Source organism: Eulemur rufifrons, chromosome 28 (assembly GCF_041146395.1).
Source record: "Eulemur rufifrons isolate Redbay chromosome 28, OSU_ERuf_1, whole genome shotgun sequence".
NCBI lineage: Eukaryota > Metazoa > Chordata > Mammalia > Primates > Lemuridae > Eulemur > Eulemur rufifrons.
Genome location: NC_091010.1, coordinates 36,821,339 through 36,943,234, shown reverse-complemented (window position 1 = coordinate 36,943,234; position 121,896 = coordinate 36,821,339). Strand labels below are relative to the sequence as shown.

At 36.9% G+C, this 121,896-nt stretch overlaps 1 protein-coding gene across 2 annotated transcripts; it reads right to left on the bottom strand.

The window, feature by feature from the left end:
* Positions 1-2,112: 2,112 nt before the first annotated feature.
* On the bottom strand, positions 2,113-76,126 carry A1CF (APOBEC1 complementation factor). Of its 2 annotated transcripts, none has more exons than XM_069460712.1 (12): positions 76,062-76,126; positions 51,356-51,499; positions 36,212-36,346; positions 34,240-34,370; positions 28,769-29,007; positions 21,205-21,369; positions 15,421-15,518; positions 12,171-12,444; positions 9,996-10,201; positions 7,131-7,267; positions 6,239-6,396; positions 2,113-3,231 (listed from the first exon to the last, which is right to left on the bottom strand). In XM_069460712.1, exons 2-12 carry the CDS (start codon positions 51,452-51,454, stop codon positions 3,080-3,082), a joined length of 1,794 nt encoding a protein of 597 aa, XP_069316813.1. In that variant the 5' UTR covers positions 51,455-51,499; positions 76,062-76,126; the 3' UTR covers positions 2,113-3,079. The 2 variants fall into 2 exon arrangements, with proteins under 2 accessions (XP_069316813.1, XP_069316814.1); XM_069460713.1 differs by having other exon boundaries at positions 9,996-10,177.
* Positions 76,127-121,896: the final 45,770 nt, after the last annotated feature.

The following is a 121,896-nucleotide window of genomic DNA, read 5'->3' as shown; positions in this document are numbered from 1 at the left end:
TGTCTAAGTAACATCAGGTTGATTTTAATTCTCAATAAGCTATTAATTACCAAAATTTGGAAATTCAATTCTAATTTACTAGATGTTTCTAAATTATTGTTTTGGGTGTTTTGTTATTATCATTTGGTTGGATGACTAATTTTAATTTTTTTCTATGAAGAATTAAGAAGCAGGCAAGTAAGAAATAACAGAAAAATGAATAGTGATGCAGAAGGTATCAAGGTGTTAAATAGGTGCTGATTTCTTAAGTCTAAAAATATAAACATTATGCAAAATTAGCCTTTGGTTCTACACTTGATTTCAAAAAGCCTGTTTTCTTAATAATTTCAAACTCACGCTAGCAGGACTTGCTCTATATTTCTTAACTTGGGGAAAGCAAGAACAAACATGGCATGGCAGACACCTTGACACTTTCTATGAATATATTCTAATGAAATTCAAAATAATTCTCTAGATATTATTGCTAAATGAAGTAAAGTTTCAGCAAAAAATCCCCAACACCTACTTATTTGTATAAATCATTTCTAAGGAGGTAAATGTCATGAATACTTGTGTTTTTCCATTAAAGTAATGAGATGGTGTTCCAGTGGCAATTTTCTTGACACTTGGCATTGTTGCATGTTTAGGTCTCTTATGTTAATCTTTTAAAACAGTGATTATGACCTTATCTGGAATAATGATTTTTTTTTTCATAAGGACAGTCCTGTATTAACTAGTTATCTTTTCATTTTGATCAAATTTAAAACTGTTTTACATCAAACCTATTTTGCATTGACTAGACATGTAGAATGCACTTTGCTACTTATTTTCAAAGATTTTAAGGAAAATCAAAACTTTTGCTCTTGGAATTTGGAATGCTTTTTTAGGCTGAGTAGAAATTTGCCAGCCTCAATGGACATTTGTTATGTCAATGTAATTACTCTTTTTGAGAATAAAAGCAGATCTGTGGGAGAGTGTAAATTTGGATCTCAGAATTGCTTTAGGAGAAATTTTTTTACTTTTTCACTTTTAGAGTTATTAATAGTTTGAAGCCTATATGAATTTTATTCCAACTCATACCAATTATGATACGCACATATGTAAAAATATGATCTGGGTATTTTAACTGAGACAATTATTTTTCTTGCAGTTTTCTATTTAATAAAAGTGAAATAGGGAAAACAATTAAGGGACAGAGTGGAAATACAAGAAAATAGCGGTTCCCAAACTTAGATGCACATTGAAATCACCTAGGGATCTTTAAAAATACTGATGCCAAGCTCCTGCTCCAACACATTCTCATATAAGTGGTATGAGCTGTGATCTTGGCATTAGCATTTTTAAAAACTCTCCAGGTGTTTCTAATGTGCAGCCAAGTTTGAAAACCACTGCCCCAGGGAATACGAGAAGCCAAATGTAAAACAGAAAGCAGAGGCCCTTCAGCGTCTCAGCTGTAGCTTTGAAGCCCTTGATACCTGACTGGAGTGAACAGAACTGAAAGGTTACAAGTATTTTTAATTGTGATTGAAATTTACCTGATTTTGATTGGAATCTGGCCTGATTTTGTATCAAAGGATTACATTAAGGAGTTGACAAAATTTTCTGTGCCTTTATGTTTATGTTTTCCCCTGAGTTCTATAGAATTTTGTAAGTGCCAAGGGATTTTTAAAAATGGAAATGATAGTATGGTATGCCTTAATCACTAATGAGACTAGAGTAGTAGTAATAGGTATTTGGTGTTGGACTTTTGACTGTCTCTGTTTTGAGCAAAGCAATCATTTACAAGCATGGCAAGAAAGTAGTACCTTCTCTTCACCTCCATTCCAGGTTTGGTAATTCCTGGAGACGATGTTCCTGGAGAAGAGGCCCAAGACTAGGGGATTTTGGTAAATATAATAACATCCTTGCTGATTGTCTGAAGAAACAGTTTCTAATCAGCAGTGATGGCTATAAGGTTTTCCAGTGACAACTTTAAGACAAAAGGACTCAGGTAGAGTAACGCTGCCTGATACTGACTGAAAGAAAAAGGAAGGGAAGGTAGAGAATTTCTTGCAAGATTTAATGTAACTCGGTCAATCCAAGGCTAATCCTAAGTAAATAGAACTGACTCTGAATGCTGCATGGTGGTCTAGATTGTTGCAAAAAGATAAAAAAAATAAGAGCGAAGCTTCACTCCTGTCTTTGAAATGACTTTTCAGCCAATTTGCTAGATAGGAGAAAGTACCATAAATGATATTCTGTAGATTTGATTTATACTTTTTAATGACATAAGAGATAAGCAAAATGAGTCTGAGATGAAAATGAATCAATGTGGACAAGTAAAAGTTTTTCAAATGAGAAAAAATCACTTCATATTGGCACCATTATTGGTAAGGACAGGAGTTCTAGGAAAAAATAGGGGTGGGCTAATGAGTTAAATAAACAGCGGGGCCTGGATTTGTTTTAACTATACCTGCCACACATCATATCCATTTCTAGGAAGTTCCCAGGGACTGCAGGTGACAGGAAGATCCTCATCTGTAACAAATTGGATGGAATTTTTAGACTGCAGCATGGCTGACTTCATCAAACCTTGGACCGTCTTTCAGGAGCACAGGTCTGGGATCATGTCCCACGCAGCAGGCAATGGTGAACCCATTTTGCAAAGCATCCTCCTACCTTCCTTTTGCCTCTGTGTTTGTGTAACACAAAGGCAGCAGTGAGCCAAGGGTTAAGACTCTGGAGTTTACCTGGTTTTCCTTTGTTGTTACTGATTACTTAGGTCTGTTCAGCCCCAACCCCTGCCGGCTAAAAGATCTCTCTCCACTCTGTCAGCATTTGTAAACACGCTCCCAGGACACTCAGGAACATTGGAAGAACAACTTCTGGGGGCAATGGCTCTCCAGCTTTCTGTTAAACAAAAGGCTCCTTAACATTTGATGTCATTTCGGAAAACATTCTCACTTCACAATTCTACAATTAGTGTAACCTATACAGTCTTAGGAAAGGCATTGCTTTAGGAATGATATTACTTATGATCATTAGGGGACTGAGTTAGAAGTTTATTTCTTCTTTATAGAGTTTTGTGTGTCTTATTCTTAAATTTTAAAAAAAGATATCTTCAGAAGGTTCCATATCCATCCCCTCGGGCAGTCACTGCAAAAGTAGGGTAGACCTCATAGGTTGTGTATGCTGTTAAGTCTTGTCCAAGGGTTACTGCTTGCTTGAGCTGGGCTGCAGACACAGGCACAGTTGCACTAGGGACAGCGTATCCTAGAGGGGGAGGCAGAGAAAACGTCATGAGAGGGATTAAGATTTGTTCCCTTTCTGACTTATTGTCCTCTTTCAGGAATATGAATATTTAACATATTGCTTAAAACTAAAAGTTAATATGTATGTTTTAAAAGGTGCTCTCAGCGGATACAATATGTGGACTAAGTGATTAAAATGGCATTTGCAAAGTTCCAATATGTTCCTGAAAGTGGATTCAACCACCTGTGTCAGTATCACTCCACACTTAGAGAATTAGGAATGTTTGGGATAGGGTCCAAGAAACAGAAACGGAACTGAGTTGATTAAAGCTTGAGATTTAGAACTTTTCCCAAAAGTCCCAGAATTTATAAATGAGCAAAGGTGGTTGAGGGCTGGCAGGACACGGTATATGTGTATGGTGGAGGGGGAGTCTATAGGTCTGGTTCTGCTGCAATCCCACACCTGCCTAAATGAAATATTAAAAACCATTGTCTTTACTCAAGAAGGATGTGTAGAGATTGCGTAGACCAGTAGAAGAAATGCTGTGAGGTTTAAGTGTGCTTCTACCTAATACCCTAAAAGCAAATGCCACTCCTGTCCACATTTGGATCTAACTGTGAATGGCAAAAGCACCTTCTTATCCCTCCCAACAAGCCTGTCTTTGGTGTATTCAGAGGCTTTAATTCTGGTTCTTATTCTCAGAGAACCAAAGGATTTGAGTGATAAGGAAATTATTGACATGCTTTCACCTTAGTATTGTGTCTAGATGATGAACATTCACTTTTGAAAGAAGAAAGCATAATAGCTACTATCTAAAGCAGTATTGACCCAAACCTGAGTATTTCTGAGCTGATCCAAAAATTGTAAATGATAACAAGAAAAAGGGAGAAGCACACTTAAGTAACAAATGGGGACTTGATTTTTTTTTTTTTTTAAAGCCCATTTGTTTGTGTGTGGTGGACGTCTGCCCAACCCCAGACACATTGATTTTTTTCCTGGTGGCTTCTCAGGAAGTGGTGGCAGGAAGCTAGTTGTATTATTTTTTAAAAATTGAACCCACTCCTTGGCTCGTTTACTTCAGTTAGTAATGCTGATTAATGCACTAGTGAAGTCAGGTACATTTTCCAAGGATATGAGAAATGTGTTAACAATTACTTTCATAACTTTGGAAACAGTATTTCTAAAGTAAGTACGTAGTATAATTGTGTGTGTGTGTGTATGTGTTTGAAGCACATATTTTACCTCTAGGGACTTTGAATTTTCTTTTTAAATTTGGCTAATTTGTTAAGTGCAAGGGTATTTGTGTTTCAAACAGATTCTTCCCTTGGAACCTATTATTCTTTGCTTGATTCCACAGCAAAGTTATAAGAGAGACTCAAAATCTTACGCATTCCCGAGACAACTCTCATGCCCTAAATATTTTTAACTTTCTCACAGGAGCAAATAGAAGTGAGAATAAGATAAAACATTCTTGGGTAAAAGTAAATCCTTTCCAATGTGAAAGGAAACTTTAAGATTCTCCTGACAGTGGCGCATTATTTTTATAGTACATTAGTTAGGTGTCTTGGGGTGCAGCTTTCTGCAAGATGGGCTGAACGTTCTCCAAGAATTGAGAAGCGCTGGCACAAGTCCCGAGTAGATGGACATGCAAACACCCTGTTATGTGGAAAGGAAGCACGGGGCTGATGATGGGCCTGCACTGCCCAGGAAGGACCTTTGCTCTCTGCAGTGTCAGCTGTTGCCTTGGTAACCTCCCAGGGACTCACCACAGAAAGTCTCCATGTTCTTACTAAGAAACAAAGCTAGAATTGAGGTCACATTCACTTGAAGCATGGTTAGTTTTACCCTCACTTGCCAGAATGGAGGATATATATTCACAATTTTTGAGAAATAAAAAAAAAAAATCAAGAGCGAGCCTCAGGTGTTGTGGATGTGAGGAATAGAGACGTTCTCACACTTACACATGACCAATATATGAATTAATCAATTAATAGGAATGTCATATTTCTAGGTCTAGTTAGAACTCTCTAATTTGGCTTTATGGGGCACATACTGACACAATGACAGTCAGAATGACAAATTTCTTCACTAGAAATAAACTTTTATTGCTAAAAAATACGGGGTCACTCTGACTGCTGAGAAAATATTTCCTAAAGAAGTTTCTTGCCTGGAGCTCTTTAATCTCTGAAGTCTTCATTTTTAATTATTAGCATTTGTTGTGGGCACATAAATGGGGGAAAGTCTTTTAAATGTGACCCCCGAAGGCATTGTTGATCCACACAGATAGGCTTTACTTTAAGCAATCACCATGTGCCCCAGACCAAAATTACAGAACAGATAAATTGAGTCCTGATTGTTCCCATATTGAAAAGATCTGTTTGTCTCTTTCTCTTTCTCACTCCAACATACAATTTTTGACTTAAAATAATTTAAGAAAAATGTGATCTACACATCTCTTTTGAATCAAAATAATAGAAGTAAATTGAAGGTTAGAATAGAGAAGGGAGCTTAAGGATTTGCTTAAAAGCTAATTGATGTTGGCCAAATTACTTCCTCTTTCCAGAACTTGGGTTCTTCATCTGTACAATGGGTGTTCTGACGGAACTTAACTCTTAATGATGTTGTGAGCATTTCTGAGATAATACAAAGCTTGCTGAGCATCTAGGTGAGTGCCTAGCATGTAGTAACAGCTCAAATAAACACCTGTTATTATTAATAGTCCCAAACTCTCTTACTAAAAGTAAAAACCAAACCAAACCCAAGCAAATCAGACTCAAGTGACACATTCAAGATCATGCAGTGGCTTAAAGGTGAGCTGAGACCTGAACCCACTCTGCTGCCCAGCTCGATTTTCTTGCCTTATGCTTTCATGGGTCACTCATCTGGCAAACTCTTTTTGGTCCCCAGATGGTGGAAGTCTGATTTATCATAGGTAAGCATTGCAAACATTTCCATGAGTCCACGGTACCAAGAAGGGTTTCCCAAACACTCTCTGGAGGGTGCCATTTCTGGCACAATTTCTCCATACCTGGGAAAGCCGTAGCCGTAGCAGCAGCAGCAGCAGCAGCTGCAGTGCCAGCATCCCCTCCATCTGTGGGGATGCCCAGCGTCTGCAGGGTGTATTCGGCTGCGTATGTCTTTGCTTCATCCACGTAGGCACTTAGCTTCGGAGGCGTGAAAGGGTGGCTGGAAAGCACAGTCAGTCAGGCTAGGCATTTCCAAACTTGCCCTATTCAGTCAGGTGAAAACCTAAGGCACTGTCAGCTTTGTGAGATGACTGGATGATGGGATTTTGTGTGGGTATTTTTCATTCCCTTTGCCATTAAAGCTTCTCAACTTAGGCTGCATGTAGGAATATTTGGGAATTGATCTAGAACTTCTATGGCTGATGACATTCTTGGGGCAAATGTGTAACTCACTCCATGGCTTTTCTAAGGTACACGTGAAACACAATGGTTTCTAAAATATATAGAAATGCAGGCTTGGGGGAAAATTCAGAAGGTGATATTTCCTAACAGAGTGGTCATATCTTTGGTCCAAAATGTAAATGTAAATGATAGGGCATGGTGTGGTGATGTATAGAAATGGCAATTTCATACAGTTCAAACTAAATCAGTAACACAGATAAAAGTATGGCCTATAATTTTCATTTCTATTACATTTTCCATTACCAACTATTTTCCATTGGTTGATGATACTACACAGTTGTCATTGTCCACATGTCTATATTGGGGCTTTTAGATGCCAGTCTCATAGCTGGCACATCCCAGCTGTACATCTCAGTGTTTGCATTTAATGACAAATGAGTAGGTAGTAGACTTGAGTATTTACATTGTTTAGATAGTGACTATGTGGACTTAATGGATAAGCATATCTTATTCTAAAATCACAATTATTGGGAATTTGGAGAAGTTACGCACATAGCAGGATTCTGGCTGGCCAGAGCAGGAATGGTTATTTTGTATAAGAATAGTTGTCTTTGGTCTTGTCCAATGGCAGAATGCAGCTGGTACACTGGCTGTCCCCAGTTATTTTTCTGACAAATTTCTTCTAATATCTACAAGAGTAAAAAAAAAAAAAAGCGATTTCCCCCTTAAATGTCACGTTTACATTATTTTTCCAGTTTTCAGGTTTTTAAACTCTGATCTTCAGAGTTTACACTAATATGAGAAGAAATAAAATGCCACATGGTTTAATGACTCATGAAATTTAAGATGAACTCAATTTGAACTCCATTTAAAATATTACATTGAATACTTCATAAAAATCATTTTCACACCATTTACTCTAATATGTTTTCAGTTTAATCCATTAGCTGTAACTTTTTACCAGGAGCTTAATTTTGTGATTTGGTTGGTATATTTATTCTATTTTTTAAAAGTTGATGCTAATGCTACAGCACTGTTTGTTTGGACAGATTTACTCATTATTACTCCCAATATCACTGTTTATAATGGTTGAGAGGATAATCTAAGAATATATTCTTATTTCATGTCATTTGTTTTAGAGTTGGAACCTCACATTTTCAGAATAACAGAATAAAAATGTTTAATGGGTTAGTATTTATTGATGAGTGTTCATAGATGGGTGTTGACAGTTGCAACTTTTTAAAAGATTTGTTTGGTAAGACACCACTTTGGGCTATTTTTATGACAATCTGTTTTGTAGCATTCTCCTACATGGTTTTTTTTTTCTCCTTCTGTAATTACTACAAACTAAATCTTTTCTAAAGACTCATATTTTCTTCATCCCACAGCCATTTTTGATGGCCCAGAAGTCCCGGTGCTTCCTTTAGTCAGCAGATTGAGTATCCTGTGCAAAACAGGACATAAGGCTGAGAAAATAACTGTGAGACTGAACAATGCCCCAAGATGTATCCCTGGAGTTTCTTATCTCATTTGTTCTAACATTAATCTAACTGCAACACCATGACATTTTCCAGTTTATTAATTTGTAGATTGCTCCTATTTTGTCTATTAACTTTCTCTTTTTAATACTCTTTTAGCATCTCTTAGCATCTACAAAGCTTTCTCTAGCGTTCCTGGGCAATAATAAAGAAGCTTTTGCTGACAGATACTGTGCCTGCCTGTCTATGCCAGGTGAGCAAACACGTGCTAAAGGAGCAGCCGCTCTAGCTGCTGACTTCGTGGGCAGCACCTTTGCCTCTGCCATTCTGGTTGGAAGTTCACAACTCCACTATGGGGTTGTTTAGGCTCCATCTACATTGGCTGGGGGTGGCATGGTTTTCAATTTCTAGGCCATAGTTGAAAAATTCACAACTAATTCACAAACGAAAGAGCTTTCATTGATAGAGATCATGACTCACATATTAATAGAAAGAATGACCAGTTAACTCCTAACCTGAGTTCAATGTAAAAAGAAGAGACCTCTTCTTATGCTATAGCAGCTTTCAGAACTATTATACAGAATTTGTGATTATTATATTTTTTATTTTCTTAAAAATTTCTAGGTATTCTAGTACTTTAATTAGGTTCTTTATTTTGGGTTTTAACCCAAGAGAGATTGAATGACTAGCTTTTGTATTTTCTGAGCAAGCTCCATCACATCCCTTATCAGATCTCATTATAATGATCTATTTATATGTCAGATCCCCCCCCCCGAATTGCCATGTAATGTTTGATGGTAAGGATTTTGTTACATTTACTTTTACATGTCTAGCATCTAGCACAATACATGGTCCATAAGAGAAGCCCAATAAATGCTTTTTGAACAAACAAGTGATTGTTGTTTAGCACTCTGGTAGGCATTCTCTCTTTTTTAATTGCCTGGGGAGGGTGAGCAAAAACCTTAGATGAATGAATTTGTGTGTAAGAGAAAACCATTAATCCCCAAAACAATAACAACAGCAACAACAAAATACCCAAGATGAGCTTTTAAAAAACCATGTGTTTTTCTTGATTGCAATCATAAGGGCTACTTCCAAAAATGTGAGGCTTATACATTTGTCATGGGAGTAGGGAAGTTTCCTTCACGACACTATAACTCTGGTTATTCAGCCAAATTATATTTCGGAGAGATCAGCATATACTGCATACCCACAGGGAAAAAGTCTAAGGCTTAACACAGATCCTGTTTTGTTTTATTTTTAACCCTGGTATTCAGTTTCCATATTGGCACAAGTTTTAATTTCCCAATAATAAAAACTACAGCCTCATGCAGAAACATGGAAATTTAGAACTGTTAAATGAAACCAATAAAATTCACTATAATGCCACTTCCCAAATATAACTATTGTAGAAGACAATTTGATAATGACTGATGACACTTCATGGTTAAAAATTCACCTAGATATCATGGTGGGGCTTTCTCTTAGATACAGCATTTCCAAGAAAAGATGTCCTAAATAGATTACTCAGGGTTTCCTGTCATGAATATTCTTCCTTTGGGAATCAACCTGGCTCAAACATGATAGGCTCACACACATCTTATACTGAGATGGGGTCTTTGCCTCATTTGATTTCCATTTAAAGTATTGGTTGATAATTTTTAACAGCTCTCAGGTTATTTGCATTTCAGTGGAAGATTATTTAAGGTTTTAAACTTTATGATTAAAAAAATGGAAGGGCCTACAATGGAATTATGGCACCGAATGGCCTCAAAGTACATCATGTTGATTGGCTACTTTATTTATTAACACACACACACACACACACACACACACACACATTAGCTCAAGTTAGGGATCAAATCAAATCATTTGCTGAAAGGTGAGTGATAGTCATTGGCTCAACTTAGAAAACTACCTCTAGAATAATGTTACCTACCTGGGGCGCAAGTTTAATTCCTTGGGGTTTTAGAGTGACAGGATTCATTGGGGTGAGCTCCATCCCAGGTAAGATGTCATAGAGCTTGTCTTCTCTCTTCTCTCCTTTGACCGAGTATCCACGACCCAGGCCTGTGTATGCCAAATAGCCACGGCCGCCCAGTCCTCTCACTCCCGCAGCCCCTACAGGTACATTCATGTAAATTTCTAGGGATGTAAGAAGGCATTAAGCTGAATCAAACCACCAGAAAATCACCCTGAATCTTACTGTAATCGAAAAGTTCGCCCATGTCACACTGATTACTGCCCTGAAGATGGGTCGGAAACTCTATGATTCTAATGTAATGAAGCTCAGCATAAGATTAGATTCAACATCTCTCTCTCTCTCTTTTTTAAACTACCTGTGGGAGAAAACAATACCATCAAAGCTATGGATAAGTACATAAGCAATTTAAAAATTTTGATACAGAGAGAAGTTTTGCGATTTCTGTCTTCAGTTAACCTTTCGTTGACATTTTCTGTAGACTAAGAGAGGCTGGGAATGTGTTTATTAAAACATTCCAACATAACATGACTCCTTGTATTAAAATCAGTCTTGCATAGGACTGTCACTGATCAGTAAGTGAGAAATGAATCCTAGCTTCCCGAGTGATCCCACCTCCAATGATTTATTGGAAAACCAACATTTAGAAAAGCATATTTTCAAGTTCACCATCCTCTCTCATATGTTCTGTCAATGTGAGGCTTAAATTTCCATTGAGTTTCATGCATAGATTCCTTTTGATTTTTGTTGTGCCATGTTGCTACTTTGATTTCCTATTGGTGGCATAAAGAGATAAAAAATTAAGTTGATTACCCTTCATCCATGAATATTATTCATTGATTCCTTTCTTGTTATAAGATAGGCATTTTTTTCCATTAGAGTGGCGTTTTTTTTTTTTCCCACATCACAACTGGTTGACAACTTATATTTAATGTATGGGTCGATTAATAATATGATTTTACATTATAAATGCATAATGTTTCAAAGACATAATTTGTCATCATATAGACAGATTATCCTAAAGAAAATCCTGATGACTTCTATTGCATTATGATTTCTGGGAGAGTGATTGTATTATGAGTATGGAACTTTTAAGGCTGTTGAAGACTAGAGCTCCTAGGATGGTCAATTCTGTTCTCCTGAAAAATAGCAAAACACAGTTAAGATAATTGTTTCCACATTAATCTGGATTTGCCCTTTGCTTCTAAGTCAAACACAAGAATAAATTTAAATACACTGTTTGTTTGTTGAATTGCCCAGATTGGTGTCAGATTTGGAACATAGAACTATAGTTCTGCAGGCATTAGCCACATCCTAGAACAATCAATCTGAAGGAGCCCAAAAGGCAGAGACAAACTATTAATAGTTTCTTGGAAATAAAAAATGCTTTCCTTACCTTCTAGATTGCTTGAGTTAACTGAGACTGGAAAACTGCTTAACGTTTAAAATTCTTACAGGATTCAAATGTGAAATATTTACTGTCTGGCAGTCAGATTGAATTTTTTTTTTCTGTTTGGAGTTTATTTAGTTCTCCATATACTGAAGAAAAAAGTTGATTTCCTTAATAGTTTGACTTTTCCAAAGGTCTAACACATCAGATAAGAGCATTTAATATATCTGGGCAGGTCAGATGAGAACGTTACACTATATTTATGATAATTTGTGATTTATATATAATGGTGATACCACTGAATCACCATCATGTACACAAGCACCTTGAAATGTTTTTGCTATTTGAGGTAATTGATTTCCACTGGACTATACTACTTTCCCCTTAAAGTGTTGTAATGAGTCAACAGAGGATTGCAAGCTGGTTGCTTAATGATACAGAAGAAGCTAACAATTACGGAACTAGGTTTTAGTTTGTGCAAATTTTGTGGGCCCATGCAAAGATCAGATTTGTATACTAGGCTCATTTGCACTATGAAAAAACCAAGTTTTTTCAATAACCAGTTGTAATGTGAAAAAAATATTCCTATGAAAGGAAAAATATTGATATAATATTTGATTTTTAACAAACAAATTTCCAGTCCTTTTTCTCCCAGTGGACTCATCCAATTTGTCTAAGGCTATTGTACTACAAATCATTTGAAATCTTGGGGTTACTCTAAGGCAAGAGCTGACTGATGTTACCTCTAACAGAAGGGGCTCGGATAATGGCCCTGTTGCTGAGGTGTCCTTTGGTGGCTGGAAAATGAAGACTGGGAATTGCTGTGTAGGCCTGGGGGGCATAGAAGACAGGAGCTCCAAGGTAGGTTGTGGTGGGATCATAAACATGGCCCAAAGAGTAGGTGTACTCTCCTTGCAGTGTGGTGCCCCTTCCACCTGTGCCTCGGGTGTACCTAACATAACTGTCCTTGTCCACTGGTTTGGCTAGAGTCACTTCAATGGGAGACCCATCCAGCACCTGTCATAAAGAACAAGGAAGAAGCAACATGAGACAATACGAAGACAACGAAGTACGACTGAGACCTAATAACATGTCTTCTTCTAAGTGTTACCCTGTTTGCTATATTATTTTCTGACTGTTTCAATTATTTGTATCTTGTCTCTTTGTAGGTTTGTGTTTGTATGCCAGTTGAACTTTCTCTGAGTGGTTTTGTTGGTAAGTTGCATAAGATGCCAACAGGTTTGACAGTGACATATTGGCCACTGTCCATTGACATATTGGTTATAAATTTATAATCTGCATATAGTCACTGAGAAAGAAAGTTATGTAATATTTTTATGATGTATATGTTTTAAATTACATGTTTATATTATCTTCAGTCCTGACTTGAGGAAGTTGAGACACCCAAATAGGTCTGTGCTTATACGTACTTCCATATCAAGAGATGTTTTGAATGGAATTATTCTTTACTACAACATCAGATTTCTTATTGTAATAGATTTTGTTCTGCATTTCTCTGCCCCATCTGACAACATTTTAAACTCAGTATTGTATTTTAGTTATTTGGTTTAGATATTTCAAGAGCTAGGACAATATCTTATTAATCTGAATAGCCCAAGACCAGCAACATTTCTTTCATTTCATAGACTTCCGAAAATATTTATAGAATAAATTAATAGTCCCATCCAAAACTCAGTTCATCACAATTCTCTCCAAATAGGCTTCCCTTGCTGACTTTCCTAACAGTCTCTCATGTTGTAAACTTATAAGGACTTGTCCTTCTTTGCACCTCAATCACCAATCAATTTCTGGGCCCTATGAATTCATCCCCCATAGTTCTGTAAGAGCGCTCTCTTACATTTCATTCCCACCTTAGTTCAAGACCTTATTTTGTTCCATTTGGCTGACTGCAATAGCTTTATAACTATTTTCCATTACATCTTTCTCTCAGCTCTATAAAAAGTCAATTCTTATTAGGTTAATTTCCCTAAATTGTAACTGTGATCATTATTCTCCTACACAAAAAAACTTTACAGTCTCCCTTTGTCTAATAAATTAAATATAAATATCCATATGTATACTGAAACACTTTCATAGGTTCTAGGAAAATGTACTTTTGATTTGATTTTTCCATACCACATTATAGTTAAATATAATATTTAGTATATATTTAATAATATTAAATATACATTTAACTACATAGTAAATGTAAACATTGCTATAAAATATCTAGCTGTAAAAATTGGGGACAATTTGAATACTTTTCCATTGTAATTATTCCAATGTAATTATTCAGCATTTAATTTATGATTGGCAGCCATCATGTATACTCAGGAATGTTTCCAAATAGAGCAAATCTAACCTAAAAATTGTTTTCAAAGTAGTAATATTTTTAAGATACTAAATGTAATGATCAATGAAGATGAAATAATGTTTCATAGACATGTATTTAAATATGCATTAGTTTTTGCTTTGCAGTCTTCTTTTGGTATTTCAGAGTCAGTATTTTTTTTTCCCCTGATATTCAAACATTTTTGAGTTTGAGTGGGCCCCTGAGGAGCTCATGTGCTGGAGGCCCCACTGTGTCTGATGGACCTGGGTTGAGAGATCCTCCCTTTTCCTCCCAGTGGTTCCAGCCTGCTCTCTGCTCTGGGAGGCTACTCTACATGGGGTCCTCTTTAGGGTTCTTGGGTCTTCTGGATTATGCTGGATTTGGCCTAGGGGGAACACTGGTAAGGAGGTTGGAGAAAAAGATAACAGTGAGTTTGGGACATTTATTCTCCTGGCTCCCTCTTTGAGAGGTCACCTTGGGCTGGCTGTGTCCCTTGATCAAAGATCACTACTTCTCTCAAACAGACCTGCTCTGCACAATTCTCCGCCCTTTCAGGATTCATGTTAATTCTCCAATCCCCTGTGCCTTTGAATCCAGAAATGCTGTAAACTCCAGGTTCCTGCGTTCTCTTTTGATTCCCCTACTCCCCGCTCATACTTCTGTAATTGGTTCCTTTGCCGTGTGTTTTCTGTTGGGGCCCTGACGGATGCAAGATCCAATGTACATGCACGAAACACCATCCAAATTGCTCTGCATTTTACTGTTCTCCAATCTTTTCTTGCTCCTCTCAGATTTTGTGCCTCTAAGACTGCCTATCCTTGCCATATTTTATCTTTTGAAATTATGCCCAATGTTCATAGCTTCTTATGTATTATCTTTTCATATCCATGAAGATTTTTTGATTCTTTATGACCCACTTCTTGTGACCTTTCTCACCATTTTTCTCTCTTTTTAGGACACTTTCCTGTCCACACTTTGCACATGTGTTTGTGTACTTGTCTTATTCCTCCAATAGACTTTTAGCTCATTGATCAGTCATCTTTGGTTTATTTTTATTATAATTATTTTTTTTGTATCTCAGACATTATTACCATGATAAGTGGCCTACGGAAGGTTTTTAATGTTGATTGAATTGATATGTAAATATTATATTGGTTTCTATACACAAATTTGTAGTAAGGATATAGAAGCTAGTTTTTCCCCAGACCTTACTCTGGGTAAGGTGAGAGATTCTAAGCCTTCCAGAGTTGATAGGTCAAACTCTGAGGACAGTACAACAGCTATTTTGACATGTTTTCTGATCATCAGCCTCTAAAATACTATACTATGAAGGTGTTAGTCTCTTTAAAGTAATAAGAAAAAATTGGAATTGGGAAAAACACCTTGAAATAGTCTACTCCAAATCTCTCTTTCTAAGGAAATTGAAGGCCAGTGACTTGTCCAAATTAGAAAAAATTAGAGGTAGAGTTGGACATATTAGGGACATCTCCATTCTCCACTGTGTTTTCCATCACTTTTGTGCATTTTAAATGACTGAGGCGGCCACATCAGAGACGTAGAAAGCTGGAGTGAGATAGGCTTGCAGAAATGCTCTTTTGATTACAGTGTCCACACCAAACATTGATGGAACCTGTACGTATTTTTCCTTTGTCCTACATTACCTTCCCATTTAAAGCTTTCATAGCCTCAACTGCATCTTCTCGGTTACTGAAGTGCACAAAAGCATAGTCTCGAATTTTTTTCACTCTCTCCACAGCACCTGTAAATGGAGTGAAAGTAGCCCCATTAGCAAACTTGAGATGGCACTGGAAATGATATCTTTTAGCACCTAGCTTCCAAGAGTTTTGATTTTTTTTGAGACCCAATATTTAAGTAAGGATTTCATCAAGAATATTTCATATGTCCAGGTTTAAAATTCTATACATTCACATATAGCAGTAACATTCATCAGGTGTTGGGTAGGTGGGAGGGGGGAGGACGGGTTGAGTATATTCACACCTAATGGGTGCAGTGCATGCTGGCTGGGGGATGGACACGCTTGAAGCTCTGACTCCAGTGGGGCAAAGGCAATGTATGTAACCTAAGCATTTGTACCCCTGTAATATGCTGAAATAAAATAATAAAATATTAAACATAAATTAAAAACAAATAAAAAAATAAAATTCTACACATTCAACAATAGATTTTGTTTGTAATTTTTAAATAACATTTATATTCTGATTTATTATAATTAGTAATGGATTTATGTTTTCTGCTTCCTAGATTATGAGATCTTCAAGAGTAGGTATGGCACCTTACTTTGCATCTTATGTAATGTAAAGGATAGTACCTTATGCATAGAAAAATATTTGCTGAATTGAGTTGAACTCAATTATTGGTCATCTTATAAACAGATATTTTGGTGATTACCTTTTTAAGTTTTGTGGGTTTTTTCCCCCAGAAAAATACTTTATCTCTTTTGTCTTATATAATAGAATTTAGAGTTTTTAGAAGGGACTTTAGCAATGATTTACTTTAAATTTTCTTTAATTTTAATTTACTTATTTTTAACTCAAATGTTAGGAAACTATGATTCTGACAAGGTAGATGAGATTTATAAGTCTACACATCTAAGAACTAGAACCAGATCTCCTATATCCTTATGTAATACTCTTTTGATAAAAAAAAAAGAAAGAAAGTTGTTTCTGAAAGAACGTGTGAGAACCAAGATAGTTCCCTACCATACTGTCATGATCTAAAGATTGGAAACAATGTAGATATCTACAAATTATACTTTGAGGAATGTCTTATACAGAAACACATATGCACATGTATGTTGGTTATATCAGTTATACCACGTTGAAATCGCAAAACCAAAGCAACTTAATGTCCATTTTCATGGGAGTGACTAAATCTGGTACATTTGTATCAACACCAAGGAGTCTTTAAAGACAACAAAATAGATCTATATGTACTTACATGGAAAGATTCAAGTCCTATTTTTAATTTTAAAAACTTATAAAATAATAAGTTTAATACTACATCATTTATTTTTTTAAAATCCCAACCTATACATATGTGCACACAACTATAAATATACTCATACAGAAAGCAAACTGGAAAGACAGAGACTACACTGTTAATAGGGGTAACTTCAGAAATGAGGAGAAAAGTTGGGGAGGAAGAGGGGGCCATTCATATTTTAGCTGATAGACTTTGGTATTTGATAAATATTTACGAAGTTTATATTTGTGTAACAAAACCAAACAAACCCACCTAACTTATTTTTATGTGGAGGAACTGCTGAACGGTTGATCGCAACATGTAAACATTTTTTAAAAAGTTGTACCAAGATAGTTGAATGTTATATTTTTAACTGTTGTTGTTTACTCAATTTTAAAAATAGATCTTTTGTTTAGAGGGAAGGTAAAGTGGAAACCTGTTTAACCACTATCAGTTTAGCATGCCAATTATTCTCTTTTAGTTTACACTCATTTGGGTATATTTTAAGAGACCAGGGAGGCAACATAGGATGAGACAGTGTGCCAGGGAGGAAAACAAAGAGAAAGTCCTCTCCTTTCTTTTCCTACCAAAAAGTCTGGTTATCTTCTTAGATTCAAGGTCACAAAGCAATTAGAGTTTCTACTTTATCACACGGTTCAATGACGATGAATATCTTTTTTGGGGAATAATAGTTGGCTCTTAGTGTTAGGATAATTTAAAAACATTGTGATACTTCTCTTTTTACTCCCCTCAGCATTCAACCCTTGACTTCTTATGACAATGGTTATACAGAGCAAAATTGTCTGGCCAGACTGAGAAAATAAATGAAGGTATCTGAGACCATGAAGCATGAGACATGTAATTAACTGAACATCCAATATGGTCTCTATTCCTTTCAGTGTCAGGTGGAGTGGTTAGCATGACTCAGTCCCACGAGGTGTCTTGGTAATTGATAAGGAAGCGATCAGCCAATGATGACCTCCACCTTTCCAGTCTTTGTTCTGTTCATACTTCATTGTCACTCTCCACCTAGGCTCCCCTAGTCTGTTAGCTCCCTGAGAACAGGATCTGCTTCAGAGGCATCTTGGTACTAATATCAGCTTCACCCAGTTCCTGCCTCCTGCCCTGGACACAGGGGCTACTCAATAAACACATGGAATGAGGGAATATTGTTTAGTCAGTTCACATTCCAACTTCTATCATTCACACTAGCTATGTGGCATTTCTGATGATAATGAATTTTGGTGTTCTGAAATTCAGGTATTTGAAATCATCTTGCATTTTTGAATAATAATGCTCAAACATACCTGCTTTTGGAAAACTTAATATATGAAAATTGAGCCTCAGAGAACAGAAAATTTAAAAAGTTAGAGTTAGTGTCATAAACGCTGGTTTTCTCTACAACAGTATTCACCACGTGGTAAAGGAGAAAAAGATCCTCTGAAATCATAATACAGGAAATTAGAAAAATACCACTGTGTTTATTATCAGCTTGTCAGCAACACATCAGCTTCCTGAAGAGAAACACATCTGACTGGCAAAGGAAAGTTTACCAAAGGGTCATGGTTCTCTGATCAGCAGAATCAGTTCACCTGGGAGCTTAATAGAAATGCAAATACTGGAGCCCATCCTAGATGGGGCAAGTGGTCCTTATTTTAGCCAGATGATTCTGATACTGCCAAATTGTTGTAGGAAAATCAGATTTTGTAGAATGGCTGTAACTGGAACTTCAGCAGATATCCCTTTGGCTACGTTGGGGAAGAACAAACATTTTCAGGTCCCAGTTTTTGTTTTGATTTTCACTTGTTTCTCTGAGTGGCAATATACTGTTTTTCAGGTTAATCATGGTTAAAATGATATATGGTCAAATGTTTGCAGGGAATATTCAGGATCCTCTGAGGGATCTAAACTTTAAATAGAATTTTTAAAGAGTCATTTTCCTATTTCTCTCCACAATTTTTTTTTAGATAATTACAGCCTTGAAATAATACACCCTTTCTGCTGGAAAAGAAACTAGTTAGCTCTGCTTTTACCCCTCAAAGTGGCAGATGTATCTGCTAGTTGTTCACACTCTGCAATTCATAGTCTTTTGCAGAGTGCCGAAAAGAACAAGCCACACGTCATCATAGAGCCCTGAGAGCTGTTCCAGCAGCCCCCGGATGATCCCTGGAATTGCTGGACACATTTTAGGCCCAATAGAAAGAGAGAGGGAGAGAGAGAACGAGGGAGAGAAACAGATTTGGTGTTTATTATTTTCATTGTAATTAATAGGTCCAGGCATATGTCTCTCTTCAATATGCCAATATGCAGACTGGGAAAGTTGATGACCAATGACTACAAAAGGAAGCAGCCTTTGAGTAGTTTCTCATTCTAGCCCTTTCCAAGAAAGTCTACTGTTTTAGTTGTATAGATAGGAAGTATTATACAATGTGGGAAAGTAAAAAGTCAACACAGAATGGGGGCAGGACGGTGAGCAATATTTATACACACACATACCAGATCCTATGCCTGCAACTGCATCAACATTCACATATCAGCTTTCATGTCGCTGAGAGACATGAGTCTTCTCTGCACTTCAGGAGTAAGCCTCGCTGTTATTTTTCTGGAACATCTTAAACTCTTTCCATGCATACATCATACTTAGTTCCTTCTACAGTGCCTGGCACAGAGGAACTACTAAAGTAACAATAGTGGGATGAATGAGTGAATGAATGGAACAAGGATGGCATGGAGGCCATAAGTTGTTAAGAACATGCCCTTAACCAAACCTAGAGTCAAATCTTGGATCTGCCACCTGCTGGCTGTGTGACCCTCGGCAAGATACTTAACTACTCTGGGTCCCAGATTTTTTTTTAAATCAAGAAAATAATGGAACTAATAAAGTAACCTGTATTATAGGGCTGTTATGATGAATAAACAGCACATGCTGTGAAAATATCTACTGCACTGCCTGGCACATAGTGAGGCAGCCAATCATTTGCAGTTTCTATATTGGACATGGATTCACAGCTATTGGCATGAAGCCACATTATCCTAAAATGTCAAGGAAGGAAGAGTACCTGAGGCTGGAGCAAGACAGATTTTTGGTGAATCTTTAAAAAGGGAGAAATACCATCTTTACTAATTACCTTCACGGAGAATCATCAGCTTATCATTCTGTTATACCTGAAATAGCACCCAGAGTTGGAAACAGGCAACAGGAGTATGTGAAATGAATATTCTCAGGTGGGTTTAACATGATAGCACCATGGCCCATGCTTATCAACAACTTACAGAATTTGCCTGGAGATTGAGAAATTCTCAGTTATGAAAGGAGGATGCTACTGAGATAAATCTAGGCCAGTATTGCCCAGAGTGTGTTCCAAGGCACAATAATCCCACAGATGGTCTGCCAAAAAAGGAGATCCATGCTCCAAAAGTGGGAATTTGGGCATCCTATATCTTTTCTTAGAGACTTTCAAAGCATGTTAGAAGGTTAAGGACTCTGATAAGTCCCATAATAAAGAAATCTGTTTACTTTGCAGAATCTGGTGTTTACGAACTTATTTTATCATAGAGCCATTTCATCAGTGACATCTACTAGAAGTTTGTAGAGTTAATGTTCTGAATTGGTTTGGGGAAACACTCGTTTGGACATTGTTCTCAAAATGCTCTCCTTCTCTCAGTGGTGTGGCTCCTATATGGAGAAGAAAGAGGTGGGGAGTCAATGTTATGGCCTAGAACTGATACTGAAAAGTATTGACAAGATAAGTAGTAAATAATTATCTCTTCTTTCTTCCCTTTATTCCTTTCCCTTCCTTTTCACCCAAATAAATTTCTTAGGATTGTTACCTCCTTACTTATGTACCTAAAGTCACAAGCATATTCCATTGGTCCTCAACTGGAGGAATTTTTCCCATCCCCAGGGTACATCTGGCAATGTCTGGAGACATTTTTGGCTCTTATATCTTGGCAATAGGTCCTGGTAATGATGGGTAGTAGCCTGGGATGCTGCTAAGCATCCTACAGTCCACTGAACAGAACCTCCTCCAAACCAAACTTGTTCCAAAATGTCAATAGTAACTGAGGTTGAGAAACCCTGCATTAGACCTATAGCTATGGTCATGTATTCATTAATACAGTAAGTATTTATTCAGCAATTATTGTGCTCTAGGCCCAGAGACTGAATGTCTCAGGATGAAGGAGGAAAAAAGAACTCACGGAATTTACAGTTTAGTGAAGAAAATATGTATTCATTAAATAATCACACAGATAAGTATAAAATTATAATATTGGTAAATCTTGTAGGACCATATGTTCCTATTTTCTAATCCAAAGATAGGAATGTGGTTTGAGTAGTCTGCATGCAATTTGGAGAATGAGCTAAATAAAAGCTATCCTTATTTAAAGTTACGGGAAGTTATCTTAAGTGTAAGTGCTTTTAAAGTACATTCTGAAAAAGTGACCTTATATGTATGTCCCACCTGGTTTAATATTGTTGAATTCCTTTTCAATCATCTCTTCAGAGGTAGACAGCATAAGGTTTCTGATGTATAGGATTTTCACTGAGGACATTGTGTCTTCATCAACTTCTACTTCTGGCTCTGCCCAGTCCACTGCAATAGGATGTCCCCATAACTGAATTCTTCCTGTTGAAAATGATCATGGGTGTGTTTAATTATATAGAAATCAGGACAACATCATCTTAGTTTACACTGATGGCTTTTTAAATTGAACTGACCCTTGAGGTTGAATGAGCAAGAAGATTGGTAAAATGGGTGATTATTGCTTTTAAGAGACATTCCAAATAAATACAGGAGTTGGCTAAAAGAGAGTTTGTATGATTAGTGGCTTATAATGAGTGAGTATAAAGAGAACCAGGATGTGGTTTGAGATGGAACAGAAATGAGGCAGCAGTGGGCACGTTTGGCTCTTAGGACAGCTCTCACTGCGTGAAGGTAGTCGGTTAAGGTGAGATAGCAAAAGGGAGAAAGGAAAAGAATGGATTTAGGGCTCAGACATAGAGTCGGACTCCATAGAAGATTTAAAAAGTTACTAGGAAGTGTGTCTGCTGCTGTTGGAATCTGTGTTGTTACATTGGCCAAGTCCCACCACTGAGATGTCCAAAAATGGTGCTGGGACAGCGGGCTGGGTGGGGGATTAGGGGGTGAGGAGGGCTCAGGCATCTCCAGTTTGTTCTTTGTCCCTTGCATTTGGTCAGGGCTCAAACTGTGATTCCTCCTAACCTTCCATCACAACATGGGTAACTTGGTAATGCAGAGAAATTTTTTTTTATCCAAAGTAAGAAGACAGGTGAAGAGGAGAAGAGTCTGATTAGAAATTTAACTCTTAATAAAAGGGTAATTGTTATCCATGACTGCATATATTTTTGCATTCCTATAATTACTATTTGTTGAGTATCTTGTACATGTTCCCCATGTACTGTCTCAGTTCCTTCTCACAGTAACCCTGTGGGGAGGGAAATGGCTCCCAATTTTATAGAAGAGAAAATGGGCTTTAGAAAGGATAACTTGCCCAGGCCTGTTTCATTTTACCGCCTTCCCACTTTGGTTTTTGATACTCAGCTCCTATATCCATAAACATTGCAGATCCTGTTGAAGTGATGAGAGGAGGGTGAGAGTAATTCAAATTTTAAATTTCATTAGAAATCTAGCTTTTTTGTTAGTTGTTTGGGAACAAGCTACAAAGTTTGAAAGAACAAAATCAAGAATTCTTGGTGTTGGTAAGGGTTTAGTTTAATTATTACATATGGGAGGCAATTAATTTCAATCAAAATGCAACTTTTTATTCCTTGAAAAACAGCAAAAGCATCAGTGGTATTGACATGCTAAAACCCAGAGGAAGAATTGACACATCTTAATGGGTTAGCTGATCCCAGATAGGCTGGTTCCTCGTTGCATCCCAGGGGCTGGTTTTCTTCATTACTCTCTTTCCTTCACTCTTCTCTCTTCCCTTTCTTACCACTTGTCTTCCTTTTCTTTTTCTTCCCCTCCCCTCCCCTCCCCTCCCCTCCCCTTCCCTTCCCTTCCCTTCCTTTCCCTTCCCTTTCTATACTGTACATAGACTTTGCTGTTTTTTTATTATCCCACTATCCCCAAGTATCCCAGGTAACTGTTTTCTGTAGCCCATACTGGATGAGGTTTAAAAAATACCGAAACCTGGTTTCCATACAATGGTGTGCTCGAGCCAGTCCCTATCCATTTGCAAGAATAGATTGTTAAATTTATCTAAAAAATTTTTTCCTTATCGGATTTATTAAGATATAATTGACTAATAAAAAAGTATAAATTTATGGTGTATAATGTTTTGATGTTTTGATACATGTATACATTATAAAATGATTTAATGGAGCTAATTACCAAATCCATCAATTCCATACTTTTTGGTAGTGAGAAAATTTAAGATCTACTCTTAGCAATTTTCAAGTATATAGTGAATTGACTGTACCCACCATGTTGAACAATAGATTTCCATACCTTATTCATCCTAACTGACACTTTGTACCCTTTGACCAATATCTTTCCATATTGCCCCTGCCCGCACCCCAGGCCCTGGTGCCTACCATTCTATACTCTGCTTCTATGAATTCAACTTTTTTAGATTCCATGTATAAGTGAGATCACGCAGTATTTGTCTTTCTGTGCCTGGTTTATTTCACTTAACATAACGTCCTCCAAGCTCATCCACATTGTCATGGATGACAGAATTTTCTTCTTTTTAACGGCTGGATTATATTTCATTGTAACTAATAAACAAATTCAGTAAAGTTGCAAAACACAAAACCAACATATAGAAATCAGTAGTGTTTCTATACACTAACAACAAACTATTTGAAAAAAGAAATCAAGAAAACAATCTCATTTACAATAGCAGTCCCCAAAATAGGTAGAAATAAATTTAATGAAGAAGATGAAAGATTTGTACACTTAAAACTGTAAAACACTGGTGAAATAAATTGAAGAAACAACTAAATGGAAGGATATCTCATTGTCATGAATTGGAAGTATTATTATTGTTGAAAGGTTCACACTACCCAGAACAGAGCAATCTAGATTCAATGCAATCACTATCAAAATTCCAGTGACATTTTTCACAGACATAGAAAAAAAAAGAAAAGCTCTAAAATTTGTTTGGAACCAGGAAAGACCCTAACCAAAGCAATCTAAATACAAAGAACTAAGCTGGCGGCATCACACTACTTGATTTCAAAATATATCACAAAGCTGTAGTAATCAAAACAGTATAGTACTGGCAGAAAAATAGACATATCGACCAATGGAATGGAATAGGGTCCAGAAGTATATCCATGCATTTATTGTCAATTGACCTTTAACAAAGGTGCCAAGAACATCCAATGGGGAAAGGACAGTCTCTTCAATAAATGGTGTAGGGAAAACTGGATAAATATATGCAGAAGAATGAAATGGGACCTTTATCTTATACCACACACAAAAGTCAACTCAAAATGGATTAAAGACTTAAATGTAAGACCTGAAACTGTAAAATTACTAGAAGAAAACACAAGGGAAAAGTTTCTTCACATAGGTCTGGGCAAGAATTTTTGGATATGACCCCAAAAGCACAGGGAACAAAAGCAAAAATAAATAAATGGGATTGCATGAAACTAAAAAGTTTCTGCACAGCAAAGGAAACAATCAACAGTGAAGAGACAACCTAAGGAATGGGAGAAAATATTTGTAAACCATACATCTGATAAGGAGTTAATATCCATACAAATGGCTGACAGGTATATAAAAAAATGCTCAGCATCACTAATCAGGGAAATACAAATATAAACTACAATGAGACACCACCTCACACTTGGTAGAATGGCTGTTATCAAAAAGATAAAAGATAACAAGGTTAGCAAAGATTTGGAGAAAAAGGAACCCTTGTACACTGTTGGTGGGGATGTAAATTGGTACAGCCATTGTGGAACACAATATGGAGGTTCCTCAAAAAATTAAAAATAGAATTACCATATGATCCAGCAATCACCCTACTGGGTATTAAAAAAAAAAAAAAAAGGTCAGTATGTCAAAGAGATATCTGCATTTCCATGTTCATTGCAGCTTTATTCACAATAGCCAAGATATGGAATCAACCTAAGTGTTCAACAGAAAATGGATAAAGAAATTACTAGAATTTTGTGAGCCAATTGAAGTCACATTGGTAGCTTGAAATCAGCTACAGTGGGAATGTTAGTACCATGGAAATCAGCAAATGCTACAAATCAGGGCTTCTGTTTTTCCCCTGGGAGCTGGCTGTGAAAGATTTACCAGCTTATTACTGACCTCTGGACTGTCCTTCCCAATTCCGATATAAGTAGCTCAGTTAATTGTAACATGCGGCCAAAGTGGAGTACCACTGCTCTAGCTTTTTCCTTCTCACCCTGGGACCGTCATAAACCACCCATGGGCCTGAATCGCTGTGTAAGGCTAGAGGGAACGGAAATGAGAGGAGGTATGAGAAGCAGTGATTTCCACAGTCACCTCTGTGAATGCTCTGGTGGAAGTCAGTGTTACAGAGTGATTTGAGAATATGGGCTTTGAAGTAAGACAAGTTCAAATATCAGAACAATGATTCTTGATAGAAACCATATCTTTTCTAAGCATCAATTTCCTTGTGAAAGCAGGATGATAAAAGTTACAAAGACAAAAAAGATGATGCAGATAAAAGATTTAGTTTATCACTTTTAAATGATGATTCAACAATACACTCTCAAAAAACAAAAAATAAAAAACAAAAAACTCCAATGTACTCTCCTTTTAACATTCTTTGTCTATTTTCTTGGACATGTAGTTTTTTTTAGAATATAAACACTTTGAGTACAGTGATTAGGTGCCATGTTTCTTAAGACTGTTCCATGTCATTTAGAAGGGAGCAGTATATGTTCTAGATGTTTAATAGGTGTTTACCAAGTGGGTCCCCAGGTGTTGCTATTTACATGCAGCGCAGATGAATATCCAGGATCATCAGCTGATAGACTTAGCAGTGAATCACAGAATTTGGCTGAGCAATGGAATCATCTGGCAAACTTAAAACACCTGTGCCCTGACTCTATATCCCAGTGAAGCAGAATCAATTGATTAGAAGTTGGTATGTACCAGTATTATTTGAAAACATCTCCAGGTGATTCTAATATGCAGCCCAGGATGGACAACCATTGATTTAGATCACGGGTTCTCAAATGTGTGGTCCGGGGAGCAGCTGCATCCTAGGAACTTGTTGTAAATGCAAATGTTCTGGCTCCATGCTGAACCTACTGACTCAGGTGCTGGGGTTTAGTAGTTTGTATTTTAACAAGCTCTCCAAGTGATTCTGATTTTGCCAGAAGCTGAGGATCACTACCGGAACTGTTTTTTTCAGAGCATCCTGAGAATGGCTTTATAGCCTCTGAGTTGGATGCAACAACGTTGTCTCGTACACAGCTTAACAAATATGAGATTTGTCAAGAGGGAGCTGCCACTGTTAGGAGAGGAGGTGAGTGGCTGGGAGCAGTTACATCACTTTGGACCACAGTTTTCTGTCTCCAAGTCTGGATCAATGAAGAAGGAAACCGTCTTGTGGACCTTGCTCATCATCTTTTTTAAAAGATCTCGTTCCTTCAAACCAGGTTCTCTAGAGAGATGGTAATTACTGAAATCCTTTGTTGTTGTTGAGGCTACAGTGGAGTGACAGATAGAGTGATCCAAGTGGATAATAGATTTTGTTCTGAGCTCTAATTCGAAGTGAATGGTCTGTTTGGCTCATCCACCACTGGGCCTCCCCTCGTTAGTTTGCAGATGAGGCAGCCGGACTAAAATCTAGCTGAGGGAAACCAGCAGAGGCCGGCTCAAAGGGCTACAGGTGAGGGTGTTTGCCTTGGATCACGGTGAATATGGGTAGGGAGTGGAGAGAGTGAGGCAGCCTCTCTACGCTGGATCCCGGACAGGGAAGAAAAGTTAGGAGTTTGTGCAGAAGCATAACGAAGTACTTGAGAATTTTTGAAGCCCAGCTTGCTCAGCCCTGCCTGGCCCAGTCAGCTCGACTGATGGAAAGACAGAAGCTCTTTGGGTGAGTCAATGCGCCATTTTCTTTGAAGAGATGGGGAAGTTTTGGGAGGTTCAGACTCTCTGGGAGTATTGATTGAAAACTGCCTTTCACCCATTTTGTACCCTCTTTCACTGTCATCCTTCCCGACCCCCACAATGATTTTTCGTAGCTGTTTTACAGATAATGATTCCTGTTTAAACTGTGGGAGGGACGTGACTAATTTGGGCTGGAATAGTGGCAACGGGTTTCTCAAGGAGGTGCTGGCTGGGCTGGGGTGAATGTCCTGAGTGAAGGAGCGGCAGGAGTGGTAGATGTTTCTAGGAAAGGCTGCAGCATTCGGAATAAAGGGGACAGAAATGAACATGGTGGTTATGTAGGGCATTCAGGAGTCTGTCTTGATAGAAAGGAGAGTTTTTATTGGGAAATAGAATTTAGCAAATATGGTCATAAAGGACTGGGAACATGAATGAAAGGCCTTGAATAACAGGCTCAGAGATTTAGTCCTTATCGCATATGCAGCAAGGAGTCGGTGACTATTTTTGAACTGGCAGGTGAGTGACGCTATTCAGCCTATTGACAGATGGAGGTTGAATTCCTACTATTTGTAAGAACTTATTAAAAAGATAGGATGTTCTGGAAACTTTGGTGGTAATATTCAGGATGGGGTAGGCAGAGGGTGGGGTGCATCAAAGAAAGGGCAGAGCTGGGAGAATAATTAGGAGCCCTCGAAAAAATTGTCTAAGGTTTAGAACAGATGTACTTAGACTACAATGGGGGCCCGAGAACAGAATGGATACAGGAGAACTTTCAATGGCAGGATTATTGGTGTTGAAGAAAAGAGACGACTTGAAGCACATAGCAAAATATTAAGTCCAGGACACCGAGAGGCTAGGTATGGCCCATGAGGAGTTTCAGGGAGTCTATGAGCCTGTGATTCAGATGACTTGAGCACTGGATAGTGAAGAGTGAGGAGATTGTGGAGGAAAGACTCAAACAGTAAAAATATTCACCTTTCTAATTGCATCAGCAATTTTTGGAGCTATCTCCTATTTTTTTTTTTCACTTTCAACTGCTTTCATGAAAGTATTATTTGAAAATTTTCTCTAAGCTAGAAGCTATCTCCCAATTGTGAAAAATTCTAAAGAGCTAATCCTAATACTGGGTTGTTTTGCTTTTAAGAATGTGTACAAGGATGACATAAATTTAGATTTTTTTTGGTTGTGGTTTTGTTTTCAATTCCCATGGCGGTCCTATGATTTTCCCAAGAAAAGTTAATTCCAATGTGTCTACTCTGTCATTCTTGAAATCCTCTTATTTTAATATTAATCTATGTTAATGCTTGACTCTGCAAGTTTTAGTGAATATTTTAGAATGATCCGAGGACTTTAAAACAATTTTCTTGAAGTTGATCTACGGAGGTGGTGTCTTGGAGGAGTCTTTTAAACTCAGGAATTGATGGTTAGTGCCCAAATGGGACCTACCCTGTGGTTGTAGCACCTAACACAGAAAGGTGCCTTTCTAAGGACGGTTTTTATTTCTCTTTTCTCAAACTGTGCAGACATTATTAGACACCAGGGAGTCATAATAAAAAGTACATCACTTAATTGTCATTGAGATAATGTATCACTTGAGGTTTATTGTTTCTACATTATAATGGATAATATGCCCTATTAAGCCTGATAAAATCTACACACAGAAATAACAATGATACATTTAATTTTAAGGCAATTTTTTGCTTTAAGTATTCATCATTTAGGTTCTGGATTTCTCTAGTACGTGTAAATTGGGTTCCATGCACGGAATGAATATTTTTCAAAACCCGGTCTGTGAAAACTTCGGGGAACTGAATCAACTGAGGTAGACGAGATCATCAAAGACATAGAGCAACTCCTCCCCCACCCGCATTAAAACAAAACCCCAAACACTTGTTTTCTTTGCCGAGTCAGGCAGGGCAGAGCAGAGAGGTCTCATCTTCAAGGAGAGGGTGCTCACCTGGCAGCAGCTTCCTCCTGGCCATGGCGGCCGCCCGGTGGCTCTCATACTCCACAAAGGCAAAGCCCCGGTTTTTGGTTTTATCTGCAGCGCTTGGGTAGACGATGACGTCAACAACTCCTTCGGTGACCTTTTTCATCTCGGTTAAGATTTCTTCTCTCTTTTTGGTTTTTGGGATTCCCCCGACAAACAACCGGCAGTTATCCACACTGGCGCAGACCCCTAAGAGACGCCCATTTCTGCAAAAAAAGCAGGCATTTTGACTGATGAGCATCCTTGTGGGATTAAGGTTGAAGGCTGAGCTTGAAAATGTAAGGCCCTGGATCAGATATGGCCTGCAGATGCGGGATGTTTGTTCTTCATAACGTTTAAACCGTTTTTGGAGCCTTGTGGCTACTTTGGAGAGATCATTAGATGTGTCCATGTGGGCTCTACATTTTCAAAGGGAAAAAAATTCTGTGAAGCCAAGTGGCATCTGCTCCCTTTAGACTATGTGTGAATTCACCAGTTGTCATCAATACTTACGCTCCCTGATGTGTCCCAGTACTGAGACCTCTACACCTGGCCCACGTCACCAGGTCATCCCTGGCCAGGCATTTGAGTTTGCAACCCCTGATGTTCCCTTTCTTTTCCAGCCAAGGAGAAAAGCTGTACTGATATGATCTTTATGAACAATAGCAAAAAAATATTTGTACTTGAACAGATTTTCATATATTATTTGGCCCACACAATGAGCCTGTGTGATGGGCAGAGCAGGTATATTTCCATTTTACAGATAAACTTGAGACTCCAAGAAGAACTTAAGATTTTATGGATTTTCAAGAGATGAAATGGACCCTGGGATCTCAGTGCCTGTTCCTTCCACTGTATGGAGTTGCTTATTAGCAAGTTGAAATTATACCTTCATTGGCAGCCATAGATTGATTAAACTAGTCTGGAGGACATTTGGCAAAATGTATAAAAAGTCTTAAGTGTGCATCACTTTTGACCAAATAATGCCCTTTCTGGGAAACTGTCCTTGGGAAATAAAGATAAGCACCAAGATTTATGACTAAAGATATTCATTGATGCTAGTTAGCCCACAAACTGGAAAGGAGCAAAATATCTCACAGTAAGGAACTGGTTTAATTCATCTCAACCAAGACGTTTTTGACTTTGAGACTGGACATTTCCTCATTATATACCATAGTATGTTTATCATCCTTGATTCTTGCTCATTAAATGCCAATAGCAACACATCAGGTCATCCAAAAATGTTTCTGCACCTTTCTAAACATCCCTTAGAGTGGATAATACTGTTCTTGGCTAAAAATCACCAGTAAACAAAAGATGGACATTCCTATGATAGAATGCTCTACAGTTATTAAAAATAGTCATGGGGAAGAATATTTATTGGTTTAAAAAAACAGTTCATAGTATGCTACTGAGTTAAAACAAGGCTGTAAAATAAGTATAGGAGAAAGCCATTTTGATTAAAAATGAATAGAAAATATGGAAAGACAATAAAATGTCAACATAGTGGTCATCTTTCAGGAATGGGATTATGGAGGAATGGTCTTCTATTTTTTCTGCTTTTTGTTATTTTCCACGTGTTGCAGATTAGGCTTATGACTTTTATAATAACACAAAATTATTGAAAATGGGTAAGGTGTGCTTCACAGAAGCCACTCCTTTGTCATGAATAAAAGCTCTCTGCCAGATGAGTGGAAGATTGGTCTGATTTCCTTGGAACTAGTGGCTCTTGGTTATGTGGCAGGTGTTCTAACCAGGATTGAGCCACTGTCCTGGTTGTCTCTGAGGCTTTGCTGAAGAACCAAGGACCGTGTATCAGCTCCATGACAGATCTATGTTGGTCTAGCAAGCATTAGCTCAAGAATGTTTTTTTTTTTTTTTTGCGGGGGGAGCACCAAAGTTTTGACAAAATGATCTTACAGTTATTTTTTTTAACTTAAACACTAAAATCCTCTCTAACAAGATATTGTTTATTTAGAAATTATATTATTTTTGGTAGTTAGGAGGCTGGTCATGTATCAGTCGCCAGCAGGGGAAGCCTGGCATTCCATATCCTGTTTTTAAATGTGTGTGGTTTGTCAGGCATCTTTCCCAGAATTACTTGGAAGCGAGCCATCTCTCAAAAGCTGAGGGCACAGCTCTAATGTCTCTAGAAGCCAGGCATTTAGATGATGATCAGTGAATATTTGATGATAAGAAGGACCATATGACAATTGTGAGTCTTTTCTGGATAAGAGCCTTATTTCTGCCCTGAGAAATGGTAGCTAAAAGCAAATTGCAGGTCATTCTCTTCTCCACAGGAAATATTCCCTCTCTGGGAGGACTGACCCAAGGCAGGGTGGAAGTAGGTGAGGTTGACTCTGGGGTCTCTATTCTGCTACATCATATTCCATTTATCCTGCCCCCTAATTTTTAAAGTAGCTCTGTGCTTTTACCTTGCTTCTGGCATCCAACCTGAGCTTTGACTGGACTCTTGGCCACTAATGTTCTCTTTCTAGATTCTTTGTCATATTTCTCCTCCTTCACTTCTCCCCTCTGCCATCACCTTCACCGTAGCGATAAGCAAACTTCTACAGAGCACCTGATGTGTGTCAGGCACTGAGATTTATGCGCATTATTTCATTTAGTTTTCATAACACACTATGAGGTAGGTATATTTTTATCTCTATTTTACAGGCAAAGACACTGAAATTCACGAAGAATACTGTTAATTATCAGTGACTGGTGGATTAGTTGTATTTATTATTCATATCCTATCTATTGTCAAAAAGCATTGACAGGCTCCAGTGGGTAGCAATGTGTTCAGTACATACAACAAATCCTATTGGTTCCCTGCATAGCCAATTCCATGGCCATCTCAACTCCAAAGCCTTTTTGGGAATAACCCTTACTGTTAGGCTGTCCAGGTTCCATGAAAGACCAAGGATTGAGGAATCTTCCAATCCCTGAAATCATATAGTGTAATCTTAAAAAGCTGTATTAACATACAGCTTTTTGTAGCCCATTCAAAGCACTTTAGAGCATATTATATCATATGGTGGATGCTCACAACATCTCTGTACCGTCAGGTGCCAATGATAAAAATGATACTCCAAGAGGTATCATTTGTCCAAATTCATTTGTCCAAATGAACCTGGCCTGGAACTCAGGTCTCCTGATTCCTACTGCAATCACTTCTCCACATACCACACAAAGCTCTTTTGGGTCCATGGAGGCATGTGTGGGAAGGGAGCATCCTTATATTTTCTCTAAGACTTGGTTCCAGAATCCAACCTTGGCAATGAATGAGTAGGCCGAACTAGTAGTCATCAAATCCAACTGATGTTCCTGTGGCTAAGGAGTTTAAGAAAAATGACCCAGTAGTTGCTTGATTTGCACAATTATAAGGATAATGTATGGCTTATTCTGGGCCTATAGAAAGTGGGAGAAAAATAATAGTGGGAATTCTTCTCTTTCTACATTCATCAAATTTAAGATCCCATTACTTTTAAGGTTTGCCTTTATTTCAGAAAGGAAATAGATGTCAAAAACTACATCTAGAATTGATGAACTGTGCTAGTATATAATAATTCTATCATTTATTGACTTAATACTGTATTCCAAACATGGGGCTAAGCATTTAAAAGTCCTTATAGTATCTTCACAATAAAACCTATGAAATAGATATTATCCCCATTTTATAGATGAGGAAATGGAGGCTCAGAGAGGTTAAGTTACTTGCTGGCACTCAAGTGAAGCCTAGCTGACCCTAAAGCTATTGCTTTTTAGCTGTGACATTAATCTTCCTCCCACGTGGCTCAGAGCTTCTCCTACGAAAGGATTTGTGACGGTTCTCTCACCAAATGAAGGTTTTAGAACTCAGACAATTTAATAAAGTTAGCCCTATTTCCAGTTTACTTATTTATCTTTTTTTTTTTAGAGACGAAGTCATGTTCCGTCACCCAGGCTGTAGTGCAATGGCATGATCATAGCTCACTGTAACCTTGAACTCCTGGGCTCAAGTGATCCTCTCTCCTAAGCTTCTTGAATAGTTGGGACTACAGGCTCACACCACCACGCCTGGCTAACTCTTTAAAAAATTTTTTTTGTAGAGTTGGAATCTTGCTATGTTGCCAGGCTGGTCTCAACTTCCTGGCCTCAAGTGACCCTCCTGCCTTGGCCTCCCAAAGTGCTAGGGTTACAGGTGTGAGCCACTGCACTCACCCCCTATTTCCAGTTTGTAAAAAAAACAGTTATTAGTTGCACGGTGTCAATTATGTCCTAGAACCCTCCTCTAGTCCTGTTGTTTTAAGTGCTATCTATGTTTGGCTGACCCGCAAGTTATATTCCAACTGTGACTCCTCTCCTGCCTCCACTGTCACGTAGACAGTCACCTCCTCAGCAGCTCCCCTGAGATGTCCAGTATGCATCTCAAATGTAGTGCACCCCAAACAGAGCTGTTCATGTATTTTCTGCTCTTCCTCCAGTCTTTTCCATATCAATGGCATTACCATATCCACACATACTTTGACCAAAATCCTAGGTTTCCTCCCTGAATTCTGAATTCTCTCACACTCTAAATCCAACAGCTAGCCGGTCTTTTCTTTTCAATCTTCAAAATATATCCTAGATCTGACCCTTTTTTAACTACCTTCACCACTAAGTCCCTCGTCCAACAATCAACACCTCTTACCTAGATCTAGACCACTCCAGAGCCTTCTATCTGGCTCTCCTTTTTCAGTCCTCATTCTGCTATGGTCCATTCTCCATCCAACAGCCAGAGTCATGTTTTAAAAACAGAAAATCTAATAAAAACTCCTACAATTTCCCCTTTTTATTGGAATAAAATTCAAATTCTTCATCTCAGAGTACAAGGCTCTCCGATTGTGTTGCTTTCAATCCTCCTCTCTCTCATGGGCTTTCTTTCCCTCAAACATATCCAGCTTGTTCTCATTTAGGGAACTTTGCACTTTGTGTTCTCTCTTTTCCAGAAATAACCTTTCCCAGGCCTGACCGTCAGGGCTGGCTCTTTTCATTCAAGTCTCAGATCAAATATCACTTTCCCAGAGGGTATTTTCTGAAATACACCAAGTTAGAGTAGTCACTTCCTCACACAACTTTATCCCATCTTTGCATTAATTTTTTCATACTATTAAATAATCTAATATATTTGTTTACTATGAGGACAGACAATTGTACCTTGTTAAATTTCCAATATTTTGAACAGTACCCAGCACATATTTATGAAGTAGATAAATTAATGAATTTTGTTTCTTTGAACATTTCACAGAACTTAGTTCGGCACCTCATATAGTATTGATATTAAACAAATATCCAATCAAATTTATTTTTACCAAGAAAAAGAATGAACCTGTTTTATTTCTGGTTTGGCTATTTTTTACATATACTATTTAGATAAACTTGAAAGAAAAAGAGATACAGGTGCATTGTTTGATTCACTTAGAAGAGGTAAGTCTTACCTAATTTCGTAATTATTAAGTTGCTTGATTGCATTCTTGGCTTCCAGTTTATTTGAGAATGTTACAAATGCATATCCTCTATTGTTGCCATTAAAATCCATCATCATTCTCATTTCATAAATTTTACCGATCTGTAAGTAATAGAAATAGAAAATTCACATTTGTACTTCTAAATGAACATGCACATGCACACCCACACACAGACACACAACGTTTTCTGAAGTCTGCCTCTTGCCAGCACTATTTGGCATTTGCATCCCATGTGGAATGGTTTGCATACTTTCATGCTGGGTTCAGATCAGTTATTTGACTCATGGGAAAAATCAAGTTAAATAAGGAAAATCTGTACAAGTGACATTTCAACTTGAGTTAACAGAATATGTTTTTGACATAGTAAATGACCTTTCATCACATAATTATCTAGAGATTTATGCCATGTCTCAGGGACCCGAAACCACATTTGTCATTGTAAGTACAATTTTTTTGATAGATTAGTCCATGCCCTCTACCTTGGCCTCTGAAGTCTCCATAGTTTGATCACTACTTGGTCCTACTCTATCACTGATGTTTAAAACAAAAACCAGGAATTCTCATTTGGAATGTTGCTAAACTGACTTCTTAGCTTTCTTTTCCCCTGCCATGACATCAAAATGAACACAGATATGTTTCAGAGGATGATCTGAGGAGCCTTGTCATTTTCTCGACCTGAAGGCTGAAGGTCAATGCCAGTCTTAATACAACTGGCACAGGGCCAGGACCTGCACAGTAGGAGAGCACTCACTCTATCCCCCTGGCTACAGCGACTCTGCTTGCCCATACAGTACTCCCTGCCGCCACCCTACCTGTTCTGCAGCAACACAGACTTAGCAATGTACTGTTGCTGGCTGCTGTAGAAGGATTGCTCAGATCGACTCCATGGGCCTGTCTGGGGAGAAGTGTCATTAAGCATATGCCATTACCTTAGTGGCTGGTTGCTCCTCAGCTCAGCCCCACCTCACCCCAAGGTGTTCAGTGGTGGATACCTATTTCTTCTGGGCTCATTGGGAAAGAGTTTGAGCATGTTTTCATCTCTGTGTTTCAGGTGTTTCTTGATGCTCAATTTTATGTTCAGTATTTAAGATTCTTACAGAAGTACTCATAATTTTGTCCACGTGCCAGATGGCATTATATGTATAAAATCAGATGTTTTTGAATCTAAGACTGAGTTATATATCACACACACATAATTGATTTTGGCATTTAGGAAAGAACTAAATTCTAATATTTACTAAATTTTTTAGGAATGTGCTTGTTGCTAAAAACCAGTTGGTAAATTATTGAAAATTTTAATTTTGTATTCTCCCTTTAATTTGGATTTGGTAAAAACAAAAACAAACAAACAAAAAAACACCTTAATTTGAATTAAAACTGAAGGAATTTATTCCTTAGTAAGTATATAATGGCATTGAGAAACCATATTCTTAATCTTATTGATGCATTAAGGTAGACAAGAAATTCAGGCTTGCAGAAGAAAATTTCATTCCAGATAGAGATATATAAGCACATGTTTGAGCCATGATAAACATACACATTCTTTTACTATGACAATTTTGTACTTTTATAAATCCATATTAAAATGTCAAGTTGGAGCAATAGCCAATTTTAGGCAGGTTGTTGTAGAGTGATTGTAGGTAGATAGATACACTGAGTTTGCAGTGAGATGGCTGCCAGTGGAGAGATTAGGGAACGAGGTATAGATCTTACAGTCATTAGCAATTGTAGTTCAGGCTGTCACAGGAAAAAGAGCTGGGTCAAGGCAGTGATAATAAAGGGACAATCACTAATAGGTAGGAAGGTTTTAACTTTGTCCATGATTGAGAAATGGCAATTGGAAGAGAAATCATTGTTGACCAAGATGAGTGAGAGTACAATGAAGAGAATAGTATTTTTCCCTTGAAAGATAAGAAAAATTAAATGTTAAATTTGGACTCACTTTTTCACATAAGGGTATAAGTTCATCCTCAAAAAGGTCTCGGGGAAGTTTTCCAATAAAAATTTCACAGCCCCTTTCTGGGGGTGCAGCATCCCAACCAGGTGGTGGGCCACCATATTTTCTTTGTCCATTTTCCTGCAAATCCAGGGCAGGTATGAGGAAGAGAAGAAAATGATAAAATAAGTTTTATTATTTTTCAAAATTATTTCACGATGAGGAACATATTTATCATTGACAAATAATAATAGCTGGCTGGTTAGAGGAGAAAAAGTAAAGTCTGTTTTATGTGGATTACAATATCGTGCTCCACATGTGCATCAGCAACTTGAGATAAGCATTGTTAAAATTTGTATAGTGCTGGGCAAATATAAGCGGTTATTATTTATTTTAATTTTATTTTATTGTGATAAGAACAGTTAGGAGATCTACCTTCTTAACAAATTAAGGAGTTATTTTTTTGTTGTTGTTGTCATATAAACTCACCAAAGCCTGATCATCAAAGGATCTGACTACAATTTAAATCTGGATCTCTGATTTAATGTTGAGGGCTGTGCCGTGTGGTGGGAAGTGTCTTGGAGCCAGACTTCTTGGCTCTATTGCTCATTAGCTGTGGGACCTGGGGCAGATGACTTCTCAGAACTTCAGTTGTGTCATATGCAAAGTGGGAGTAATATCAGCTTTTGATTATAGGAGACATATCAGATATGCAAGGCTTTTGACATGTGCTGTGTCTTCAATAGTTATTAATTCCCTTCTTGCCTTCCTGGATTTCAGTGGCTTCATATGCCAAGCAAGGCAATGTGACCCCTAAATAAGAACATACGAAGATTAACATTTGGAGGAGTGAACTGGCTAATTTTGGGGATAGCTAGAGAGGGACTTAAATCTATTTCCAAAGCTGATGGGATAGATGATGATAAGAGTTTACTGACACTGAATCTTTATATGGGGAATAATAATGTTCTCAGTCCAAATAAGATTAACTTGTTTTTTTCCCTTTGTCCTAACAAATGACCTTTTCGGGAAGGAGTAGCATTATTGTTTCTCTGCAGTGCTGTTTTTGTATTTCTAGTGATTAAAACCTGAAAATAACTTCAGGGGCCCCAAAGTGAAGTATGGGCCTATACACCACTATTGATCTGAAATAGTTCATTTGTTGGGGAAAAGTAGGCAAATTACTTTTCACTTAGACACAGTTCTTTGTCATTACATTTCATTAGTATTTTTGGAGATAAAAATGGACCAAGTGTCAGTATTAATTACTAATTTCTATAACTAATATTTTAAGTTTTATGCTATAAAATGATACATGTTGTTGGGAAAAAAATAGTGAAATAGAAAGTAAAAAGAAAAATTCCCCAATGTATCACCCTACCCATCCTTAGATGTAGTTACTGTTAAGCGTATCTGCCTTTCCAAATGTTTTCCTATGTATATTTTAAAAAAATGGTTGTTTAGTTGTTTAAAGACACTTTTGCATGATAGTTGTTTGCTGTTTAAAATCAAAGAAGCTTGTAGTATCCCTGTTAAATCTTTCTATACATCAACTTGAGTCTTAATTATTTTATAAATGTTAGCATAAAGGTTCCTTGAATCACAGTATTTAATTGATGTCTGTGATCATGATCACTTTTATTATTCTTAATAATTCATATCATGTTTCTTTAAATAATAATGATAAAACAGGTGTATATGAGTCTTCTAGTTTGCCTGTATTACTTTTTTGCTTCAAACAACTGAGTATTTTTAATCTTACTGAGTATTTAAATTTTTGCCTATATAGAGTTCTCATGTATTTTTTTCTTAGTCTAATATTCTTACAGGATTTGTCCAGTAACAAAACTTTGGTATCACTCAGAAATCTGAGAAATGAAATGTTTTATACTTATAGGAAAAAAAATCAAAAAAATCTTAAGAATTCAGTAGACTCTATCTCAGCCAAGAATTTCCTAAAAAAATGTAAAATTGATATTTTCAGAGATATTAAAGGTTTTATTTATTTATAAGAAATGCTTCTATAGCACTTACTACATGTCAGATACTGTTTTAATTCTTACAACAACATCGTGGGTTAAAGACTGTTATTATCCCATTTTACAGAAGATACTGAGGCCCAGAGAGATTAAATAACTTGCCAAGGTCACGTGGTTGGGAAGTGAAGAAGCCAAGATTTGAGCCCAGGCAATAAGGCTCCAGAATTCATCAGCTTAATCTCTACATTTTGCTGATTCGACATATGAAATCCTGGTCACTTAAAACAGACACATACATTAAAATACTTCTTATTTATGAAAAAATGTATTATGCCATTAAATGGCAAACTCCCTACTGCATTTAGAATCTTTTTCAATTTCCAATCATTTTATTACACAAACTATTTGGAAGAACATATCTCACATCTATTGCTTACAGAGAGATACATTACTATAGATTGAGCATCCCTAATCCAAAAATTCAAAATGCTCCAAAATCTGAAATTTGAGCACTGCCATGACACCATAAGTGGAAAATTTCACACCTGGCCTCATATTATGGGTACACAAAATTATCAAAACTATAAAATTACCGTCAGGCTACGTGTAAAGGTGTATATGAAACATAAATGAATTTCATGTTTTGGGTCCCATCCCTAAATTGTCTTACATATGTATGCAGATATTCCCAAATCTGAAAAAATCTAAAATCCAAAGCACTTCTGGTCCCAAGAATTTCACATAAAAGATACTCAACCTGTAGATATTGCCAAACTACCATCTTTCTCGCTAGGCTAACTCTATCCATCAACTGGGTGGTGAGGACTCCTCTGAGCCCATTTCTGTATATCTTTGATGTCTATAACATCGAATAGATTGCTGGAATAAATTTAGTACAAATTTGGTAGCATTTTTACCCTTCAGATTGAGGAAACCAAACTTTTTCCCATAATAGTAAAGTGGCTATTCCAGAATTTCTGACTTGACAAGCTTTGTCTGATAAGAAAATAAATAGGCAACCAGAAGAAAGACCTTTTTTAATTTTCTCTTCAACTTTTTTGATTGGCATAATTGTTAAAAATGTCACCCAACTACTTTGCACATATCGTGTGTATAGGAGTATTCATCTGCTTATGATCTGAAATGATTGGGCAGGAAAGCTTATTGTCTTTTTGTGGTTTCTAAAAACACTTGAAAAAAATTCTCCAAGAATATTTTTTTGGAGACTGCTCAGAGTCTGAGTGGTTCAGAGATGCCCTGAAGTTCACGCAGTAGGAGAGACTGGCTCTGTGAACCACCCACCGGGCTTGGAATGCAGCAGTGGTGGAAGTCCAGACCAATTTAAGACAGGCCGTGGGCATTAGTCATGGGGTTAGAATAGCTGTCCATTACTCAGAAAGGACAGTTGGGCTCTAGTTTGCTGGTATTTTGGGCACTATTTTTATAGTTGAGGAGTTTAAAATAGATAAAGCCCAGTTGTAACTGCTTTTTTCCCTTCTGGCTAATGTCCTTCTCATGGGATGCATTCTCCCTGGCAGCACAAATGTATTAATAGTTCACGGTAAAAGAACATAGATTTTAGTTTTTCAAGAGAGAATGCTCATTAAACTCTGTGAACTTTTATTTTTCCAATCAAAGACTTGGAAAACTGTTATCTCTTTCTAGTCACATATAAATAGGTGGAAAACCTCCAACTTTGTAAATTAAAAATTGAGGACACAATTCTAATGCAGTGGCTTTAATGTAAATATTGGATGCTGAGCCTATCCAGTAACTGAAGGATATTTGTAAATACCTGTTACAGATATTTCAAGTTCCTCATGAGCCATAAAATCTTTAAGAGATTGTGTCTACCCTCTTGACCTTGGATGAAAACCATACCACCTTCTTCCATAAATTATTCTAAGCAATAAGGCTTAGCATGGAGGTTGAATGAACTGAGTTCATTATGGCCACTGAGCATCTGAACATATTATACACCTGGGGAATCTGGGCAAAACTGCCTTCTATAGGACTGAACAATGCTGGATACATGCTTTGCCAGCTTTCCTTGCAGCTGGGACGGTCATGGTTACAGTAAAGTAAAATTGAGTGCTGATGCAGAAATCACAAAGGTGCAAACTTTAATGTTCATTGTCCACGATGATAGATACATTTTCTTAACATGACAAAGATGTGATGTAGTTTGGGGTTTTGGATCTGATTCTCCAAATCCAAAATTTATGTGAACCAACACCCCTTGTACCCTTTTAATAAACTCTTTTCTGCTTTATTAGGTAATAAAGCAGAAAAGAGTTTTAGCTTCTGTTATTTGCTCTTAATAGGAATGGCAGCAAAAGCAGGTGACCTCAATTGAGTTAGGCATTGTGCTAAGTCTTTTACGTATATTAACTCATTTAATGTTCTCAACAAACTTATGAAAATGATACTGCTGTTACCTTCATTTTATAGATGAGAAACCCAAGGAATAGACTGTGTTCAAATTGGTACAAGCAGTAAGCAACAGAGACACAATTTGGATCCTAAGTCTATGCTTGTTGTTATGACAGTATTTCTCTTGGTTTTTATATTAACACAATGTACTTGCTTTCAAGATGAGGAAACTGGGTTCAGAGATAGCTAATGACTTGCCTAAAGTCACAGAAAACACTAAAATAAAGACCTATGATTCTTGATTTGGTGAACTTTATGGCATATATAGTATTCCAAAGTTGTGATGATTTTTCTTCTCAGGCTTAATTCCTCATGTTGTATGTTCTACCTGCTTTCCGGCTCAGCTTCACCAATTATAGAGACCAGATGGGGGTGGTTTTCCGTAAAGAAGCTCATTTATAAAATGGAAGGACATTGATTAATCAACCTTTATTCAGTTTGTTTTTTCCTGAGTAGTAATTTCAATTTCTTTAACTGCTCTTTGAAAATTTTGTATTACAAATTTGTAATCATCTTTGTGGTTCTCTTTGGCTTTTTGTTTTTTTCCCCTCTCCAAGAGGGAAGAAACTGTGTACTTTTCCTAAATAAACTGTTTTCAGATGTTCTCCTATCCATTTTCCAATTGACTGGGGTTGTATTCCCACTCCTGTCCCCTCAGGTCCTGGCCAATCTACCCAGGCTTGGTGGCATTTAGAGCCTTCAGTCCCTAGGACCATACCCAGAACAGTGGTTCTGGGGTCATAGTTCTTGTGGACAGTTCTAAGGGTTGATAGCAATGCACTGAGAATGTATCTCTGGACTATGTCTATTGTGGTTCATGAGTCTATACTGTATTTTCCCAATTGGTGATCTGTGAGATTGAATAAAAATATTTATTATATATTATTTTTATTTCATTTCACCTATATACCAATCCCTCACTATGTGATAGAGTTTAAGGCAAGTCTAAGGGGACTTAAATAAGATGTGCCAGAAGGACTCTCTTACATGTGATTTTGATATTCATACAAAGTTTTTGTTGCCTGAGGACAACAGACAGTGTTACAGGAAATATTAATTTTGTTAATTCATTGTACAAAAGATAATGATCCATTTTGTGTAGTTTGTTCTCCTTCAAATCTTGTTAAGATCAGTGACTTCATGTTGGTAAAATCTGTTTTTAGACTGGAAACTTTTAGAAAGCAGAATTTATTTAACTTACTATACCCTGGAGATTAGCATTATCCTTATTAGCTATTCTCTACAATTCTTGCAAGGCATATGCAGTATGAATGCCAAATATTATTCTCCTACAATAGAAAGAGTAATAACAATTGTGACATAAAGACTAAATAAGTTGTTGAAATTTGTGGAAATGTAGAATTACAGTTAGAAACAAAGATAGGAAAACCTAGGGCATGAACATAATACTCAAATATTAATTTAGCTTTGTCATACAACCTAGTGTTTCTCACAATGATATTAGGAAGTTTATAGGCCAGTGTTTCTTATTTTAATAATTATGCATTTAGTTTAAAGTACATTAGAAAAAATATAATTATCACATAAAACCTGTGCATTTTCACTTATATAAGTGAGAAAAAGTTTACTTAAGTAGAAATAGTTGATTTAATGAATTCTAAATAAATAATATTATTGGTGGCATATGTCTATGGCAAAAATCATGAAGAAAGATGCAAATGGCTTTGGGCTCTTGAAAATTTATGTATTTCATTTTCCACAAAGCCCTCACATTTGATTTTTTAAAAATGTATGATATTCTTCTGTGGAAACAACTATTAGCAAATTATGAATCATGTTCTTGTTTCACTTTGGAAGGCTAAAACTATTGAAGGTCTATTTTCTGGGAAAACAATCGTAATTTTTACTAGTTATGGAAGCAGAAGCAATTTGTTATTAAATTTATGCATTTAATAATATTGTTTAATAATTTCCCTTTACCTTTGAAGATTATGTGTTGCAAACTACCCCTTAGAAATTCACTATCTCAATACTTGAAGCATTCAAAGGCAAACAGGCTTTTAAAAATATGTTTTGTAAAGCTTTTTACAAAGTAAGTTTTTTGCCATTCATAAGAATATTAAATTCAAGAACAGATAAAATTAGAAATCAGAAAACATTTTTTTAGTGTGTGTTTTTCTATATAAAAGAGAGAATAAAATGGCAACTCATTTCTAAGACTTTCTGTTTACATTTTACAGCAAAGTTCGCATAATGATCAACTGCAAAGCCTGTATTTCCTTTTTGTTGAGGCCAGGAATTGCCACATTCATGCTCACTTCTTGCTCTGGGCACGTGTCTTGACACACTGCTTCAATCTACAGGAACCTGATTCCATAATCCCTTTTGGGCTTTTATCCTTTTAGAATGTGTAGTTTATTCAATAGGCCTTTCTAACTTTTTATTTACTTGTAGATACGATTTGCCTTTTTGAATTAACTAATATTGTAGCAGCTGGAGATCTGATTAAGTTATGCAAAACTTCCAATGTGCAGATAAAGACATGTTAAAGAACATTTGGTTTGGGGAATAGCTCTCCTATCTTTTCCCAGTTCAACATATGCCAAGGTTAATCTCATCTAATGCACTTGGTTTTTGGCATGTAAAGAATTTTATACAATCATTATTCTCCTACCATACCCTCATGAATTTTAATTTCTGACAAGCTGAGGGACTTGGCAAGGCACTAAATCTTTTCTGATTTCAATTTCTTCATCTATAAAGGAGTGGGGTTGGCTAGGTGATTGCAATAGTCCCTTGGGGGTATTAGGATGCTTGTGAAAGGGAGGCTGACTTTGGCACCATGTTTAAATGTGGAAAAATGTTCATACGATGTTTTGTGAGTTAGTCAATAGGAGTCTTAAAGGGAATGTTAGAATTTTAAAAATCACAGTATCTCCAACTGCATATCCACTTGACACTTACTCTAGTAATTACTGAATGACTTTCTTTGCATTGATTCATTTGTTACTTAAAGAAACTTGTACAAAACACAAAATATATATTGCTCTTAGGAGTGGAATATCGCTCCAATTTCTGACAAATAGAAGGTAATTATTAAAACAATTATAAAAGAGGGAAATCATGACAAACCAGCTAGACATTGTTGTCTACTAAAAGCTTTGGGCTCTAGTCCTGCTCTCAGGACTTAAAAAGATTAACAGGGCCTAGAAAGGTGTTTAAGACATACTTCCAATGACTAACTTTCCTCATCAGAAAGGCTGCAAGAGAATTGAAAATGGAATAATTCTCTCACTATGAGTTTCAATATCATTTAAATGCTGTGGCAATGTAACATCTCACATCATCTCAGTTCCCTGTTTAGCACCTCTGAAACAATGTCATAAAAGAAGATGGCTGCTGAAGTCCAATATAAATTCATGATTACACAGCTCTGTCATCTCTAATGTCCTCTTTGCCTAGCTATGTTTGAAAGCTTTTGTATTTCATAACGGTAAACTTTTGGGTTCTAAAGATGAGTCACTTATTTTTGGTTGCCAATCAGTACTAACAACAGGGAGTGCTTAAAAAAAAGATCATGAAGTTGCCTGCAAGCAGAGTCCAAAGTCCAAAAAGACCTGTTCATGCTTTTGCATATTTGGGTCATGAAGTTCACACCAATTTTTAAGCTGATAAAATAGAAACCCTCTGTGCTTCTAGTTTAAAAGTAAGCACCACAATGCATAGTTTGCAAATATTTAGAATCTTATATTGAAGACCTCAGGTATAGCTTACTCTCTGTTGGGCTATTTGAGAAGAAATTCATTGCTATTTGAAAATAGCTTCTGGAACACATTTCTGTTTCTTGGGCTGATGAAACTCCCACAGATGTTGGGCACACACACCCTCATAAAGGGATTCACAGAACTGCTCCTTCATTTGGAGTCTTTCACACCATGCTATGGCATCTCTGGCTGGTAGAAGCAGGGCTTCTTTTGTGCTTTAAAATAAAGCTGGCCTGTGGGTGGCTGGGGTGATAAGCTTAGGGAAGCACGTGCCCGTGATGATCTACTGGTCCCATCCTGTTCTCATGCTTATTGCTGCCTATTTAAAGAATTAGTATCCATGCTCTTGGTGAATGACCTAAGTCCTTGGGTAGCAGGGATGTGAGCAGGTGGTGAAAACAGGCAATAGAAGGAAAAACAGGACCCAGGAGCTATATTTTACCATGAAGTCAAATTCCTATTTCTGTCCCTCGAATTTTTGTGCAGTGGTTAGATAAGACTGTCAATGGGATGGTGTTTTTCCATCTGCTTTTCTCTAAGCCAGTTTAGATGATGCCAATTAGTAAACCTGGGGCCCTAAATCTACTTGTTTTTATCATATTATTTTTAGGAAAAAAAGTAAATTGAGAAATACCTAATTAAAATGACCAAAGCATGTTATCTGAAACCAGAGAGATGAGGAGTGAACTTACTTTGGGACACCCTTAGCACAGGAACAGTATCCTAATGAGACTTATGTTGATCTAGCACCATCCTTGGTACCTTATGGCTTGCACATATTTGTTGAAGACTTGAACAAATTAGAATCCAGACATATGGCTGCATTGAAACTCCATAAAAGAGTGTTCATAGAAAGCAAAGTGTGAGGGGTGGGAATTAAAGACTCTGCTCCTGGTTTGAGGGAGATTGTTCCTAGGACACCAGGTTCATGGCTGATTAATAGAGGAAGGGAAGGGTGAATCCTGCTTACTTATGTATCTGCTATAATCTTATTAGATATTTGAGATTAAAACACATTAATATCTTCACTGCCCAAAGGTGTTCTGCATTTTACAAATATTTTGTTTAAAGAGTACTGCCTGTGTGGGCCTCTCTGCCACAGATTCTGATTTCTCCTTGGCTCCATTCAAGGTGTTTGCTCTCATCCTGTAAGTCTCAGCTTCAGTGCCATCTTCCCTGAAGAAGACATTGCCATTCTCTTTCATACATCCTGGTTTGTCACATTCCTGGCACTCACCATGATCTGTAATTATTTGGCTTATTTCTTTACTTCCTTATTTTCTATCTTCCCTACAAGAATAATTTTCATGAAGGCAGACACATGTCTCTGTGAAATCAACAAGCGAGTGAATGAGAGCTCAGTGCTTGAGTTGGCACGAACAGCTAAGACAAGGAGGGATGCGCCTGCTCCTTTTAAAGAAGCAACACTTTTCTATGTTGTAGGGAATTTTCTTAAAATGGATTAGTTTCTAACATAGAGTACTAGATTAAGGCTTAGAATTGGGGTCAGCAAACCTTTTCTGTAAAAAGGCCAAATAGTTGATATTTTAGGCTTTTTTTTTTTTTTAAAAAAAAAACAAAACAACGCTTTAACAATGTAAAAGCCATTCATAGCCTGCAATCGCTACAAAAACAAGCTGTGCCACATTTGGCTCATGGGTCGTGGTTTGCTGACCCCTGGTTTATAATTGTGTAACTCTGGGCCTTATTTTCTAACTGTAAAATAAAAGGGCTGAACCATATATCAATATTAAGCAAATTTCAAATATATAAAGAATTAGAAAGAATAGCCTAATGAATTCAGGCACCTGTCATCCAGATTCAATAATGAAGTTTCCTCCATGAAATTTTCCCAATTTTTTTATTCCTAGTTGAATGATGCTTAGAAATTTTTTCTACTTTATGAGATTTTTTCCTTATAATAAAAATAATCTATATTTATATAGAATGTCTAGAAAAGAAGAGCACCGAGCAAGAAAAAATTACACTTAGAGATTACGCTTTGTTATTTTCCAATATTCTTTATTGTGTGCAAATGATTTCTTAAAATGTTATTTGGAAACTTATATGTAGACTTCAGATTTTTAACTTCATGTCTTTGAAAATTCTTTGAAATTATCATTTTATATTACCATATAATTTAGAAGTACATGGATGATCATATTTTATTTGGCCATTAATATTTTATTGGGTATTAAGGATATGTTTAATTTTTAACAAATTATAAATTCCACTATGATAAACATCCTATGTCTAAATATTTGTACTCATTCCTTTGGTGAAAGAGTATGGCCAATTTTAAGGATCTGTACAGAAAATCCTCATATTTTGTGGTACCCACAGCTGTTTTGCTCATTTGAGGTTGTCTTACATTGTCATTTTTAATTTTGGATACATTCATTTGTATCCCATCCATTTTATCTGCACTTTAGGCCAGGTACACATTTTATACTTCTATAATCCCAAGGCCCAGCACTAACACTTTACGTTCAATAATAGTGACTAAGGAAACAAAACAGAAAAGCAAAAACAAACACTTGATGTTTATTCAGGAGAATGCCCCTGGTTTAAGAAAGCAATGCAACTATCATGCCTCATAAAAACTAATTGTGACATAATGATTTTTAGAAAATAGATTACCAATAGGATAATTGGATAAACAAAGCTAATACATAACATATTTTAAATCATTTAAAATTAATATATAAGTATCCTGAGCCTACTTTTTTTTTTTTTTTTTTGAGACAGGGTCTCGTTCTGTTGCCCAGGCTGAAGTGCAGTGGCACAATCAAAACTCATAGCAACCTCTAACCCCTGGGCTCAAGTGATCCTCCTGCCTTAGCCTCTAGAGTAGCTATGACCATAAGTGAACGCCAGTGCATGCAGCTAATTTTTATTTTTTTTATTTTTTGTGGAGATGGGGTCTTGCTATGGTTGCCCATACTGGTCTCGAACTTCTGGGCTCAAGCAGTCTTCTCACTTCACTTTAAAAAGCCTACTTTTTAAAAATATTCGGACTACTTAAGCTAAATATATATTTAAGAAGAATCATCCTTGAGTTTTAGTGGAATTAAAATTGATGTAAACTGATGCCACACTGGGTGGAAAGCTTTCTGAATACACTCATCTATTAGACTCTATTTTCTTAGATTCTTAGATGGGTTCTAAGGAGAAAATTTCAGGTGGGAGGTATATCATACATCACAGAGTCTATGACCCACATCATCAATGCATTCTTGAGGAAAGGCTCATCACAACGTGAATTTTTTTCCCTTTAACTCTCAAATACATGCTAGCTTTAGAAATCTGGGAAGAACAGTTAAGAGTGAAAAAGTAGGGGGGGAAGAAAAACCCCACACGTAATTTCATTACCCAGAGATAAAGACTGTTTACATGTTAACATTGTAGCATACTTCCTTCCAAAATATTTCCATATGGCATGATACAATTATGAAGCTTAAAGTTTAGCTTGTCAACATTATACAATTTTTATCAATAATATTTACTGAATGCCTACTATATGTGGGGTACTATATTACGTCTCTTTTATTCTCTGGAGTACTTTGATAAAATTTTCAGCCATCAATAGTCAAAGATATCCTATTATTTTAAAAAGATATCACAAAGCATATTTTCAAACCATCACAAGCATGTGGTATTGCATCAGTTGCTACATAAAAGCCTGGCTCACGTTATTAAGTAACTCACAAAATTCTATTTTTGACAGCTGTATTTGTCCTGCTAGTGATAAGAGAGTGCAAATTCGTCACTCGCTGGTGGTTTTTTTTTTTTTTTTTGAATTCTTGTTTTGCAAGTATTCAACATTCAATATCAGAGGTTTCAAAGATATAGCAAAAGTAAATCCCTCAAACACTAACTTAGCAAACACCATAAAATTCCAAACTGTCATTTTATGGGTCTGCTTCCTGAACTGTTTTAAGGTGTTTCTTTGTCTTCATTTTTTGTACAGAAAATTTTTAAAAAGTAAATTTTATGTTGCCTTCTCTGTCTCTCTCTCTCTATATATTTTTTTGGATAATCACAATCTTTCCTATAATCCAGAATAGGAAGACTGAAGTATTATGGACTAAAGGAATTTCCCTAATTTACAAAGAGTTTAAGGCTGTGTCTCTACACATGGTTGGTCTACTTTTTCAACCAAATACTCCATTTGCTGACCAGTGCCTAGCTTCAGAAGATACCAGAATCACAAAATCATGGCAAATAGAGTTGGGTGGGACCTAGTTGATCTTCTGGGAAATTAAGGCCGAGACTGGTTAAGGGACTTGTTCAGGATAATACAACTCATATGTGGTAGAGACCAGGTTAGATAAGAGACCTTCTAACTTGAAGTCTTGTGTTATTGTCCACATTTTGCAGCCAAAATCAGGAGGGATTTTCCAATTCTTCCAAAATGATTGTGTTATATATGTATTTACATTTTGATTAGAGGCTTTAGGTCTAGATAACTAGTTCTTGGAATATTAGGCTTCTATATTACTGGAAAAGTTCTGATATAATTGTCATTGTATCAGAATATCTGCTAACAAATATTATTTAAAGTGAATCACGTTACAAAGTTTAGGCTCCAACAAAATATTTTTTGCATGCCCTGGTATGCTAATCTGTAAAATTACAATCTTAATAATCACATTTTAACAACTCTTAGTTCTCTAAGGCCAATAACAATAGAATCCTAGCCTATCAATCTTACAAGTTAGCTAACCTCTTTGTGCCTTGTTTTCTCCATTAGAAAATTGGGGGTGATCATGATATTAAATAAGCTACCTCTTAGTGTTGTAGGAAGGAGTAAATGAATTAATCTACACAAAGCAGTTAGAAATGCCAAATAAATTTATTTTGCTGTTTTTGTTATTACTACCATTAACTTGTGATTTAAATCCTCCTTATTAACATTTCCCAAATGTTATTAAACATATCATATCAAAGTAACATGCAAATTGGCCATGTATTTTAGGGGTATTTTATATGAAATCATTGTAAATTATAACATATTGTATTTTTTTCCTCTATCATGCATTGATCTTAAATAATAACAGTAGATCTTACAATGGAGTAAGATTATTGTTTGAGTCTCTTTCTTAAAAAAATTTATTTGCAAACATTTTATACAGCTGTATTAATGTGCTATAGTTTTCTGTTTCTGCAACAGAATTTTTTAAATGATCACTTTCAGTAGCTGAATGCTATTTCATTTGTAATGGGATTTCCAGGTAGAATTGGACTTTTTAAATTGATGCATAATAATTGTACATATTTATGGGATCCATGTGATATTTTGATACATGCAGATAATGTATAATGGTCTAATCAGGGTAACTGGGATATCCATCACCTCATACATTTATAATTTCTTTTTGTTGGGAACATTCTAAATCTCCTAGCTATTTTGAAATATGCAATAAGTTATTGTTAAGTATGGCCCTGGTTTAGGAACAAAACCAAGTCACTAGAGTGCCAAGCAGAATGAGAAGGTGGCAGGAAACTGTTTTTGCATTCTTCACTCCCTCACAACACCCCAAGCTTAGGAAAGAGATTGGTGAGTTTGAGAGTTTTAGAATTTACACAACTGCTGTTGTGTTGTGAGAGAAATTGGGAAGTGCCTCTAAAGTGGGGAGAAGAGTAGCAAGGAAACTACTTAGAGAGGTTGATCTGTATTCCCTGCCTTTGTGTTTGGGGAACACACTTGGCTAGGGGGTGTAACTCGGTGCTGAAATATCTAAACATGAGTAATGGGTCAGCTTGCTGCTTTGATGTTGGCAGGGAGAGGTGGTTGCTTTGTGTCACCTGTACTTCCAGATTTTACGAGGTCAGAAAAATGTGTGAGTGTTTCTAGGGGACTAGGGTTTGGCCACATGTAGGAATTCATGATTGTCTTCCAACCCCTCCAAGAAGGCTGCTTAGAGTGTCAAAAAGAGCTCAGCAGGAGGAGGCTGAGGCCAAGAAAAGTGCAGCCAGGTGAGACACTCCCAGCAGTAGAAATAACGATGCCTCTGAGAATCCTACCCAGTATCCCATAATCTTTAAATGTCTATCAGGCCCAGAGAGCTCATTGCCAGTAGCCAAGTAAAAACTTCCTTCCTCACTACATTGCTTTTATCCCTTCGTCTGCTTCAACCCTGAGTCAGAAACCATAGTGAGCAAACTGGTGTAGGAAGAGTAAAGCATAAAACAAGAAAACGGAAAAGAATCACCCTCCACCCTGATGTACTTGGAAAAGGGAACTAGCTGTAGGTGAATGATGTTTTAAGTTTTTATTGGACTTATACTGGACTAGACATATTAATTTTTCAGTAAAGGATCTTTTGTTATCTGAAAGTTACCAAAAAAGTTATAAAGTTTGTCCTGAATTTTATCTGGGGGAAAAGGAAGAAACAGTACCCAGAATAAAATTAAATGGACAATTGATATTGTTTTAGGATTACTTTCTATAAAGTAATTAAGAATTTTCTATAAAGTTTTAAGATTGTGGCTTTTTCTCAAGTTTTCCTTTTCAAAAGTGCTACATATAGACAGTGCCACAAATCCTAGACTGGATGGGTAGCTGTTCTGAGAAAACAAGCTGCAATAGCCAGGCTGACAAAATGTTAATTCCTAGGACCCCACATCTAGAAGTCTTCCCACATTTGCAGTGATCTCTCTGAAAACTAAAGTTAGTTCCTAGGTTGTTTATTCACTGCTGATTCCTGAAACAATAGCTTGGTTCTACTTCACAGCCTTGGATGGCAAATTGCAGCTGTCTTTTTGTGAGAGTCTCTATGACTGTGGACACATTCTGTTGTCAAATGACAAGGTCGAGTTGGTAACCCAGAGTGGAGAGAAGGTCACTTGCAAAACTGCAAAGATACAATTTCTATCTCTTTTGGAAAGGGACATCCATTTAAAGAGTTACACAAATGACTGTTCACGTTTTGCATCTTAGGACCTCTAATATTCCCATCACTGTGTGAATTTAATGATGAGTCTCAGCAGACGTCACAAGAAATTCCTACCTGGACCAAGCTATATCCTGTGCGCTGGACCAGTGCGCGGAGGGCTGCTTCCTTCTGGGTGCCGCTCAATCCATCCCCGGATTTGTGATTTGATTCCATTGAGAGTGATTATCAGCAAAAAATCAGGTTAATTAGGGTTGCTCACTGAAACCAAATTTAAGATAAATTAAGTAAATTACTGTTGCCAAGTCCAAACTTGTCCTTCATCTTCAGGAAACATTCTCTATAAATGAGTCATTAAGGTTAAAGCAACTCACAGCTACACACAAATGAGGCCAGTTAAATGTACTCTTAAGGAGTTTTTTTAAAAAAAGGTTCAAAATTAGTTGAAATTTAGAAGTCAAAAACAAATAGTATCCATTCTCCAATTAGAAGGCAGATCAGTAATTCTCAATCCTCTTATCTCAGGATGTTATCAAATGCTTCAAAACAAATTAGCTCACGCCTATTAAAAGAACATGAAGGACGGTCCTTACAGATGTAGGAAGAGGACACTTAAGATAGGGCGTTAAAACTCTCAGAGATTGAGCTTTATCTATTCTCTGTGTTACCTGAGACGTTTACCTCTTCTCTGAAGAGTTCTAGAACACAGTGTGCTGGCATCATATATACAGGAGTCATCATGCAAACTACTATATTTGATAAAAATGTGACAAGGATTTTGAAAAAAACCAGAACAAGGGATGCTTTTGAGTGAGTGTGGGAAGGGCCTTCTAACACCCAGATCACATACCACATACACACTCAGTAGAGTACGTGAAAACCTTTGTAAAATCTAAGAAATGATGAAAGTTTACATATGTTCACGTTTGTGTATATATACAGGAATATGTAATTTCAGCGTTTCCTTGTCTATACTTTCTGTTTTGGGAACATGATTTGAACCACACTTAACATGGGATGGTTGCTCAAATCCTCAGGTTCCCAGGACAAGGATAACGGCCATTCTGAAGGTTGCAGGCTGTGGAGGTGTGAGGCCCTGGGGGCTCCCATGTGTGTAGGGGACACAGACCTGCTGGGTTGGAGTGTGAGTGGTACAGCGAGGGTTCTATGCGAGGTCTTCACTCCGCTTACTCTGCTCTGCTGACCAGGACACAGGAAATGTGTTTTATAATGGTTTGAATCAAAATGCAGCTCTAATATATTTGACTATGAAAATTTTCTGTCATGTGCATTGTGATTTCCTATACTGCTTTTCATTGTCATTTAAAGATTCAGAAGGAATGGGCCATTAATAGCATAGGAAATTGGATCAAAAATTGGGTGACAGAAAAAAATGAAGCCAAAGTGATAATTTCAAAAAATATCAAAGCTTCAAGGTATTCTATTACTAAAATTGGTATTACTTAAGTAATGGAATAGTAATAGACTATTACTATTAGTATTAATAGCAAGATTATTAGGACTATTAATACTAATATTAGTAACAATAGTAACAGTAGTATTTTATTGCTAAAGTAGTAGAATTTAAAAAGGCCCCAAACTAATAGACAAGCATCATTTAGAAATTAATATTTTTGGGCCGGGCGCGGTGGCTCACGCCTGTAATCCTAGCACTCTGGGAGGCCGAGGTGGGCGGATCGTTTGAGCTCAGGAGTTCGAGACCAGCCTGAGCAAGAGTGAGACCCCACCTCTACTAAAAAAAAAAAAATAGAAAGAAATTATATGGACAGCTAAAAATATATATAGAAAAAATTAGCCGGGCATGGTGGCGCATGCCTGTAGTCCCAGCTACTCGGGAGGCTGAGACAGGAGGATCGCTTGAGCTCAGGAGTTTGAGGTTGCTGTGAGCTAGGCTGACGCCACGGCACTCACTCTAGCCTGGGCAACAGAGTGAGACTCTGTTTCAAAAAAAAAAAAAAAAAAAATTAATATTTTTGATATTAGAAAACCAAAGGAAAAAAATATGAGATTCCAGAGGGAGACTATTCATTCACCTGTTATAGGGACAGAACAATGTCATCATCTGCATATAAGCATGGCCTGCCTTTGATCTTTCTAATGATTCTTGCTTGTTCCTGACCCAGGTCAGTTCAGTTTGTGTTCATTCACTATTGCAAGAAGTATATCGTTAGTGCAGTCTATATGCCAGCTATAGCCTGTGCCCAGCTTTAGGGCATTGTGTTTTATGGGCAGTCTGCTATCTTAGTAAGCTAACATGCTAGTTTCAGTGTCTACACTTTGCAAAAGGCAGTGGCTTTTTCTTTTTAAAAAAGTCTTGAGTTTGTATCTTGGCTAAGACAAAGATTTGTTCTGATAGTAGTGGTTTGATATATTAATACATGTTGCAATCCAATTTGGGAAAAGTAGCTTTACTGATACATTTACAATGTAAATGTTTTTTCTGTGGATACTACAATTTAGGGGTAAACAGACCTGTATTCAGTTTATAATCCTAAATTGCTGGTGCATAGTCATAGAAATCTCTATGAAACAATATAAATCGTTTTAAAACAAAGGCATTTTGAAAATTTACAAAGAAAATTAATCTTTAAGACAAAAATCAAACTCTTGCACTTTCCCCAAATGTTCTAAAATTGTCTTTTCACCAGGACATTCTCAAAATGTCCCACTGTGCTCAATTTAACCTGTAAGAGCAGAGGGGCTATGGGTGGGGTCTGATGGGATTATTTATGTTTCTATTATATCTCTTTGAGGGCACAGTTTACAGTCTTTTGGCCAAGTTGTAGATTTGCTCTTTGCTGAATTTCACCTTTTACATCAAAAAGGTAACAGTTCATGGTGAAATGACAATTTTGTATTTGCAAAACCTACCTTTAGTTTTGGTTAATAATTAGTAAAGGTTATTAAAGGTATTTTGACATCAGAAAGGTCTTTTGATCACATATAAATTCACTCTGAAGTTACTGAGAAAATCTGTAACTTCTCAATATAGTCCCAAATCATTGGAAATCAGGACATGGGAATAAAATTCAGAATTTGCTACGAGAGACACTTGATCTTTAATTTTTATTTCTCAAAAATAACCCTCTCTCCTAATGTTGACCTAATCTATGGAGTGAACTTGAATCCCAGATAAATATTTTTTTAAGCAAGTCAAACTTTTGTTAAAACTTTGGCTAATTTGAAATAAAGATTTTGCAATACATTCTCTGACTTAGCACTTTGTAAATTCTTTAGATCTGAAACTACTGCATTGTAAAAGAGTAGTCCCTAGTATAATTGAGGTGATAGAATTTAAAACCAATACAAGGCAAGCATTAAGACCCTTAGAGGTAGAGGAAAGCACTCCTGATTGTTTATTATTTATTACTTCAAAAATTATTTATTGAGTATCTATTGTTTTCTAAGAATTTTCAAGACATTAGGGATGTATCGAAGAACAAAACAGACCCCTCCCCCAAAATATCTCATGGAGTTTTATAGGTGGGAGAGATATAATACAATTAATAAAATATAAAAAGTAGATCTTATGGAGGTAGAAAGTATAGAATGGTGGTTACCAGAGGCTGGAAAGGGAAGAGGGGAGGGAGGGATGAAGAAAAGTTGGTTAAGGGATAAAAAAATGCAGTTAGTAATAGAAGGAATAAGTTTTGGTATTTGATAGTATAATAGGGGAATTATGGTTAATGATAATTTATTAACTATTTCGAAATAGCTGGGAGAGATTTGTAATATTCCCAGCACAAAGAGAGATCAAATGTTTGAGGTGATGGACCTCCCAAATACCCTGATTTGATCATTATACATTGTATACAGGTGTCAAAATATCACATGTACCCCCAAAATATGTACGACTAATATATATTAATAAAAATAAGTAAAATGTGATAATTTCTGAGGAGAAAAAGCCAAGAGTGGAAGAGGAATATGAAGTGTTTGTTTGTGGGTGGGCAAACAGATAGTGTGGTCCTGATAGAGTGAATTTGAGAAAGATCTAGAAGCGAGGGATGTATCTGGGGTAGAGCATTCTAAGTAGAGGGCCTGGCGAGATTAAGGACTGAGCTGGGAGCTTGTTTTTGGATTAGCATAGAGGCCAGTGTGGTAGAGGATGGGCTGAGAGAATGAGAGAAGTGGGAGTTGAGGTCAGAGGGATAATGTCTGATCAGATCACGGAGGATCTTGTCGGTCACAGTAAGAACTTTGGCTTTTGCTCTGACATATGAAACCAGAGCATTGACAACATTTTCCTTATGTTTTAACAGGATCACTCTCTGACTGTTGGAAATACATGGAAGGGTGCTGGTCAGGGCCGGGACAAGGAGGAGGAGGGATGAGAGGTAAGTAATGCAAATACAGGGCCTGGTCCTGTTTTTATTGAAAAATTTGCTGTTTTGCTTATTATGGAATTTTTGCATTGGTTTTTATTTTTTTAAATATTGTGTCAAAATATCATTTGTTGTGATTACTGAGTTTTTTGGTGCCACCTTAAATTTTGTATTGGAGGCGAGTAGTTTACTTGCCTCACTTAACTCACTCTAGTTGGTTCTGGTTGGTAGAAGGGAAAAGGGAGAAGCAGGGAGACCAGTTAGAAGCCACTGCAACATCCGGGCGAAAGATGATACTGGCTTGGACCAGAGTGGTGATGGTGGAGATGGTGAAAAGTGGAAGAATCTTGGATATATTTTGTAGCCTGATTAGATGTGTTGCACTAGAGAAAATAAGGAGTCAAAGATGGCACCCAGTTTTTGGCCTGGGTAACTTGAAAAATAGAGTTGAAGAGTAATGAGTTTATAGAAGAAGAGCAGAGGCTCAGTTTTGTGCATGTAGATTTTGAGATGCCCTTTAGACACCCACATGGAGAAATTGAATGGACAGGTAAATATATGAATCTTAATTTCATGGGAGAGTTCCAGGCAGGAGGTATTGACTTGGAAGTTATCAGCATAGAGATGATATTTAAGTTGTGAAACTGGATGAGATCATTTAAGGACTGAGTATAGAGAATAGGTCCAAGACTGATCTCTGGGTCACTCTAACTTCTGGAAGTCAGGGAGCTAAGGAGGAATGAGCAAAGGAGACTGAGACAGAGCAGCAGAAAGGCAGGATGAGAACCAGGTAAATGAGATGGTTTGGAAGCAAAGTAAAGAAAGGGTTTGGGGAACAAGTGAGTGATCAGCTGTGCCAACTCCTGCTAAGTCAAGTAGGATAAAGCCTGAATAGGATTGCAGACCCTGGAACTAGACTTCCTGGGTTCATAACCTCATTCTTCCTCTTACTGTGTACTCTGAGCAAGTTCCTTAACCTCTCTGTGTCTCAGCATCCCTAACTGAGCAATAATAGTATCTCTCCCAGGATCATTGTGCATATTACATGAGTAATATATGGAAGGGGCTTTGGAAGCACTCCTGGAATATAATAAATGCTAGATTAGTGTTAGGCATAGATATATAAAATTTAAAAGAAGAAAAAGGGAGAGGCAATATAATCACCAAGCACCTTAGCATTTAATTCAGAGATTCTACAATAAGAAATTCCACAGGTTTGTGAGACAGCACTGTTATCTAGAATGGGAATGGCTGAGAGCAGAAAGGCACAAAAAAATTAAAGTTGGATGAGGGTTATAGTTAGTACGACAGGAAAGAATATATATTCATATGCCCTCCCTAAGCATCATCATTTGTGAATTGGGGTAGCAAGCAGGCTGTGAACAGTGCTTTTGTGAAGATGAAATGAGAAAACACACGTGAGGTGTCTAGGTTAGGCCTAGCATATAGCAAGTGCTCCAACATGACTTCCTGTTCCTGCTGACAACTCACTCTGGAGGACAGGAGCAGAGTGACTCCCGAAACGGCCTGCTGGAGGTGTCAGCACTTCCTTGTATCATTTCCTTCCCTGCCCTTCTTCCTTATATTCATCCTAAAAATGGGGTGAGGGAGGGACTAATAAAATGAAAAACCAGGGGTTTCCTCTGCCAGCTTTTGTGAATCTGTGATCAATGTCTTTCCATCTTGCCAGACAGTATAAAGCATAAAACTGTTGAGCAGTGGAACACTTGGTTCAAATGTATACTCGCCACCAAACCTGCCATATGAAAATGGTCCCCTCTTTTACTCTTCTGCTTCCAGCCCAGTAGAAGTTCTTTGAGCCTCAGTTTCCTTACATATGCAGTTCGTGTAGTCATAGGTCCTACTTCATAGAGCTCTTTTCAGTTTTAAATATTAACATACATTTAAAATATTTAAAATGGTCCCTGTTATCTGTCTGATAAATATTCGCTATGATATCATTTTAATTGCTGTTGTAATTATTAATCTCTAACTAATTCCAAGAGGTAGAATTTCAAAACCACTGGTGAGGAGGCTAAAGTCCCAAGTCCTTAGCATGACACAGCATCCCTCGAGGACTAAGAGCCTAGACTCTCTTTCTAGGGTCATGCATGTGCCCTGGCACTTGACATTACCATGTTTTCTCATGCCTCCGGGCTTTCTGTTGGAAATGCCTTTGCCTTTCCGTGTTTTCTAACTTTACCACATTAGCCTTACTGGTTCATCTAGACTTAATTGAAATGTTGTCTGTTCTGTGATGATTTCTTTCACAACCTCCCTGGGTAACATTAAGTGCCACCTCCTTAGTGCTCTCAAGAAAACCTGTACATCTCTGCATTATTGCATACATTACTGTAATTTTTTGCTTACATGTCTATCTTTATCACTGAACTGTGAGCTTCCTAAGTGCAGGGACTATCTCGTATTCATATTTGTTTGCCCAGAAGGCTTAGTCTGACATTACACTAAGTGCTCAATAGATACTCGTGAAACAAATAAAAGACTTTGGATCAGCAATTTGATAAATTACAGTGACTTGCACTCAAACAGAAGTAAAATTAATCTGAATCTAATGTCCTGGTACTTATTATTTCTCTTTTTCCAGTTACTTCCTGAAAGTTCAATCCTAGAATGAACTTGTTTTATGTGAGAAATTGATTTTTGTGGTTTTCTCTGCATTTATTCTTATCTCATCATATTTGTGTGAAAGACAGGAAGAATAAAAAATATGTAAGCAAATAATTATAACAATACAGAGATGTACAGGCTTTCTTGAGCATTGAGGAGGTGGCACTTAATGCTACTCACCGGAGTGCAAAGTGATTAAGAAATGAAGTTGATATTTGGATGTACTTTTCTTCTCTCTATGTCTTTCTGGTTTTATATTTGCAAACTTAGTGCCTATTTGACCAAGAAAAAAAAAAAAAAAAAAAAAAGGACCTAGAAGTTACTGGAATTCAAGGTTTCTGCCTTCCTGAAAGGCAGAAGAAGATTGGAAGGAACAGCTCACCTCATCACTTGGCTGCAACAGCTCAGTAGAACTTTCCAGAGTTCACTGTTGGGCAAGGTTAGAGCTACAGTTCCTGACCCTGATGGTATCAGGAGCCAGTGGGCCCTGATTCAGGGAGGGTGGCAAGGAAACAGATGAGAAGGAACTTGGACAGACGAGCTGATGGAGTGGTAAATTCTGACTTTTCTAAATCTAGACCTGTCAGCCGGATACTGTGTGCTGTTCTTTAATTATAACTCTGATCTAGAAAGAGGAAACACATTGATTTTGTAGATAAAAATTGATCCCACATGGAACACCAAGTCATGGAAGGAAAACTAGGAGAGGATTTTCAAGTGAGATTTGTTATCTAAATTTGCCCAAAGTTATGGCGATAGTGGAAGTTCTTATTGCCCTAGTGGAACATAAGTTGGCAGTTAGGGAAACAGAAGAAGTGAGAAAACAAATTTTGTTTTGCTTTGTAAAGTCTCCCCAAATGGTAAATTGAGCAAGATATGAGATAAAAGTAAGAAGTACAGGATAGAAAAGCACATTTAAAGAGTCGAGAAGGAATAGCGTGGAAAAGCAAAAGCATAAGTGGTAGTTGTAATAGAGAAGAACAAAATTAGACAAATGATCAAGGCAGGGAATTAAAATTAGAAGATTTCTTGGTTAAAAAATCAAATGCAGTAATTACCTTCAACCTTAACAAGAGTCAACAAATATTAATTTAATACCTGCTACATATGAGCACTATGATAGACAATTTAGAGCTAGAAATTGGAAGCATTTCTGTTAATGTGATATTTGCTATCTTACTTATTTGACTTGATTTTTCTGAAGAAGTTGGAAAAGGAAACTGGCAGAGAGAAAGACTTTCTGGCTTGATACGCAGAGGAGAGGTGTTCTTTAATTGCATGGGGAGCCACCCAGGCCTGTAATGTGCATTTCACATTGCCCCGTGTGCATTTCAAATCCACTGTGGCTTCACTTGCCCCTGGAAATGCTCCTAACGGAATCCAACCCTGCAGTGTTTCACTGTGTCCTGACATTGCATGATGTAGGCTCGACATAACGTTTATGAAGCATGCAAGTTGTACAAGCGGTTTTAGCATGAATTTCAGCCTTTGAGTATCGCCTGGGAATTTCACATGGAAGGAGTTCTAGATTGTACTGAAATGGTTTGTGAAAGATTTATGCCTAAAGTTCATACATTTGCCTGATGATGTGAAGTCAATATTACTTTGCTTTGCTTGATAAAAGAAATATAAATTAGTTCTAATATTCACCTTGGAGAAAATTTTTGTGATCGGTCTTAAGTATATTTTAGAAGTGAATTAATGTTACTGCTCTTCATTTGGCCATGAAGCCAAATGAACTTGGCGTATGAACCATAGCAGAATTAATAGAGAGCATACATACACAAAATTTCAAAATATAGCGATGTATATACACACACATATACATACACATACACACACACACATATAGGGAAAAAATTTTAAAAATTAAGCCATATATATGTGTGTATATATATCTATCTCAGGAAAAGTATTAACCACAATCTCCTCTAAGTTTTTAAGGTATTAATAATGAATCATGCATTAATTTGGGCCTTGCCAATTTGGGCCTAGACAAGGCTTAAAATAAAGAAAGAGAAGAAATTAAAGTTGTTCACAATAGATATATTAATTTTACTTGTAATTGTTGATAAAATTTCTCCTCTGTAGTAGCTTCCACATTTTTAGAGAAGAATAAGCTTGCATTTAAATTTCAGTTCTGTTGCTGTGATTTTAACTTTTCTGAGACCTGCTTTTAAAGCAGAATAAAAACAGCTTATAAACTTATGGTTTAAACATGGTCATCTTTAGCAATCAGGAAAAAGCATATTAAAATAAGATACCATTTTCTGCCTATTATATAGCAACATTTAAAAAGATTTTAAATAATATAGCTAATGTTTACTGAACATATTATATGCTATGTTCTAAAAACTTTAAACATAATTCCTTTAATTCTCATGAAAACTCAACGGAATATGTATTATTATTATTATTCCTGTGTTACAGGTAATAACCTAAGGTGGAGAGAGGCTAATGTGCCCAAGGTCACACAGGTAATAAGTGGCAGACAGATGATTTGAATCTAGTTAGCCTAGGGGCAGAGTCTGTGCTTTTAATTACTAAATTTTGCTTCTTCCCAATTTCCTTACCTTAAAAAAAAATAGGCCAGAGGCTGGGGAGATTATATCTGCCCCCCTTCTCTTAAAGTGTTAACGTGAAGAACATAGCACACTTAAGGAAGCTGATGAGGGTGATACTGTGAGTCCTCATTCTCTTCCACAAGGAGACATAGTTTTGGGCTTCTAGAGCACTGTGGTCATTTAGCCTCTTTGCTGGGATGAAGTGAGTTATTGTCATTGCTTCTTAGAGCAGTGCTATGGGTGAACTGCCTGAAGGTTCCCTTGGACACAGTCAGGATTTGACTCCCTTTGGATATGGCCCCAAATGGACACATGGCCATTGCCAGCTCTCTGTACTGCACAGTCGTATCTCACTGAAATGTTCCTTCTTGGCAGAGGGTAGGACCTTCATGATTTACCAAGTGATATATCATTTGGCAGGATCTGCCTCAGCTTTCATGTTTATTTCTATTCTTATATTTAAATTACAGTGTAGATTCTTCTTCCCATTGACCTCTAGTTCTTCTGGATTGTAGATAGCCAGAGAGGAAGAAGTCAACTATGGGCCAAATATCTGATGGAGTAGGCAATAGTGGGAAACCAAAGCCACAAATGCTTCTCAAGGCACCAAACACAACCACTTTGAAAGTAGAGTCTTCTTGGCCTCTGCCTTCAAATGTCCATATAATTCCCTTTCCTTCTCCTGTCTCTTCCTCTCTTTCATTCTTTAAATTTTATTCCCTCCCCTGCTCCATTGATGGCACCCATGACTAAAGAAGTTGCTGATTCTATCTGAAATGTATATTGTACTTTTAAGACAGGATATTAACTGTTGGAGAATAATGCTGATAGACACAACTTTTCATAGAAATGATCATTTTTTGCAAGATGTATAGGGCCAGCTGATACTTTAATTACTGTTTGTTGATGTTTAAAATCCATATAGCATCCCATTTGGAATCTTCTAAGTTCTAAATAGAGTAACTTAAAATAGCAAAACCCAAGACACTGGGAAAATTGTACTGTGGTGAAAATATCTCTAGAGAAAAATAAAACTCTATCAGGGAAAAAATACCATTGGAGCTACTGACTAAGAGTTTATCAGAGAAAAAGAACAGACGTGTAATAGACAAATGATTTTTGTATTATAATTTTTATATATGTTTGTATAGATGTGTGTGTATACAAACACCTGTACTAAATCAAGGAATTAAAACATGCAAGGGTAGGAGAGGCATGTTTTCCCAAATTTTTTAAAAACTATGTCAAATCAGGAAGCAGACATAATCTAATTAAAAGAAAAAAGTGACCCGAGCTCTTGGGAAAGTTAAGCATATTCATCTGGCACACAAATCATCATTCTTGCAAATAATTCTGACATCTAGAAATTCTTTTTGTTTTGCTTGAGGAAAAAGTAATTTCAAATAGTCAGAAAAATTTATTTTCATTTAAAAAAATCTGTTCAAAATTGTATAGTTTATGGTCTAATAGAAACAATTCTTGCTTTTTAGCATATTCTCATTAAGTGGATTTTATAGAGGTACATTTTATCTGCTCAAAAGATATTTCACATTTATTTAATATGCCCTTTAAATATCAATGAGAAGCCCTTTAAATCCCTGGGATTTAGCTTGAACTGTAAATTACACAAGGAAAGACAAGAAGAGGAAGCATCCCCCTATGCACATCTTGTCAAAATAGGATTTTGAGATTTAACTGCAAGTGTTCTTAAATTTTAGCAAGTGATATTCACTTCATTAAATCTCTCCTTCCTCTATTTTTTTCATGCTCTCAAAAACAACTTCACTGTAATCTTCTGCTCAAACAGAGGTTGTATCCAGTTTGAGTGAATTCCTTAACTATAATTTGCAATAACTTGCTTTAAGGCTCTTTTCTGAAAATATTGCACCACTATTAAAACACTCCGAACTGGCACTAAAAGATCACTTAAGAATAACCTTAGCAGAGCCAGCTGCCAATGGCCATGAGCTGTAGGAGATATGGAAAAAGAATAGACTCCCTGCCTAGCCTCATATTAGGCTGTGTTCAGACATCATCTTCCCCACCCCCAGCCAGGTTCTTCTTCAACTGGCCTGAAGAGGGGTCCAGGAAATAATGTCTTTTGAAGCTTCCCAGGTGATAAGAATATGCAGCTGCATTTGGAACAGCTGACTGAAGCTCTAATCTATACATGTTATTTAAACAATTGAGAGTAGTCAAATATATTTCACGTGCCAAATGGATGGATGGATACATAAAGATTTTTTTTTTTTTTAAGACAGAGTCTCACTCTGTTGCCTGGGCTAGGGTAAGAATTATTAAAAAGAAGAAAAAGACTGTATGAGGAAGGTGGAAACTAGATAATAGAAAAGGAGGAATGATTCAAAATTTTCTCTAATTATTTTGTCTACATTTGCATCATTTCTGATGAATAAATGTTTTCCTGATTGTTAGTATTTAGAAACAGTGACCTTGAACTACCTAAAAAAAATCTCATTCTTACTAGATTCTGGCTCAAGTGATTTGTTTTCAATTCAGTTTTGATACAGAGCAGCCAATAAGGTATTTATATTACCACTGTGTGCATAAAACTATTACTCGTGTGGTTCTATGTATGGAAAGGAAGTAAAGGCTGCGAGGAATAGAAAAGATAGAGAGTATGGAAGGCTCTTAGAAGACAGAGGAGCAGATGTGGCAAAGAGTTTAGTCAGGTTAATAATGAAGTGTCTGACAGTTCTGTGAATTCTTCCCTTTGAAGAGTTTACAATCTCTTTATCTAGAACAACTTCCAATATAGGCTCCTCATGAAGCCCGAGTCTAGACTTTTCTCCTGCTTTCTGTACATATGTATCCTCACCTGTTTCTTCCTTCTCCTCTCCTGTCTCCACCCCTACCCCTCTTCCATTACTGGACTTACACTGAGCTCATCCAAATTGTAGAATGAAATGTCACTGCTTGCCACCTTCTAGGCACTGTACCTCTGTCCTGCACACCACTACCAAATCGATCTCCCTAAAATATCACTTCTGTTATTCTCCTGCTCAAAAACCTTCCCTGGTCCCATCGCTAACTATGAAGAAACAGTCCAGTCCCTTAGCCTGACATACAGTGCCTGCCACCATCTGGTCCTAACTTTACTGATTATCTTTCAGTGCCAGTCTGGAGCTACTCTGTACTCAAGCCCATCGGGTCTCCCGTTATTTTTTAGGTGCTTTTGTTCTTGTTGCTCATTTTCTACATACCTAGAATCACAATTCTTCTTTCTACAATGCCCCTGGCTAACCTGAGTTCATGCATGCTTCATGTGGTCGTGTGTGTGTATGTATATATGAGTGCACTAGCAAACATGTGCAGACATGTTTATTCACAGGGGTGAATAAACTCCTGGTGGCCACCATTGACAGCACAATATCACACAAGAGCCCTTTCTAGACACCCCTTTTCTTTCATAACTAGTTCTGACACCAATATTCTCTTACAAATCCTCCAACCTCCACTCAGCTTGTTCAAGAATATCATAAATTTGGAAATAAGAATACTCATAAGTAATCTGTCCTTGTCAACATTGAAGACTTAGAGATTAATAATAGGTTTTTAACAAAAAAAACCATTTTGGAAAATTTTAACAGCAGATGGAATGTGAGAGAGACTCATCCAATCAATTGAAGACCTGAATAAAACAAAAAGGCTGAGTAAGAGGGACCTCTGCCAGCCTGACTGCTTTGGCTGGTCTTTAGACTTGAAGTAAAATATTTGCTCTTCTTGAGTCTCTAGCCTGCGGATTCTGGACTGGAACTTACACCATTGGGTTTCCTGGTTTTCAGGCCTTTGAACTTGGACTAGAACTACACATGGGGTTCCCTGGGGCTCCAGCTTGCTAACTACAAATCTTGGGACTTTTGCTTTCATAATTGCAGGAGCCAATTCCTTACAATAAATCTCTTTATATAGTAATGTGCATATTTATATAAATCTATATTTTTATTTATATAATATTTACATGTGTGTGTGTATATATCTCCTATGGGTTATATTTCTTTGGAGTACCCTAACACATACATGTAATTCTGGTTTTTGTGTTATTATTCTAGTACCTATGAGATTGGAACAGCACAGATGGTTGTTGTGCTATCTTTATTCATTTGTGATACCTAACTCTCCCCAAATTGCCTGACTTCTTAAAGATCCCTGGGAAAGAGAGTTGGCAGAGTTAAGAAATTCTAGAATGACATAGCCTAATGAGAAGAGTAGAATGTCTTTACATGTATGTTTAATTTTTAAGTAGTTTTATGAATTGAAAACATGGTAATCATGGCATACAATGTACATAGCCTTTAGCTTAAAGGAAGATGTTTATTCAATAGTCCTGGTATCGATTATTGAATATTTATGTGGCATATTATAGATACCTGATTAGCTGTGAGTGCCATATTTCATTCATTCTTGGTCTGGTGTTATATCTTTCTTTCTCTCTCTCTCTCTCTCCTCCATCTCTATATCTTTTTAACTTCATTGAAATTGTCCTTTTGAACTTAGTTGCTGCAGCTGGTTTCCTCAGAACAATTTGGAGAAATTTAAGTTGAAAACTCAATTTTCACCAAAACTGCCAATTACTGACTAATGTGATATATTCAATTCTTTAGTGAAGCTTACAAAATCTAACTATCTACAGCTCTGTGTTGCAGTGGCACTTAGGCAATCTGACACATGTAATGAAAGGCAGCCTTATGTGGCTCTTTCAAAAGCCAGATTATATGAGGTCTGTCCAGAAAGTATCCGGCCATGTAATATGAAAAATAGAGACATTTACTGAAGAAGAGACAAGATACAAGAAATATTGTACATGGGACAATGTCACCTCATTCCCCTTCAAAGTAGGCACCTTGGGGTCTCACACAGTTCTCCCAGCGTCTCTTAACCTAACCCGTATATGTTCAACATTCTCAGGTGTTGTGCTTATTGAAGGTCTTCCAGACATGGATCACTTTTAACAGATTCTCAGCCATCTTGGAAGCTTTTGTGCCTTGCTTTTATTTGTGCTGCACTCTTCGCATCATCCCCGAAAGCCTTCTGAATCATGCAAATAGTTTCCATGGAGGAATGTTCAAGCTTAATGCAAAAGTCAATGCAGATTCGTTTCTCTACTTAGTCATTGTGAATGTGACAGTCACACGGTACACGTGCTCACTCAGCAGCGTCTAGCGCCCCCCTGACTAGTACAGCGAAGGTATCATTGTTCACGCATGCACATTACAGTCCACTCTAGTTGGCTGCCAGTTTACATCAATGCCGTGCAAACTGTTCTTGTGATACTAGGAATGGCTTGATACTTTCCAGACAGCCCTTATATATATGTTCTGATTTTATGCTAACTTACATGCAGCAGCATAAACTGCCCTTATTAAATTCCTGGCTTATTTCTAGCCAGTCGTCATGTCCTGACAGGCTGCCCTACTTTTGAATTCCCACCAATATTATCGTCTATGCTACCATCACTTCATGCCTAGATTATGGTCTTAATTTGGCTTCTAGTCGTTCCTGATTCTAACGCCATCCACATAAAATTGGTTAATTTTCTTAACTAACCCTTTTATTATGTTGCTCTCCTATTAAAAGACTTTCAATGGCCCCACATTTTGTAATGCTATAAATTAATGTCAACTTTTCTGTCCTATTAATAGAAGTAAAAACAAAGACCATATGATCCTCTCAATAGATGCAGAAAGAGCCTTCTCGTTTTATGACAAAGTCTCTGGAATCAGCATGGAAGAATTCTAACAGGACTTCATGTACTTTAGAAAGGTGAATCCATGAGTTTTATCGAGAATGGATTAGAGGCAGAAAGACCAGTTTGGGACAGATGGGTGGAAAAGGGGACAGAACTATGCCTGTAGCCATGAGAATAAACAGGGAGGGCTATAAACGCCCTGAGGACAGATATGCGCTCACGTCTTCAGCCCCAGCCCTGAGCACTTAGTAGCTACTTCATTCATGTTTGTTGAACTGAATGGAATGCATCCTCTCTGACGACTCCAGACTTTTTCTTTCTCCTAATTCTCTAGTTTCACCCCATGATATCAGAATACATAATATTTCACCCTGTATCTTTCATCATTGATTCACAGGTATGAGGGTGTCACAGTAGGAAAAACATGGGATCATGGATGCATACTGACTTAGCCTTGAATGTTGAAATTCCACCTCTTAAGAACTTTGTAAACTTCAGTCAAATTATTTAACTAGGTCTCAGTTTCTTCATTCAGAAATTGGGAATAATGGTGCCTACTCCATAGAGTTTTTATAGTGATTCAAAAAGACAGGCTAAGTGCACAGCTCAGAGCTTGGAACATGGCACTCAGTGTTTTTCGTTACCTCTTCTTTACTCTCCAATTAGGTGGCTCTTTTATTTAACAAACAACACTGTGCACTTATTATGTGCCTAACACTGTATTAGGTATGAAAATTGAAAAAAGGATAACTTTCCTGCCTTTAAGGAACTCTCATTTAGCATAGTAAATAGATATTCATTTTCCCCCAAAATAAGAGAACTTGGAGAAGAGAGAGATTAATTATCCTAGGACTGTGATGGGAGCTCTGGAGAAACCTTCATGGGTTCCTTGATTTTAGGAACAAAACACATTTTTGTATCCAACACAGCACCCAGAACAATGCTGAACTCAGATGTGAAGGGAGTGGTGTCACTAAATCGATTTCCAATGGCTAAGTTCACATGGTAATTTTAACTTTCAAGGGTAAACTCAACATCCATATGTAATGGGGAAGGTGTGGCCAACACATCATTTGGGACAAGGACATCTGCCTTGTGCACTTGTCTAAAAGAAGGGATGGTTGTTAAGTAATGTTGAGCTGGGGGTGGAGTGTGGATTGCCTTAAGACACAGAGATGGCTGTTAGAACATAATGTATGCTAGAGCTCCTTGTTTGTGAGAAAGAGGCTTCAAGGACTGAACTTACAGAATGGCCATACATTGTCCCACATAGGAGAAAGGATGTCCTTGGTGCCCATTCATCCAGCCACTTCCTTTAAAATGGAAACTGGTCCTTAACTCCTTTCACAGCAGTCCTGATGCCCCACTTAGTTTCCCCTGACCCCCCACACTTAATTTTCTCTTCAGGGGTCTGCTGCTATGCCTGCGTAGGGCACTGATTTGGAGGCAGATCAATGTATTTCGTGCTTGCATTTTTGTTGTGCTAATAACCATCTTATTCTTCAATAACAACCTGTATCTTTTGTATGTGGCTTTGAGTACTGATCTTTTTTTTTTTTTTTTTATTATGATAACTACAAAAATAACAAAGCCCAAGAGATTTTCACTCTGGTGTGAGGATCTGTATTTCTATTCTGCTTCTCTCAATAATTACCTAGGTTCCTTCAGATCATTCTACACTGACTGAGTTAGGAGGTGCTACCTGTGATAGAGAGCATATCTGCCTTGGAAAAACTGTGACAGAGACAGGGAGAGATTGTTCCAAATTTGCGCTGCAAGCCATTGGTAGGGGTAGGGTTAATTTCTCAGCCACCTCATTCTGGTCTTAAAAACACTCGACATGTTCACTTCATGGTCTCCCTCTCTCCAAATTATTTATTCTAGGAAAGCATTATGTACTACCACAGAAATATGATGAGAATTATAGCTACAATAGTTAAAGTTTATGTGTACTTGTTTGGTACTGTTCTAAGCACTTCATATATAATTTCTGATCTAATTCTTAAAACAACCCTGACTTTAAAGAAGAGGAAAGAGGCAAAGAGAAGGTATGTAATTTGCTCAAGGTCACATCATAGTAAGTGCTGGAGCCAGGATTTGAGCCCAGGCATTATGGGTTCAGAACCTTCTGCTTTAACATATAATTTGTCTCCCTCTCTGCTATGCCAACACTACAAATCAGAGCTTTGGATCATTGGGCTTTAGGAAATCCTTTTCAAGCCTAAGTTATTGAATTATTATTATAGAAAAGATTTGACTCTATGGCTTGTTTCTGAAAGCAAATAAAAATCAGAGTTTCTAGATATTATAGGTTTTTCTCTTAAAATATCTTAAGGGTCCATTTAATGGCATTACCTGGGTGATTCCAATTCAAGTCAATGTACTCATTAAGTATCTGATAGACCATGAGGGAGAGACAGGGAGGAATTAGTATATGGTAAGTGTGATGTTCAAATGATTTTAATAACAAATCAAAATTATTTAATAAGTTCAGTAAATTCTTCCTCAAAGATCAGACAAATACCTGCCACTCAAGTCCCTTATATCACCCTCTGGTGACTCATGAAACTTCTCCCTAGACCATCTACCCTTGACATCTTCTCTTCCCCAACATCAAAACTTCTCCTGAATACCACTTCTGCAAGGCTGGTTAATATGCTTAGTCTGTTTGCCAGGCTATTTTAGGCTGAAGTGTCCCTATCATTCATACCCTGCATCCCAACTAATTTGTATTTTAACAAGGAACTTCTGGAAACTAACTCTTATTATGCTAAAATGAATAACCCTATTTAGGCTGGTGGAGCTGCTATTTGGAAGCATCTGAGTTTCAATTGAAAGTTCTAAATTATGTCAGTTTCAATATGGGATTCCTTTAGCAGACATAGACCTAGCAGCCCAATTATTCTTTCCATGGGGAGAAGGGTGTGTCTTCCAGGTGGGAGTTGCTGTGTCCTCTTCAGACGCTAACAGAATTTGGGTGTAAAGCAGCCATGTCCTTCAGGACAATTACTTTATATTTTCAGTGATGCCTCCCATGTCTTATCCTGTCAGTACGTTCATGGTGTCTGTAGCTGTCCTCTGTGGTCTGGGCCTGGCAGTCTCTCCAAGTCACAAAATCGGTCTCATTTAACTGAGTCTCTGGCTGTGTTAGTCTGTGAATCTGAGTGTAGCAAGAAGGGTGGGACTCAGAGTGAAAGGAGTGTTCCTCTTTACCATGGAGGTCCTATTAATCTGTCTCCCAGAATTTGCATAGAGAATCAGGCTGAATTAGAAATGCTATATACCGGGAGGAGGTATAATATTAATATTAAGGCCATTAAATATGAAATGTTCGACTTTGAATCAAAAGTGTCATTTATTGTATCTCAAACAAGAAGCAGTACAATTAATCCAAGTATGAACCTAAACTGTCAACACAGTTTTGCCATCTTAATGGTAGCTTGTTTATGCCAGCAGCAAAGAAGTCTAGAGAGCAAGTAAAAATGAAATCGTGAAAGGCATTTTCCACAGCTTGTTGAGAATTGAATGTTTCTCCTTGCAAGAAGTGGTCCAAAGCCAGGAAGGAGTGGTAGTTAGTTGGTGCAAGGTCTGGTGAATACAGTGGATGACAGAGAGTTTGCAAGTCCAGCCTCTGTAGTTTGAGCAGCATTGTTTGTACGACATTTGGTTGAGCATTGTCTTGCAAGAAGATTGGCCTGTGTCTATTGACCAATATCAGCTGTTTAATTGTGAGCACCCTCATCATTTCGTCCAAATGGTTGCAGTAGACATCCACCATAATAGAGTGACCAGGTTCCATGAAACTATAGTGGATAATACCAGTGCTGGACCACCAAACAGACACCATTAGCTTTTGTTGATGAATATTGCATTTTGGACTGTGTTTTGGCCATTCATCTTTACCCAACCATTGTGCCTAATGCTTGTGATTGTCAAAAAGAATCCATTTTTCATCACATGTAACAATATAGTGTAGAAATGATCTGCCTTTATGTTATGACAGCAAAGAAAGCTGAGCTTCGAGACGATTTCTCTTCTGATGCTCATTAATTCATACGGAACCCATCTATCCAGCTTCCTTACCTTGCCCATTTGTTTCAAATGGTCCAGTATTATTGAAATAGTAATGTCAAACCTTGCTACTAATTCACATGTAGGTTCAGATGTATTGGCTTCCACTACAGCTTTCAGTTCATCGTTATCCACTTTGGTCTCAGGGTGCCCATGTGGCTCATTTTTAAGATTAAAATCACCAGAATGGAACTTCTCAAACCATCACTGTACTGTGCATTCATTAGCCACATCCTTCCCAAACACTTAGTTGATATTTTGAGCTGTTTACACAGCATTGGTTCCATGACAGAACTCATATTCAAAAATAACATGGATTTTTGACTTATCCATGGATTCACAAAAGTTACTCTAAAAAAATATGAAAGATAATCACAAGCCACAATGTGTGTTTGAAAGACTGAGGATGTTACTTTACAATAAAACCAGAAACATCAAAGTGAAACATCAGAGATAACAACTGTCAAACTTAGTACTTAAGGAAATCAGAAAATTCATACTCAATAACCTAATAGGGTCCATCTGGGGTGGGGTTCTGTACCTGGGTTCTCTAACCAAAAAAAGTCTTCTATCTTTGGGAAACTCAAGTAGCTTTTCTATGTCAAATAAAGGATCTCAAAGTTTCCTTCTAGTTCTAAGCATCAATGCTTTCTCAGTGATCCATTTGTCCTCTGTTTATAGAGTGGTGTGTGCCAGACTGCTGGGACTCACTCCTGCTTCCAGAACTTTTTACATGTGTGACTTTCAGAAAGTTTCTCTATGTCCATGCATTCTTAGGCATGTCCGTAAGAGCTTGGGCAAGTTCTCCATGACCCTAAGCCTTAGCTGCTTTGTTGGAAAAATGGTATAGCAATGACCTATTCCATAGGGTTGTGGAGGATTAAACGAGTTAATCTATGTGCCTGGCATGTTGTGACAGGATCTGTATGAGGATTAAGAGCTATTATCATCATCATCATTATTATCATCATAGGGTGCCAGTTCTAACTGGTTGATAGTAAGTGCTACCTGAATCATGAGACACTGTTATGGATCTTTAAAAAAAAGATTAGAAAGAGGATTTTTGACATAGGCATTGTAAGTGTCGACACAGTTCCCCCCTGACCATGGCATCAGATTTTGCTTTCTGTCTTCCACTGCAAATCATCAGAGGCCTTAGTGTTCGAGTACATCTAATAAGCCAATTTTCCCCATGCTGAAGGCCTCAGCTGAAAAGATAAGCACTAAACAGAATCCCAATAAAAGATCTGGATAGAAGAATCTAAAATTACTAGAAATAAAAAAAGATTGCATTTGTACATAAAGCTTTGCCAGTCCCCTGGCAGTCTGATAGGAGATTTTATAATCCTCCATTCCTTTGCTGCTTTCACTGTGTTAATTACAGCATCTGGACTGATTTAAAATTAAATCTTTTTAGGGCTGTTTTCTTCTGGGACCTGTATGGGGTTGGTTTTCTTCTCACCTTCCATGTGGACCCTTATGTCCTCTGTTTCAGCTAGCCTCTTAAGTAATCGATAAATTAGTTCATGTCCAGGTAAGTTGTTGAAGGCCCATTACCTAATCAGCACACTATGCTACGTAAACAGAGTTGGGCTTATGAATTTTAGGTGGGAGCATCTTTCCATTAACTAGCTTTGTACAGTTGGAATGATAAGTAAATGACTCCAGTTACCATGAAGAAACTAAGCATACTGAATTGGCTATGAGAAAATTTGGCATTTAAAAAAATTTACATAAATTCTTCTGTATGCAATGCTTTTATAAACTAGAATATTCTATGGAAATAAGGCACTAGAGTAGCTAATGCTACTCCTTATATCTAGTGTTCATTAAATCCCCTGGGCATCCCAAAACAATGATTATTTTTTAGTTGCTGGAGGAAGGGAAGACATTACTACATCATTGCAGGTGGGATTTTATAGAATTACAAATCAATTTGCTCACTTAGACATTCTGTCTGGCCAAATTGTCGTCTGCTAATTCTCTTTAGTCATATTATGGCTGGAGCAGAACATTGCACATGACTGTGCAAACTGCAGGGAGTTATCTTATGTTCTTATTACTACTTCCCTCTTAATATTACCAATCCCTACTGGAAAAAGCAAACCTGGAAAATATTCTCCATGTGATTGTTAATAACCTAAATGCATAAAATCCCTCCTATATATCTGCATAGGGGAAAAAAAGCTTAGCTTACGTATCTTTAAAAAAAAAGTATAGAGCTCAAAATATGCTGCATATTTTAGTCAAGGTAACCATTTCTTACAAAAGGAAATATTTTAATTTTTGGTTTGTATCAATCAAAAATATTCAATACAAAATTTTAGTTTATTAAGAATTCAAAATAGTTTTTAAAGCTGATAACCTAGTTGAAATAGGTTTGATGGAATAAAATGATAAATTAGCTTCCCCGATCTAACTGGCAGAAAACATTTGTTACTATAAAATCCAGGCAGTTATTATTATCAGGCCAAGAAGCAGATGGGATTTAGATGTCTGATATAGAATGTCACTGCAAGGGTGCTGCTCTTTTTCCAGATGCTTTTCCGGGCGGGGGGAGTTTGGACTGTTAGAGCTGCACTTTAGAGGTGCCTGGTTACTGTTTCTGTGAATAAGATAAAATGATGTTTATCCTCTGTCGATCAATACTGTCTTGTTTGAACTTATTGAGTCATTTAGAGACACATAAAGTAATGAAAACCATTGTGCAATAGTACCCACAGTACTACCCAGCTTTCTGAAGGATGGTTACATTTTAAAAGACAGTTACTGAAACAGATTTTCAACATCAATTCACTTGTAATAAAATGAACATACACTGTGTCAGGGTGTTCCATGGGTTTGAGTACAAAGGGTGTTGGGCTTTTGTAATTTAGAGTTTTCTTGAACAGTACTTTATAAAATAAAAGTATATTCTGTGTTTTCATACTAAAAAACAATTATAGATTGCCTTTCTTTGAATAAATGGAATAGGGTTACTATTTGTGATTAATCAAAATTTCATTATTTATGAATAGTTTTTGATTCAAATTTTATTAATATTCTTTTGACAAAGAGGAGCTAATGGGTAAATTTGGACAATTTTAGAAGATTTTTCTGGAGTTTGTTACAAGTAGGAAAATGGAAAGAGAAAAGAGTTTTTGCTGAATTCCTAAGCACCAGGGAATGTGCTTAACTATTTTGCTTTATCATCTCATTTAATCTTCACAAAATTCTGTGGGTCAGATTTTACCCCCATTTCACATTTGAGGCATCTGAGATTCAGGGAAGTCAAACAATATTGCCAAGGTCACAAACCTAGGGGGTTTTGGAATAGGCATTCCAACCCAGCTCTGTCTGGGAGAAATGCCCAGTGTTCTTTCTATAATTTATTTTAAAAGTCTCTAATACAGGTGTAGTCATAGTTGATGGAAGATGACTAGACTATAACAAGGTCTCTTAGATTTTTCAATTGTGATGATTTTAACAGCGATTATCTCAATAGATTTTAGTTGTTATGAATGCTAGATCTGGGCTAGAAAAATGATTTTTTTCTTTCTTAATCTGTTCTTTGAGGAATACCAATTTTAAGAGATATTAATAGATGTTCCTGAAAGAAGATGTTCTGTTGTAAATTAAGCTTAGGAACAACACATTGCCTTCTCTCTTAGATATTCACAACGAGATAAAATATTTGCACACGTTGCGTCCTCAGTACTTGTGAGTGCAATATAATGGTCACCGGCTTGGGCTCCAGAGTCACACCCCTGCCTGGGGAGCCCGGCTCTGCCACTTGCTGAGTAATGTGGGGCCTGTTAGGTAACTTGTCTGTGCCTCAGTTTCCTCATTTGTAAAATGCGGTGAATCTCTACCTCATGTGGTTGTTCTAAGAATAACATGAGATAAATGCATGGAAAATGCTTAGAAGTACACTTAACAATATGGTGTGTCATAAATGTTTGTTGTTACTCAGAACAGTCATGTGTTAACAAGAACCGCCTTAACTTTTGTAACATCATTTCCTCAACTTACTTGATAATAGAGTCCCTTCTTTTTTGAGCCATATTTATTAACATCCACTGAATACAGTGTAGCAGCATAGGAAATATTGGTATTTGAAATGACTGACACAAAACCACCTTGGTATCAGCCCAGTTGAAAATAATAACTAAGCATTCAGTGTTTTCATATCCATTATGTCATTTTATATTGTTTGCTCATAACAACATTTCTTTTCCTTGCCAATTATCTTCTTTATTCCCTTATATTTGATACATAATAAGTTGGAACAGTGAAATGTAAGAATTGTCTAAAACAAGCAATGTTGTTCCAGAAAATATGTCCCTTATGAATGACCCTTATGAGTCATTTGTCTCTTTCTCTGTATTTAGCAGGACAAAGCCTCATCGCTTTGACAAATAAGTGATTTCACTTTTATTTGCAGACTCCATTGCATGCTCCTCAGCACACGTTACAAAGAGTGTTTCAGACCAAACCAACACAGTTTCAATGCTCCTGAATTATAACTAGAGCTGAGTTTATCAGTACATGTTTTACAAAACACTAATCCTGCACAATGCACAAATAATGCTGTGTCCTTCATATTTTTGGAGATACACAATATACATTTGAAAAGTCCTGCAGTAAAGAAACTTGTTTATCTTGGAACTCATTTTCCTCGGAGCTTACTTTGATAATCATAACAAAAAGTCAAAGAGTTTAGGAGATTTCTGGTAGGAATGGGGTATTCCTGGTAAATGCCCAGATTGATTTCTTTCTTTAGATAAAATGCCATCATATCCTGGTTGTGAATATTCTTTTGGGAGTTAACAAAATGGTAATGTGAAACTATGTCTACTGCAGCACAGTTGCCCGAACTGTGGAAGCAATCTAATAATTAGCTATTCCAAGGTTGAGATGTAACACACTCAAAGCCAGTCCTTCTTCCCAGTTATTGTTTTCTTTTTTGCTAGATCAAAAGATAATAGCTTAGGCATTTCTTTTGTTAGCAGGATAATAGCAGAGGAAATAGCAAGAATTTACCAAGATTTTTTTTTTAATGGTGGTGGTAGTACAGGAGATAATTAAATATATGAAATTTAAAGTAGTACAAGAATTATCCACACAGAGAACTCAAAATGTGCCAGTGATATTAATACTATTTCTCATGCTTATTGCAATTTTGTTTCTCAGGGTCCTAGGACAAGGACAGGGAGTCAACCACAACTCTCCTTGCTGTCTGGCTAGAGCTCAATAAACTTCTCAGAACATTAGCCCTGATCTTGAACCCACAGGGGTTAGTCTACAGGAATTTATTAAATCATGGCGGCCACCTCATTTTGAGATTATATGATCATTCCAATATATTCTTTTATTTTTAGGTTATTTCATAAGACAAACTAGACAATTCCCTGGATTAGGCTTGATAATAGAAGAGGGTAAAAGCTGTTTCCACTGCATTCACACTGATACCACAATGCACAGTTTCACAGAGTTGAAATAGAAAAAGCAAAACACATGGATCGTACCTGAGTAATTTCAGAGATCCCCACCCGGAAAAGGTTTCCTTGATTATGGCGAATTCAACGTGTCACTTGGGTTATACTCTAATCATCATATCAAACTCCAAAGGTTCAGTTTAGGTTTGGTTTACAATTCCTGGAAGTTAAACTTTAACTCACCCTATCTTTTGCATCCATCCATGCAGCCTTTGACCAGATAACTAGGTCACTACAGCTCAGGCAGAATTTGCAAAACTATCCTTATCTGTCTATAAAATTAAAATAAATTTTGCATTAAAAATCATTGAGGTAAATACAATATTATTTTGAAGCTATTTTATTGAATTATATGAATATTTAAAAAGTAGAACTCACTGCAATTGGATAACTAAGCTTTTCTTTATGTTAGTTCTTTTGTTTTTTGCTATGCCAAAGTGGTATTATGCCATAGGTAATTTAGAAGAATATTTCTTTGTTTTACACTTTTAATATCACTGTATTACAGAGAGTAAAGTGTGGAGTTTTAGGTCAAGTATGTAGATAAATGATGGCTTACAAACAAAATACACAAAGCATTTATATAACAAAGTAGATAGATTTAGGCCAGATCAGGTTGAGGGAAACATACTTCTTTTTATACAAGCTACTCATTCAGATTTTAAGAGGGAACTATCTCTGAGAAAGCATAATAATTGGCTACATACTGGGTTACATAACAGCCTAAGCTATGTGTTCACTGTCTGACATCTCAATAGTAACTATGTTTCTCAAAGAATAGAAAAATGGTATTTTAAAGAGATAAACTCTACATTCCAAATTCTCTAGTAAGAGCTTCAGTCTATAGAAGAAATCTCTAAGGGTAATAAAGCCCACTTTAAAAAACGAAGAAGAACCAAAACCCTCCTAATTTTGAGTAAATTTGGGTTTAAGGGTTTGTAAACCATAGGCTCCAAAACTAGAATTAGAGGATACTCCTCACTTGGCTTCAGTTCTAGTAGGAGGAGTCTAATTTCCTAGGAGCCAACTCTTAAGAGAACATTTTTGTCTATAGAAAAAGACAGAACAAATAGTCCTTTGGTAACGTAGATGCAATGGAAGCATCAGTGAAGCACAACTGTGAATACATAAGAGAAGGCATAAAAGATACTGTTCTGCCTGCAGTTCTCACTTGAGAACTGAGGAAGTCCTGATTGACCTAACGTTTTCCCAAAGCAATGCATGACAGAGTTTAACAAAAACACCCCAGGCATAATTGTTTTACTCTGGAATTGTGCTCCTGGAGTTAGACCTAGAGGAAGCATTCATGTCCCACCCAGCTAGACAGCTGTATGAGGGACATCTCTCTACAACCTCCTTGGGAATGGATCCCTGCACGAAGCCATCTTACTGGTTTTCCTAGTGAAAGCTCAGTCTTGGCTTACGTGGTTTCCAAACGGGTGGGGAATTCTTATTTTGAGTTTGCCTGGTCCAACAAAGAATTGTTGATATTGTAAGACTGATAGTCCTGGGAGGGTTTTCTTTGTTTTGTGTGGTAGGTGTTGGATGATGATAAATGGAGATAAAGAAAGGAAAGCTGGGAATTGTATTGATAGGTATGTGGTGGAAACAGCAAAACATGACAGGTAAAAGAATGCATTATTTGATGGGTCCTTGATCAATTCAGGCTGCTTTAATAAAATGCCATACACTGGGTGGCTTCAACCACAAACACTTGTTTCCCACAGTTCCGGAGACTGGAAGTCCAAAATCAGGGTGCCAGCAGCGCCCCCTTACTGGTTATATCCTCACATGACCTTCCTTGGTGTAAACACAGAGAAAGATCCATGTCTCCTCCCTTTTTTTTTTCTATAAAGGCATTAATGCTATCATGAGGGCCCCATCCTCATGGCCTAATCTAACCCTAATTACCTCCAAGAAGACCCATTTCCAAACACCATCACATTAGGGTTAGTGTTTCAACATGTGAATTTTAGGGGACACAAACATTCAGTCTATAGCATCTAGTTATAAAAATATATCAGCTTCTTATTTTATGGGTCCTAGCAGTCAACAGGACAGGACTATAATCACATTAAATGAAAATATGATGATTCAAGTAGGACAACTCAGATATTACTCCTGAGAGCCAATGGCAGTAATGAATTTGGTGACATTATTAGGTTACTGCTTTTTATTTTCTAAACCACTTTGTTGCAGTCATAGGGATATGTTGATCAGGAAAAAAATAATAATGGATCAGCTTGTCTTTTTCTGAGGGCTACTTGTGGGTTCCCCCTAATATCCTGTGGCCCTGAGATAGAGAAACCAATAATCAGAATGAGATCAAATTTATGACCTTGATCTCATCAGTCTGATCAAGGGAGCTAACTGTGTCCAGGATGGCAAGGCTTGCTTTTATTTTGTAAAATAAAACCAGTTTAGATAGTGGCTGGTAAATATTAATTTTCTGTTTGTTTATTTTACAAAAAACTGCTGAGGTCCTTCTCTGTACTAAGTGTTACATTAGAAAGGTAATTATTTAAAATGAGAGTTGAGTCCATAAGGAGGCTGTGAAATCATTAAAATGGGTTATATCCAACATATTAAAAATACAACAGAAAATATCAAGTGGATTGCACCTAGAAAGGGTGTTAGTCATGAAACTTTTTTCAGTTATGTGTATGTCTGTGTGTACTGGTTGTGATGTAAAATTTATTTTTTATTGTAAGCCACACTCTTAAAAGTTTGCAAAACACTCCATTGATCTTTAGGGATTCAATGGTTAACAGACCAGATAGAGGGTACGGGTACACACATTAAGCAAATACCCCAATGGCTAACTAATTCCAGTTGTAATAAGTGTCATGAAGGAGAAATACAGGATGCTGAACTGAACATAAAACACAGGGACCAAACCCTAGTGTAGAGCTGGGGAACTGGGAGATAGTTGAGGAAAGCCTTCCAGAACACCAGATATCTAAACTGAGACCCAAAGGACATGTGGGTAGGAGGTGGGCATTCTAGTTGGTGGAAATAGCACATGCAGATGTCCTGAGTTTGAATGAGTTGGGTATGTTCAAATAACAGAAAGCCAGTTTCATTCAGGGGCAAGAGGGAAAATGGGGAGGAAGTGGCTGGAGTAGGTGGCAAAGACGACTCCTAAAGGCCATGCACAGAGTAGTATGGGTTTCCAAGGCAAGGGGAAGTCATGGAAGCGTTTGAAGAAGGGGAACCATGTGATCTATTTGTGAATATTCTGGGTGTAGTGTGGAGAATAAATTGCATGGAATAACATTTCCTGCCCCTCTTCTTTTCTTTCTTTTCTTTCTTTCTTTCTTTTTTTTTTTGTGAGACAGAGTCTCACTCTGTTGCCCGGGCTAGAGTGAGTGCTGTGGCGTCAGTCTAGCTCACAGCAACCTCACATTCCTGGGCTTAAACGATCCTATTGCCTCAGCCTCCCGAGTAGCTGGGACTACAGGCATGTGCCACCATGCCTGGCTAATTTTTTGTATATATATATTTTAGTTGTCCATATAATTTCTTTCTTTTTTTAGTAGAGACGGGGTCTCACTCTTGCTCAGGCTGGTCTTGAACTCCTGACCTCGAGCGATCCACCCGCCCGGCCCTTTTCTTTCTTTTCTTTCTCTCTTTCTTTCTTTCTTTTTTTTTTTTTTTTTGGCTGTCTTAGAATCATTTTATTCATGTATATATTCAAATAAGACTTTGTGATTTGGACTTGAGGGAGGCAAAGCATCTAAGAGAGACCAGCCAGAGGGGAGATGGCAGGTGATGGTGGTTATGATTAGGGTGATGGCTCTGAGAATAGAGGAAAGTAGATGAGGTTCCCTGAAATGTGGAGGAGATAAACCATTAAGCAGATTTGAGGACTGAGGGAGTGTGACATCTGAAGGGTAACTGCCAAATTACTAGATGCAGCAATTGGCTGGATGGTGGTGCTATTTGCTGAGATGGGAATACTCAAAAAGGAAGAGACTTACAAAGTGGGCTATACCAGGTCCACAGTAAGTGCCCATGAAATGGTAGTGATCATCGGTCATTCACATGTGAATTATTTCGCTTGTGGATTTTGACTAATCTTGCTTTTACTATCAAATTATATTTAGGTAAAAATCATTGATTTTTGCTGACTAAAATATAATTCAAGGCCAGAGATTACTAAATGTAAGAAGCTTCCTCCCTGCCACCATTCTCCTCCTATCTCAATAAAATATCTCTTCAATGGTTTCAGTTTCCTAGGGATTCAACTTTTATTAATAGTTTTTGAATGTTTGGTGGGTGGGCAGGGTGTTTAATTAACTGGAAGGGAGTGTTCTAAAGAATGGAAGGGCTGGGTCAGACACACCGTGTCAGGCAAAAGTCTAATTCTCTTTTCCTGCCTATTATGTACAAAGGACTCTGATCCAGGAGTCAGGACCTTGGGATTCCAGCCCCAACGCTGTTGCTTATGAAATACTTAACCTTGAGCAAGTTTCTGCCTCTTGTCTGAGTCTCAGTGTCCTCCCCTTTTGTTAGGAAAATATCTGTTTCCCTCATCTACCTCACTGATTATTGGGCGGGTCAAACGAATTGGTGTATGTAAAAATGACTTGAAAATAATAGAGTACCATGTGAGGACAGAGTATAATAATTACAGAGCAGATTACAGCTACATCCTTTGAGGCTACGTCAGTGCAACTTCTTGTTTCGATCTGAAATAAGGACTTCTAGGATTTATGTTCTTTTGGATATTTATAACGTTTCAAACCTAAATGCTCAATGCTATTCTTAATGCTTGCAAGACTTTGGAAGATAGCAGAATTTGATTCAGTGGGTTAGAATCCATCTGTTCTCATAATGTCATTTCCCAGGGTTTTAGATTTTTGAAAATGTATTGGTTTTGTAACTAGAGCCATCTAGTGTTGAGTTGATTAAAGCACAAACACATACACACACACACACACACACACACACCCCTACATCCCTTTGTTTTGGGGGTTTAGGAAATTGCATTTGGTTCTGGCAAATTTGAATGGTATTTTAATATAACATAGTTGTAGGATTAAATGAGAACTTGAGAATTTGCATAAAGTCCAGGCTACATCTAAAAACCATGGCAGCAGGTGGGATGCTACTTTGGCTCTGTCCTTTAAACCTGAGTTAAATATCTCCCAACTCTCAATCCTTATTCCTTTTCATAGTCATTCCTGTGTTTCAAGAATGTTCTTGAAATAAGTTTTTAAAAGTGGCCATGTTTTTTAAAAAAGCAATATTATTTAGCTCAATGAACTCAAAAGCAAAAATTGATTTTTGTAAAAAAGCAATTTTAGAGAAAGTAATCCAGTTAGCTTCCCTTACCAATATTAGAAAATACTCATAATTGGGTCTTTAGCCTGTGCTGTGCTAAATTCTCCTTATTGTAAAGAAAAAAAATCCCACAGAAAAATTTTCACTAGCTTTTAGATAACTTCTTAAGAAAGAGTTATCACATAAATTCCTAGACACATACAACCTACCAAGACTGAACAAGGAAGAAATCTTAAACTTGAGTAAACTAATAACAGGTAATAAACTAGAAGTAGTAATAAAAAAGTCTTCCATTAAAGAAAAGCCCAGAACCCTATGGCTTCACTGCTGAATTCTACTAAGCATTCAAAGAAGTACTAATACCTATCCTTCTTAAATTATTCCAAAAAATGGAGGAGGAAGGAATACTCTCAAACTCATTCTATGAGGCCTATATCACCCTGTATCAAAAACAAAGATACAACAAAAAAAAGAAAACTATAGGCTAATATCTCTGATGAATATATATGCAAAAATCCTCAACAAAATACTAGCAAACCAAATTCAACAACACATTAAAAACATTATTCATCGTGATCAAGTGGGATTCATCCCAGGGATGCAAGGATGGTTCGGCATATGCAAATAAATCAATGTGACACATCATATCAACAGAATGAAAGACAAAAACCATATGATCAATTGATACTGAAAAAACATTCAATAAATCATTATCCCTTCATGATAAAAAATCTCAATAAACTGGGTATAGAAGGAACTTTCCTCAACATGATAAAAGTCATATATGACAGACACAGAGCTAATATCATCCTGAATGGGAAAAAACTGAAAGTCTTTCCTCTAAGATTTGGAAAAAGACAAGGATGCCCACTTTCACCACTGTTATTCAACATAGCACTGGAAGTTCTAGCTAAAGCAATCAGACAAGAGAAAGAAAAGAAGGGCATCCAAATTGGAAAGGAAGAAGTAAAATTATCCTTGTTTGCAGATCATTTGATTTTAAAGACTGCACCAAAAAAACTATTAGAACTGATAAACAAATTCAGCAAAATTCCAGGATACAAAAAATTGGTAGCATTTCTACATACCAACAGTAAACACTCTGAACAAGAAACCAAGAAAGTAATCCCATTTACAATAGATACAAATAAAATAAAATACCAAGGAATAAACTTAACCAAAGAACTCAAAGGTCTCTATGATGAAAACTATAAAACACTGGTGAAAGAAATTGAAGAGGACCCAAACAAATGTAAAGATATTCTATGCTCGTGGATTGGAACAATTAATATTGTTAAAATGTGCATACTACCCAAAGCAATCTACAGATTGAATGTAATCCCCATCAAAATACCAATGTTATTTTTCATGGAAATAGAAAAACTAACTCTAAAATTCTGGGATAGCTAAAAGCCATCCTGAGCAAAAAGAACAAAACGAGAGGAATCACGTTACCTAAATTCAAGTTATACTACAGAGCCATAGTAACCAAAAGAGCATGATACTGGCATAAAAACAGACACATAGACCAATGGAACAGAATACAGAACTCAGAAATAAATCCACACACCTACAGTGAACTTATCTTGGACAGTGGTTCCAAGAATGAACAATACGGAAAGGACAGTCTCTTTAATAAGTGGTGCTGGGAAAACTGTATATCCATATGCAGAAGAGTGAAACTAGCCTCTTATTTCTCACCATATACAAAAATCAAATCAAAATGATTTAAAGACTTTAAGACATGAAACTGTGAAACTACTAAACTAAAACATTGAGGAAACGCTTCAAGACATTGGTCTGGGTAAGGACTTCTTGAGTAATACACTCAAAGCAGAGGCAACCAAAACAAAATTAGACAAATGGGGTCACATCAAACTAAAAAGCTCTGAACAGCAAAGGAAACAATCAACAAAGGGAAGAGACAATCCACAGAATGGGAGAAAATATTTGCAAACTACCCATCTGACAAGGGATTAATAACTAGAATATATAAGGAACTCCAACAACTCCATAAGAAAAAAATCAAATAACCTGAGCCAAGATTTAGAATCAACCTAAGTGTCCATCAGTGGATGAATGGATAAAGAAATTGTGGTACATATACATAATGGAATATTATATAACCACAAAAAGAATGAAATCCTGACATTTGCAACAACATGGATGTAACTGGAGAACATTATGTTAAGTGAAATAAGCCAAGCACATCAAGACAAATCTCACATGTTCTCACTCATATGTGGGAGCTAAATATTAAAAACAATTGACCTCATGGAGACAGAGAGTAGAGTGATGGTTACTAGAGGCTAGGAAGGGTAGTGTGGGGGGGGTAAAGTGGGGATGGTTAATGGGTACAAAAGTACAGTTAGGTAGTTAGATAGAATTAACAGTATTTGACAGTGCAACAAAGTGATTATAATCAATAATAAGGTATACTTTAAAAAACTAAAAAAGTGGAATTGTAATGTTCCTGACACAAAGAAATGATAAATGCCTGAGATGATGGATACAGCAATTACCCTGATTTGATTAGTTAACATTACATGACAATATCAAAACATCACATATACACTGTAAAGATATACAACTATGATGTACCTGTAATAATTAAAAACAAAAGTTATCACATCTCTATTTTAATGATCATGTCATTACCTATTACTTTGAGTTAATTTTACTAAATTTTGACAAAAAGAGGTATATTCTTTTCAAAAAAGTAGGACATGCTGGAAGAACCAAATTTAAAACAAATATACACATGTGTTTGTGTGCACACCATAAACACCCCATAGACAAGATTATGGCATAAACATAATCTTTTCTTCCTCCTTAACACAAATGTACCACTTCTTATGACCAAGACATTTTGAATTTTTCAGGCTAACAAAGAATCTGAGATGTTAAATATGGAAATTAGGCAGCATTTTTTATTTTTTCCCAATAAAAATTAGATATGGCCACTATGGTTGCTAGAATTCAAATCAGGACTAATTTATCAAATCTATACTTTCTACATCTAAGTAAGAAGACATTTATAAATGAAATAAAAATGATACTTTTTCTGATTTTCTTAATACTAGAATAACTTGGGAGTTAAAGATAACAAAAGCAGAATAATAAAATACTAATTGAATGCATTTATAGATTTTCTAATAGAAAAAATAAAGTTGAAATTGCAACATTTTTGTGATGAAAACATTCACCTTTCCAACCAAACTGAAACTATTGTTTGATGAGCCTAATTCTTGATTTGTGTTCATTGTGGTTTATACAAAACTGAAATTTACCTTTCAAATGTGCTTTGCAGTTTCCATAATACTTTCAGCAGATCTTAACAACATCCATGTCAGCATTAGCAGTTGGATAGTATAAGTTAAAAAGCATTGGTTTTGTAGTCCATGTGCTTGGATTAAAATCCCAACTCAGCTTCTCACTAGTTACCTATTTTCAGGTAAGTTTTTTCCCCTCTCAAAGTGTCTATTTTCACATCTAGAAATGGGGACATCGGTAACACCTACCTCATAGAGTTCCCATGAGACTCGGGAGAGAAGGCATAGAACGTATTTAGCCCAATGCCAGATTCATGTTAAATATTTAACTATATTAATCTTGTATTAATCAGTTTTAAGAGTAGTGTTCAATGTTAACTGTATTTCTTCCATTGTACCAGCAAACAGAAATGAAATTTGCAATTCTATGTGGTCTCAAAATGCACTGCTCTAACAACCATCGTGTTTTCTGTTACAAGGTCCAAGCCCATCTACATGGTTTAGTTAACAACACCATGTACTTACATTGCGGGGTGAACAATGTGAATGTTCTTTGAGCATCATGTGGAAATTAAGACATTATATGTATTTATATTTTATCCTTATAGCAACTCTGGGAAGTGATTAGAGCAGGGGGGCAATTTCCTCTGTTTTGAAGAAGCGAAGGATGAGATGATAAAGTTAAATGTTTTGTGCAAAGTAGTCTTACACCAGGAAACAGCATAGGTGGAACAAAGAGTATAAGCTTTTGCCATTTTACGTATTGAGAGACCTTGGAAGTTTTCTTAATGTCTTTGAATATCAGTTTTTTTATTTGTAAAGTGGGGCTAAAAATCTCTAAGTTATAATATATTTTTAGGATTAAATGAGCTATGTGTTTGTACCACAAATGAGCTCTGTGCATGTAGAATATATGAACACACATACACATATGTGTGTCTCTGTATACATGAACACACATACACATATATGTATGTATCTGTATATAATATAGATATACATGAGCACACACATAATCTATATAAGTAAACACACAAAATGTTTGTTCTGTTTCTCTGGAGAACACTGACTAATACAGCTTTTCTGGATCACAGAGTATTCAAATTGAAAGGACATCTAGAAAGCCTCTCTTCTGATCCTATTTCACAGATGAGAAAAATCATGTAGAGAGGTAAAATGATAAAACTGTGCATTCTGGTCTCTAAAGCCTCACCAAAAGGAAGCTGGAACTGGAAAGGTGGGGAATCAGCCCAGGAAGGTTATGACTAGAGAGTGAGGAATCCCAGTATCCAGAGGATGGATGAATGATGTAAACTCCACTAACATTCGCACAATTTCCTTTCTCTACACACACACACACACACACACACACACACACACAATTTCCCTCTCTCTGTCTCCAAAAAAAAAAAAAAGAAAAGAAAAGAAAAGAAAAAAAACCTAGGAATAAATTTAACCAGGGTGTAAAAGATCTCTATAAGTAAAACTACAAAATGCCGATCAAAGAAATTGAAGATGACACAAACAAATGGAAAAACATCCCATGCTTGTGGATAAGAAGAATTAATATCATTAAAATGACCTTACTACTCAAAGCAATCTACAGATTCAATGCAATCCCCATCAGTACCCTTTAACCATTAACTTATTTCCAGCAGTAAAACCCTGTGATTCTTTCATTACATAACCATGACTCTACTAACTCTTTGTAATATGAGCTTCTATAGGGCAAGAAGGGTACTTGGTGGGGTTAAAGTTCTGGACAGGCAAGAAGCTCAGGGTGGACTTTCATGTGGACCACCAAATCATAAGCTCTAATCCACAGGAAGAAAAAAAAGAGAGACTATGGGATCTATAAAAGTCTTTACTCTGGCCCTCTCCTTTTGTAATTGAGGAAATTCAGTTGCAGAAACAAGTGACCTAAACAGGGTTGGCAAAAGGTTTGGTTTGGAGAATATGAAGAACTGGGATAAGCAACCCCAAAGCTTGAATTCTGACCTTAGAACTTGGTGGGTTCTAGATTTGAACTGGGAGGTCACTACTGGAATACACTGGAATGATACGGCCGAGTAGTAATCCTGTTAAGTACCTAGTAGGAAGGTGCAGTGGCCAAATATGTGGGCTTTCAAGCTAGATTTCCTGTTTATTTAAATTCTATCTCCCTCACTCACTAGCTGTGAAATCTTGGTGAAATTATTTAAATTCTTGATGCTTAATTTCCTTCTCTCTAAAGTGGGGTATTTTGATGATTAATTAATATAATTCTATAAATCACTTTGACTATTGGCTAGCATATAGTAAGTATTCAATAAATGTTAGCTATAGGTTATTGAAGTAAAACACTCCCATGATATGATTAATTTGTTATCCAGAAAGATTTATTAATAAGGGGGAAAGCGAAGAGTTCCTTTATACTGTTATTTGACAGAAATATAAAAGAGATAGTTAAAGGGCTCACAGTACATTCAGTTTGTGTCAAAACACAAATTAAAATGTGTGCTTGATGTTCAGGATAGCACTATTATGTCTGAATCCTGGGGTGAGAAAATTGGAGAGAAAGGCAGCTCACAGTTTAAAATGTATCTCAGGTTGTGTTTGCTTTGGCCAACCAAAACATTTCTGTATTTTGTTGCTGGAAATATTTTGGCCTGTCCACACAGATTACTTCTAACCCATTAACCTCCCACAATGGAGAACCACTGAAAATGGAACAAACCAAATTTACAGCCGCATCCAATTCTGTTCACTCAGTTGGAAAACGAGCTCCGTGTTAATGATAGTTTTGGAGAACTTGTTTGCTGCAAAAGGGACATTCAACCAAAGCACCAATTAAAGGCACACTTAATTCAGCAAGACCTACTTTGTGGAGTTCCTCTGAGTTCAAACATCTGACTGCTGACTTTATGCCAGAGGAGTTGTTTTTTGCTTTACTTTTTTTTTTTTTTTTAATTTTAGCAGGGAAGTAGATTGACATTTTCACCATTGTGTAAACTTTTTTGTTAATTTCATGTTTAATATTTTTTAATTTAATTTTTTATTTAATTTTCTTTTTTGTTTTAATTTATTTAATTTAATTTTAATTTTTAGAGACAGAGTGTCACTCTGTTGCCCAGGCTGGAGTACAATAGCTATTCCCAGGTGCAATGACTATTACCAGAGTCACTCATTTGCCCCTATGTCTCTTTGCCTCTATTTATTTATTTAATTATAGATACAGCTCATTGCAGCCTTGAACTGTGGGCTCAAGCCAGCCTCCTGCCTCAGCCCCCTGAGTAGCTGGGACTATAGGTATCCATTCTGGAAACTTTGTACGTTCTTATATAACTATGGCCAGGATAGGCCTTTAAAAAATGATTTTTATCTCAATAGGGCTATGTTCTCTGCATCATACATAACCAATAAATTATTCTAGATAGTACTGAAAAAGCAGGAGTCAGAAAGATTTAAGTCTGAGCTCTGGTAGGCCTGGCCACATAATTTCTGAACCTTAGTTGTTTCCTTATCTGTAAAATTGGGTTTCATACCTATCTTTGGAAGAACTATGAAAAGTGAGGTGGATACTTGATGTAAAGGCTTGCTGTTGTGCTGAGCACATAAGCATTTAATGCAAGTTAGTTCCCTTCATAGGCTGATGGGTAGTCAACTATTGACAAGAGGGAATTGCAATTTCATGATTAAGATTAATCAGGGTTAAATTTGAAACCTACATGGGCTTATACATTAATAAAAAGGGTGGAAGGTAGAAAACATGTTGAAAAGCAACCACATAGTGTCCACTATAATGTATTCCTTTCTTTTTATTTTCAACTAATGTCAAGGCACATCTTTGAAATTTAATATTATACCTTTATTGAAACCAACATCTCTTCCCATTACTGGATTCAGTAAGCACCAAATATTCTGGTAATTATTTGTCCAAAATGTGATCTATTATGTGTCTTTTTGCAGATAATACGATCTTAAATGTAGAAAACCCTCAGAAAGCCACCAAAAAAACTGTTAGAACTAATGAACAGTAAAGTTGCAGAATACAAAATCAATTTGCAAAAATTAGTTGTGTTTCTACACACTAATAACAAACTATTTGAAAAAGAAAGCAAGAAAACAATCCCATTTAAAATAGCATCAAAAAATAAAAATAGACTTAACGAAGAAGGTAAAAGCCTTTTACAATGAAAAGCACAAATCACTGATGAAATAAATTAAAGAAGACACAGATAAGTAGAAAGACATCTAGTATTCATGGATTGGAAGACTTAATGTTAAAATGTCCATTCAAAGTGGATGGGGATAACATTGGATCTGCAGATTCAAAGTGATCTGCAGATCCAGTGTTATCCCCATCAAAATCCCAATGGCATTTTTTTACAGGAATAGAAAAAACAATCCTAAAATTCATAATGGAACCACAAAAGACAAAGGAAGCTAAAACTATTTTGAAAAATAAGAACAAAACTGGAGGCATCACATTTCCTGATTTCAAAATATATTACAAAGCCTATGATAGTTAAATAGTATGGTACTAGCATAAATACAGATAGATAGACCAAGGGAACAAAACAGAAAGCCCAGAAATAAACCCACATATATATGGTCAACTGATCTTTGACAAGGATATCAAGAATACACAACAGGGAGAGAATAATTTCTTACAAATGGTGATGGAAAAACTGGATATCTACATGTAAAAGAATAAAATAGGACCTCTATCTTACACCATTTTATAACCAACTCAAACTGGATTAAAGACTTAAATGTAATGCCTGAAATTGTAAAATTCCTAGAATAAAACATAAGGGAAAATGTTCTTGACATTGGTCTTAGCAGTGACAACTTGCACATAATACCAAAAGCACAGGCAACAGAAGCAAACATAGGCAAGTGGGACTACATCAAACTCAAAAGCTTCTGCACAGCAAAGGAAACAATAGTTAAAAGGCAACCCACAGAATGGGAGAAAACATATGCAAACTATTTGTCTGATAAAGGCTTAATATCTAAAATATAAAAGAAACTTCTACAACTCAATAGAAAAAAGCCATCCAAAAACAAATAACCTGATTTAAAAATTAGCAAAGGGCATGAATAGACATTTCTCCAAAGAAGATATACAAATGGCCAACAGGTATATGAAAAGGTCTTCAGTATCACTAATCATCAGGGAAATGCAAATCAAAACTTTAATGAGATATCACCTCACACCTGTCAGGATGGCCATTATGAAAAAAACAAAAACAAAAGACAACAAGTGTTGATGAGGATGTGGAAAAATTGGAACCCTTGTACAGGGTTAGTAGGATGTAAACTGATGCAGCTGCTATGGAAACAATATGGAAGTTGCTCAAAAAATTAAAAATAGAATTATCACATGATCCAGTCATCCCACTTCTGGGTATATATTGAAAGAAATTGAAATTAAGATCTTGAAGAGAGATCTGCACCCCAGAATTATTCACAATTGGTAATATATGGAAATAACATAAATGTCCATCTATAGATGAGTTGATAAAGAACATGTGGTATATGCACACAATATAATATTATTCAGGTTTTTTTTTATTTCAGCATATTATGGAAGTACAAATGTTTGGGTTACATATATTGCCTTTGCCCCACCCGAGTCATAGCTTCAAGTGTGTCCATCCCCCAGACAGTGCTCACTGCACCTATTAGATGTGAATATACCCATCCTTTCCTCCCCTTCCCACCTGCCCGACCCTCAATGAATGTTACTACTATATGTGCACATAACTGTTGATCAGTTAGTACTAATTTGATGGTGAGTACATGCGGTGCTTGTTTCTCCATTCTTGTGATACTTCACTTAGAAGAATGGGCTCCAGCTCTATTCAGGATAATACAAGAGGTGCTGATTCACCATTGTTTTTTGTGGCTGAGTAGAACTCCATGGTATACATATACCACATTTTATTAATCCACTCATGTATTGATGGACACTTGGGTTGTTTCCACATATTTGCAATTGTGAATTGTGCTGCTAGAATCATTTGAGTGCTGATGTCTTTTTTTTTTTCCTTTTAAAAAAAGAAGGAAATCTTACCATTTGTGATAACATTGATGAACCTGGAGAACATTATACTAAGTGAAATAAGCCAGTCACAAAAGGACAAATACTTCATAATTCCACTTATATGAGGTATCTAAAATAATCAAACTCATAGAAACCGAGAATAGAAAGGTGATTCCCAAGGGTTGGGAAGGAGGGAGAAATAGGAAGTTGTTGAAAGGATATTAAGTTCAGTTATGCAAGATAAAAAAGTTTTAAAAATCTCCTACACAACACAGTGCCTATAGTTTATAATACAGTATTGGGTACTTAAAAATCTAAGAAAATATTGGGTACTTAAATTTCTAAGAGAGGTCTCATGTTAAGTGTTCTTGCCACAAAAAATAAAAATTAAAAAAGAAATGAAAAATACAAAGGTACACAAGAAAACCTTTGGAGATGTTGGATATGTGTATTACCTTGATTGTGGTGATAGTGTCATGGGTGTATGAATATCTCCAAACTCATGAAATTGTATACATTAAACATGTGTAATTAAATATTTATATACATTAAACATGTATATAAATTATATCCTAATGGTGTTAAAAAATATCTATTTACAGTTGTCATTTTCAAATATGGACAAAGTTGACAAATATTTTCTTGGAGCAAACATGTACAGAGTATTTCAGACTTCTTCTTTGTCAGAATACTCTGAAACCTGAATATTTCCATTGTATCATAAATGGTATCAACATTTCAGGGAATCAAAGTTGGGTGAGGATATTTTAATATCATACATAACAAAATTAAACACTGCTCTCTGGAAGGGTATTGGCCTAAAGTTAATTGGTATCAGCTGAGTGTTTTTGTAACCTAGGACCTGGGAAAGAGAACAGTTGCCATATTCTGGATGTGAGAGAAAAGATGGAATCTGTTCTATACCCTGAGTTTATTTTATTATCTATTTTACTTATGGGAAAAGATTCAAGAAGACACTAAGTATTGGTAATTTGTAGATACAGAGAAGTAGATTCTTCTTTTTTTAGAGACATGAATTCTTAAATTATGGACAAAATGGCCAGCAGTGTCCAATTTCCTTATCCAAGGGACAAGGTAGCTGGACCTTCTGGGGCTAGGATAAAAGATTGGATTGTTCTCCCCACCACTGTGTGAGAAGGCTGAGGATGGGTGAAATATTGGTGGTGTCAGGGTCAGAGCTTAAAAAATGTGTCCAAAATTATCAGAGTAAGAAAGTCTGGAATTGGGAGCAAAGGGATCAGAAATCCTGGGAAAATAAGAGCATAGTCCTCACCGGTGATGAAAGAAAATCTGTGAATGAATCCCACTTGTACTTTCAATGAAGGCAAATTAGCAGAGTGATTAAGAGCACAGCACCTGGCATTAGAGAGACTTGGGTCTCTGCCATTTACTAGCTCATTTAATAGAGATTTTAGTAACCTCCAACCTCAGTTTCCTCATCCATAAAATAAGGATAATAACAGTACCTTCTACTGTGTTTATTTCTTTCTTAACCTAACCCAGTCATTACCTATTTTATTTCATAAGGCTATGTTGCAGGGCCCATACTTTAGCATGGTCTAGAGAAATTACTGAATCAGACACTGTAGATATGAGACTGGGGAACTGTGCTTTTAAGAAATTTCCCAGTGATTATAATGCATCTCAAAGTCAAAGAACTACTGGGAATAATGAGAAAATATAGAGATTTTTAGGAAGCATCGAGGGACCTGCGGAGCTAGAATCAAGTGGGTATCAGTTGACAGTCAAAGAGGCTGAGATTAGTGTCTGATAATGCTTACTTGGAGTTCTGGGATCCTCCATTATAAATTTTTATTTAGGTCAAGGAAAAACAATGCCTTGAGCACTGATTCCAGCATAGCTAAATTTCACATTGCTTAAAATGAGAAATTATATATCCCATTCGACTTAACACTCACATATCTGGTCACCTTAACTTAAATGCTTCTGAACTGATTGGCAGACACTGTACATAAATTGATGAGTTTTCTAGTACCTAGCATTGCTTTTGTAAAGAACCAGCTATGTCTAACAAGTGAGATGTTATGATAAAGTAATAGGCCTCTTATTAAAGATAATGAGAAAACAGCAGCCAGCATGTGTTTAGACTCCCATAAGATTTTGATTCTTTTTTATATTTCCAAATTTCTGTGCAAGGTTATATTTAGACTGTAATATCAGTGGCTTAATAGTAACTGGTAAAGATGAGAAGAGAACAAATTAGGTAATATTTTGTAGGTCTTTGGCTTTAGGCCACTGCTCTGTACTATTTTTACATGACTTTAACAATGATAAGAACAGTCATTAAAACCTGCAAAGTTGGCAGAGCTGGAATCTCATGGATAAAATCTAAATTCAAATTGTACTTAAGGTGATGTAGTTATTTATTCATTCTACAAGTATTTTATTCACGGATAGATTATACAATATATCCATCACATACAAAAATGTCTTCAAGCAGATTCAACAAATATTTGAGTGTCTGCTATGTGAAAGGCCTCTTGCTAGGCACTGGGTAGAATACGGAGACAGATGACTTGAGTGCTGATTTCAAGGTGCTTACAGCCCGCTGAAGAAGGTAAGTACCTGAATAACTAACACAAGGCCTAAAGGGATGTACACTACTAGAAGTGCCAATAGGCGGCCATGGAAATTCCAAGGAAGTAGAGAGAGTTTTCATCAAAATGGATTACAGACTTGATTTTGAAATTCAAAAACATCATCCAAAATATAAAATAAACATACAGTTTGACTTTGCTGTCACAGAAAATTACACTACATTCAGGTGCTGATCCAAGTTCTGTGGATTTTGAAGTATATATAATTCTATGGTTCCCTCTTTTATGAGACAAAAAGATCAATGGGCCCATGCAAGTGAGTGACCCTGAAGTGTGCCCTTCATTAGCTTTATTGTAATCTTTCTCCAACTAGAGTGAGAATGTATAATTTAGCACCATTTTTAGAAGCAAAAGACCGGACTAATCAAATTGTTAGTAGAGAACTGTCTAAATTATGATATAATTTATAATGTAATATTATGCAGCTGCTAAGAAAAATGAGGGAGATCTATATGTACTGATAATAGAACAATATCTAAGACATTAAGTGACAAAAGCCAAGTGCAGAAAGGTATAAATAGTGTGCTGCCATTTATTTAAAAAGAGAGAACATACATACATAGAGATACACTTATAGACATAGTGCACAGTTCTGAAACCGGGAGCAATTGTTGCCTCTGGGAAAGTCAAGGGAAGCATCAAGCGGTAAAAGGAGACATATTTTTCTACCCTCCACCCTTTTCTACCATTTGAATATTTACCGTGTGTACTCACAACATTAAAAAAAAGTTAAAAAGCATCAACAACAATGGAATAAAGAGCATTTGAGTCAGGCCTTGAAAGAAAGCGGCATGGACATATGTTTGGCTGTTGCCTAGGGTAAAGTTGGGTCCAAATGGTGAGAAGCTCTTTCGGGGAGGCGTTGGGGAGCCACCGAGCTGGGGGACTCACCTGATGGTAGCTGTGTTTTGCAAATGCTCGGTGGCAGCACCGGTGGGATGCCATGGAGTTTTAGGCTGGTTTTGAGCCTGCGACTATGGACCACCAGGAGAGGCATGAACAGGATGCAAGAGCAGAGGCAAAAAGATGGGAGTGGGAGGGGGACTGTGGACATAGACCCACTGGCGTCTGGGACCTCATTCTGTATGGAGGGAAGCTGTGTAGACAAGGGTCACAGGAGACTCTGAAGAAATAACATGAACCCAGTTAGGAAAATTAGTGCCCAGCTGCGTGTTCTAAATTGTTTTTTTCTCTGGTAGTTGATGACTTGTGTAAACTGTCTTACAAAATTCTCATTTGGGAAGGATTCTGTTACCATCAGCTGGTTAAAACTTCTTCCTTTTTCTTCTCAATGCCTTGGGGAACGACAAACCTTTTCAAAGACCTGGGCTTTGGCGAAAAACCCTGGGGGCATTATCAGTGGTTAGTCTCAGCTATTATCTACCGAAAGTATGAAAGTATGGAGTGAAACACAAAAGAATAAACTGGTTCTTTGCCCCTTTCCTCCTCCCTCCCACTTCTTCTCCCTCTCAGCTCCCGATCCCATGTCCTTTGGGGTTGGCTGCCATCTTGTCTACTCCGACAACACAGGGGTTCACCTCCATCACTGCACTTATCACATGGTCTTGCAAATATGTTTCCTTGTCTGTCTTCCATTAGATTGTATGTTCTTTGAGGCCAGGAGCTGTGTGTTTTATTTTTATGTATCCTATTCTAGAATCCTAGGCATTGAATACCTCACCAAACAAATTCTCAGTCCCAGGGGGCTGGAATGGTACTGGAGTGATGTTATTCTCAATATCAGTGCAGAGTGCAGAGTATGACATTTCAAAAGTGTTGAAGGGAATCAGATCAGTTCAATGACTTTTAATTTATCCTTGGCCTTTTGTGTCCTCAGCAGGCATCTGGTAGTGGCACGTGTATGAGATCATTCATGGAGGTGATCTTGTTTCCTTTGCTTGGCTCTCAGTTTTCTTTCTCCCCCATACAATTAGGTTATTACCCACTTCTAACAATAATTAGCACCACAGGACCCTCTTTGCAAAATTCAGATATGAAAAACAGAATAAGCTAAACCCAAGTTTCACACAAAAATAACTCCCAGAGCATTGGGCTTACATTAACTGCCTATCCCAGAGATGTGAAAACAGGTCAGTGACAAATTTAGGTCCTGATTTAATCAGGTAGTCTGGAAGACAGCCAGCGTGTCAGGACAGCTCAGACAGAGGGTAGAGCGCGTTTCTCCCTATCTCCCAATCTGCTCGTAGGCTTTTAGCCTCCATTCCTCTGTAAGGGCTGCTAAGTACTTGAGTGGTTTACAAAGCACTTCAAATTCATTCTAATCAGGCTGGAGGTGGTAATGATGGAAATTGTTGAACCAATGTCAAACAGATGAGAATCATTTCTAGGATTTATTTTTCTCATCCATGTACCTTCAAAATTCAACTGGTTTGCTCCATAACCAGAAGTTTTAAGGGCTGAGAAAATGAGGATCTGGAATAAGCAAGTCTTTGAAAGGTCCTTCACATTTGGAAATGTGCTAAGGAGGAGATAAGGCTGCCTTCCCACATGATGCACAGAGCCAAGTTCTGGAGTCTGGAGAGAGAGGATGGCCTGGCACTGAGGCTCACACGGTGGGTGTAGGCTCACCCACTGAGCTCCCTTAGGCTTAGGTGAAGTCAGTTTTCTTTTCTGGCCAAACCTCCCTCAGGGCTTCAATACTCCCCACCTGCACCCCCACCCCATGCCTGCCCTCCTGTTCACTCAGAGCTCACCATGTCCTATGAATAGGTGGGGGATTCAACTCATTAAACGTCCTTCCAATCAACTGGACAAGCACACTCAGGTCCAGAAAAATGAACTGAGAAGTCCTTCAGGTTTGATTTGTATCTTAAATCTCACAGGGGATCCACAGGTGGGGCAGATGTGCAAGTGGCTCTGCTAGTTTCCTCCACTCGTTCTTCCAGCCCTCAGTGAGTGTGGCCACTCACAACTCCCACTGCCTGACCCTCTCAGAAGAGTTAACTCAGAAGAGTTAGCTGCTCTTCATGTCACTAGGGGAAAATTCTTTCTCCCTTCAGATGCTTTTAAATTTCTACCTCCTCTTCTCTCTCCCTTGGGGCCCTGCCTCTTCTCTGGTGTCAGCTGTCAATCATTTTCCTTAATCTCTTCCACCCAGGCTAGACCAGGGTGAAGAGTGGGACTAAGGAAGATGCTGAGACCCCAGGTGTAGCATCAGCATGACAATTTGACCTTGTGCTCTGCTCTGATGGCCAGTCTCTCACTGTGCTTCTTTGTGGATTATTCTTTCTTTGCTCTGAGTTGCCTTAACAAATGCCTCTTTTGCTCTCCAGGTCTTTGAATGTGCTTGGCCCCAAGAAGCAGGCAGAGGGGGAGTGGGAATAGGTTCTTCCTGCCAGTAAATGTGTGGACCTGCTTCTTTGATTATTACCCTATTTGTAAAATATCATATTTTCTGAGTCTCATTCTTTGAGAAGTATGAATATAGAGACAGTAGGATAAAATAATTGAAGGAAGGACTATTTAGACTGAAAAATTATTGATATATATGGTTGGATCAATATATCTGTAGCCTGTGATAGCAGATTTTGCTTTGGCTATCACACTGTTCTAGGTCTCATTCCCTCAAGTCTCTGCTGGAGACAGGCTACCTCATCCATGTTTAATGAATGAATGTCATTTTATTCATTATGATTTACCCACACAGAGTAATATATTTTCATTTTTGGAAAGACTTTAACACTCTAACATAAAGGCTAAAGGTGAAATATCAGAATTGAATGACAAATTGATGAATATTTCAATCAAACCTGGAATTTTGTCCTAGTTTTGGCACTTAATAGCTATATTACTTTGAGTGTCTTATTTAACTGAACCTCATTTACCCCAGGTTGCAAACACTGGAGATGGTAATAGATACATCGCATGATTTTAAAAATATGTAATCCAGTGCTTGTCAAAGTTTCATGTGCAGAAGAATCATCTGGAGAATTTGTTAAACACAAGATTCCGGAGTCCCATGCTTAGGACAGGTCCTGATCTGTAGGTCTGGGGTAAGGCCTGAGAATTTGCATTTCTAATCATACCCCAGGTGATGCTGGTGACAGTGGACCACACTTTGAATAGTACTAGCAAAATCTTCAAGTTCACAGTCCTCAAATCTGACTGTAAAACAGCGTCATGTGCTTAGAATATAAATTCTTAGGCTCCATTTCTGGACAATGTGATTCTATAATCCTGGAAGGGACATGGGAATCTTTCGAAAACCCCAGGAAATTCTTTGTTGATGTTGTTTATATCCTCAATTGTATTGTTTTGTTTTTTGATAATTTTAGAGTTGCAGAAATGTTACCAAAATAGTACAAGAAGTTTACATGTACCCCTCATCCATCTTCCCCTGATGTTAACAGTTTATATAACCATAATACAATTATCAAAACTGGAAACTAACTTTGGTACAATACTGTCAAATTACCCACTCTTTAGGAAATTCTGACATGACCAGTCAGTGGTAGACTGAATAATGGCCCCTAAAGATGCCTATATCCTAATCCCCAGAACCTGTGAATTCAATTTACATGGCAAAACAGACTTTGTAGATGTAACTAAATTAGGGATCGTGAGATGGGGACATTCTCCTGAATCAGCTGGGTGATCTGATACAATCACAGTGGTCCTTATAATAATCATAAGGGATACGGGAATAGTCAGAATCAGAGAAGAAACAATGTGATGATAGAAGCTGAGGGAGACGAGGCATCGTGATGCAGTCTACGAGCCAGGAAATGTCAACAGCCTCTAGAAGCTGGAAAAGGGAAGGAAACCATCTCTCCTCTAGAGCCTCCAGAAGGGACCAGCCCTATCTTGACACCCTGATCTTAGCTCTGGAAATCTCGTGTTGGACTTGTGGCCTCCTGAACTGTAAGAGAATAAATTTGTAGAGTTTTAAACCAGTAAGTGTATGGTCATTTGTTACAGCAGCAATAGGAAACTAATATGCAATGTATGGACAGTGTTTGGGAACCACTGAGCCTCACCACCTTTGGTTGAGGAAATTAAATAATATGGCTGATATGAAGTGATGGGATTCATACTGACATATATACAGGAGAGGCTCAAGAGAGGGTATTTTTGTTACCAAAGACAATAAAAGCAATCATTAAGACAGCTCTGTGCTTACCTAATTGCTGGGGTTGTGCTTTCTGAGACAGTATGTCATTTTAGTTGGGTAAGATTGGCAAAGATAACTGTCCTGGGAGGCTATAAATGGTCCTTGTTTCGCTCTCTGTTTCCTTGGCCTCTCAAGAGACTATGCCTTCCTATGAAGGAAGTGGTGTGATTTTTGAGGTCTTCCAGCTGCTTGCTTCTGTTGTTTATGCTTTCCTTATCTTCCCTGAGAGTGGAGTTACTTTTATTTAAAACATACACATACCATTTAGAGTTTTGCATCGGTTTGGGACACCTTCTTATTTTGAATTAGGGTTTTTAAAAACAGTGTTTCCTTTTGGATGCATATTATCTTTTTGACCTCTATTTATGACTTTATTTTCCTTTTCACTATTTATTTTAATCTGATCTTTACATTTCTCATTACATTTTATCTATTCAAATCTTTGATTTTTCTTTCTCTGTAACTGTCCCCAATTCCTGTTTTCTTCTCAGTGACAATCTTTTTTGCTCTTACTTTGTCCATTGTATTTTTCTACCAACCCTGTTAGCCTGCAGTTAATCTATTATCTTTGTTTTGATATAGCTCTTGTTTATGTTTTCCTTTGACTCCATTTATTTTACTTTTGTAACTTGTTTTTATAACTATAGCAGGAAATCTGGTCTTTGGTGGATAGGGGAGAACTCTACCATAAAAGGAAAGATGGTGGGCCTCTTTCTCTCCAGCCAACTCTGCAGGTCTCACTCTTACTAAAGGTCATATTCTGCTCAATGTTGGTTCTCAAACACACGCACCTCAATAAGTACACGTCAGAAACAATTTTGAAGGACAGTCATGGCTCTCCCTGAATGACAGCAGTTCAGAAATGAGTGTCTTCTGATGTCATGGATGACTACTTGTTCTAAAGTCTTTGGGGAAGCTGTGTACCCAAAGAGGCACAGCCATGCTACTTGGGGCTGCTTCATGGAGGGCTGATGTGGTTCCCTTGATACCTCCCAAGACAAATACTCTTCTCACAGATGGGGCTGGAAGGTATTAGAAAATTCCAAATATTCATTGAAAGCTCCAGATTTTCTTCTAAATTTTAGTTTCACAAGACAACATGAAATCTAGACTTTTGAAGACAAATTTCTTCACATGGAATATTTTGAGTCTCAGTCAGGTTTCTTGGCTGTGCTAAACCAGATCAGGCTATCATTGACGAAAACAACAACAACAACTAAAAAGCAATTTATCTGAAATATATTGGGTATAGTTCCCAGAACTCCCAGAAGCTTTTGGAAAGTTGAAGATCCAGGCTCAAAACACAGGCAAGACCAAGGGAGATGGGGCATCAGGAATTCTTATTCAAGTTTATATCACAGGAACAGTCTGGATAAGAAGTCATGATTAATGGTACCTTCACTATTCCATTGAGGCCAAGGACTTTTGCCATCAATGTCTTTAGAGTTGCCTTGCCGCTTCCCTCCCCTCTCTAAAATTCAAAATCCTGTGTAGGAACATTCAACTGGCCAGTTCTTAGTCATCTCCTCATACTTTGGCTACCAGATATAGGAAGAGGGCTAATCTCCCTTTGACTTCCCTAGTGGGAAGCAGATTCCTAAAATAGAAAGGGTATTCAAATAATGGGCAATTAAAATATTATAGATGTACACTATAGATGCTCTTTCCCCAAACCATGACATAAAGGCAGGAGATATTTAGGGTAGTTTCATCTCTCCTTTTCAAGCCACACCATATGGCAGCACTCTACTTTGACTATTTATAAGTCTGGCTTCTTGGAGTATCCCTTTTTGAAGTCTCTTTTCTATTGATCCTTAAAATAATTTGCTTATCAAGCGGACAACTTTCATTGCTTTTCTCTTTTTTTCTTATGGAATCATATATTCTTAAAGTTGGAAGGGGTCTTAGAGATAATGGCATCTATTCAATAAGGCTGATTTTGGCTACAAGTAACAGAATACTCAAATAAAAATAGCTCATACAATGAGAAATTGTTGAATGACTTCTAGGGTTGGTAATTCATCAGCGAAAAAATGGCAAGACTCTGGGTCAGGTTCTGTATTATATCATGGTGTGCATGATGGCTTCTACAGCAATAAGCATGAAAATTTCCACAGGCATGTAGGAGGGAAATTTATTTTCAATAATGAGAAAAACATTTCCCAGAAAACCCCAGGTAGAATGATCAATTTCCATTGGCCAAGCCTGGTTAGGTACCCATGTCTTAGTTTCATATGAGGCTGGGGAAGTGAAAATGGTCATTTTTATTTTCTATAGTAGGAGACGAACTATACCAACAAGGAACAAGAGGTGAGAATAACTTCTGGAACCAACAGTGTTTGCTTTAGCATCTAATCAGCACTTGACATTTTTTTTAAATTTATTAAAAAAAAAACTTTTTTTATTTCAGAATATTATGGGGGTACAAATATTTAGGTTAGATATATTGCCTTTGCCCCACCTGAGTCAGAGCTATAAGTGTGCCCATTCCCCAGACAGTGCGCACCACACCCATTAGGTGTGAATATACTCATCCGCCCCCCTCCCCTCCTCCTCCCTTCCCACCTGTCAAACACTCAATGAATATTAGTACCAATTCAATGGTGAGTACATGTGCTTGGTTTTACATTCTTGTGATACTTCACTTAGAAGAATGGGCTCCAGCTCCATCCAGGATAATACAAGAGATACTAGTTCACCATTGTGTTTTGTGGCTGAGTGGTACTCCATAGTATACATATACCACATTTCATTAATCCACTCATGTATTAATGGGCACTTGGGTTGTTTCCATATCTTTGCAATTGTGAATTGTGCTGCTTAAATTTATTTTTTTTATTTCAAAATATTAAGGGAGTACAAATGCTTTTGTTACATGGATACCTTGTATAATATTTAAGGCAGGGATTTTAGTGTGCCTATCCCCAGAATAATGTTCATTGAACCTAATAGTTTTTATCCCTTGTTCCCCTCCCACCCCACTTCTTGGTTTTCATTGTTCTTTTTTTTATTTCAGGAAATTATGGGGGTACATACACATATCTCTTTGAGCCCCTGTGTGTCCATCATTTAGCTCCTAATTACTAGTGAGTACAGCTCCCAATTACTAGTGAGTGGTGTTTGTTTTTCAATTCCTGAGATAATTTATTTAGGGTAATGGTCCCATATCTATTCAAGTTGCTACAAAAAGCATTATTTCATTCCTTTTTATGGCTAAATAGTACTCCATAGTTTATATATACCACATTTTCTTTATCCAGTCATGATGTCATGGGTACTTAGGTTGATACAACATTTTTGCAATTGTGGAGTGTGCTGCGATAAACATTCGAGTATAGATATCTTTTTGATAAAATGACTTATTTTCCTTTGGGTAGATACCCAGTAGTGGGATTGCTGGATTGAATAAGTCTACATTTATTTCTTTGAGGAATCTCCATACTATTTTCCACAGAGGTTGTACTAATTTTGATTCATACCAACAGAGTATAAGTTTTCCTTTCTCTCTGCATCCATGCCAGCATCTATTGTTTTTTGGCTTTTTAATAATGACCATTCTGATAGGGGTAAGGTGAAATCTCATTGTGGTTTTAATTTGCATTTCCCTAATGATTAGTGATGTTGACTATTTTTTCTTGTTTGTTGGCCATTTTTCTATCTTCTTTTGAAAAGCTTCTGTTCATGTGTTTTGCCCACCTTTTAATGGGCTGTTTTTTTTTCTTGCTAATTTCTTTGAGTTCTTTGCCGATTTTGGAGATTAGCCCCTTATTGGATATATAGTTTGCAAATATTTTCTCCCATTCTGTAGGTTGTCTATTTACTCTGTTGATCATTTTCTTTTCTATGTAGAAGCTTTTTAATTGAATTAAGTCCTTATTATTTATTTTTGTTGCTGTAATTGCCTTTGGGGTTTTAGTCATAAATTCTTTGCCTAGGCCAATGTCTAGAAGAGTTTTGGTTTCCTGCCTTTCATTTAAGTCTTTTTTCTATTTTGAATTAATTTTCTTATGTGATGAGAAATAGGGGTCTTGTTTCATTCTTTCTGCATGTGGGTATCTAATTTTCCCAGTATCACCTATTGAATAGGGCTTCTTTTCCTCAGTATATATTATCGTCTGCTTTGTCAAAAACCAGTTGGTTGTAGGTAGAAGGTTTTATTTCTGGATTCTGTACTCTATCCCATTGGTCTATGTCTCTACTTTTATACCAGTATAATGCTGTTTTGGTTACTGTAGCCTTCTAGTATAATTTGAAGTCAGATAATATGACATTTCCAGATTTGTTCTTTTTGCTAAAGATTGCTTTGGCTATTCAGACCCTTTTTTGGTTCTACATGAAGTTAAGGATTATTTTTTTCTAAATCTGTGAAATATGCCATTGGTATTTTGATGGGGATTGTGTTGAATCTGTAAATACTGATTCTACCAATACATGAGCATGGAATATTTTCCACTTGTTTGTGTTATCTATAATATAATTTCTTTCACCAGTGTTTTGTAGTTCTCCTTGTAGACATCTTTCACCTCCTTGGTTAAGTATATTCCTAGGTATTGTGTTTTCTTTGTAGCTATTGTAAATGATATTGAGTCTTTGATTTGACTCTCAACTTGACTGTTATTAGTATATACAAATGCTACTGATTTGTGTACGTTGATTTTGTAACCTGAGATTTTGCTAAAGTTTTTTATCAATTACAGGAGTCTTTTGGTGGAGTCTTTAGGGTTTTCTAGATACAAGATAATATTATCATCAAACAGTGATAGTTTGACCTCTTCTTTCCTGCTTTGGATACCCTTTATTTCTTTCTCTTGCCTAATTGTTCTGGCTAGAATTTCCAGTACAATGTGCTGACATTGGAAAAAACTGAGCCCCACAGGAATTAGGCAACTTGGTCACAGGTTAGTCAATGATACATCCAATAATGAAGCTAGGGAACATAGCTAAGAGCTCATTCTACTCTGTTTACCATTCCTCTAATATTAAATTCATTCTTATTCATCAAAAATTGGTTCTGAAGAACAAAAAGTGATATTTACTTTTTCAAGTTTTCCATGTCATCAAATACAAATACATCACTCTGAAATGAGTTTTGTGACACCACTTCATAGGCTAGCTGAATTGTGGAATGGTGGGACATTTCATAAAGGAGTTTTATATCAGGGAAGATTCTATTTTATATCTTCCTGGTATAGTTTCTCGGACAACTGTGTATTGTGTGCAAGTGGGCAATTTGCCCATTTTTAGTAAAATTTTTTTGTTTCCATTCCCTACCTAAGATTAGGGCTAACATACTGGGAGGAGCGAGGAGGGATGGAGAGAGAAAGAAAAAAGGAGATAGAGACTTAAAAAGATCAGGTGAATATACAAAAGAAACTGAATTATATTGTGAGGCAGGGCCAGTCCAATCTTGTCACTTGAAGAGGGGCAATCTAGAGGCCCCTGGGCTCCTTTATGGATAAGTTGTGAAGGGCATTTATGAACATTCCATCCTCTTGACCCACTTGTCTCTATGGTACTCAATGTTCCAACCACAGTGTGCCATGACAGATGGAGATTGTCTGAGTACCCTCTTATCATGAATGCTGTAGAAGTGGGCAATTATGGTTACTGGAGGATCTATGTGGATTTCATTTTGTTTTAATACTAATTAGGTTTTGAAGGTTGAGGGCCTAAAATGACGGAGAATAAAAGAAATGTGGGAGGCAAACAAACAAATGTGAAATGGATTTGAACCAAGAGAATCTATAATAATTGGAAAGGAGGAAGAGAGGAAGGGCTGATCACACTACATAAAGACCTACAGATATATTATGAAAACAGAGGTGGGGTCTATTAAAGATGTTTCATTGCCTGTTCTTACCCACATAGTTTTTGAAACTTCTGTTCTATCCAGATCCCACATAGAGGGCCCTACATACTCTGGTACTTTGATACTTTCTGAAGGAAAATATTAGGGAAGAACATCTTGGTCAATATCTGCCTATGCATTGGTTAGTCTGCAAATTTTAAGGCTTGACTTGAAGAGATGAGGTGGGGACCAATCAGACTCTGAGTCACATTCTCTCCCCCAGTTTCTCTTCCTCCTTCATATTTGAATTGAGGAACCAAGACTAATACTAGTTCATGAGGGGTTAAAAAAGCTGAAACTTTATCATACGGAGTTGGGGTTGCTGGCCACATTGAGTCATGGGCAAGGTGAATTAAAAGCAGCTGATTGGGAAAGGAATATGTACCAAACTCAAAAGCAGAAGTTAGAAACCTTTAGAGAGAAAGAGAAGGATGGTGAACAATAACTGCCTGTGATGATTCTAGTTTCCAGTAAAAATGCCATTGAATGACCATCTATTCTTCATTTTCTGTTCTTGGTCCATGAAATACCTATATTCTTATCATTAATCCTACTTTGTATTTATGTTAGTATATTTCTGCTTCTCATAACCATAAAAGATTTAAGACATTAGGTAGCCAGATGCCTCATAGCCTGAAAAAGTTCATTGCTGGAGGCTTCATATACTGAGCTACAGTTTATATTCTTCCAGGGTCCTCTTTAAAAAAGTGATTATCCCTTGAAAGGCAATAGTTCTACATCATTGTATATCTTCCATAATGGTAGATTCTTAGTCTATTGGGGAAGGTTATTTGTGGGTGAAGGTAAAGAGAGGAAAAGAAGAGGTTAGTCATGGATTCACTTGTATAAATGTGAATTATTTTTCAAGCTACTTTTTAGAGCAGAGACTTTGGAAAGAGCAAAGCACTGAAAGGGAAAAGGAGATTTGATAGATTTCTGAAACAAACAATGATGACTTTGTCATTCTAAGTAGAGGCATTGATCAGGACAACTGAGCTTTAAGACTGAGCTATTGTCTTGAAAGTAGGAATGGAGTCAACTTATTACTTTCAGATCCTAGCATAGTACTTGGCCTCTAGAAAACACTCAATATTTAAAAAAAAAAAATTGAAAATAGAGAAAACAATGAATGGGACATGGTTGTCATCGATGCATTGTATCGCAAGAGATCCCTAGAAGACTTTTTAAAACAGTGACCCCAGAGCCTGTCTCATGTTTTTTCTTCCTCTTCATAATCAGTGAAGTTTGAATAGCAAGGGAGAACTTTATAAAATGTTAAACCACTGCTCAAGGGCTTTCCACTTGAAAAATATTTTTTGACCACTGAAGTAAGCAGATATTAAACAAGAATTTGCTTTTTATTCCTACCTTTAGTATATAGAAAAGACAAAGCAGCCCCTCAAAACAAAAGATTAATCTGGGTTGTCCTGCAAATGACATGATAGTGATTAAATTTTTTTTAGAGCTTTGGTGTTCTTTGCTTATAAAACCTTTGATCTAGGCTGAGAAAAGATAGCAACAAGTTTTAGTAGTATTATTAGCTCCTCAGTGCAATCTCATGTTCTAAAATTATGGTTCTAAAATTACTAGTACAGAATTTAGGACGCTGATGAGATTTCAGGTCATTCCTCCCTCTCTGATTTAGAATTCTTTCTCTAAGAAATATTAGCAGCAGTTTTCTGTAAGAGAGAAGACAGTTTTGGCTGGACTTCAGGTATGGGTGTTTAATAAATGAGCTCCACTTTCTATAAAAATAAAGTTTATGTCTGCCCAAAGATCAGTCTTATTTATGTCTGTTTACTGAATCTTAGCCATTCATTTTAGGAATGTGGGCTCAAAATTACATGAGGGAATGTGTAAGGAAATAAAAGAAAGCTACCATACCTCAGCCAAACCAGGCTGATTATTAACAATCTATCCCATGATTGCACACATCATTGCATGCACCTGGATGTGATACACTATTCAAACTATATCTTGGCAACCAAAAGGGAATATATTTTATAAAATGATAGTATTTTATTTTCAAAAGGGCTTTCAGCTTTTAAAGTTTATCTGTGTTGGGGGTGGGAGATGGAGGTGTGGGGAAGGGAAGCATGTCCTTTAACATTAAACGAATAAAGTATAGTCTTTGAAATATGCCAGTGTTACAGGCTCATGAGTTCTTAGTCTTCCAGGAACTTTTCCCTGATTCTGAATTCTCTGAATTCAGGGAGCCCCAAGGCATTTTTAGGCCACATACTCTATGGGGCTAGAAGAGACAGGGTTGGTGAGATATTTCAGAGCCACTAAAGAGATATGAGAAGAGATACCAGTATTAGAGGCTCAGACTACTTCAAAGGCTAAAGTGGTGTTGTGAGCCGCTTAGGTGAGTTTGTTTAGAGCATCATTTTTGGAATAATGGTGGAAAAAAGAAGAGGGTAGCTGATTGTAGCTAGCTCTTTCCTTTTCTACCCATAGGAGTAAAAGGAGAATGGAAGACGTAGATATATTAGGCAGAATTGTAGCAGAATTGGGGCTATGTGGTCATCTTAGTTGAACTGTAAAGAAATCTTAATGTCTTTTGGAATGATCATATCATTAGGTTAATTTCAATACCATCATTTCTGTAGCCAATGAAACAATGACCATTTGTTTCTGGCTCAGCCACTTGGGAGTTTTCTAGCACGAGTACCCATTGGTTGGGTGGCAACAAACCTGCCCACCTTGAGTGATGTCCATACTAAGACAGGTCTCTCTATTCATGCTTGTTCCAGAACCAACAGTTTCATCTCTGAAAATTTAGATTAAACCAACTCTCTAGCCATCTATGAAGCTGTTCTTTGGGATCCTTGATTTCTGCCTCCTATGTCTTCTTCAGGACTTTAAGTCACAGAAAAAAATCACTTGAAAAACTATTTTTATTAAGATGACTTTATGAATATTTTCTTCCAGGAACATTTTCATTTTTAAGGAATGTGCAGGGACAGAGAAATCTAATTGAATAAATAGTAGAATTTCAACACTTAAGTGAGTTTATCCATCCATGACATGTAATCCAATAGCTACTCTGATGACTTGTGGGCTCAATTGATGTCTCTTGGTTTCATTGGAAAGGTGGAGGAGTGAGTAGAAGGCAAGAAAATTCATTGAACACTTATGAAGTTCTAGCCACTATCTAGGGGATTTACACAAATTATCTAATTATTCCTCATGACAACTTCTGGAGGGAGGAGGTAGTTGTGCTCACTTTAGAGTTGAAGAAAATTGGGGTCTAGGAAAGTTACTAAAGGTGACATAGCCTGGAAGCAGAAAGGTGGTGATCCAAAGCTAGGTGTGTTTTATATTTTTCTTTATTCATCCATTCATTTGTTTTCTCATTCCCTCACTGACTTACTGTGTTCCAGGAACTGGGGACACAGCAGTGCATGAGAAGGCAAGATTTTGCCCTCATGAACTTTACATTGTAGTGAGGAAGACAGACAATATCAACAATAATGACCAGATGATGTAGGACCTTATAAACTAGTATAGGGAGTTTGAATTTTGTCCTGAGTGTGATGGGAAATCAGAGTGTTTTAAGCAAAGAGTGATATGATCTGATTACCCATTTCAAAAGACTCTGGCTGTTTTGTGGAGAGTTGACTTTAGGGAGACAAAAGAGGAAACAGGAGAATTAGGAAGCCATTGCCATCAGAGTGAGCGATGACAGTGGCTTGGACTAGGCTGATGTTGGGAAGTGGTGAGATTCATTATTGATTATCACTTCAAAACTGTGCTTCTTCATTACTTTTATTACAGACAGGAGAGAGCTCTCTCAGCTGCTTGGGGCCTTCTCTTTGTCTTTTTGTGGCCCACACTCCTCTGTCCTCAGACCTAATGGGTGAGACCAAAGTAGATGAACAACCTATCCCAGGCAGTGGGTAGGGACTAAGATGACAACTGTATCTGTTGTGAGAATGAGGCCATTGAGGGCTCAGACTTTTGTAAATTGTCTTTTTATTAGCCTGTGTTATATTCTTGACTTGAGACTTTATTTTAGATAATAACACTTGAAAAAAAAATTTGTTTTCTATATCATTGTAGTTTCCAAATGTTTTTAAGGCCTGGATATATAAACCTTTACCTTCACTGTGATTTCAAAACAGACCAAGATGACACTTAGATCAGAACTTTCCTGGCACCAGAGAATCTGAACTAGTCATTGCTGGCCTGAGAATGAAATGTGCTCATTAACAAAGAAAATTGGAAACCGGGTGGCACTTTTCCATTAGTGCTTTGCTTTCTGAGGCATTAATGAACCTTGATACTGCTCTAGAAACTATTAATAATTCTCCCTTTGGTGCCCAAATACAATACTACTGACCTACCTTCAGTAGGGCATGAGATTTAAAAACATTCTTTAATTGTTTGGACAGTGCTAGTGATGGATACTCTATTAATCTAAGTTTAGTTCTGAGTAACGGAAACCAACCTACACTAATTTAAGCAACAACAACAACAAAATACCCAATTTGTTATACAGTGTGTTTTAGATAACTAGAGGATAGAATTACAGCCGGTCCTTGGGTACTACTAGAACCAGAAATCAGGAAACCATCAGGAACTCAGGTAGATTTCTTTCTCCTTTTCTCATCCCAGCTTTTCACTGGAGGTCTGCCATCTTCTCAGCAATGGGATCAAGCTAAGTGGATCAGGCTTCCAGGGGAGCAGACTTTGTGGCCACATTACTACTAGCCTTTCCCTCAATGAGCAATAAGCAGTTAGCATGATCAACTGTCCCTTTTCCCTGGGATTATCCTGCTTTTAGTATTGAAAGTCCTGCATCCTGGGTGGCTGGGAACGTTGTCCACCCTACATGCTATATAGTATTGCCTGTGAAGGGGGCATGAATGTAGATGTTGGAAGTGCAACTTCAAGTTCAAAGAAATTTGGACTACGGACAACCCAAACTGGGTCTAAATAAATACACACAATTGTTCTCTTAGTTTTATCTAGTTTGAAATCAAAATAATTGAGCCAGTTATGTTATAAACATGTAGACAGAACCTACATTTTCTAGGAAGCAGCTGCTCTGGATATATATTTACTGCTATTATGTCACCTTCACTGCAACAGGTACATTGCTCCATGAAACAAGAGGGAGTTCATTTTGGACCAAGGCTATGAAACAGCTATGGTTGCTTCTTTCATTTTAGCGATGACAACTCTTCTCAAGCCACTATCTGATCTTGCCTCAGTGTTTCTTTATTCCTAAACCCTGTACAGTGATTAGAGATTCCTCATCCTTTTTCCTCCTTTGTGATTTTAGACCAAGTAACCCAACTATTATCAGCCTCAATTGCCTTATTGTCAAATGGGGAAGGTAATTGCTACTTTCTCTGAGGGTAGAAGGTAGCACCACATGGCTCCTAGCCTCGGGCTCCCTAGATTTATGATTTCCTGTGGCTGCAGAGTATCCTCCCATGCCTACTGTCTAAAGGATCCCCTGCTTTTTACTCTTCGTGTTATAAATTTAAATTCTGTGAGCCTTTCCAGCCCATAGAACCAAAAGTTATTTAGTTTTATGTAAGGCCATAACTGTAAGGACTGCTGGGGCATTTATTTGTACAACATCAGGAAATATTCTGAAAAGCAGAACCTTGTATTAATCATGATCTTCCTTTAGTCTCTCCTGTTTCCCTTCTAAATGCATAGATACAGTATGCTACTTCTTCTTCTGTTTGATCACAGCCATGGCAAGCTGCACGTCATTGCAAAAGCCCTTGCAGTCATTATCTCTAGGCTGAATAAATGATATGTCTCACATGTATATTGAAAGTGCTACTTTTTTTTCAAATGTATATATAAGTTTATTGAACACTGTGAATACTTGCACATGTTATGCATTATTTTTCTTCATCAGTAAATACTAAACATTAAATTATTCTTTTCCTCCTTTCTGGGCATCATAGTAATGTTGTGTGTATTAAGCTTTTTTTTTTTTTTTTTCTTTTTAAATGAAAAGATTGAGAACGATTGGTTGACAGCAGAGCTTGGCAAATAGTGGTACACAGTCAAATCTGGTTCCAACACTGTTTTTGTAAATAAAGTTTTATTGGAACACAGCCACATTCATTTGTACATGTATTGTCCATGGCTGCTTTCATGTTACAACCGCAGTATTGAGTAGCTACAATAGAAACCTAGAATTTTTATCTAGCCTTTTATAGGAAAAATTTGCTCACTCCTAGTCTATAGGATAAAGTGAAATAAAACAACGTTTGTCGAGGACCTACTTTATGCTAGACATAGTGTTAGGTAGTTTCATATCTATATCACATTTAATTTGATTTATCTCATTTACAAAGTTTTAAAATCATTACTCTAGGCTTCATTGAGCAGCTTATTGTCATTCCCAGAATAACATCATGCACTTCCCCTAATTTCATGCCTTTGCATATGTTATTCTCACTTCTTGGAATGCCTTCCACATTCATTTTCCTTGGAGAACCTCTCCTCATCTTTTAGTATACATCTAAAATGTCACTTTTCTCAAGTAGTTTTCCTTGACTTTCAAAGATAGCATTGTTTCCTCATCTTGGCTTCTAGAGCATACTATGCCCCAACAGGTTTAGTAATCATAGAGTTGCATGAGTAAAGAAGTAAATGAAAATAGCCCATAATTCTAACACCTAGGTAAACCTGTTTAAAAAAGGCACATAGTAAAAAGAATTCAAAAAGGATAAAAAGTACAAAATGATGAGTAAATTTTTGTGCCCTCATCCCTGGGTCCTTTTCTCCCTTCCCAGAAAGAAGTACTGCACTATGGCTTCCTGAATAGCCATCCAAAAAAAAAAAAAAAAAAAAAAAAACCAAAAACAAAAAACCCCACAACTTATCTACATAGCAGTATATTATTGGCATATCTTTTCTATTTGACCAAAAAGGATCATCCTCTTCACACGTGATACACTCTGCTGGGCCAGCCTTTCATATCTGCTGGGAAGGTTCATCTCCCAGAGAGCTGCTTGTTCACTCCCTCACCTCCTTCAGGTCTCTACTCAAATATCACCTCCTCAGAGACCTGTCCTATCTCATACCAACCCTGTCACTGTCCTTTACTTGCCTAGCTACTCTCTGACATTATATATTTGTTTCACAATCTACATATATTAATATATATCAAAAATATCTATTTATTTGTCCTCCCCTATTGGAATGTTAGCTCTAAGAGGGCAGAGACTTTGCTACATTCATAGCTGTATCACTAGCACATAGGATGTTACCTGATACTTAGCTACTTAATAAATATTTGTTCAATAAATAAATGAAATAATGAATAATCACACACAACGGGACCTCATTTTTAGTGGCTTTTTTAATTAGGTTAAAGGCTAATTCCTTGTTCAATGGTGGACTTAAGAGCAAATTTTTCTTCTAACCAAGTGGGTCTTCATACAGAGTCTGCGCAGACGCTTGGGTATAAAACCAAAGCTTTAATGTAGTTTTGTGTTCTTCCTAGTCCCACTGGGAAAGAAAGTAGGGGGCTCCAAAGCAGGAGAACGTGAAGACTTACAGGTTGTGGTGGATGCTGTGGAGGCTTAGAGGGACAACATTGTATCAGGAGCCTGTGGGGCTGAGTTCATTTCCCAGGGGTGGGGGACGACAACAGTTTCAGCAGTTGTTATAGCAATGTCCCCAACTGAAAATGTATCCTGTTACCTCTGCCTGTCCTAGAGAGATCCTGGGAGCCTGCTCTTGTATGGAGATCATTATGGGCTATCACAGCCTCTTATTGAGCAGCTAGGATTTTAGGGCCTAAGCTTTCCCTGACCAACTATCTGACCAATCTTTTCATGCATATATAGTTCCATAAGAGGGTACTTTGAAGATGGCATTTGCATGAATATTTAAATGAGCATATCATAACTAAATTTAGACTTAATTACATCTTCCTCCTAAAGACCCACAGGTATTAACTAATTCAGGAGGTGGACTGTTGATCAAAAGCAGGTACTCTTCTTAGAAAGTAGGCATTTGCTTGAGGTGGCTCAGGGTCCGCATAAGGACGAATTTTCCCAGGGACATCCGATACAATGTTGTGTGGTAGTACATTGAATGGATCGACTATAATTCATATAATCAGTTCTCTCTCAAGGAGCTTTCAGGTTAGATCTAGTTTTTTCCTAGCACATGAAATGCTTCAGTAAATATTATTGTACATAGATATCTTGGCATAATTTTGTGAGTATCTCTAAAGGGAAATTTCTAATAGTGGAATTACCAGCTCCAAGAATTTATCCTCCAAGATGGCTCCACTAATTTTACATTCTTACCAGTGATGTGTGAGAGTACCTGGATCCCCATATCCTGAATATGACACAATTTGAATATCTTCCTGTCTGTATGCCAATAGCTGTTCAGAATTGTTTCTGTAATTGTGAATGAAGCTAATATTGATTCACATGTTGATTGTATTTTTTGTGAGTTGCCTGTTCATATTTTCACCCTCCATTTTCTTATTCAGCTTTTTTTTTAACAGGTATAGTTCATGATATTTTTAGTTTTATTAATCCCACTAAAAAACACAGGAGAATGGATACTTTTTTTTTTTTTACAGCTTTATTCTCAAATAATAGTAGCAGCTACAACAGAAAATACTCTGGTTCAGATCCCTCTCCATTTTGGAAACTTATGTTGAGTTCTTTTTCAGTTTGCTAAGTTCAGTTTATTTGCTAAATTTATTAAATTCAGTTTCACTGATTCTTTTTTTAAGTTCAAAATCAAATGATATCTTGATAGGCGGAGTCATAAACATAGACAAATATTTGGTCAGTCTTTGTAAATCTTCTCCAAAGTAAATATTCATTCATTCACAATTTAGAAGCAACAAAAATGTTGGGAGCTGGGAAAATTTAAGATCTAAATTCAGATACTTTGATACATCTAAAAACCCCAGTGGTTAAGTAAATAATCTTCAGTGACAATGGAATCAATCTAAGCATGATGAGCTGGTGGGTTCTTCTTTGTTATAGGTCATTAAATATGAAATGTCTGCTTTCAAATCAAAAGTTTGGTTTATTATATCTCAAACAAGAAGCAGTACAATTAATCACAGCATGCGCCTAAACTATCGACACAGTTTTGCTGTCGTAATGGTAGCTTGTTTATGCCAGCGGTGAAGAAGCCCGGAGAGCGAGTGGCAATGAAATTGCTAAAGGTGTTTTCCATAGCTTGTTGAGAATTGAATGTTCTTCCTTGCAAGAAGAGGTCCAAACCCTGGAAGAAGTGGTAGTCAGTTGGCACAAGATCTGGTGAATATGGTGGATGACAGAGGGTTTTCAAGTCCAGCCTTTGTAGTTTGAGCACTGTTGTTTGTGTGACACATGGTCAATCACTGTCTTGCAAGAGGATTGGCCTGTCTCTATTGCCTAATCTTGGCTGCTTAATCACAAGAATCCTCATCGTTTCTTCCAATTGATTGCGGTAGACATTTGCTGTAATCGACTGACCAGGTTTCATGATACTGTAGTGGATAATGCCAGCACTGGACCACCAAATAGATACCATTAGATTTTTTTGATGAATATTCAATTTTGGACTGTGTTTACACACCTCATCTTTATACAACCATTGTGCTCAATGCTTGATTGTCAAACAGAATCCATTTTTCATCACATGTAACAATATGGTGTAGAAATGGTTTGCCTTTATGTTGTGACAGCAGGGAAAGGCAAGCTTCGAGATGATTTCTCTTCTGACGCTCATTTAGTTCATGCAGAACCCATCTTATCCAGCTTCTTTACATTGCCCATTTGCTTCAAATGGTCCAATATGGTTGGAATAATAACATCAGACCTTGCTTCTAATTCATGCATACGTTGATACAGATTTGCTTCCACTACAGCTTTTAGCTCAACATTATCCACCTTGGTCTCAGGTCACCCACATGGCTCATTTTCAAGATTAAAATCACTGGAATGGAACTTCTCAAACCATTGACCTAATGTGCATTCATTAGCCACATCCTTCCCAAACACTAAGTTGATATTTCAAGCTGTCTGCACTGCATTGGTTCTGCCACAGAATTCATATTCAAAACCAATGCAAATTTTTGACTTACCCATGGTTTCATAAAAATTGCTCTTAAAGTTTGAAAGATAATCACAAACCAAAACATGCATTTGAAAGACTGAAGATGTTCCTTCACAATAAAAATAAAACAAGAGTGTCAAAATGAAATGTCAGAGATATTAACTGTGAAGCTTAGTACTTAAGGAAACTGGACATTTCATACTTAGTAAGAACTAGTATATAGCATGTATAACATTGTGCCTAAAGGCTACCTCTTAATATATTTTAATGTCTTGACAGAGCCATTATTAATTGCTAAGGTTCTTTCACAGTACCTCTGCTTCTTCATAGTTGTAAAATTATATTTCAAAGTATGAAAATATTGTCATTATGATTACATTGAATAGCAAAACACCTACCTAATTTAAGTTGTTGCCTTCTGTGGAGAGCTTTTGGAGACTACTAGCAACTTGAATTATCTTAATGGACAGCTTCAACTCTTTCATAAAAAGATCATTAATCTTAGAAAAATATTTTTTACTGAAATATGACTTAATAATGAAACCTTTTTGTTTATTTCAGCGTATTACAGGGGTACAAATGTTTTGGTTACATAATTTGCTTTTGTACTGTTTGAGTCAAAATTATAAGTGTGTCCATCCCTCAGATAGTGTGCATTGTACCCCTTAGGTATGAATTTACCCATCACCTCCTCCCTCCTCCCACCTGGTTGATTTCCAATGAAATGTTATTTCCATATGTGCACATAAGTGTTGATTGATTAGTTCCAATTTAGTGGTGAGTACTTGTGGGGTTTGTTTGTCCATTCTTGTGATACTTCACTTAGAAGAATGCCCTCCAGTTCCATCCAGGTTAATACAGGAGGTATTAGTTCACCATTTTTTATGGCTGAGTAGTACTCCATGCTATACATATAACAGATTTTATTAATCCACTCATGTTTTGATGGGCATTTGGGTTGTTTTCATATCTTTGCAATTGTGAATTGTGCTGCTATAAACATTCGAGTGCAGGTGTCTTTGTTATAAACTGTCTTTTTTCCTTTGGGTAAATATCCAGTATTGGGATTGCTGGATCAATAATGAAACTTTTAAAAACCCAGCAATGTGGGTTCAGTATTTATTTATTTTTTTTCCTCTGCAACTTTCATAACTTACCTCTGGTAGAAATGACAAAATATCACTACTGCTGGTAACTTTTCTAAATGGGCTGCTGTTTCTTGAACAAATCATTATAAACAAACTAGCAATATGCATTTTAAGATTAAACATGGTTTCCAAGTGGAGATTAAAAATGGCTCTCCACAGAGAAGGTGAATAAGGCTTTAGCAGTATTTAATCCTTAATCTCATATTGTTCAAGGAATAAAATTAATATTCAGAGGAATTAAAACCATCTTTGTTATAAATTTTTCAAAACTATTTCAATTCACTTAACAGTATGTAATGTACTTTTAGGCTATTGAACTTTTTATTTATAGTAGCAGTTATATTATCTCTGCACTTTCATCCTGATATTTTAATTTAGATTCTTTTTTCACCCTGACATTAAGTACCCAAGGAAATTCCTGGGTTTTAGAGAGCCAATCAATCCCCAACATGCTATGATACCAGACAAGATTTGGATACTTAGCAACTTCTTTTCACTATCTATAAATCTGTGTAGCTAGTCTAGGTTAATAAATTATGTATTACGGACTCCAGCTTAGGCCAGCATCTATTAAACTGCTATAGTTTAATGCTCACATCAATCACCCAATTCTAAAATAAGAAGCTTATTTTTCTTCTGACATAGTTAAAAGATCATTTAAAGGAATAATGCATATCTGACTTTTCTCTTAAAAGAGTGCCCACATTGTTGAAATGTTGATTTTTTTGTTTTGTATAGTTTCTTAACATGGTAGCAATTGACCTTAAGTTGGAATGATAGGTGTTACAGAAAGGAGGCCAACTTTATAGCAGGGGTAAAACTCACAATATGTTCAAGGCATAAAAGTAAAATAAAAGTGTTTATAAAGCCAATATCTCAGTAGGTTACAAGATAGTATACAGAAGAACAATATATCTTTTGATTATTAGAAACTTTCACCATGAAATATTGAATTTTTGACTACATAGTCAATATTCTACATTAAAATGGGAGACATTATCTTCCTGGATACATTAGAATTATCAAAAAAGTTTCTTATTGATTTTTGTACTCCATTTGACACCACTTATTTTACTTAAGTATTGATAAACTTTGGGATAAACAGCCTGGTTTAGTCTCTCAGCTATGGTTGTGATCACTATTAAAATTTATTATTCATGGTAGGCAATGGCTTGGGTTTTATGTGACATTGCTATAATGTTAGATAATGTGCATTTTTTTTTTTAGCATTCTACATGGATTACCTCATTTAAACTTCACAGTGATCAGAGTAGATAAGTACTGTTAAACCTGTTTCCAAGGGGAAGAGTCTGGGGCACAGAGGGATTTATGTAAGGCTACCATAGCCTAAGTAACTCAAACGAGTGGATGGTGGAGCTGGCTGGCTAACTTGAGAGTCCATACCTTTCACCACACCACACCATCATTCCTTTCTGCAGGTGGGCAGCCTGCTGGTTTTCACTACCCCATTGATCTGGTACCATGCCATCTGCTTTCGCCCGCTCCCATGAAAGGCCACAAATGCCAGCACACACACACACACACACACACACACACACCCCCAAACCAAAACCCAATAAATCAGAGGGAAAGAACTATAAAAATTTAGACTTCTACAACCAAAATGCTCTGCTGTCTCCTCTTCATGTTTAAAGCCTTTCTCACATATTTCCAACATCATTCAGGCTTGCTTTCTTAAAGGACATGTTCTAATTGGGAACTAATCAGTGGGCACACACAAGCAAAAAGAAATGTAAAGGTCACTGAAAATCAAGAAAAGGGGAAGAGTGTGGGGGGAAGAGTAAAAACTTACCTACGGGGTACAATGAACACTGTTCTGGTGACAGGCATGCTAAAAGCCCAGACCTGAGCATTATAAAAAATATCCGTGAAACAAAAACATTAGTGCCCTCCTAATATTTTTTGAAATAAAAAAGGACATTTTTATTCTATTCAGTATATATCAAGCTTTCATTACATCTGGAAAAGTCACTACTTTCTGAACTTTAAATTCCAGGTTCCTTACACAAAGAAAACAGCCCTTTTCCCCTGCTAAACAAAAGTAGTAGGTAAGAGTTGAACCAACCACTTAGATAAAATTGAAATATCTAAGAAAATTGTTTTGCCTCAAATCATAACTTCTTGTTTGAGATATAATAAGCTCACTGTGTAGGAAGAAAGATATTTAGTGTTATTTTATTGAACTAAATCCATTGCCCACGTAGAATACATTTCTATTACTTACAACTTCAGTCCCCAAATCCCAGGCTGTGGACCAGTACGGGTCCATGGCCTGTTAGGAACTGGGCTGCACAGCAGAAGGTGAGCGGCCCATGAGAGAAGCGTCATCTGTATTTATAGCCACTCCCCATCACTCCCATCACTGCATAAGCTCCGCCTCCTGTCAGATCAGCATGGCATTAGATTCTCATAGGAGCACAAACTCTACTGTAAACTGCACATGTGAGGGATCTAGGTTGCATGCTCCTTATGAGAATCTAATGTCTGATGATCTGAGGCAAAGCTGATGTGGTGATGCTGGTGCTGGGGAGCAGCTGCAAATACAGATTGTCATTAGCAGAGAGGTTTGACTGCACAATAAATGTAATGCGCTTGAATCATCTTAAAGCCATCCTGTCCCTGCTTCCCACACCCTGGTTCGTGGAAAAATTGTCTTCCATGAAACTGGTCCCTGTTGCTGGAAAGATTGGGGACCACTGACTTACAACATTCGGAAAGGATTCAGTTGAATTTGGTGGCAAGGATGTCTTAAAACTAGGCAGGTGGTCATTATTATTGTCTATGTTCAATTGGCTTTTATAAAGATGTTTAATTACTTTCTTCTGAGCTGTCATTTAATACTCAGGCTATCCTACTCTTGACATTCATAACCATAATAAGACACTAGAAAGTGAATTTAGAAATACACTGTGAGACGGGAAACAAAACTGAACCCTCTTGAAAGCTATACAAAAAGACTGTATTAGACAGCAGTTAGAACCAAAGCAAGATTCAACATCTAAGTTGCAGGATGCATAACACCAAATGGCATAGGATTCTAAAGAATGTTCTTTGTTCATTGGAGCCTAGTTTGCTGAGGTAGAAGCTGTCACTAGGAAAAAGGAACAAAAAATTGAACAATTTTAATATCATTCCAAATCTGCTTTAGTATATGGAGCCTTACAGTTCATAAGTTGTGTGGCTGAAACTTTTCTTGCGCTTGGCTATATTGTGTGCCATACTAAAGAAACAAACAGTAATAGCTAAAGTGATTAATGCACAGTATTCTTGCTCAGTTTGCTTTGTAAGATGCTCATGAATACTTAACTTTGCAGTTCAAATTGTTGGTATAAAGAATATTTGAAGCCCCTTGAAAGAAAGATTCTACAAGGGCAAATGGTCCTTGGGAATCTTCATACAATTCTAGTGACCTAAGCATAAGCAAAAGCAAACTGCAGACCATGCAAAACGTACATGTTCATGGCTGGGGTAAACTCAGTGCTCATTCAACTGAACCATTTCATTTTACAAAAGAAAAAAAGATAATTGAGATTGTGACTGCGAAAACGGCATGTTGATCATGGAGCGAAGATGACAGAAGCAAGTCACTGAGGACCACTGAGCCTCTGACTCTGGGGATGAAGACCACAGTTTTTAACCTGGTCCCATGTGCCCAGCCCCTCGTGCCTCTCATCATCAGAGGCTCCTATCATTGTACTCTGGCCTTTTCCAGTTTCTCAAACGCACCAGCTTCTTCCCATCTGAGGGATTTTCAAACTGAGGTTGCCTCTGGCCGGGCTGCTCTTCCCACAGTGTCTCCCTTAGTTAACACCTATCAACCTTTACCTTTTACTAATGAAGTATCACCTCCTCCAGCAGGTCTTCCCTGTCTCTTCCTTTCCTATCACTCTTGTATGATCTCATTTTTATTTCTTTATTCCATTAATATACATCATCCCCCCTGTAAATTGTATACTCGAGAAGGGAATGGCCTGTGAGCACTTTTCATCTCCATTCTGTCCCCAGCATAGTGCCTGGTACACAGAACCTATTTAATATGCATTGTTAAATGAGTGAATGCTGTGGATGGACACATTATTTTCATTGAGACAATTTGGGTGAGGCTGGGGTTGTGGATAAGCTGAGTTACTAAAAGGAAGCAGAAAGAACAGACAAAAGGATTTTTGCTAGGAAGACAAACTGTCTATTTCTTGGTTTAGCCCAATGTCCCTACTGACTGCCAGTTTGGACTCTGTGATAATTGGTTCCATTACAAATTGGATCATTCCTCAGTTCTTTGGCAAAGACACATATAACTCTAACCAACATAGGCACAAAAGGGCCAATATTATTATTAAAGCTGTAAAAAGCATTACAAAATTCCTAGTTAAACATTCTATTTTATAGAAGAAACAAGCCTTTCTTGGTCACTCAATGCATTAAAATATTCAGAAAACTGAAGTTGAGAGAGAGGTCTGCTGTTGTCCCAATATTTGATTTCCAGGCAGCTATAACATGGGGCACTCTTAAATTCTTCAAACTTACCACATTCTGCCTCATTCTGAGTGATGTAGGTTTGATAAAGTGCAGCTACACCCAGTCTGTACCAACTTCCACTCTAAAGACAGTGAAGGAACCTGGCTGGCCATGTGTCTGTCAGTATGGACTTGCTTTAGGCAATCCTGTGAATCATGACTAGTTCCACCTGCTATCCTTGCTTGGGGACTTTGCCATGCCCATTGTTCATGGCAGTCACAGCAACTCTGACAAGTTAAATCACTCACAGCAAATCTCAGTGTCCTTTTTAAAAGCTGTATTTGTTTTGCTTCAAATTGCCTATGGAGTTGTGAATTGGAATAGTACTGAAAAATCTTTTTGAGTTGCAAAGTTTTCTCAAGACATCCTGAGTTCTTAACACTAGATGGCATGGTAGAGTTATCATACTATTCTTGGAAAATGAAGTCTACTCCAAAGCATAGAAATTTTCAGCTTTCAGAAAAGTAGATAACTGAAGTAGCAAGATATAACTTGATACAGGAATAAATGTTACTTATCTTTATGCTTTTAAAAACTATTAACTGAGTATATATTATACTTTATTCAACTTTATTATAACAGTAATAATGCCTACAAAAATTAATGTAGAAAGGAATAAAAGTGGGAAATCACTTGTAATCTTATTATCTAGAAATATCCACTGTTAATCTCTTGGTAAATTTTCTTGAGAGTTTGAGACGTTTTAATGCATATGTAAATATTTATAGTAGATAGCTACAGATACTTGGAAATGCCATTTTGTAATATGCATTTAATCAAATAAGTCACAGACATCTTTCTATCGCTAAATATACATCATAAAAATAGTTATGTTTACAGAGTTTTCCATAGAATAAATTTATCATATTTAACCAATTTATTGTAACTTTAGTTTGTTTTTAGAATTTTTGCTATTATAAACATTGCTTGAATTAGCATCCTTATTTTCAATTCTTTTAAATATTTTTCCAATTATTTTCTTAGATTAAATTTCCAGGTCAAATGGTATACATATTTAAAATTTTGACATATATATTGTCAGATTGCCCACCAGAATTATTGAATCAATTTATTTCCATTACTGCCTAGAGTACTTCAGTACTTGAGAGGCCCCTTTCCCCAGCACTTATGCCAACATTGAGTATTCTCATTCCTTTGAGTGTTTTTCAGTATGAGAGGTAAAAAAAAGATACTGCATTATTTTATTTTTCAGGTTTAAAAAATTATTAGTGAAGTTACACGTTATTTTCTTTTATAATTTATATTTTTTCCTTTTTGAATCTTGTGTTTAGATGACCTGCTGACTGCTCCTTTGGGATATTTGTCTTTTTCAATAGATTAAGAGGTCCTTTTCTATTGAGACATTAACCCTTCATGTTTTATGTGTTGCAAATTTTTGATCAGTTTATTTCTCTTAATTGCTAAAAGTATTTCTTGTTGTTTACTTGTTCGTATATTTGTGTGAGACTTGCAGACGATTGACTTTACATCATCAAATCTATTCATCATTTTCTTGATACTTTTTGTTTCTGATATTGTCCTTATATATTACCACATCAAGATTGTAAAAGAATTTGGTTTCTGAGCAAGATACATATGTGTCCTTTATAGAGTAGGTAACTATAACAAATGTTATAGTTATATTTTATATAGTTATGTTCATTTTTATCAACCAATTATGGATTTTTTATAAGTGAATATATTTAAATTTTCTTGTATTTGCTTATATTTTTCACTATAGCATCTGCTTAGTTTTATTGTCTTTGGTGTAGGAATGGGTTATTCACACCATATTGTACTTCCAACCTCCAAGTAAGATTGAGAATTTTAAAAAATCTCTTCTCTGCCCTTACCTTCCCTTAAAATCACAACTGAAAGCTGTATCTCTAGCCAAAGGCTCTAATTACTGATATCCTTT

What these genes read in the sequence shown, in the direction of transcription:
- A1CF (XM_069460712.1), bottom strand. Translation starts at nt 51,454, where the DNA reads ATGGAATCAAATCACAAATCCGGGGATGGATTGAGCGGCACCCAGAAG. An exon ending in TGAAAGCTTTAAATGGGAAG is followed by an intron (nt 12,445 to 15,420) that starts GTAATGTAGGAC and finishes TCTTTATGACAG; the next exon opens with GTGCTGGATGGGTCTCCCAT. An exon ending in CCGAGCCCCTTCTGTTAGAG is followed by an intron (nt 10,202 to 12,170) that starts GTAACATCAGTC and finishes TTACATCCCTAG; the next exon opens with AAATTTACATGAATGTACCT.